The sequence below is a fragment of the Melozone crissalis genome, unplaced genomic scaffold (genome assembly GCF_028551555.1).
Source record: "Melozone crissalis strain CALT ecotype California unplaced genomic scaffold, PUWL_Pcris_2 ptg000042l_1, whole genome shotgun sequence".
Taxonomy (NCBI): Eukaryota; Metazoa; Chordata; class Aves; order Passeriformes; family Passerellidae; genus Melozone; species Melozone crissalis.
In genome coordinates this window covers 48,732,907-48,877,085 of record NW_026535820.1, presented here as the reverse complement: position 1 = coordinate 48,877,085, position 144,179 = coordinate 48,732,907, and the positions used below count along the sequence as shown (strand labels likewise).

The following is a 144,179-nucleotide window of genomic DNA, read 5'->3' as shown; positions in this document are numbered from 1 at the left end:
ATCAGGGATTATTGGCTTAGTTATATTCACATTAAAGTAAACAGAACAGTCTCCTGTGGGAGTTCAAACAAAAAGAATTAAGTTATCTTAAGAAAGAAAAATGGACCATTGTGTCTGTTTCCATCATTTTTGTAATCTAAATGCTTACTTAAAATTGTAACTGGGAGTATTAATAAATCCTAGACTATATTGTCCCCTTAGGGCCATACTCAAGATATTAGATAATAAACAAAAAAGAAGTAGGTAGGCAAGCTCCTCTGTCACAATCCACAAAAGATTGATTCCTACATACTTACGTGGGTTTTTTCTATTTTTTCTGAGAACCTTATTTTACTGAAATAGTCCATTGAAACTTTTTAACCATGAAAAGATGTGTCTAACAGGTGAAAAATGGAGGGCAGTTACGATGTAATTTCCTTTTTCCTCCTCTCCTTCTTCAATTACTTCTTATTTCTGGTGATTCATGTATCTGGGTTGTCCTTACTAAATATGTTATATTGAGCTATTTTTCTGTAAGTTGTATATCTTTGTGTGTGTGTGTGTGTGCGTGTGTGTGTGTAGCATTTAATAAGGCTTTCCCAGAGTGAGTGAGCTTGCTGTAATAACTTTTGGGGAGATTGCTGTGAGATGTAAGGCAACTAACCCCTAATCTCTTACGGTAGGTTAGGCATTATTTGATCATTCTTTTTGGGCATAATGTCACAACCATTTGTCTCAATTGCAGCGTCTGCGTGTGCGCCACAGCCGCACGCTCCCGTCACCTCGTTGGCTGTGTCAGTTCAGGTCTTGAAGTGAATTAATGATCTGCTGAGAGTTCACTGCACAGCTGTGGCTGTGCAAGCACAAAATCATCAGATGTGTAAGGTAGCAGTGTTTTTGGGGAGGGGTTCATGAGAATTAGACTCCGTTCTTGGCTAGTTCTGTTAACTGTTTTTCCTTAGTTAGTTTGCAGTTCCTCTGGGGTCTTATCTTTGCTATTTTTGGCTGTTTGGGGACGTCTAGTTGTAACTGTCTGCAAAGATTCCCAATGGTTTCATTTATTTTAAAGTAAATCACTTGGGGGAATACTTTGAGGAATTTGGAGCTATGTTTATCTACCATCTTCAAACAGACAACTCAGGAAAAACACGATGAAGCAGAGTTAGTATCAGACTTTAAAGGGGACTGAGGAAGAATGTGGATCTGGCGTCAATGAAAGTAAGAAATTAGTGAGGGATTTCTTCGTAGCTAATTTTTGGGGTTTATTTTTGAGTTATGAATTCTGTTAACTCTGTATGGAACGAAAAAATAATTGAGTGCAGAGAAATGTGAAGGGGTTTAGGTACAATCCAGGAATACATAACTTCAGTTTAAAGTAAATCATAGAGATAGTCTTGTAGGACAAAATTTCTAATCCTCCATTCATCTAGTCATCGTTTTCTACTTATTTATAAGCATTAATCCAAGTGAAGACATTCCATTTACTTGGGAAGTAAATGGAGAGCTAGGGTGGAGCAGGTAGACTCATAGGCGTAAGATAACTCCCTCCCTACAATAAAAAAATTGATCATAATTTCTTTTTTTCAAAACTGCTTAAGAATTATTTTAAAAATTTTGTCTCCTAATGTGGATGGGAAATGTCAGTATGATTTAGAGCTTTTAATTTTTATTATTTAAATAAAATAATAATGTTGCATAGTCTGAATTTTGGAAATTACAACTCCAAGAAGAAAAGGAAAAAAAACCTTGTTTGTTTTTGTTTGTTTGTTTTGTGCTGTTTATTTATATTGAGCTGAAGGGCTATGTTTCATCTTCTAAATCATCTGCCATTTGCCACTGTCAAAGGCTGAGGCTTATTATCAATAATTTGCAGCTAAGTCAGCATTCAGTTCAAAAGTAGAGGGAAAAAACAAATCTGTTTATATTTGCCTTTAAAGTTTTAAGCTCAAGTTCTAAACAAACTTAATTTGTCGCATTTTTCATTCATGCAACCAATGGATTTAACTGGCATTAAAAACCTCAGACTGGAGTTTGGCTAGGGTACTGAAACAAACATTTTGTAATTTCTCATAATTAGCATTTCCACTACAATCTCTTTATATGTTTGGGTGTTCAGTGTTATTTTCTTGCACATTTCATATCTTTAATAAGTTTCTCCAGGGTTTTCATCAAAGAAAGTGTTTTGATTAATTTTTTCTAGATGAATCTAGTGCATCTTCAGTGTATGCTTGCATGAGAGCTTTTGATACTTCACCCTCATAATTGATCTGGTGTTTGCAAACCATAGAAAGTGCCTCAAAGGAAAATATTATAGAGAAACAGTCTTGAAGACTGTCTTAATTTGTCTGTTTATGATGAGGTTTAGAACATCTGTTTTCCTTTCAGCTGGTCTTTACAAACATTTTGAAGTTTCACAACAGCCCTGTTGATCAGAGTGTGCTGGGGCCAACAAGTGGGAAATGAGCACAAAGCAGGAGAGAGAGAGAATATAAATGGGAAACACGGTGACATGAAAGGTGATTGTAGAAGAAAAATGAGAGGAAAATAAGAGTGTGGAGATCCATTTTTCCAATATCTCTGTTTTAATGGCCCTCAATAAACTTTTTACATAATAAGAATGTAAAATGATGGGAAAAATACCAAGTGTTTATTATATGTCTGGTACAGTTTGATCTGCCTCACAGACAGATCATCCAGATGTCATGAAAAATAAAAGAAGTCTGGCAGAAATGGAATGTTATATTACTCTGCTTTTTGATGTCTTGAAGTTTTCTGATACTTCTCTTCTTCCAATGATTTTTCATTCTAAAAATTTGTGTATGTTCAAGTAGAGAAGTTCCTATGTGTATTGTAACAGTTACCCCCCCAAATAATTTTGCCTTTTTACCGATTATAAGTAGAAAAGAAAGATAATAGTAAGCAAAGCTTCATAATGTCCTACCAGTATTAAAAAGAAAGAGTATTTAATATGTATTTTTTGAGGGAAAGAGTGATATTTTGAAGTACACACTCGATGCTACCAGATTAGTAATATTTAAGTAAAACTGTAAAGCAAAGGAAAATATGTTTGAGTGCACAATTAAATATAAAAGGTAAGTCTGTATATTTAGATTTTGCTTGTGTTGCATGCTGGTTTTCAGGCAATATTTTTATTTTTCAACTTTCTAGCTAAACAAGCCATAGGTGCCTGTGCTAAGTGATTCTAAAGGGGATCAGTAGCTAGGAAACAGGTACACCTGCAGATTTGTACAATAGTTTCCATGGAAAGGTATATATGGTTTATCTGGGGTTCAACTTAGAAGGCCAAGCAAGAGATAACAGAAGTGAGTTATTGATAAATCTGAGCAATTGATGGATAAAGTGTATGGGAAATCTGGGAAAGACATCAATATCTGATTTTGCCTGGACCACAGACTATTTTAGAGGCTGTTTTTTAAAGTTATAAATTTTAAAGGTGTCTTTGTAAGTAAGAAATATAATTTCTTCCTGATTCAGGAAAAAGATAAATCAGGCAGTCTTAGCAGGTCAAACATGATCTGAAATTCTTAGTAAAAAAATTATATGAGATGAATGTATTTCCTAAAATACAAAATAACCATTTCTTCCCTTTAACTAAGACTGTATATTTAAATATAACCTGTACTGTGATAGTATTTTTCCTGTTTTGTCATTGTTCATGTGCTAAATCTGCTAATAGACTTCTGTAACAAAAAGTCCATCAAAACTTGAATTTCTGCAAAGGAAAAAAGTGAAATTGATTCTTTCCCCTTTCAAATTTGCTAATGAAAAGTGCTCATGAAGGTGTAGTGAGATCTACACCATTGTCTGATGGAAATAGCAAACTGTGTTGATCCAATTTCATTTTCATTGCCACACACAACTGCTGCCTTCTCAGAATGTGTATTACTAATTTTTTTTTTTTTTTTTTTTTTTTGCATGCAATCCAAGCTGGAGAGAAAAAACAGGGGTATTTTTGTGTAAACTTGCACTGAAAATATTTACTGAAGGGGTAGAATTACCGTCCCTTTGGACAGATACTCTATTGTTTTGAACTATAACTATGAAGAAACATTTGATAAGTAATGCAAAGTGGTCGCATGTCTACAATTTTCTTCGCAGTCTTGGAAACGTAGTACCGTCTCCTAACGTAGGAAAAGATTAAATGGGAAGAGCAAAATCAGCTATACAATAAAGATTTTTAAATTTTCAGGCAATTGATTAAAAAAAAAAAGAAAATTTTGTATTTTTAGTAGGCACTAGAATGGACTTTATACTAGTACAATTTGTGTAGTTCACTGAGAGCACATACTAGTCAAGTAATGTTTTAGAAGTGACAGTATTTTCTCAATAGCTTATAATTGATCCTTTTTCACAAAAGGAAAACCTTAATTCCTCCTTGAAAAGAACTCTTGGGACAAGTCACAGTGCTAATGGATGTTTAAAGCACAAACACATTACTGTACTATCATGTTTGATGATATTTTATTATCACATTTTATTATGTAGTTTTATTCCCAAGAAAAGAGGCACTTGAGGGAAGGTGCTCTGGTGGCAAACAGTGTAGCATTATGATGCCCTCTTGGAAGATAATTTTGAAATATGGACTTAGAGGTAGGGGGAAAAGCAAATATTTTTCATAGTAGAAAATATATCTTAATAGTTACCTATTTCCGAAGAAAACAGACAATAATTTCCTCAGAAAGACAGTAGGTTTGGTAAAAAACAGACAATGTGTTTGGCTACACTCAGTCTGTACTCATGATCTGGTACAATGGTACCCTGCACTGTAGAAAGGTCTTCAAGGCGACCAGGCTTCTTGTGGAAGAGTCTGGCTGACCCTGCATGGAGGATTAGCAGAAGCAAGGAATCTGTCTCTCACCCTCTGTTAAACAAATCCTTTTGACAAGACAGACTATAAAACTATGAGAAAAGAAAGCACATAACCTTATCATTAATTCCAAGCAAAATCAACCAGATCAGTTTGAATAGTTTGCACAGATATTCGGAGCACTTGGATGAACTGCCTTGTCATCAGGATAGAAGGGATGATAGCTTCTGTGTCATGCTGGTAGTGTACAATGAAGAAAGACAACAAAAGAAAACCAAGATGCTATCTTCAGATATCACTAAACCTAAGGCCTAAACCGAAGGCCTAACATATACCAACCAAATCAAGCAGTATATGAAATCAAGTTTCTGCAACAGTCTGGCCCATGGGTAGGCCTTATCAATTGTCTGATTTTATTAAAAACCTCTTAGTTTACAGTAAGAAATTAGTTGCTAGCAACAACACATACATCACTCACAAAAACAAATCAGAAAAAATGAGTTCTATTGGTTAGGATGTTCTACTTTATTATTCTTTTAACAATAATTCATTTAATATATCCTTCCCAATTTCCCACTTAGAAAATAAGGATTGCATCAACATTCTCTGAACTTCTGAAGTGTCTGTGTGAAAAGGCCCTTAAATCATAGGTCACAGATTAATTTAGTTTGGAAAAGAACTTCAAGATTTCTGAGTCCAACTGTTACCCCCAGCTCTGCCATGTCCATAAGTGTCATTTCTACATATCCATTAAATACTTCAGGAATGGTGACTGCCCTACTTCTCTGGACAGCAAATTCCAATGCCTGGTGACTCTTCCAGTGAAGACATTTTCCTGAATATCTGACCTAAACCTCCCCTGGTGCAAAGTGAGGTCATTTCCTATTGCTCATTACTTGGGAGAATAGATCAACTCCCACATCACTACAACCTCTTTTCAAGCAGTTGTAGAGAGTGATAAGGTCTCACCTGACACTTCTTTTCTCCAGGCTAAACAACCTCTGCTCCCTCAGCCGCTCGTGATGAGATTTGTGCTCCAGACCCTTCACCAGCTCCATTGCCCTTTCCTGGACAGGCTCCAGCACCTCAAAGTCCCTCTTGCTATGAGGGGCCCAGAGCTGGACACAGGATTTGAGGCATAGCCTCACCAGTGCAGAGTACAGGGGGAAAATCACTGCTCTGGTCCTGCTGGCCACACGATTGCTGATGCAGGAGAAGATGTCATTGGCCTTTTTGGCCACCTGGGCACACACTGATTCATGTTCAGCCAGCTGTTAACAAGCACCTCCAGGTCCCTTTCCACCAGGCAGCTTTCCAGCCACTCTTTCTCAAGCCTTTAGCATTGCATGGGGTTGCTGTTACACAAGTGCAGAACTGTTATGCCTAGGCAAAGCAAGGTATGTGTTTCTCTTAGGATCAAAGGCAGAGTACAAGTCTGAAGCTAATTTTTTGAATCTTTGTTTTGTTTTCACAGTGTGTTATTGAACTTCTCTCAGTACCATGTACATGCACCCCAGGGGACATGTAAGAAAATATGAAGTGTTTGATAATGATCTGTATATCTCTGGAAAGACTGTGTGCCCATTACAATTCTGATGACTCCCTTGAAAATGTTATCTACATTGTTTCTCTTTGGAGAAGTGCATAAGCAACTGCCTATATTATCAGTCTGTGAGAAACCATATCTCTCTTCGCTGCCTTATCCAGGCTGACATTCTTATCCTTCAAAACGTAAAGGGTACACTGTGATAACAGGATGTGAGGTGATGAAATGTACTCTGCTTCTGGGAAGGGCTCTCTGCCAGCATGAGCTAAGACATGATGTGATTCATCAAGCAATAATTTGAACGTGGGTTTCACTTTATTCTTATGTCATAAATTGAGCTGAATAAATGGCTGTCTCCTATGAAAGTTCTTTCCATTGTTCTGAATTGAGTAGAACATTGTGAAATGTTTTGATTTAATAAAAAATGTTTTCCTAGGTAGCAGCTCCTAAGAATGCAAATTTTTCCAGAAAGATCAATGTTTGTTTTATCTACTTGTTCTGTACTTGTTCTGTACTTAAAATGTATTATTTAGATCATAGTTACAATCTTCTTTTTTGATGATGAAATATAGTGGATTGAGTCATTTGGACAAACTGCTGAGATAACAAAGGAGAGACTTAAAAAACATGCTAAGCATGGTAATTTTTTTTTTTTTTTTGAGGGGGGAGAGAGGGTTTGGGTTGTTTGTTTTGGGGTTTTTTGTGGGTTTTTTCTTTGTTTGTTTATTTTTGTTTGGTTTTAGGGTAGGAAACAAAATGCTACTCTCTTTTGCAGCTTGTAAAATATCCAGGAGATGCAGAAACCTGAAGTTGTTGTAGAGGTCACAAGTCAAGTTTAAAGTAGGAATTTTATTTGGCTAGTCCTGCTTAGGTAATTTCAACTCAGTACAAAGGAAACCTGGAATGCCAAAGTATTATTAAAATACATTAATTTCTACATTTGACCATCTAATACTGGAAAGTACCAATGATATTTGTCAATTTTATTTATTTTTTGTTGATTTAAATCCCTATTCAATTCTCTATTCTTTTATCTTCTGTCCTAACAAAACTGACATGCATATAAATATGACCATTAGCTCTTCTGATTAATTAGTCTGTACAAGTACCTAATTACCAACACATTAAAAGAAAGATACAAGGCCATGGAAACAACAAGCAAAACCACAAAACAACCTCTGTATTTATCAGCATACTGATAGTTTTATTGATGTTTCTTTAACCCTTGAAGTAGGAGTGGGCTTTGGATAAGGAAATATTTTTCTGTCACATTTTGCATTACATGCTTTCATAAAGTACTGAAGTGACTAGTTGGGTGGTCTCTTCTGACACAGATGGTAATGACATTCTTTCCTGTGCTTTAGGACTACAATGTGGCATACCTCTGTCCTGGGGTGACTGTGTGGCCGGGTATCCCCAGTTGTCTATTCTGCTTTACTGCAGTTATTGAGTTCTGTGTCGTTAAATTGGTTCTGACAGAAAAGGGGGGAAGAAGCAGAGCTCCCTTGGTCTGCAGAAGCTTCAATTGACCCTCCACCCTCCTGGAATTCCTTTCTCATGGACTGTCTGCAGCATGGACAGTGGTAGAGAGCTCCCATTTGCTTTTGGTTAGTTTTTTCTCTAATTAGCTGAGGCCGGAAGTCTCTTTTTTGGAACTGTTCTGCTGTTGTTCCGTCTGGAAACATCAGGACTATGGCCTGGAGCCCCCCACAAGCTTCACTGTGGCTGGGACACTGGACCTGAGCTCTGGAGACACTGAGAAAGAGCTGAGCCAAGACACACCCACGAAAAGGACTCTCTCTGAACTACAGGACTTTCAGAATTTGCCATCTCTTTCGAACAACATGAGATTTCAGTGTTTAGCATTCATTTTTTCATGTTTGTGAGTACTTTGCTTGTTAAATAAACATTTTTTTCCACTTTTCTCCCAGGACATTATCTCCTGAACTGGTTGGAGGAGGGGCTGCTGAATTCTGCCCTTTAAAAAAGCATCCCTTTGAGAAGTTCCCTGCCAAATTTGTTCCAAACCAGGGAATTTTGGCATCCAATGTGGGACATGTGAAAGTAGAAAAAACCTGTACCAATTGTGTTTCAGTTTTACTTACTCTGTATTGGGATTAAGCACTCAGTACCCACCATGTTGTTTGAGTTTATAACGTCTCTGTGGGTGGAAACCTTGATGTTTCTCTGGTCCCTAGGCCTGTTTGAGGTGTTAATACCTTTCTGGTTCCTAGGCTTGCTTTCCTATCCACAGATAGCTCTAGTATTGTCCCTAACACGTTGTTTTTACAGTAGAGGGGTAGGGATACGAGTTGCTGTGGTGCTGGGCTCAGTGATAATGGTTTATAGGGAGTTGACGAAGGTAAACTTTGGGGAAAGGACAGAGATTATCACCCAGGGGTGGGGTTTATTAGAAACAACATGGTATGTTGTTTCTCTGTACTAATCTCCCAAACTGGTTGGGGGAAGGTTTGCTGAATTCTGCCCTTTAGGGAAACGTCACTTTGGAAAATTCTCTTCTAAATTTGTCCCAAACCAGGACAGCATCAAGTCTGATTTAGAAAAATTTTGAAATGTGTTTTATTGCTTATAATGAAGAGTACATCCTTGTGAAAAAATGTTTTTATTTTATGTTTAGCATTATTTTCCCTCTTTCTTCTCATGTATTGCAGCACATATATTTTATTTACAGTACATATATTACATACTTGATTAGAAGAGACAAAAGCGAATGATATTACATAGCCTACAAATCAACAGGGATAATAAAAGCAAATGTTCCTCTCCTAAAAAACTAATATACACTGAGTATCTTAGGTTTCTTTGCAGAATTATTTTCAGTCTATACAGATTAACATGATAATGTTCTTTACACTTGTTCCCCTTAGACCAGAAGAATTGCTACCACAGGCCTAGTTTATTCCACCTCTATATTTTTGCTCACAGTATCTTTCTTTGTAAATTAACATAACAGAAATCTTCATATGACATAAAAAAAGTTTGGAAAGTAGCTAATTTTCTATTGTCAGCTTCAGAAATAAAAGGCAAGCATAGAAGAATGAATCATTTTATTTACTGAGGCCACTTACAACTGACTATGAGTTATTTGTGTGAATCCATAGTAGCATCTGTGCACTCTCATTCAGAGACACCTTTATTTTCTTTATACAGCACACTGATCTCATTCTACAGCTCACATATGGTAAGTAGGTAGGTAAGAAAATACATGACACTCAACAATAGCATGGAAAAATAGTTACAACAGAATGAATTTCTATGTAATTTAGCAAGGAAAAGGATTTTAGCTTCTTAACGTTAAGAAGCTTTAAAAGTAGGAATGTTTTCAATGGAAAAATATTTTGAATACTTTTACTGAAATTATCTCCAACTTTTGCAAAAATATAAACTACCAGTTTTCTGAATACCAATATTTTATATCAACCTAGCTGATATGTCAGAAGCATTTTTTTATGAGTCTGATTATATATTATATTTGGATTATGCTGTTCTCAAATTTACTTTTTTTCCCACAATCCTCTCAAATGTGAGTAATTTCAATTGGCACATATTCTTTTTAGGACCATCAAGGTCTGCCTTATTCCTATAGTATAAAGTATACTTTTGTTGGGTTACGTGGGACTTTACTGCTGCAAAGATACCATTTAATTTAGTGTTACTACTACCACTATGGTGTGACAAGAAGACATTTTTTTCCTGAGAGCTGTCTATCTAGGATCTATTAGGTGAAAAGACTTTGGTATGTCCTGAGAAATGGCAATTAATATCTAAATCTTTGAATCTCTTAAGATGTTATTTTTTGATCAGAGCTACGAGACTTGACTCTATGTTTTTCTCTATTTCAAGCATTGATACCCCAGAAAATACAACAGTGTCTTGTATTTTCTTTGTATCCTCTAAGTATTGTTCCAGGGCACAGTAATCAGTAGATCTGTGGTAGTTGTTTGGTCTTTGAGGCATCACACATGGGTAATGGGCCTGATTTTTCTATGAATTTCCTTGCACTGATGAGGACCACCGTGTCCAAAACTGAAAAGGTCTCCAGAGGTATCGCTCTTCTCTGTGGCAGTGACCAGTGACAGAACCCATGGGGATGCCCTGAAGTTGTGTCAGGGGAAGTTTAGGTTGGATATCAGAGGAAGGTTTTTCATCCAGAGGGTGTTTGGACATTGGAAGAGGCTCCCCAGGGAAGGGGTCACAGCACCAAGCCTGACAGAGCTCAAGGAGAATTTTGGCAATGCTCCCAGGAACATGGTATGATTCTTGGGGTGTCCTATGCAGGGCCAGGAGTTGGACTTCAGTGATGCCTGTGGGTGCCTTCCAACTCAGCACATTCTATGATTCTAAGAGGTTTTTTGCATTTGTTATCAATGTTTTAAAAATTCATTTTCACTAAAATATAACCAAGTTCCAAGTTTATTTTTTCTTTCTTTCTTTCTGGACATAATAGAACATTTACATGAAAGAAATGTAGGTTTTAAATCTAAAAGTGAAGCTTTTGTATATTTGTGATATTATGTTCTGATTTGAATTTCTTAAAGTCTATAACACCACTTTGCATTCAATAGCATGCAGACTTCTGCAGACTCAGTTACAAAAAATAACTGCAGTGTGAATTGGTAATGGGACATTCAATCAGCCTAAACCAAATTCTTTCTACACAGAATATATTATAAGGTAGAAAAGAATTCTGAAGTCTAATTTCAGCTACAGCTTTTTGCTTCGAAGCTGTTTTGAACTATTCTTATTGTAACAGTTTCTGTGCTGCGTTGTGTAGTTAATAAAGATAACTGGAACTGCCTAACACTTTTAGAGAATTTATTAATACAGAGGGGAAAAACAAACCAAATTTGGCTTCTTGATTTAAGAGGTCACTTGAAGCTAATCATATCAATGTTTGAGGTCTATTTTTTTAGTACTAATACTACTCTGTAGATTAGCAATTATTGTAAGACACATTTCTCAGGTTACTGAGCAAGACTGTTTTTTATATGAAAAGAACAACACATAGATTCATTATCCACTAGAAATTGTTCTATAAAATTCTGCAATATAGCAGTCTTTTATCTGAGGCAAGATACTATTTAATTACTCAGATGTCTCTTAGACATGCAGGAAAACTTTACCTATCCCAGATATTTAGTGTAACATTTATGCATTGATATTTCAGCCGAAAAATCAGGCGCATCTTTCTTAGTTACATTTTTTAATCTAAAATGCCTACCCTTATTCAGCTTTGAGACCTTGTAGAGAAAAGCATTCATCTATTGCACTGTAAAGTTATTTTCACAGTAAGCAATGAAATAATGATGGCATGTGAGTAACATAAGCAATTTTAAACACAGCAATTTTACTTTGAAAGTTTTGGGGTTGTTTTATTCACCGTATGTTGCAGTTTCCTCTATTTTCTCTTGCTTCTAAAATTTTATAAATTTAGGATATGCTAGTATTATCCTTCAAGCTGGAAATATATGGCAGGACAGTCTGGTGTTTGCATCAATAACAGCTAGCTAAGTGGTTATTCTCTTTCTCTGAATATGAAAGGTCCATTCCATTTTCTAACTGGGGAGAAGTGATCCTGTGATTATGTCTAAACTGAGCAGACTCTAAAACAGCAAGTTATCGCCATCCTACCACATTCGCCTTTCTTTTCATTGCAAATGTATGAACCTCTCACCTCCCTCTGTAGAGGATTGTATGGAATATACGTTGTGTGCCAGAACACATGACTTGCTTACCCTAACAAATATTTTTCATACCATTTTCATAAAGAAACTGAAAATAAAAATAGATAAACATTAATGGATAGATATTTAAAACTTTTTTTTTTTTTTTTGAGAGAGGAAAGTATTCTTCTGTGAATTCTGAAAGCAAAAATAAGAATGCTGAAAATATAAATGTGTGCTGAGGGATTAAATTAGTTTCTTTTGAAATTATACACAGTTGTAGATGGAATACATGATAAAAGAAACAAAGGGTCATCCAGAATTTTATTAATGAAAACTTACACTATTTACACTGGGAAATGAACTAGAAATAAAGGAATTACATGTGAAAAAAACCCAAAACAACAACAAAGAAAACCCTGAAGATTTCATCTGTGTGAATGACATGGTTTTTTATATTTTATTCAAATTTGTAGAGTTTTGCAAATCTAAAAATCTACCAGTACTGAGTGGAAGTTCTTAAGTCGCCAAAATTAATGTATTTATTCAGTAATAAGTTGTACTCTAAGTTGAAAAGCAAACTTTAGGCACCTTTAAGGAAGTTTTTGCACTGTTGTGCTATTTTTTCTTTTTGTTTGTATCAGCTTATATTCCATTGTTTAAACATAAGGATGAACTTCCTTCCTTCAGTCTCATGAAAATCATTCAAAATCATTCTTTTTTCGTGTATTTCTGTTATTGTGTGCTAATCTCTCTCAGTTACATAAGACCTACACAGTCACACATTGGCACAGTCACACGTTGGCAATTTCAGGGGCTGGATTTGTGCTCCCATTGCTTTTCTTTTCATTTTTCATCACCCATCTGGCAGGAGCACTTAGCATCTTCCTTCTCTTGGCATTAGGATCAAGCCACACTCCTCTCCTCTGTGCAGTGGGGAAAGAGGTGCAAGAGAGGAGCTGTCAGGCCACTGCAGAAATGCAGATGTACAGCCAGTCTCTAGGAGGACAATACCAGCCACTGATCTGTCCTCGAAGCAGTAATAACATTTTGTCTTTTCCAAGCTATGAGCAGCTAGTAAGTAAACAGGTATTCCTCTTCTTTCGGGGAAAAGACAGCAGACCAAATGGTAATGGATCTCCGGGGTGTTGTTTGAGCAGTGCAAGACTAATCTGGGTCCTATTAATCAGTTTGATTCCTCCTTGTTATCTGAATGCATTCATCTACTGCAGAACACTTTAGTACCTAGATAGCCTGATTTGTCTGGTTTGGGGAATGTTAATACAAGAGGCTGCTTAGGCTGCACTGTTAGGAACTCAGAATTCCTAGCAACTCCAATTGCACCCTTAATTCAGTTAAGCACACGTACCTTTATTTATCAAAGAAGCTGTAGGATGCGGGGGGACTGAAAGACGAAGATGACACATTAATGCTCTCTTTAAGAAATTACTCCTTTTTGTTTCTGCTGCAGAGGAAATAGTGCAGATACTCGGTTAAAAAAATACAATTACTGCTTATGAAAGGGCTGAATGACCAGTGTTGAGAAAGGGCATCATTTAAACTTTATTTCTTGTTTCTGTTCAGTATATTAGCTATCCTCTGAAACTAGATTTTATGTAGAAAATTTGATTGCGTCCCTTAAAAACTGTCCCACATTTTCCCAGTTTCTAATATGTTTAACTGAATGTAGATAAAGTTAACACAGCCATTTCTAGCTTGTGAAGGCTTTGTTTTGCAGGCTGTGATAGTCTCTTGGTATGGAAACCAAACTAAATATATCTCTATTACTATTAACTGATCTTACACTGAATTTTTGAGTGACTACCTTGAAACACAAAAAGATTTTATGAGAGTTTTATGAGGGTAGGGACCATATTCTTGTAAACATTATAAGACCACAGAGTATGGAGGAGAGAAAGTTGGAGCAAATTTTGTATTCATATTTCAAATTATGACTCCAAGTTTCTTCTCATCCATGCATCAGAGTGTCAAAATTGATTCTGTCATATGAAATACGTGTATTAATGTGAGTATTAGATAAAGATTTCTGTATATGTACAAGTATGTGTGTACTTGAAATTAAAATCAAGACTCTTGTAAGTAATTTCAAGGTTTTACTAGTGTATGTAATCAAGAAAAGGTATTAATTCCTACTCAAGATTTAATAATTTTGTAAGGCTTGACATAAAAGCTAATCTACTTGTTAGCATTGTATTTCTTTTTTCTTAGCAAGACCAATAGTAATAGTTAATTTCTATTCAGAAAGAAATCACTCTTATTTTATAAGAGTATTTGTGATATAAAAATTGATATTACTGGAAGGTATAGAATAGTCAAATAATTTACTCAGTTCTGTGTTGAGAAGCAAGTTAGATGAAGAAAATATTTAATGGGATCTTTCTCATGCTTCTGTATCTATACCCAAGTTATGAAGATCTTACATGTTTGATGGCCAACAGAAAGCTGACTCTTCAATAACTTTCTCTCAGGGCACAGTTGGAAATGTTTTATGTTCACAAGTTTACAAGGAAATTCTGTCTACTGTGGATGATTTAGGAGTACCCTGACAAGTCAAATTATAAAAATACTATGAAATGGCAAAATGAAATATAAACTAGAACAAACCTCAAATATTACTTCCATAATCTCTTAAGCCAGAATTTGAGTCTTTATGAAGTTAATGTGTATCTTGAGTGGATCAGTGCTCTCACAAAATATGTTATTATAATACATATCCTGTGTTGTTTCAGTAAGATCAGTTCTCACTAAAGTGCCTCTGTCACACACTAGGAAGGTAAAGATGAAGTCATTTCATATTATTGATTTGAAAACCAGGACTTCTGCATCCTGCTGTTAGCCATTGAAAACAAAGTAGCTATTCACTCAAATTCCTGCTTGTGTTAGTTTTATCCTGGTTAAATGTCTACACTAAGACTTAACAAGTTTTCGTTGTCCTCAAAATGTTCAAATGCTCACTTATTTCAGGAAGATCCCCACAGTCAAAAAAAAACCAAACAACCAAACCCAAAAACCAAATAAGCATTAAAAAAACAAACAAACAAACAAAAAAACAAACAGAACAAAAACACCAAAAAACCCAACCACCGCCCCAAAAGAATTTACCTGTAGAAAAATACTTTTTTTTTTCAATGTGTATGATAGTATTCAGCAGTGTAGCAGAAGAAACAAATTAGATTCTCTCTCCTTTTTCATCCTGTTCAATATGCAATAGAAGAGTATAGAAGATTACATTAATGCTTCTATACTATTTCACAAGCCTGACAGCTATTATTTGAGGCTTTCTGTGAACATGGCAAGATATTGACCATGGCATTAACTTACAACTGTGCTCAAAAGATGACTCAGATATAGGGGATGAAATTACTGGTGTGCTAAAAGTCTCAATACAAACCTTAAATTCTTGTACCTGAGAACTGATATACGTCTAGAGGAAAAAAAAAATCTCAAACATAAAATGCTAATGCATGGAAAAGGAATGACTCAGGTTTTTTTTTATCTATGAAAAAAGTAACATGCATATTTCTCCCAAACCCTTTGTCTTAGATCACTTCTGTTATATACTCCAGGATAATTTATCACTGTAGTCAAGGACTCTAAAAGATATAATGTAATTTTAGCCAAAATTTCCATTGCAATCACATGTTTTTTATTGGGCTTTTCTAATTGTAGAATGAATTTAAAAATTATGGAAAGGAAGTGTAAGAAAAAGAAACAGACCAACAAAAAACTATTTTTATTTTACAAGCCAAAGATGTCAGGTCTTCTAACAGTGTAAAGTACTTCACAGAATAAAAAATCTCACAGCAGCAGGACTGTTTTCAGTAAGAAAATACTAAATGGAGACTTGTTTTTACAAGTTTGTGTTCATAAAGTGTATGATTTTGAAACATTTTAATCACTCCACTTATTTAAAATTTTATTTACAAATAATTATATCAACAGTGCTTGAATCCTTCCTAAACTTCTTCCTTTGCATAATTTTTTTAGCAAAAATATCAGCAAAAGAAAGTCATGATGGGCTTAAGTTCATTGAAGTTAACTTAAAATCAAACCATATACTTTGAAAATGTCCAGGAGAGATTCTTTAATCTGCAAGAGCAAGAAATTGTAAAACACTTTTCAGAACACTTTTCATTTCTTGGCAGAAGACATTAGACATTTACTCATGGCAGTACTGACCTCTTGATCTTGCACAGAAGTTCTTGACTAGTTATTTGCAATATTCAAAGATTGTGTTCCTTTTCTCTAATTCCCTATGGAAACAGTGTCAGGTAACTAGCGTACTTGAGCATGTTTCATCCCCATCTGGTTAGACACAACTACTTGGATATGAACTTTCTGCAGTATGTATTACACAGAATAAACGTGCCCTATATGTGCTAAGTACTTAGAGATTATTTAGAGAAAATACCAAGGTTTTTATCCATTGCAATACTTAAGGGCTCCCTATTTAAAAATTGGAAGGACAATGTTCTTTACATGCAAAGAATTAGCCAATCATTTACATCTGAGTACATCTAGAAAGGAAATTTAAGAGGTACCTTTGTGGCATGCTTCCAACACAGACTCTGCACATGCATGTGAAGATGCTTTACCCAAGAAAATTCACAGCTGAGGACTAGCTACACATGAGGTACAGGGAGAGTAGAACTGCAAGTGAGCTCAGTGGCTGCTTGAATTGGAGAGGTCACAAGCAGACTAAAATATTTGCAAATTTTTGCAGAAAAGTGGGTGAGTGTAAGGTAAAGCTGGTGTTGTTAGAAGAACGTGCAATGTGGATCAGTGTGATGGAGTAACAACCAAGAAGAAAAAAATGTGATTTTAAAAAGCTTTTACAATTAAATGGAGAACTGTATAGTAATCTGTTATTCACAAGTTAAAGATTTAAACTGGAAAAAAAATCAAAAAGCCTACAGCAGCATCAGAAATAAATTAGAAAGTGCTGTGTTTCCTAAAAAATGCTTTCTGAATTGCCTCCTGTTACAATCCATCGCAGAAGATATTTTTTATATATTCTTTGTGACTAATTTAAAAGAATCCTTATCTTTCTTATAAATGCAGAACTGTGCATTTTACTTGAAAAACCTCTTTAAAAATTTAGCTTTGCTTATGTTGATTTTGTTTTCAAGGTCTTCTTCTTTACAAACACATCTCTTCCAAAGGGAAGTTTTTCTTGCTCAGCAGAATTTCACTCCCTACCTGGAAATGACAAAACATAATTCAATTAATTTTTTTGTTGTCGTTTTTTTTTGTTTTCTTTTTATTTTGTCTCTTTTTTTTAATGATATGGAACAGAGAAATGAAAATAGTAAGAAAAAAATCAGTTTAGCAATCTGGCTAAATTATGACTTAGTCTTGAATTCTCTTAGACACATGCAGAACAGAATTTTTACTTCATTGTCACACTGTTGTTAGTAAATTCACTTTCAGTGATAAATAGTAACTATTTCTATCAAAGGCAGTTCTACAAACTTTTTTATAATCAGAACACAGGCTTGCCCTGGAAAGGATTACCTCCATGATGTGAAATGAGTATAATTTGATTGAAATTCAGAAACCTTATTTAGAAGGAATTTTCCTCTTGCTTTTTTTTTCTCTGTTACTCTTGCAAGAAATAGTAGCCATTATGGTAGTGATTATGACAGGCAATTATAAAAATGAAAGCAGAATTAAGAGGCAAAGGCTTTAATGTTCTGTTTGAGGTAAAAATGTAAAAAAAAAAGAGATGAGTGCTGCAGAAATGGGGTAAATGAAGACTGCTTGACAGTGTGGCCAAAACAGAACACCATTGCTCAAGGGTGCTATGCCAGAATCTTGTTATCTTATTCACATTAAAACCATGGAGAAGAATGGAGAGGGACAGCAATCCCTGTTTCTGTTGTTCCTGGTAGGATGGGACATACAAAGTACTGATGTTAGAAATAATCACCTCTGCTCACGACTAACCATGAGTAGAGAGGCTTATCCTTAGTGCAAACAACACTGGAAGCCCTGTGGGTTTGCAGGGACACAGCCTGGGCAAAGTAAACACCTGGGTAAGGGTATTTTGTTCCCCCAAGTGACTGCCTACATTGCTGATGTTAAGGTCTATCTCAGGTCCTAAGCATTCTTCAAAAACACCCACATGAACTCATTAAGTGAATCTGTGGATATGTCTTCATGGGTCACAAGCAAATATTTTACCAGACAGCTAAAATATTTAGCTTATCTGGCTTTTCAGCTAGTAGGTTTAAAAATATATTTTATAATACTATAGCAATTTCTCACAATTCAGCAACAACCCACTTTGGCCATCACAGTAGAGCATCATAGTCATAGCATGCTTTCAAAGTGCCGTGCACCAATTCCAAATATTCTGTTTGTACTCAGTTGTCACGTACTTAGGATATATTTTGAAAAACATAAAGACTAAATAGTAAGATAGATTATGGAAATATTTTGTTTATTTATGGCATCTTATAAGATAGCTATTGCTTTCGTTTTTTAAAACTAAATTGCTTCTTCTTTTTAAATTTATGATGGAAAGGGAAAGAATTAGACCTAATATCTAATAAAAGTAAAGATGGCCAATGTAAAAAAAAAAACCAAAAACCAACAAATAGCTTTTGTTTGCCTTTCCTTAGACCTGTAACTTCTATTTTTTCTAAATTTCTGGTATGTACATTAGGTCTATAGCAGAAAAAAAATTGTTCAAAGATATGAGGAATTTCTTTCTTTTAATTTCTTCCTTTTAATTTCTTGTAAAATTACCTAAGTATCATTGCAAAACTTTCTCATATAATAGCAGGTAAACACACCTAATTCATTAAGATTCATTAAGAGTTCTAAAATATATTGCCAGTAGAAGTTGTTGAAGTAAAATTTTTAGAAACCATTACTAACTCAGTGGGTTGCTGCCATACTAGGTTTTGTTAAAATATTTCATATTAACTTAATTACAAAGCACTTGATTATTTAATGCAATTGTGAACCACCTCCTCCACAAGAGTTACAGAGATTCACACAGTAGTTGTCTCTTGCATTGAGCCATTAGTAAAAGAGCCCGCTGTTTTAAATTTCCTGCTGCCTAACAGTTTTCTCTTTGTCATTTTAAATTAATTTCAAAATTCAACTGAAAAGTTTTTACCCCTAACCAGGACCTCTGAATACAAGGAGACTAAAAAGTAATTTTATTTTTTAGTTAACTGTTGTGGCTGCATTTGATCTGTCTTAAAAAGGAAAAACATTTTTTAATATTTTAGCCAAGTAGTGTCTAAGCAGAAGACAAGTGGGCTTCTCTTTCTTGTTTTGTTTTAGAGAAAAATATTTCAGGTAGGTACATTGTATATTGACAGTCAACACTGGATAAACATGAAAAATTATAAGCAAAATAGGTAGAAGTGTGGGAATTGTCTGAACATATATTGCCTGCTACATAGAAAGCACCTAACCTTTTCAGAGATTTCATCATAAAAATGCAATTAATTTAATTAAAGGACCTTGAGATGAGGAAAAAAATCTGAATTTTTTTACTTGGAAAATCATTACCATAAAAATAGAAAAAAATAACTGAAGTTTGCAATTGTTTTTAACTTCAGCTCCTGAGGTATGGAGGAAGGAGTCAAACTACTGAGAACAGAACTTCCTGGGTTCCTGGGGGAAACATGGCCTGAAACCAAGAGCAACCTAATCAGATGGAACAGAAATGGAATAAGAGAGAGTCTAAAGTATCTATGAGATGAGCCAAGACATGTGGGTTTGTTTTGTTTTGTTTTTCTCCAGAACTGTCGAAATTTAGATACAAGGAAGAAAAAGCATGCAAAGTGAGTGAGAAGTTTTGCTGTTTTCAGATTGAGATGAGGAAGGGCTGTGATTTAAAAGAAATGGGAAGTAGAAAGCCAGAATAGGAATGAAGTCATGAGGCAAATATTGAGATGGACACAATGGAAGGTGATGCCTTTAAGCTGACATCAGAAAAACTGATTTGCCAATAAAGACATTTAATACTTTTTGAGGAGGTTGAGGACTTAAAACACTTAGGAAGACAGAAATCAGACTTAGCAATCCTCTAAAAGTAAATAACCAGTAGAATATTTAATTGTAAGAAACTGACATTCATAAGTTCCCTCAATGTTCAGGTAATTTCCTTTCTTAACTGGTTTGATCATTTAACTTTTCTCCTTTGCAACTAACATTCCATAAGGCAATTGGAAAATGAGATCAATATTACCAATGTCACTGTGACATTTGATTAAGTAAAATCTTGCCTGGCTTTTCATGAGAAAATTTGGGATTCTCATTGCCAGAACTTAATTAAGTCCCATTTTTTAAATTTTATTATATTTGCAACTTCAACTTGCATCTTAATTGTAAGCAGTGGTCAGAAGCTAAATACAGCCTACATTGTCAGAAACATTGAGATTTGTACAGTTTAGTCTTCTTATTTCCACAATGTGTTTATGGGCTAGGTATTTTTTTATTTTTCCTTTTCCTTTTACATGTGGAACACGTGTGATGTAAAATCTGAATTCTATTAAGGCTTGAAGGCTAGATTGTAACATAGAATTTTTAGTCTGTTATTTTTCTGCTACAATTTTGAGAAACTTGGCTTTATTTTAAGGCTTCCTTTCTGTGGCATAATCACAGTTGCCATGTTATCGTGCCTAGCTACCTTAGGTTACCATAAGATGGTTACCTTATCTAACCATCTAACCTCTTAAAATGTGTTTTTTGGAACTTCAATCTAATCTTTGTTGTGAAGTACTTGTGAGGTGTTGTGAGTTTGGGTTTTTATTTGTTTGCTTGTTTGGGTTTTTTAAAAATTATTTTTCTTTTGTAAGTTATAAATAAAATATATAGGACTTCTCCATTATAAAGGGTTTTCTTTTTTCCTTGAAAAGAGAAAGATATTGTATTTGGTCTCTCCATAGTTTTTCTGGAAATCAACACAGCAGCTCTTAGTTTAGAAAGAAATGCCTAAGTGAAACATTCATATGGAAAGATGTGTGTCAGCAGGGAGGCTATGTTTGAGGCTAAAGGCAAAATTAATGGGTATTACCCTCCAGCTGCTGGGAAATGTAAAGCTGTGCTGGAGTTGAGTCAAAAGTTCAGAAGGAATCTCAAATATATCGGGACTAGAAAGAAGCCAAAGCTATCTCCTACAAGGCTGGTAAGCTTTTGAGTTCCTTGAAAGGTCACTGATCTTCAAACCAGTAACCCATTTAGCATTATTTTATTATATTCCATTTTACACAAAAATAAGCTAATTGATGTATAATCCATCACATGTCTTTCCTACTGATACTTCAGCATGAGATTTGCATCTACAAACAAGAATTTTGGTCTTTTTAGAAACCTCAGTGGTACTTGCCTTTGTTACCAAACTCTGAGTTTGCGAAAGCTCAGAAGTGTGCTGACCATGAAGTGATTGATGTCATATAATAATTTCTAGCTTTAATAACTGCTCCAAGCAGGTATTTCAAAATTGGTCTGTATAACTTGTAAATAAATACATTGACCAAAAACTTGTTTGTTTGCAAGAAATCCAGGGGTCTATCGATCCCATCTGTGCTCCTACTACCTCATGTTGTGCAGCGCCTGAGGGACAGGGCTTGAAGGGATGAAGAATTCAGAGAAGGGTTTGCTCACAAGGCATTGCTGGTGGCCCCAGAACAGGGCAGGACTGAGCTCCTCAGCCACAGGTGGGCAGGTGAGAGCCCTGAGGGAAAGTCCAGGCAAGGGAGGGCAAAACACTGCCTGGCAGCCAGGGCTGAGTGAGGCAAAAGAGAAGGATGAGATCAGGAGGGTCCCCAGCCCCCCAGCAGGGACGCCTCTGTGGCCCCAGGAGAGACCCTGTCAGGGCAGGTGGACATGCTCCAAGGGACTCTGCAGCCCATGGAGAGCCCATGCTGTAGGAAGCTTGTCTTGAAGTACAAGCTGCTTGTCTCCAGCTCATGGAAATGCCCCAGGCTGGAGCCAGAACAGAGTGTGAGGAGGGCGAGCAGCAGAGAGGAGCTGTTATGGACAGCACCCCATTCCCCATCCCCCTGCTCTGCCTGGAGAGTGTACTGGTGCATTTGTGTTAAACATGGTTTTCATAATACCTTTGAGATGGTGCCTAAAGTAATCTAAGCCACTCATTCACAACAGAGGGGAAGAGGTAGGGGACTGACAGATGAATAAGTAAAAGTAAACCTGGGGAAAAAAGAGGGGGATAGGGGTGGGTTAAGGTGATGTGTAAATTCTGGTTTTGTTTCAGATTCCTCCAATCTTTTCTTATTTGGCAATTACTTACTTTGCTTTTCTCCCTTTGATGGCAATTGGTAAGAGATGTCCCTGTCTTTATCTCAATCCATGAGCCTTTTCATTCTTTTTTCTCCCGATCTGTTGATAAGGGAGATGAGACTGGATGAGTGGGCATCCGGCCATTACTTAAGGTAAACTCGCCATGTCGTCTTTCAAGGTAGATGTAGATAGCAATTAATTCACCCTTACCTTTCCTCTTCTTAAAGCCAAACTTTTCCTCACCCTTGTGGCCCTCTGCTGGAATCACTCCAGTGCATTATCTCCTTTGTACAGGGCAGTCCAAAACTGGATGGTTTCCAGAAGTGGTTTTGTAAGTGCCTGTTCCTGAATTTGGATATCCATTTCCAGTTAATGCTTTATCCCTAAGTTTAAAAGTTAACATCAACATTTATTTGAAAGACCTTTGCATCTGAAAGTCCTCTGTCACAAAAAACAAAGGAAAACAGTATAAGGATATGGAATACTAAGTTAATAATGAAGGTCACAAGTGACCACTTTAATCGCCTGATATAATAGCATAAGGGAAATTCACTTCTGTCTTTAAGCTTTAATAAAAACACTTACAATGCCTTTATAAAAGGACACAAAGTAAATATGAAAATTAAACAGCTGTAGGTATCTTACATATGTCTTTGGCAGATTTTACATTGCTAAATTAAACTGGCCAACAAAAAAAACCACCAAACAAACAAATAAGCAGATAAACAAAAGAATCACAGCTATTGGATCTTTCCATGCACTTATTCAGCTAAGCAAGATAGACCTCAGGAATTGCCTTAACCTGTTGAATTTTGTTTTTCTTTTTGTAGAGAAGTTAATCTTAAACCACTCAAAAAAAGGTGCTATAAGCAAGTTTGCAGCAAATTGTTAAGGCAATGTCAGCATAGGATTTTGGAGTTTTACAGTCTTTAACTTATGGATGCTTGTTAGTTGACAGTATAGTATTTTTGTTCATTTCAAGAAAATTTCCAAATGTGGCCAGTTAGATAAAAACATTGGTATGCTTTTGCTTTGCTAAAGCATTTCCATTTCTTAACAGTATTACATCTGCAGGGAAAATAACAGCAAAGTGCAAATGTGTATCTCTTAGCAGCAAAAATCCCAAACTCTCCAAAGATTTTAGAGAAAAGAGATTTTATTAATAACTACTAGTAGTACTTTCCATACTCACATTGGACTAGTTTCTCCCTCGACCCTTTTTTATTATATATTTATAAATATGTATATAGAATATAGATGTACTCTTATTATAGATCCTTATACACAGTAGAAGTCAGACAAGGAAGAACAGAAAAGAGAACTTTCCCTTTTGGACAGTGAATTATTAGTAGCATGTTCCAGTAGTATTACAATATACTCCATATAGGAGAGGAAAACTTCTTTCTTAAAGAGAGAAGTTGCCCGATTTTATTAGGAAACTAAATATGCTTGTAGATGTTTTTTACATTTTCTAAAACAAAATGGTTTCTGAAAAATGTATTGTCAATAACTGGAAATTTTTCAGAAAGATAATAAAAGTTATTGCTGTGGATGAAAACTTCGAAATATTTAAACTTTTTATTTTCCTCTCTGATATCCCCTCCCTGGTTATTTGCACTATATTTCTGATTTTCAACCTATTGCATAATAATAATGAACAAATGTCACATTAATTTCATTGCTTAAATGTTTTTAACCCAATCCCTTGCCTCAGACACTTAGCAATATTTGAAATGCTTTCATTTTTACGTACTTTAGATTTATTTTAAGCTAGATATACTGAACACTGTAATGCACTTGGTTAGCTAATAAAATATCCCGGTTTGAATTAGAAACCATATCTTAAAATTATCTTTATTTAACAGTTTGAGATAACTACATTAGGTATTTAATTTTGGAGCTTTGATATTGAAAAAAACATTACAGTATTTCTCCTACTTATTAATGTTCCTTCATCTGCTTTTTAGTAATTACTTTTCAGTTTCAGCAGTTTATAGTTCTCCAAGGTGCTGGAGGCTGAAATGTTAATGGTTATTGACTCACAAAATTGGCTGCTTGCAAAAGCAATGGGTGCTTTGGTGAGGCTGGGTTTGCAGCCCCCAAGCAAAGGCGAGGAGGAGAATTTTGTATTTGTGGTGGCAAAACCTCTGACCCAAGTAAGACAGAGGCTGTGAGCACCCACTGCTGGAGGATGACCCCAACAAGCTGACCTTTGTTTAGATAAACTAGTTGAGCTCTGTGTCTTATGGTGTCCCTGATCATCTCTGAGTGATGTTTTAAACAAGCTGTTTTCTGGCCAGATAAGGGGAAAGGACAACAAGAATCAGATCCTGCAGAGATGTGATGGCTTCTATTATAGCAACTCCTTCTGATAAGGCACAATATGAGAAGCAGGGCACAGTAGTGGCTGTGTCATTAGAAGGGCCCAGAAACCATCAAACAGGCCCAAAGCACTCTCAGAGTCATTCTGGGGTCTTCCACCAGAGGACCGTGCATGATCCACAGCGTTACATCAGGGACTGTAAAACTAACTCCACCCAAGAGAGATATCTGGGCATCCCCACCCAAACCTGAGCATTTACTACCCCAATGAACTTTGTGTTTCGTGGGCTTCCCCCATACCAGACAGATCATGACTGGTGACCGTGTGACCATTACTCAGACCAATGGACATCAAATTTTTAACAAGCAGGTGTCATTTTTGGATCCATGGCTGGTGATTTCTCTCTTGTCCACTATCTACTCTTATCCTTTCTTTCTCTCTTTCCTTTTCTTTTCTTATATATATTCTCTTTATACTTTTATATTGTTATATGTCTATTTATAATTTAAAAAACCAGCTACATACCTCCTTTCCATTGCAACCAAATTGTTCTAAAATAAACCTGCCACATATGGTGTCATTTCAATCTAATCAAGAACATCAGTTACCCCATCGTCAGGAGCGGGTCAGAACAAAAAACTGGGCTTTTTCCTCCTCTCTAGTGGTTTTCAACTTGTAAATTCCTCTGAAGGAGGACATTTATTTCTTAATAGATTGCTGTGGACATGCAGCTACATGGCATTGTGCTGAAATGAGAACTAGAGTCTCAAAGTCTGTTTTCCGAACCTTTTATTTGTTTTAACAACGTTGAAAATTTGCTTCAAAAGGTTCCATTATCCCAAGTTATATTTCAGCAAAATAGTGCAAAGGATCAAAGATTCTTGAATATCTCCTGAGTGTTTCCATTTTGCAAAGACATACAGGGAGGTCTGCCTCAGATGCGTGCATAACATGGGATGCCACTGAGGGTCTCAATCTGCGCTTGTACAACACCACGATTATTGTGCTGTATCTCTGTAACACTTGGGACTGTGCATTCCAAGAGAAATTTTAGTTTTCTGTTTGAATTTACAATGAACTATATTAATCATTAGAAAAATAAGTGCCTAGTAGAATGGACTTGAATACTTGCTCAATGTAGTACAAGCGGTTCATTTTTTTATTTCCTGTTTTCATAGTATATATCCTCCAAGTATGTGTCTTGCAAGTTTCATACAAGGCAGACTTATTTTCTCTTCTTGGCACAAGAAAATTGAATTATTTACTTAATTTCCTTCATGTGCTGTTACCCATTTTGGTAACTCTTCTGATTTTAATTTCTGATTAGCTGTTTTTTGACTTAACCTTTCATATGAAGTAAAAAACCTTGTCTATGGGACAATTTGCATTTGTACTTGTTGCTTCAGATTTTTTTTTTCTGTGATTAGAATGAATCTTAGTTACTGGAGATATAGTAACAAAGATTTTAAAAACAAACTCAACAAAAAATTTAAAACCTAAAACTCGGGGCTTTATTTTCAGAAATTCAGGAAAATACAATCAAACAACTTGGAAAAGTTGAAAAGTCATGTATTTGGCATCACATGTTCTCAGGCCTTTGGAGATGACTCAGTACTTTTGCAGTAATTTTACTATTACTGTGAACTTGCATTTTCCTTATTAACTGAATATGTTATATGTTAAGTTTATGCAACTATTTGATAAATTTGTGTATAAGAGGAATATCTTCAATTTCTAACGAATGTTCATATGTGATACATAATTATATTGTCTGGCATATTGAACAGGCAATTCAGCTGAGCTGTGTAAATAATTGCAGATATAGAACGTGAGCTATCATTCATGCAGGCCGTTGCTTTGGAAAAGAAGAGGCAAACACCAATATATCTGCAATGTTTCTTGAAATAATTTCCTCCAAAGTAATATGTACAATTTTTATGTAGTGCACTGTATAAAAGTGTACTTGTTAAACAGTGTTATTTAATGTGCCTTCCAAATACACGAGGTAGAAAACAATTAAACACTTTTACAACACCTATCCAAGATAAGTTAGGCAAGTTATTAACTTCTCTCTGTAGCCTCCTAACTTTTGGCAGAAGCAAGTTAATTAATTCATTTTTTATGATACCCAAAACTGAAATTCATTGTAATTTTAGGTTAATGAAGAAATCAAAAATTTCTAGGAAGAGTAATTTCACTAAGTGAAGAAAGACTGGGACCACAAGATGATGGAATAAGCATTTGTGCTGATTTTGGCCAGGGTAACAAATGTTCATAATAAAGAGAAGGTTTTATTACACAGAGCCAAGGCCTTTACTGCCTTTCCTTCTGCCACGGTGGCAGGTTCTTCAATATCTCCTGTGAGGGGGGCTCCACAGCCTCTCTGCACAATCTGTTCCAGAGCTCAGTAATGAGCCCTGCTCAGTAAAAGAAGTTCTTCCTCATGTTCAGGTAGAACTTCAAAAGGACAGAATGAAGAAACACATGCTGTCTAAGTGAAAAAGTTTCTACAGATAGGGACGTGATGAATTTTGATAAACTATGTCCCACTCTAAACTTCTGCATTTGACTAAGTTAAAATAAGTTTTTCCTGGGGGAGAGGTGAAATATACTTTTTGATCTTTTTAAAAAATGTAACCAAAGTTCAAGTATCATCTTTCTCTCTTCATACATGGCCATTAGTGCCACTTTAAAATCAACCTGTCTGGCTTGGAAGCCCAACACTATGCAGTACAAATCCAGGAAATGGTTAATGACAAGTAATGGTTGGTGATGCATGCCAGTGTCCTATCCTCTTTAGCTTTTACTCAATTATTATATTACTATTGCATATTTAACAAAAATTCAACTTGAAAAGTAAGTTGGCATGCTAGTATTATCAGTTTGAGGATGTCTCCTGGGCAGCAGAATTTTTTTGGTCGTTACTGAATGGATACACTAACACTGTCTCCTGCCAATTCTGGTTTGTAAATGTCTTTCCATTTTTCCCCCAGAAAAAATGTTGTATTTATTTCTGGAATAGGTTTTCCTTGAAATTATAGAACCAAAATGACAAACAATACACATGCCACCTCCTTATTTAACTTCAGTTGTGTTAACAGCATTAAAGCTTTTCATAACTAATGGCTCAATCTACTAAAGTAGACTGAGATAAATAATCAAGATCTTTTAACTTGCTAATGCTCTGTAAGTAAAGCATCTGGCAAGAGAAAGAAAATAGTTCTTTCTCTTTCTCATTAATTCTCTTTGGAAATTAACCTAACAACTCAAATAAAATGAGATGTTCATGGACTAAGAATGACATATAAGTGGGAGAACTTGGTTACAGAGAGCCAAGAAATGGAGATCTTCTAGAACAATAGAAATAAGAAAATATATTTATGAGGCTCAAATAAAAAAAAAATAATAATTCTCTGAGTTACTGGAAGACTTATGAGTTTGTAGGAGGCTAATTTCCAGTGCACTTTTTTTGTTGTTGTAGTTGACAGAATTTTTGAGCTAAACTGTGCTAAAGTTTGAATGTGCACTCATCCTTCATAAGATACCAGAAATTGTTCATTCAGGAGAAATGTTGCACATGTCATATGGCCTAGAAAAATCTTGGTCAGCGCATCTCGTGACACAATCCCAGGCACACATTGCCACTGTCAATGGCTGCTGGGTCCCCCACTCTCCCTTTATTTTCTTGATGCAATTAAGGCTAATATTTCATTGTGGTATAAAAATGTTTAGTATTAATCATATTTTTCCTAATCTGTGTATTGATAACTTCTGTAGGGATTTATTGTTAATTGTTAATTTTTATTTGACATGCAAATCATACAGCTTCCTAGTCCTCCATTCCAAAATCTCCTGACATTCATAGGGAGGCTTTATTATATGTGCAATAGTATTTTCCTGTGTGAAATACAATAGCTTGTATGTGTATGTATGTAATGTATGTAATCTTACTTCATACATTTATTATTTAAATATATCAAGTGGAATATGTGTTAAGAGCTTATGCATTATTGTGATTTATTCTGTAAACTGGCAACATTATATATAGTACAAAATATGATGAGTTCAAAAATACCTAAATGTCTCAAAAACTGTAGAGATATACCAAACAATGTCAAATTACCTCTGAACAACACAAGGAGATTGCATATGCAGCTAGCCATATTTTCTTTGATTAAAAACTAGAGTTTATTCAGAAACTATTTTACCCTCTGCCTACTATTTTACTATTTGACCACATTGTTATTTACCCATAAGTTTACTTTAATGAAAAGTAGATGTTTTGGTTTTGAAAAGTTGTGAGCCTTTACATTTCATGATAGTGCATTTCTATATTCAGTGTAGTGTGTCCTTATCTTCAGTTCCTTAATACATCCTGGCTTGGTTCAGTTTTTTATTCTAGAAATCAGTTATTGCTGCATATATAATCATGATGAACCAATTTTTTTGTTGTTGTTGTTGTTTTTTTTTAATTCCACACCTTTTCAGTTCACTGGTAAAGGAAATAAAAACAAAACTTAATAAGAGTTTAAAAAGTTTCATGATCACTCACATGCAATTTCTTCCTTTTCCAACGCTGACAGAAAAAAACCCACACTAGGTTACAGAAAAATGTCACAACTATAATAGTTTAGCCAGAATAATTTTATAACATCTTTTGACATTCAGAAGCTCTCTTGATTTTGGTTCCCATGCAACTAAAATTAGAAACTCCATGCTGTTGTCCTGAATGGTTTCTTTACTCACACATAAGAATTACATTTGTATTCCTTTGTTACTAACTAATTTTCTTATGATTGATTTGCTTTGCTCAAGAGAAACTAAATTATTTCTGAAAACCTGGTTAAACCAGAGCAGTATCACATATATTTCAAGAAAAAGGGCTATTTTTTTTAATTCATTATATGACTCACATGAAGGCCTACTGTAATTTATTTAAGCTGGTTTGACCCTCCCATCTTTTAACAAATACTGCTATTTTAATGTAGTTTCACTCTTTATCCCTCTTTTCTATTCTTTTCCACAGGAAAATAAAGATCCAATAGCAATTATGAAGTAGAAACTGGATGATGATTAATCAGAAATTAACTAATTCATGTAATAGAGTTGCTCACCGTCAAGGTAAGTATATAATGAAATAGCCTTTTTTAAGAATTAGCTTGGTTTTATGAACCTCTGTTCAAAGACAAAGAATGTTAAAGGCTGATTTATAACTTGAAAATAATGTTAAATGCAAGTTTCAGGGTTTAAAAAGAAGGCATTTTGAAATTAAATCATGGTACATAAATTACTGTTTTAATGAAGTACTGTTTGATTTTCCTTTCCATTACAATTTGTTCAAGGATCTTTTCTGAATGCTTCAATTCAAAGCAAAGAGGTTTATTTTAAAAAATATTCCACATTAGAGATGCACAGAAAATTAAACAATGAAGCAACGCAGATCTTGATGTGACTATTCACTGAAGTGTATGTCCACAGCATGTCTGAAGGAAAGTCAGCAGGTACATGACAGATAACTACAAGTATAACTCTGTAGCAGTTCCCATCATCTCTCAACAAAGCACCATGTTCTTGCTTCTCTCAGTTGCCATTTTCTCAGCAACAGAAGGGACATTTCTAATTTAAATCTTGAAAAAAAAAAAGTATTCTAATAAGACTGAAACTTCAGCATATGACTGTAATCTAGGGAGGTTGTTTCTTATATTCTGAGTATTTTGATAAGATTAATCTCTCTCTCTTATTTCTGCAACATTTTAAAGTGAGGAAAAAATATTTCAATCCAAAATGTCTTTGAAATACAGCATGCTGCTATGAAAGAACATAATTGTGTCTTTCCTGTATGGCAAGGCATATTGTGTTCACCAGAAAAACTGACTTTCTGTTAACTAAATCCAGAAAGATTGTCATTTTGAGAAAAGCAGCATGTCTTTAATGAACGCAACAGCTGTCTTGCTTTGGTTTTGGTTTTGCCTTTCTGGTGATCCATACAAGGTTTGGCTAATCCTAACTTTGCAGTGACCTCAACACTGTAGGCCAGAGTGTTTCAGCTTGATATTTCTTTTCTTTTGACCAGTATTTTCTACCCAAATGTTTCTTGTCATAGTGAAACATTAACTGCTCCTCTCCACATGCACTAGTTCCATCTCTCTTTGTTTAACTTCTCATTGTGAGTAAAAGAATATTCCAGAAACATTCCTGGGTTCTGGGGAAAATCTTTTGACATTTCAGTGGGAATGGTGACCTTCAAAATTTGTCAGATTTACTGCAAACCTGAGAATTGTTCATCTGGATCAAAATAAAACAAGTACCCTCAAATAGTCTTAAAAAAATTGCCTTTGTAGAAAACATGTAAATAATTATTATTTATTGCCATTATTGTTAATATCCAGTTACTTTCTAACATTTTATGAACATTAGTATGATACTTCTTATAGCTCTGGGGAAAGCCAATGATAAAAATTAATAAATACAATCATTTTTTGGTAGTTTCTACTGAAGTTATTTCATGTTCTTTAATGACAATTAAGACACTCTTTCCCAATATATGTCACCAATATTTTGTGGTTAGTAACAGAATTTTAATTGGTTAAAGTTTAGACTTACACAATTAGGAAAAAAACCAGTATCACATATATTTCAAGAAAAATTAGCCAGCATTCCATAAGTTTCAGTGAAAAAAAACCATTGTCATCTTAGAATTAAATGATTAATTATGCAGAAGAAATGCAAGGAAACTGTAAGCTTTGTATGAGCAATTTGCAAATTAAAGGTGAAATGTAGTAATTCTTTAATTAATATCTCCATTGTAGTGATGAACACAGATAAGGGATTGGCCAAAATTCACAAAAAGAATTTATGACAGAATTTATAATAGAGGTTATTATCTCTAGAACTTGACATGTGTTGTTACAGTTAGACGACACAGCATTTATAGTTAATAAGCTATTTTATAATACTTATGGAAGAGATTTTCTGCAGTTATCATCTTCTTCCTAGTACTCATTAATAGTGAGTTATGTTCCATGCATCATCTTACAGCTTTCACAGTTAAGTGTTAAATTTTATATTTTTTGATTCATGTAAGTTATGTCAGTTTTTCAAAAATTCAGGAATGTTCTTTTCTTCACGATGAAACCTAGGAGGCTGTCATGGTGTTCTCTCTGAATGTACTGTGCATTGTAGTTTCTATACAATTTAACTGTCTTGAGACTTAAGAGACCAGTTACCTTTTAAAGATTTTTTAAATTAACTGTTTTTACTTAAAATCAAAAACTAAACAAGGGCAATATTAAGTGAAAAATGTTAAACAATGTTAGTCTGGTTTTCAGGGTTCTTTACTTTTGGCTGCATTGCCTAATTACTAATGCTGCATATGGCATTTATGACAAAATAAATAATAAAAATTATTTGCTATGTCCCAAAAAAACTGTGCTAATAGTCTCCCGTAGGCCTTCATTATACCTTATAACTTCATGTTATACTGCACAGAAGCATAATTAAAAAATGCCAGAAGTTGGAACTCTTGAATACTTGCTTTTTTGGGACTAGAATTAAGAATGTAGCACAATAAATGGCCTAACAAGAGAGCAAACCCAGGCTTCTGATCTGATGTTCAGGTTGAAGATAAGCTATAAAATGGTGTTGGCTCATTTGTGTCCTCTTGATTGGGTTTCTTTTTTTGTTGGTTTGTTTGCTTCAAGTTTGTTTGATTTTTTTTCTTTTGTAAAGCTATTGTCCTGAGGCTAAAATATTATGGTCTTTTAGAAAGCTGTATGGGAAATTAGTTTTCTGCTGTGTTGTGACATTTTTGAAAAAGAGAAAGTATTAAATGACTGAATGGTGAATCATTGTTTTGAGATTTATTTTATTATTATGCTACTGTGTTATTAAAGGCCATATTTTGCTAAAATGTTGAAGAGTCAGAGTTTGAAGGTAAATTAATTTTTGTTAAATTTTTTAGGTCACTTCTTGACTCCTGCATAAAAATATCTTGTCACAGAGGAATATTTTTCTAGAATGGTATCTATTAAATTTTATCCAATATATTCCCATTATGTATCACTATTTTTCAGAAGACAAGAAAGAGTTGGTAATATTATTGTGGTAACAAAAACATGTATAAACCTTCAGAACAATTTTACATTTACATTTAGAGTAATATAAATGTAACAATTTCTAAATTTCAAGTAGTGAAGAAAATCACATCTGTTGATATTAAAATATCTAACGAAACACAGAAATGACACTTTAATTCTTGTTTATGCCAGGAAGTGTGTAATTTTACAGAAAGAAACAAAGTTGTACACAAGAGTAATATATAATGTCTTGTATGTATTGGATTGACTATGTTGTGTTATACTATTTGCAAGAATTTTCCCTTGCCTTATTTTGACTAAGCCATGAAAACCAACAACAAAGCAACCCACTCTATGTATTAGTTTCACTTGATTTTGATTCAATCAAATGTGATTTATCGATTGATTCATTCAGTCATTTTAAATTCATCTGAACTTCATAGGCAGTTTTCTTTGCCTGTTCTTTCTGTGTTTTTTCATCCAGTTTTATTTCTGGCATCAGATGTTATGCTGTCACCTAAGCAAAACTCCTTTCCATTTTTGTTGAGTCTGCCAACAAGATTGCTACTCTAATGAGTACTGATGGCAATTTTTATGTGTGCATATTTATGATCCTTATTCATTGGGTCCTTATTCATTGGGTCCTTATTCATTGGGCGGTTGTCCAAGCAATAAAGTGATTTAATTTAAACCACTAACTGGACATTAAATGATGACGACTTCTTATATTAACTACAGACTGAATTTTCATATAAGGTATGTGCATAGCCATGTCCTTGGTTATGTATATATTTGTTGACTATGGAAACATCCTCTTCTAAAAAGAGACTTGCCTGTAGCTATCAGATGATTTTGTATTGCAATTTAGTGTGTTGCTATAAGGCCAAAATTTTCCTTTTGACAATTAACATGTATCTTTTTCAGAAACCTTAATGATGACAGTTCTGCACACAATGTAAGTGCTGATACTTTTGCAGGAATCGGTAAAGGACAGACTGACTTTAAAATGAGACATCCTTTCAGTGACATTTCAGTAGGGTTCTTTTCTCAATACAGAAAGATCAGATTGAGGTTCAAGGAGGAACAACTGTGTCATGCAAACATGGATAGGAGCATTTGTTGACTTCATGTAACTTGCCCCTGGTGTTAGAGTTGAGCACTCCGCACTCTGAAGTCTTTCCTGTCACATGAGGACAGTCCCTTTTCTGTGTCTGTTTGTCACCCCACTGAAATATAAAGAGCATGAATTCCAATCAAGGGTGCTACTTAAGATCTAAATCCCTACAAGTCTGCTGACTGGTAACTCTCTGGTATTGTATTTGGAATAGGGAAGATGATGATTTCACTAAATTTTTCATGAAAAAAAATATCTGTAACACATGAATGCAGAGTTTAGAAAAGAAACAGTTTTTCTAACAGATGTTGATGATGGTTTTGCAAACTACAATGAGTTGTTTGACCTCATATTTTTACTCCTTGACAATTTTTTACTCTTTGTATTTCCAATCCCAGTATTTTTTACTCCTTCCTCAGAGAAAGATACTGCTATTCCTGTAGTAGTCAGGAAAGTTTAAGGCAAGAAAATTAGGCATACTGGGAGGGATTAAAAAAAGAAAAATATGCCATGTGCAACATTATGCAACAGCTACATTGTTTAAGCACAGATGAAGAGTTTCAGTCAATTATCAGCTTTTTGTTTGTTTGTTTCAAAGTGTAATCTTTCTATTTAATGGGAGCCTCTTTTGGGGCTTTTTCCTTAATTCAATGAAAAATATACAGATAAGAGATTCAACTTTGTGATTGGGAGTTCAGAGTAAATTCTGATGTTAAGAAAAGGTGCTAGCATTTGTTATTTCAATGTCTTGTTCCTTTGTTACAAGAATAATGTAACTGCTGCTTGGAACACTTCTTTTAGCATACATCTATACAAGTTATAATTTTTTTTTTTTGTTTTGTTTTACTAAGGCATCTTAATTTTCTCCTCACCATCTATTTTCCTTTACTTGTAGTCAAAAATATGTCAGTAACACTGAAGCTCTCTTCCTATATCTGGATATCAGACTAAGTCTTGGTCAGTTTATATACACAAAGTATTTTAGATGTATAGATCAGTTGCTGGTTTGTATTTGATGCCCCTAAAAAATCTTGTATAAAACAACTATAACCAGAATCTGGAAGTATTTTATTTGAATGTTTTTAATCTGATTTGCTTTTCAGTAAAAATCTTAGGTTCTGTTTTATCATTTCTGTAGTATTTAAATGCATGCATTTTAAGCATATGAAGTCCTGGTTTTCTATCTGAGTTTTGGTGCTGAGTCAGAAATTATAGAGAAGTCTCCTTCTACCTATTCTCAAGGGTAGGCTGGATTATTACTTGGACTATCTGGAGTAGAAATAAATATTGTCTGAACTATTTGGAAGACAGCAGATTGATATTTAATAGGGGACTTACCATTACTGTTAGTTTTGGTAGGATGTGAAACATTCAATGGCACATCACTTTTCTGCTGTTGGACAACTTCCCCCTCTCTAACCAATGAGTTTATCCTTGTCCAATTATAGACAGAAGAGACTGAGTATGCTTAGGCTTGAATCACAGAGTCATAGAATAGTTTAGGTTGGAAGGGGCTTTAAATACCATCTCGTTCCTACCCCCTCCCATGGGCAGGGACACCTTTCACTAGACCAGGTTGCAAAGAGCTCCATCCAACCTGGTATTGTACACTTCCAGGGATGGATCATCCACAGCATCTCTGGAAAACATGTTCCAGTGCATCACCATCCTCACAGTAAAGAATCGTTTCCTACTGTCGAATATAAACCTGCCCTCATTCAGTTTGAAGTAATTTCCCCTTGTCCTGTGCTTTTGTGAATAGAACCTGTAAAAGAACAGATATCTGAATCAATTCCAGTAAGTAAATAAAAAATATTTTACAACCTCTCCTGTTACATAGTTTTGTATTCTCAGTCAGAACACAAATTCTTATCCAATCCCTAGAAAAATCTCTCCTAAGGAGGTGTTTCAAAGTAAAGGTGGAGTACAAGCACATGATTAATTCCTGTAGGAGAATCTGTAGGTAAAATTTAGAAGAAATAGGAAAGACTGCTAATGGTACTTCCAGACCTGCTAATTGCAGCTTGACTTGCAAATCACCTAAAACCTGCTAAGAAAGAATTGGGGGAATTTTTTGTTGTTGTTTGTTAAAATGTTTTCTCTTTGTCTGACTTATGCCCTCTATATGTCATTCTCTATGAGGTAGGTTCTGTGGAAAAAAAACATTTCCTCAGGTGTACTGCTTTGTACATTGGCAACTTGACCCATAACAGGGACAGCATAAGAAATAACAGGCCCCTTCTTTATTTCCCTTCTTATATGCTAGACAAGAAGTTGTGCCTCTTGACAAGTAGATGATAGCACAAGAGTAACACTTTTCATAATCTGATAAAGCTGAGAAGAGTCAATGTGGATCCTACTAATTGCATATGAACCATTCAATGACTAAAGAGCTTAATATGGCCCTAAGTCTTTGAATTCAAATGTAATATGGCAAAAACAGTATACACATGTTGAAATGTAGCCTTTTTTTTTTTTATTTTTGTCTTTTCTACTGAGCAAGGTTATGATTTACTGTCTGCTTTTGTCTATAAATATAATTCCTGGTATTATTTAGACTGAAAATGTATGCTGAATTTGATTTTGTTCTCTAAGGGAATATAGTTTCTTTCAATTGTGAGCAATTGATCCAAAGGTGGTTAGCAGTTTAGCTGTTCTTAATGTATCACCATCACACTTGCCAAATGAAAAATTGATACATTCAATCTGCATTCTTCCAGATATGTTATGTTATCAAGGGAGGTAAGATTTCTTGGCTGTTTGTTAATTTATTTTCAATTGCATTTGCATGCACATTCTTATTTAAATGGAATGGAATGGAATGACACTAAACCGCCTTATAAACCTGCAGAGACAGATTTATGTGTAACAGCATTGTTATATAATATTAAATCAAAACCATGCATCTAAAGCAAACATGTCAATAAGCCTGAAATATAAAAAATACCATTTACTTAGGAATGCAGAGAGACATATTAATGGGAATAAAAGAACAAGTTTTTGTAATTGTTTGTAACATTTCTGGTGCTGTTATCACTAAATGAAAAATAAGAAATGGAAAGATCAAGGAAAAGAGAGACCTGGCAACCTTCACATAACTACTACTAAGAACACTTTGGTGTGCAGTGGGTCTTTTACACCGTGTGATGTCTTATACCTGCAAATTAACTTTAAAAAGGCTTGAACTAGTACTAACAAAAAAAATAATGAACAATTGGCTGACTTGAAAAAGGGAAATCTACAGAGTAATTTTGGTGAAGTCAAGTAATGATGTCTTTTTTCATATATATTTGCATAGTATTATACAGAAATAATTTTGGTCCAAATTAGAGGATAGCTGTTCTATCAAAAGACTTCTGCTTCCTTGTATTAATAAAGCATTATTTTATAAAAGCTTTGTCTATTCTAACTGCTAAAGAAATGAAAGGCTATTTGAAGACTGCTACCAATAATCCATAAAGATTTGTCCTGCTGGTTGCTATAAATTTTTTTCCATAATTATTAAGTAAACCAAAGACAAGTTTTTATACAATATATATTTTTTTGACACCTTTCTTAGTTTCTTAGTAATTTAATCTTTTCTGTGTGTAGACTTCTGTATGAATTATGTTTCATTTATAAATGACACATAATTCCATGTTTGTAGATGTTTTCCATGTAAGTATAAACTTTTTTATTGCACTAAAATTCACTAGTAACATCAGAACATCTGCACTCTAAGATAGAGGAGTAGGAAGGCAGATTTATAAAAGCAAAAGAGTTTTAGCAGATATCAGGATGTGCACATTCTGAAATAACTGCAATTAATGAAAGACTGGATGTTGGACTGATTGTTTGGAGCCAGCTACTTCAGCTTTCAAAAATTGCAAAAAAACCCTGTTGTTTTGGTTAAAATGAGATGCCAGAAATCCAAAGAAGTCAAAAAATCTTTCTTGTTGTTTTGGTTTTTTACTATAATAATAGATCAAGGGGAATTCATAACAGGAATCAGGGCACTGTAAGACATTGCTGAGACTGCACTGAGAGTTAAAGGAAATGTTGGTATTGTCAGAGCAGCAGCTGGTATGAACACTACTGGATGGAATGGAGAGGTGATGCTACTTTTAGGAAAGTAATAGGGTACTGCTGTTGGATTTTTTCCTTAATGCATGCACTGTGAGATATTTTGCTCCTCCTTCTTTTTGTTCCTAGTACTACCAATGTGTTCCTCCAGAGTACTTAGACTGTTTGACATTGGATCCTCTGCTCCTATATTACTGTCACCTCTCTCTACTATTTATTGTTATACTTTTATGGTTCTCAGAGACCTCTGGAGGTTATCTTGTCCAACCCTTCCCACAAAAGGCCATCTAGAGCTGGTTGCCCAGGACCATGCCTAGACAGCTTTTGAGTATCTCCAAGGATGGAGACTCCACAACCATCTGGAAAACCTATGCCAGTGCTCAGTCACCCCCACAGGACAGAAGTGTTTCCTGATGTTCGGAGGAACCTCTTGCTTTTTGTTTTGTGCCCATTGCCTCTGGTCCTATCACAGGGCAACTCAGGAAAGAGCCTGGCTCTGTTCTCTTTGCAACCTTCCCTTAGGTGCTCATGTACACTGATAAGATCTCCCCGAGCCTTCTCTCTTCTGGTGCAAAGAGTTGCAGCTCTCAGCCTTTCCTCACATGTGAGATGCTCTTTGCTGGATTCTCTCCAGTGTGTCCGTGTCTCTCTTGTGCTGGGATGCCTGGAACTGGACAAAGGACACCAAGGCATGGCCTTGCCAGTGCTGAGCAGGGAGAAGGATCCCCTCCTTTGACCTGCTGGCAGTATTTTGTCCAATGCAGCCATCAGCCTGCTCTGCAGAAAGGACACGTTGCTGGCTCTTATTCAGCCTGGTGTCCAGAGAACCAGGTCCTTTCTGCCAAGCTGCTTTCCAATAGGTCAGTTTCTGGAATATGTGGGGTTGTTCCTCCCCGGACGCAGGACTTTGTGCTTCACCTTGTTGAACTTCATGAGGCTCCCATCAGCTGTTTCTCCAGCCTGTTGAGGTGCCTCTGGATGGCAGCATGGCCCATCAGTCACTCTTCCCAGTTTGGTGTCAGCAGCAGCAAACTGACTGAGGGCATACTCTGCCCTATCATCCAGATAATTAATGAAAACGTTCAACAGTATTTTCCCTGATACCCATCCTTGGGAAATGCTGCCTCCAACTAGACTCCATATCTAAGTACTTAGTACATTCATGTGCATTTCATGAATAACTAATCCACATTATAGATGTGCATGTAGTCATTGTAGAAGAAAACAGATAAGACTTTAGACTCAATCTTACAGAAATTCGGGAAATATTAAGATTATTTGCTTATCCTGCAGCTATGATGTGCTGCATAATGATCATATATTTTCCTAGATTATTGTCTTAAAGGCACATATTCTCTTTTTAAAAAATTCTGCTTCATTGTGATTATTCAATGTAGTGTATGACTTTGTTTGGGGCACACTTTTCAAATCCTGCTTTTTTACATAATTCTTAAGGACTTCTGTAGTTCCTAGCATTAATGTTTTCCAAACATTCGCTTGTCCTCTTACTAAGTGTCTGACTTGGGGCCATGATATTTAACCTTTTCCAAAAAAATAGAATTTAGGACACAGAGAGAAACCACGATCAGAGGTACTGGCAGACTCAGGGAAAACACACAGACTTCACTTTCACAATTTTTGCTGTTACTTCAGCACATGAAACTGAGTGTTCAGCACTTCTTTATATCACACCTAGCACTTCCGTCAGAAACTTGGAAAGAATCAGACAGGAACAGGAAAGCAACCATTGAAGATATCTGGTTCAAGTAATGTGTTCAGCATCAAGCAGGTGTAACTGGCAGAGGACTAGATATGGTCTCATTCAAAAAAGAATGTTTTGATTGTGAAAACTTTTATTTCCCCCTCCATTCAGTTCCATTCCCTAAAAATTTTCTGGCTACTATAAAAGACATTTTTTTTCTAGATAACTGTTGCCAGACTATGACTTACCCATAAACCAGTCCATCTTGTGCAGCAAGGAAGTGTACTTTCTGGATTGTGTGAAGAGAGATGGAAAATAATTAGGATATATGTGTAATAAATTGATTTCTTTTCATATATGCACTACAATATTTTAGTTTAGTTTTCTTTATTTATAACAAACAATTCTGGCTTTTGTTAACTTTGAGGCACTTGACTTTTATTGTTGGGTTTCTGTGTAACATATTACAGAGATAAAAAATGTATCAAATGTGGGATAAAACTATGAAGAAATAGGATCATTAAGATCCATACAGGTCACTGCTAGGTTTGGAGTCTTTACAAGCACCACAGTGATCAATACTTCAAGGGCTCATGAGGCCACTAATGTACTGTCATGCTCCATGTGGGCCAGCACTGAGTGGAGAGAATTCCAGTGGGTAGGACAGACACTTGCCAGTAGCAATGCTTAGGAGAATGGGCTCTAATTCCAGATATTTTTTTCTCATCTTTCTTATACCTTTTCATCTTCCTAAAAATGCAAGAAATGTTGGCCTATGGTATCTCTGATGCTATTGTGACCAGAAATGAAAATAAAGGAAAGCATCTCCAGGATAGTATAGTAGTAGATACATAATTTTGGATGATAAAACTGCGTGCCTTGAAGATGGCAAAAAGCAACCCCACAGTCTCTGGCAAGATCTTTATCTGTCTGGCTTTTCATTTGTGTGCTTCCTCTTTTTTTTCCCACCTCAGGTTTCCTTGTTCAGTTTCCATGAATTTATTTCTTTGCCCCTATTCTGCCACTACTTCTTCCTTCTTGCTTCTTTATCAGATATACGTTGTTGTTTTTCTTTCCCTTTGCTGTCCAAGAAGAATGAGTCCTCCAGCCTCCACTCCTGCTTCTACCACCCTTTATTTTCATGCTCCTTGACCTAATCTGTCCCCATTGTTAAGTTTCTGTGACTCAAAGGCCAGCTGTACCCTGTGGAGTTTCACATTCTGCCTTCAAAACATGACGGTTGTTTCACTTCTGTGAGAAAATTTCAGCTGTATAATTTTTTCTGATTCTCTGAAATTTCAGTGTCATTTTGGCCAAAATGTTTTTAAATTATTTCTGCCCAAGGCATACCATCGGTGTAGAAAATTTAATCCTAAATAATTTATTTGGTAAATTGATAAATAACTAAAAATGGACTTTTCTAATGGGAAGTATTAGGCAGCGTTAAAAAAAGGTTATGATGCCACCTTGTTTTAAAGTTACTGTCATGTGTATGAATAAGTATATGGTTGAATAAATGTTTTTCCTTAGATGACCATATGCTATCAGTACTCACAGACACTGAATTTTAAGCAGCTGACCATACCAACAGAAACAGTAGTTTCTGAAATAGTATGGCTTTTCCAGAGTTAAACTTTAACTCTCAAAGTCAGTCCAGTTTAAGGGTACAAGTGTGACTTGCAGTAACTATGCCTGAATAAATTAATATCTCTCTAGGATAAGATAAGTTCACTTCAGCTGAATACATCCCTAGAAGAAATGTACCAAAATACTTCACAGAAAAAGGAGTAAGCACACAGTCAGGGTCTTTGACCTTCTTTTTCCTGAATTATTTCCATTTATTTTCTTTCAAAATTTCGCATAGATCTCTGTGTGTATGTGTGTGTGCATGTGTAGAATAGATTTTTCTGTATTTACACAAATTGTCATTTATTACCAACTTCGTGGTTGCAAATGAGAAAAATGCTAAAAAGAGATGAGGTTTTTACCTTAATATTCAACACTTAATATTCCGTTCATCATCCAAAAAGAAGTCCAGCTTTATAAAGATATTTTGCATCCATGTATACACATTTGCACATATTTGTGTCTCCCTTCCTTAAAATTTAATTTGTTAGTATTACTAAATTGAAAGTGTAACTTTTATTCTGCTCTGGGATCAAAACCTAAATCTAATATGTTAGGAGACAGAAGCACAGTTGGTACAGTCCGAAAAGAAAGTTCCATGAACTTTACCTTCAGATTAATTTGCTTAAAATAAAATAATCTTGTGCTTTCAGTTCAGCACAAATAAATGTGTAAACTTGGAAAACAGAACAGGTGCCTCAATAATATTGCCAGTTCCACATGGATTAATGGGAACTGTGAATGTATCTTTACATAGTGTGGTAGAGACTAGGAAACTTGAGTTAGTCCTTTGAAGGAAAGCAGAAGATGAGGATCTGAGAATGAAAGTCATTGGAAACCAAGAGCAGAGGGGCACATGGCAGTTCTGATTTTTATAGTGATAAAAGAATGGGAAAGGGAGAAGGAAAGAATACTCTTTTTTCTACAGAGATTTTATACATGGCACTGTATTTATGAGCCCAAGTACAACGAAAGTCAATAAATTTAATTGCTTTCCTTGAAAGATTAAAAATCTGTCAGGGTAGATGAATTTCTCAAAACAAAATCATTTCATGTATGGCAGTAAAAAGAGATTCCCTCTGCCCCCACAACTTGGCATTTTGCTACTTTACTTGTTTCTATCCACAGACGATATCTTCACATGCTAGTATAGTATGTTCCTGAAATGCTGACTTGCTCATCTGCCAAAAGGTTGTGCTGAGGTGATGGGTCATTCCTGTTCCTACTGATGATTACAAATAAGGGAAAGCAACAGCAGGTGGTTATATCAGGAAATGATGGTAAGTCGTGGTAATGATTCTTGCCTTTTTTTTTTTTTATTGTCTTTTATCCTGAAAGCAACTAAAAACAAGCAGAACGGTTAAAACTGAGTAGCCCAACAACACCCAGTGAGCTACATATTTCTGTATTAGATTTCCTAATAGTGAAATAGTTGTCATTGTTACTTTCTTCCTCACTCCCAAATACATTTTTCAACTCCTGTTTTAAGAGAATTTGGCTTTCCTTTTTTTTTTTTTTTGAAGATTTTTTTTTTGCAACCAGAGAAAGCCTCTTATGACACTTCTTAAATAGAGCAATACTGACATCCATTGGTTTAATCTTATGTGACTATTTGTTAAATCTTTTCTAACTAATGTACACATAACTCTCTACAGTATCACAATGAAAGGATTGAATTTGATACGATCCAAGAAGGATTGTGCTAAGTCCAATTTGCTGTATTAGAAACATGAAACCAACACAGATTACTCGATGCAAAGAAACACATTGCAAAATGTGAAGTCCAGATACGATGACTAAAATAAAATCAGGCATCACAAGTACCAAATGGGGAAAAAATATTAACGGGGAATCAGTAGTGATGCTGATTTTTTTTTTTTTTTAGAACCTCTAGAAATGTGAAAAAAACCCTAATTTTATATGAACCTGTCTTGTTTCATATTAATCATAAGGCAAAATAGTGAGGTGTGAGGAAAAATTACTAATCTAATAGAAAAAAGCAGTTCAATGAAGAAAATAATTAGTCTCTGGTTTCATCTCAGCCCTCAAAGGTTTTCCTTTAACTTGGCGGCATGCTGGTTTTTAAAATAGATATATCTTTTATAAACACTGCTGTAAGACCACTGGTGATATAATGAAGCGGTTACATTTAATGAAGAAAAACACGCCACAAAAAGTGGAGGTGCTTTCAGTATTCATTATTACGACGAGCTAAGCAGATGAGGCTTAGGCTTCAAGACCAGAGAACCATTCTGGCAGCGAAGGGAGGGCGACAGGCTTTCACAAAAAAAGCTTTCCGCTCGCTGTACCCTCCCACCGCATTCACTTGCAAATCGCTGTGTGCTCGGGAAGCCTGCACTTCCCCGGGCTCCAACCTTCCCAGGGTAAGTGCTGCGGCTCCAGCACAGCCTCTCTCCGCTCCCCTCCGAGCGAGGGGGGACACTGAGAGAGAGGTGTCCGTGTGTCCGTGTGTCCGTGTGTCCGTGCACGCTGCGCGTCCGTGTGTCTGCGGTGGTGCGTCTTCGCTTTTGGTGGTGGGTTTTTCTTTCTTTTTTCTTTTGTCTTTTTTTTTTTTTTTTTTTTTTTTTTTTGGTCGTAAATCAGAGGCTCTGAATGAAAGCCAGTCGGAGGGAGAGCTCCCCCCTTAGCTTTGGTTCCGGACTGTCCAGAGTTAAGTGATGCTGGGAGGAAAAGCCTGAGTTAGATCCAAGTAGGATCAGTCTTAAAAAAATAACAGGAGAAAACTGACCAAGAAAAGGACTCTAATAGCTCGTTTTTCAGTTTGGTTGGGGTGGACACCACTTTCTCAGCAGAATAAAAGGTAGGAACCTTTCTCATTTTCTTTCTGTTGATATTATTACTATTATATTGGAGCAGTATGTTGTTTAATGTGATTCCTATATTTCTTCTACTGTATGCAACTTTCTGCATTTTATGAATATGCGTCAGGAGTATGAGACAAGGGATAGGAAATAACTGCTGTGCATTCTCTCCTCAAAGTAAACTGATATCATCATAGGCATTCAGGATTGAAACGCTAAGCATTTTATATTTTTTCTTCTCCTAGTATGCAGGCTGTCTTTTGAGCAGCAGTTTCCGTCTATAGTCAGTTCTTGAAAATTCAGAATGGGGGGAGAAAGTCTAATTGAATTGAAAAAAGCACAATGTTTCATAGTGTAACAGTTATGAACATAGCATGAAACACACACATATGTGCCCTCACTTTCTGTATACCTGTGCAAGTCTGTTGCAGCTTTCACTGTTAATCATTCTGCCCTGGATTGAATTTCAGAATAATTACCTACACTCACAGAAAAATGCTTCTTATGAAGGAAATCCCTGTGGAGAGGGATAGCAAAGTGGATACAAGCAACATTTCAAATATCTGTACAGAGCTATATGCACACAGATGGGGATAAAATTGCCTCGTTTGACATTTCAGTAAAGGGGAAGTGGAGGGAGAAGGAAAAAACAGGGGTTAGAAGGGAAAAGGTGGAGGGAGGAAAAATTCAGTCTGCACCTGTGTGAGCATTTATTGTCAATGCTGCAATAAAATCCATATTTGATGTGGTGTTAAATTAATTCAGCACAATACAAACCTAAATCCATGCTCCCAACTACTAACTATTGATGGCATTGTCAGCTGCATAAGAAATTTTCAATAGGCTCATACTGTACATGATACTAGTTGCAGCTGTAGAAATCTAACAGCCCTTCAGCTTAGGAGAATGCATCTACACGTGCAATCAGTGACAAATAGCAGCCAGCATTTTGAAACGGACCTATCATCTCTGTTGCTTCCACACAAATGGAGCTGTTGCCTATAATCTTCGTCTTTCATTTCAGTAAAAGCCTCTGTATTACCCCAACAGCACTCCTGCTGCTTTGAAGGTATTTTTTAATTATGCAACTTGTTGTGCATGTATGTGTGGATGCATATGTGAGTGAGTGAGTGAGTATGTGCACAGTGTGAGGAAGCAGGTCTGTAAAAAATAGTGTGGGTCTTTTTTTCTTTTCTTTTTTTTTCTTCTTTTAAAGGTAGTAGGCTTTAAATTTACATGGTGATGTTACTGGAGGGGAAAGGCAGAGAGTGGGAGACTGGAACACACTTCTGAATCTCTAATTCCTTTTCACATATGGCATTTACTAGGAATATTACGAGTCTGGTACTAAGATTTATTGAGATTTTTACAGCTACACAAACTTTTATATTAATTGCTTACCTTCTGAATGAAATAGCAGTCTATGCTCTTTTAGACAAGGAAAAGAAAGAAGGAACTTAGGGAACTAAGGAAAGCAAGAAGGAAACAGGTTATCTTCCTCAAGAGTTGAAAACCAGCTATTTAGAGTCAATATGGGTTTATGGCAAGAGAAGAATACTACTTGGATTATCAACTCTTAATCTAGTTTGGGCCTGAGGGCTCATATTTTTATATACTTTGTTATATAAAAGTTTGAATAAATAGGTAATAATTTTTGCAGCAGTTTCTGTTAATTTCAATTTAGATTTATGTCTGTGGTTTTTTAAGTGTGATGTCAAGACAATGATGTGCACTTAAAGAGGAACACTGAAATGTCTGAAGAGTGATGATTATAATGCATATATTTAAACTGAAAATTGATCCTGATTATTTGATTTTCTTGTTACTTTGAGTAGCATTGGAAAATATGTCTTGGCTACTTGCCTTGCCAACCATTTATATATATAATACTTTAAGCAGTTTGTGGGAAAGAAAATAGCAAAATACAACTTAAAAACACTGTATATAGAATCTTATATATTACTAGATTATCTATTTGGCTTTGCATTAGAATAAATTATTATAGATACACTAAAACTTCAAACTTGCATGTTCTCAATAGACAAAGGGTCTGTGAAGAATGATGAGATACTGAAATGTGCTCACAGTAGACACTGTGTCTACTGTTCTTTTTTGTGCTTAGCAGTAGTTAAAAATGCAGAAAAATAATGTTATAGATGAGGGAAAATGAGCATAGAATTAATTAAACGTAGAAAGAGATTTAAAAAATACACATCTAGACATACAAAGCAGTATACAAATTTCAGCTAAGTGATGTAAGTTTTTTTCCTTGCTGAATAATTAAATATAAAAGTCAGAAAAGGTTAATTTGAAGATAATATCTGCCTCTGATTCTGAGAGAGTAATTTCCTGATCTGAATGTGATTTCCGAAGGAAAGAAATGAATGCAATAGAGCCTGTCTCATCTGGATAATTCTGTGCAAGTGATTTTTTTTTTTTAGGTCTGCTAACCATACTTACAGTCTGATTGAAAACGAGTATAATTTTGTACCACTAGGTTGCAGCACTGGTACAGGGGGTCAAAGTAAGATTGAACTATTGTTGAATAGTAGTAATGGGGTGAATATGGGGTTATGCTAATATTATTCTACATTTATTCATTATTATCACCTGAAATCATGTTTGTGAACACCAAGGTGTTTTAACAAGACTTCATAAAATGTCCTTCATAGATTTGAAAAAAACCTGCTCTACTGCTAATTCTTTGACATTACTATTAATTTTGTGACTGACAGAAACAGAAGAAAACCACTGATTATTTGGGCAGAATATAAGGGTCTAAGGAACATTTTGTGAGTGACTTCAATGAACCACATGAATGTTACCACTGAATTTGCTATGGGGCTTTTTACCAGCATACTATTTGATACATTGGTTTTTGTAAAGGAGGAAAAACTGAAATTAGAAAAGTAAAAACCATCTTCTCATGAGCAGTTTAAATATGCCTGAGTAAATTATTACGAAGGGTGACTTCACTGCACATGAGGATGCCACATCACAGCACACTTTCATTTGCTCTATATGAGCAATAGTATGTAATAATAGTATGTAACTATCAACGAAAGCTTATAGAAACTAAAGGTGCAGTTCACTGAAACATTAGGTGATTAAAAAGCACACATGCTGCACATGCTGGCCTTTCAAATCTGCTGATGTGAACACCTGCCTTTTGAGAAAAAACCCATAATTCCTCTATTGTCTAACTTCTGGAAAACCTTAAAAGCAAAAAGAAATAAAAGAAGCAGCAATGGTATTCCGCGCTCTAAATGTTCTCCAAATCACTCTTGAGGCCAAGAGGAACTCCTGTAGCAAAAGTTGCTCATGTTTTGCTCCCTGGATTTACATGTCTTCAGCTTTGAGTCATCGGCATGGTGACTTCCCTAACATGCCTGTTTCTGTGGGTTTATGACTCTACAAAAGAGCAATAGAAAAAAAAAAATTGTCATCTCTGGGAGCTGTGTATATTGTAGTGACCAGACTGCATTACTGCACACAGAAAAAAAAAACAAAAAAACCCCAAAAAGGTATCAGCTGAACCTGAACACTTCTTTTCATCTAGAGGGAAGACAGAGTACACCCAACCAAAGGCTATTGAGCTTATATATTCTCTCTACTGGCCTATCAGTCCATTTTTTCATATGTGGGTGATCTGGCAAAAAAATTGCCAGTTGAAATCTTATACACATTTCTTTTTACATGCAGTCTTCCTGACTATTTAATGTCAGAGACAATTACCTCAGATGTGTATGTGTGATTACAGCAGAGGTAAAACAGGGACAACCTTTATCTTAAACAGGGCTTGCAATCTAGGAAGCAGAATACTGTAAAATTTCTTTCTTAATTTAATTCAGCCTTTTATTACCTGACTTTTTCTGCAAGTCCCACTGCTGTTTCTTGTCTTTATTAACTTCGATAAAATAGAGCGTGTTTATCATTTTTTTTTTTTGTTAAAGGAGTGTGTCCAGCAGGAGGCATAAAGCTCTAGTAGCATCTCAGAGGTACTTCCTAGCTTGTCAGAGGGCATCTGCTCTGGGATACAAGCTCAAGTCTGCTATCTGGAACTGTGTTCCTTGTAGCAACAGGCTGCATTGGGGAAATACAAAGATTTAGGAAGTTAATTGGATATAATGAAAAGCAACATGGGAGGTGTCCTTTTTAATATTATTCCCACATGTATGTCATTCTTCACATGATGTTTTTATTTGTAACTTATTATGGCATCTCTTAATTTTAACTAAAGTGAATGTTGAACTATATTTAAAACAGTAGAGAATCATGTAATGAAGAGTTCATGTGTGTGTGTTTATGTAAAGATAATGATTCAAAAAATTACTTGAAATAGATGTTTCCAGAATTCTGTTGCTTCAAAGCTACAACTGTATTCTTCTGTTTTCTTAGAAAGCAAAAAAACCCTCTTCAAACATTTTCTCATGAAGAACTGTATATGGTATGATATATATGAATGTATGTACATGTATATTTTACTGTTAATATTCCATCACCTACCATGTTACAGATTGCATTTATTGCATCACCCTAGTGCAATATTTTGCATTAGAACACAAAGAACATGATATACCACCACTTGTCCAGACCAGAACATGTTCCTTAAAGATGGCTGCAATCCTCATGAACTCTCCAGTGCTACAATACCCAGATTTTATGAACATGAAGAATATATACCAATGTAATTTGCAGTATTATTGGCAAGACTCAAAATGCAGCATCCTAGAGGACTGTTAATTTTTTCCCCCCAAACTAACATAAAATAGATATATAGAACGGAACTTTTTAGTGCATGCATCTACCACACTTTCCATCTGTTTAATACATGCAAAAATTATCTTACTAATTGTCATACTCTCCTAATAGTAAGCACAAATAAAACAGAGCTATACCTGTGTATAGAAAACTTAGAAGTTGTGCATTCTGTCATTAGTTCCTCTAAGTATCACAGCCTTAATTAAGAGAGTTTCAAACATTTCATATCTTACACAAAAGACAAAATACATGGAGTAAATCTATGATTTTAAATGAGAGAGAGAAAATATACAAGACCCCAAAGTATGTGTAATTATTTGGAGTTAATATTGACCATAGAGGCAGGGTGATTAGGTTTATTCTGGTTCTAAGTATTCCAAGAAAAATTATCCCATAAATGTATCAATTCCTTTCTCTTTGAAGTAGTGAGTTGTCATTTCCCTGATGCCTTTTCCATGGTGTATGGAACTGGGAACCATAATAAACACCCATTTTATCTCTGTGTCACCAGAAAATTAGTTAAAAGTAGACATTTAGATTAGATATTAGGAATAAATTCTTTACTTGTAGAGTAGTGGGGCACTGGAACAGGATGTCCAGGGAAGCTGTACATTTCCTATCCACACTAGTGGGTGTCATCATAACTCATGGTAGGAGGGCCTTGGAACTACATCATGTTGAAGATCTTTCAGGTCCCTTCTAACCCCACCCTTCCTATGACTCTATGATAAAATGTCATTGATTCTATAAATCATTAAAATTATAGGTAATGTATCTACTAAAAGTTTACATTGGCAAATTAGATTGATAAGATTTAATTCTTAAACTTATGTTGGGTGTATTTTTGCTTGTTTGTTTTTTAAATGTTGAGATTATTCAGAAGATGATCTGGACTTTCAGTTTTTTAGAAATAATTGCAAAACGAAACCCAAGAAAAACAGAAAGCACAGAAAGAAAAAAGACCCAGCTGAATAGGTTTAACTAAAAAAATCACCAAATATGATGAATTGAAGCAAGAGAATGACAATATTTCAGTTCTTACTTCCTTTCCACCTGTAAAAAATGAATTTTAGTAACAAATTATGCAAATAATCTTTTACAAAAAGTTTACCTCATGCTATAGATCATATTTTCATTAAGAGTATGGATACCCTCTAATTTTTTGGGGTTTTTTATTTAATATGGGGCATGGTTTTTACATGTCGATACCGCTTCATGCTATATTATTTTTTCATGCATTATAAGTTTGATTCTGTGGCATAAGCTATGCAGAGCTGCTACCCTGCTCTCCTGACTTTCTGCTAAAAAATAAAAGCACTGTTAATCAGAATAGTCTTGTATTAAGCAGTGTAGACCTCAATTTATGAGTGTGTTAATGGGGTACACCTAATTACTTTGCAGTGAAATCAAAAAATTTCCTTGCTTCTGAGACTACAGAAATTAGACATTTCATTATGGCATGAAATATATTTTAATATCTACTTAAGCATATTACATCTAAGTTCCCTATATATACTTCTTTCCACTTCTCATGGCCAAGTTTTAAATATTATAGTCTTAAAAAAAAATAGTCTTCTAAATCTTCTCTTAGGGATAGTTTCCACAGTCTTTTGGCAGAAATTTCTGGTGTCAATTAAAGAGTGGGATCTCACTATCGTGAGAACCATTTTAGGAAGTGAGATTTTTTCCCCCTCTGTTGGACAAAGATTACTTTCTGAAATTAGCATGTTGAGATATGCTCTTTCCCTTGAATGTGAGTGTGGTCCTCATGGTGAAGATTGCACTAAAGCTGGAATATTGATTAAAATGGGTGAACAGAGTCCCAGGCATGTTATGCGCATTTGGTTTTCTTCATGACTTAGGGGCATTTTATTAAGTTTCTGATTAAGAAGTTAAAAGCAATTGTGCTATGTGTTACTGGAACTACTTTGTTTTCTAGTAGTCACAGCCGAATGGAATGTGAACAGATAGATGGATTTTCCTCTCTAATAGCACTGTTTTATAAAATTGCTGATACTATTCCTTCAAATTTCCCTTCTTAAGTGGTTTCAAACCAAATAGTATCCTGATTAGTCTAATTAATTTCTTAAGGAAGAAATGTATTGGGTTTTTTTGTTTGTTTATTAGTTTATACTATTTAGAGAGTCTTTAATCATTCTGATCACCAGAATAAACTGATCTCTTCTATAAAATCTAAGCACATATGTGGAATACTTCTACAGGATGGTAAGTTAAGACAAAATCATACATTTATTCCTTCCATCCTTGATTAACAAAGCATCTGAATCACTCTGAAACACGTGCTATTAGTGAATATATCCTAACTGTGGTTGGTTTTCTCCAGTTTTTTATTTGCAGCCAAAATAATGAGAAGTAGGAAAGGAAAGAAAAGAACTAAGACATACTGCATTATATTATCAATCCCATTAAAGTTTTGATGAACATAAATCTTCTAGAGAATTGGAGAATGTATAATGTGACTAAAGAAAGGTCACTAGGCTTGAGATATTCTAAACTGGATGCCTAAAATATTATGACAATGAAGGAGAAACCAATTATTTGAGCTATGAAATCAGAATTTGCTTTTTTTTTTTAAATACCAGTATAAATACATTTCACTGCTTTGAGGGGTTTAAATGGTATTTGCTATATATTGTGCTTTAGAACAGAACTTACAAATGAGCTTTTAAGTTTTACTTCTAGCAACAGCCACTTAGCTGGAGTTACAAACCAGTGGTAAAGCTCAAAGTAGTTCAGCCTTCTAAATTACAGGACCAGACCCCCTGTGTTAACAGAGCAGTGAGTTCTTGTTAAATTTCAGGTTATGTACATTCAGGAGAGAAAATACCTGCCATTTCCCTGCTCCATGGCTGCAGCTGTCAAGATCCAACCAGAAAGTGCTTGTGCATGTGGGGTCTGAGGTTGTTTTGCCACTTGGGCAGGCTGTGAAAGTCAAGGCTAATGGGGTAGAAGCAGCCTAGGTGGATCAGTCCCACAGCTGCCAGCTACATGGTTCCTGCTGAATCTCTGGAAAAGCACCCAGGGGGTTTTGCCTCAGAGGTATCCATCACTATTGGGTCACTTTAGTGATGTGACTGGTTCCTTGTTACTCTAAGTATGCTGGTTGGAGTCCATTTCTACTTCTAGTATATTAAAATCCTTCTTTTCCCAGAAAAAAAAAAAATAAATAAAAGAGCGCCACAAAAAAAATCTTGATGTCCTGGTACTAAAAGATTAATTCCTGGACAAGTTTAGAAGCTATTTAGTTATCATTGCAGTGGATTCAAACTGGGATATTAGTTATGAGAAAGATAAAATGAAAAAAAAGATGTCATAATGGCATGATGACAGCAAAAAAAAGTATACTTTAAAGTATTCTTTCTAATTCTATCTAAGTAAACAGAAATCATCCCAATGATTCTAATGTTTAATCAAGTGCTGATTTCTCAAGGGTAATCCATTAGTTCTTTATATATATCTTTTATATTTATATGAGCTAAAATGAAGTGATGTGCAGAAAAAAATGTTTGAAGGTAGCCTAATATGTTTCTGTAAAATCAGAAATACTGGTGATGAGGATCAGGACAATACTGACACAAACATATTTCTTTTACAATATTAAAATTTTTCTTTAAAGGAAAAAAGCTATAGTGACTTGAAATTAGCTGTGGAATTTGTAGTTCTTTTTTCAGAGGTGTTTGCTTTCTTTCTCATTGGAGGTTATGAACTGCTTTTTAATAGTAGTTTTGCTGAAATTATAATAGACACGTGTTACATGAAATAATTGCCAGTGAAGTGATTATGGCTTGAATTTTTTGTCCTGCATGGGACTATGGGGTCTGGTTTTGGTTTGCTTTTATGCAGTTAGCCCTCTCCAAGCTGTTCATGTCACATAGTAATGTCCTTCATACAGGATGAGGTTTTGCTGTGGGAATAGAAAAGCATTCATTTGACAATATGGTGTCCTACAAGTTAGAAACTTTCTTCACAAAGTTTCTTCACTTTTCATGTTACATATCACACAACTTTTTAAAGAGCTCAAAAAATTTGAGATAAACTTTTTTTTTTAATTGCATTTGGGGGGTTTAATTGAGCAGAGTAAAGGAACAATTCATAATGCATAAACGAAGTTTCATAAATTTTCTTTAATGGAAATTATACATTGCTGATGGTTTTGGAGTGAATTTTTTTGTGTCTGTTCAGTTTTTATTAATATATTAGATATGGTTTTACTTCCCTGTCCTATAGGGGAAATATATAATTCTAAATGTCCACAGCTAGTTCTTTGCAATTTGTAGGAAACTTAAGCTTTAGTATAACAATTTTTTTTCTCCTTTAACTCTGTGGTAAGTCTCTACATTTTGGTAGTTTTTCAAAGTAAGCAGAATGTTACTCATAACTTGCTAACCAAATTGAAAGTCAAATATTGAAGACATTTCTTGTGCAATTCCCTGAAAAGTGTTCCTTTTTTCAGATGGGAGCCTTAGGAATGCAGATATTTTTAATCTTTTGGTGCCATCTCGTGGCAAGAACATAATTATATGAAACAAAGAGGTAGTCTTTTCAGCACGTATTTTCTAAGCTTAGCAAAAATGTACGTTGCTTTGGTGATATATATTTATGTATAAATTTTAATAGTGACTGTAAAATAACAAACTAATTCATGCATAGGACAAATCTATCTTGGGTTTTCGGTTTCCTTCCTTTTTAAGAGCCTATAAGTATCGATTTGAGAAATCTCACAAAAATTGACTGTCATTAGCACATAGAAATAGATTTTTAGTCTGCTGCGTTAGATCTCTGTAGCATACTTAACTGGTTCAAGGCAATTGTCAATATATTTTTATTCTAGCAGTGCATTACATCTCTGTAGAATACTTTAATACTTAGCTAGCTCACGGCAATATTCTCTTCAGCATCCTGTAATGTTTAACAGAAAGCCAGGGCCTGTGATAGCATTCTTGTGTTTCATTTTATTTTCTGGTTTTGGCTTGGGAAAATTCATACCAGCCTGCATCCAGAAAAAAGAGCAAGAACAGCACAGGAATGCTGTATAATTTTCTGGTATTTTCATTGGGATTCAGAATAATCAGTAGTTTTGGTTCTGTGCTAAATAAATACTAGCTTAATACAGAGAGGCTTTAAAGATAATGCTTGTAGGTATCTGCAATCAGTAAAGATTGCTCAGTTTCTGAAGAAATTTTCTATACATTGGTCCATATTTCCTTACTTAGCTCTAACTTCCAGTCTGATGAAACTTGCTTGATGCAAATATACTATTCTCTGTAAAGAGCTGGAAAGAGAATCGAGATGTCTGTCCTGCTTTTACTTATGGTGGGGGGTTCTCATTCTTTCAAAAGTAACGATGTTTTTATTCTTTAAAAAAAAAGAAACTATATCTTGCTCAAGTAACATCCAAATATGCTGTAGTTATTGAAAATAGATGTCAGATTATTACTTTGTGAGTTATTATGGTATCCTCCAAGCTGAAGAAGAAAATACTGTCAATCAAAATTAGTACCAAATGAGAACACTGTTTAAGATCCCACCTGTTCTTTTCATGTCAGATGATTCCATTACTTTCTGTAAACATTACCATTACTGTCTATGTACTGTATACTTCCTGTATTTTTACAGAAAATAATATTAGAAGGATAAAAATTCAAGATATATTTTTCTAGCAATTATATGGTAAATATTAAAATGTTAGTCACTAGAATGTGATTTTTAATCATCACTCCCTAGCTGAGGTACCACTGTGATAAATTCAGTGTACTATGATAAGTCAGTCAACAGGTGGTTGTTGGTTAGAAATTGTGTGATTTCTTTGATTAGGCTTAGCTAGATATAAAACTCCCTTGCCTATCAGCTAGAAAGAGAAGAATCATAATAAGATACAGAATTTCAACAGTTTTATACAGGTTGGTGATAATGTGATTATTTCCTCCTCATCCCAATGCTTAACATTTAAGTGTTGAATACTTCTCTCTCTTTCTATGTCTGCCTCCTGTAATAGACTACAAAATTAAAGTGGTGACTTAAGAGAGAATTGCAATTGCCCATTCCAGTGAACTGATTAGATGTATATTCCCTTGCAAGAACAACAAATCTAAATATGTGTCATAGTTTTGATAGAAACACAGATAGAAAAGTGTGAAGCTTAAGGCCTCACAAACTAAATCTTAAAAAGGTACAAACTAAATCTTAAAAAGGTTTATAGAAAGATATTTACCAATATATTGTCTTCCTAACTTCTTCTTCTGGATTAATACACATTTGTTTATGGATGTCAGTGTAAATGTCTTTCTGTTACTTTTAATACAAACAGTACAGAATATTTTACAGATTATTAAAGAGGAGGAAAGTAGAATTCTGTTCTATGTTTTGGACAGTTTTTTTTTTTTTTTTACTTGTTGTTTAAGGCATTTTTAAAATGTACTTTCTTCTAAAAGCTTCAGCAAAGGTAGGCAGCATGCTTCACCTGAAACATGGAATGAGATGGGCAAAAGAGCAAGCACAGGTACAGAAAAATGATGCAGCATGCCATAAGTAACCAAAGAGAAAGTCTCTAAAGAGATGAGATTAAGAAAATTTGCAGAGAGTTTTATGTAGATAAGAGGGAGGTAAAATCAGTTTAAGGGATAAAAAGTGTATGTAGATAGGAAAATGTATTAGAAAGATGAAATAATTCAATCTATCAATGTCTACTTTGAAGTTAGAGAGGGAAGAGGAAACATGGTCAATTTAAGTGATTCTTCCTATTTGTAGAGCTTCTGGAGGTGAAAAGTTAATGATTTTGTGATTATCTTCAGAAAAGCTTGGAAATATATATAGCACAATTTCAGAATACCTTTTTGAAAAAATGCTAAGATCTCCTCATTTTCTTTCTGCAAAATTCCTTGTATTCCCTTTCTTCAAATGGCACCTGTTGAACAGTAGTTTTTTCTCTTTCAATCCCAGTGTGCATAATTTAGTTAGAATTTTAGGTAAGAAAATACATTATTTATGCTGGAAACTGTTGGATCCTGTATAGAAATGGGAGACTGAAAAATGTCTGTCACTGAACTTGTCTAGATGATCAAAGGGAAAAAATGCTTTTTAAAACTGTTTCTGGGGTTAGTCTGTCAGATAAGGTTGATCGCTGAGTTGTGGAACTTGTGTATTTAGTGTGTTCTCCTGACTGTCAAAATTATTTATATCTGGTGTGATGACCAGTTAGTCTAAGCAACACATACCTAAGCTGTGGCAGTGAAAGAAGAGAAATCATCCTGCTGTACAACTGCAGTAGTAAATAACTGACATGTTTCAGAGCCCACGAGCCTTCAGAAATTTTAAACAAGGCATAAAGGTCACAAAAGCACAGGTTCCTGACAATCATGGGTGCTGTTATTACATGCACAATGTAGCTGTGCCATCTTTTCAGACTCCTGCAGAAACAGTCTGAATGAGTTTGTAGCTATGACTTTGTCCTTTGGAGATTGCCCTTCTTAGGACAAAATGGGAAGGGCTTTTTCAATAGGAAAGAGAATTGCAAAATTAGAAGTAGCAACACTGATTTGTAATTTTTGGCATTTGGTTAAACTTACCTTTGTCAAAGTAAACTTGGTTGTTTTCTTGTGAAGATAAACAGAGAAGCCTAGGTATGTATTATCTGCAAATGATGCACTTTTCCCTTCCCTACCTTTTACAGTATAGACATATTTAATAACAATAATAATGTTAACAATAATAATAATAATAATAATAGTAGTATGAGGTATTAATATAGAAATAAGAAAAGAATTAAATTTATCTCTTATTGGACTGATGGGATGAAATCAACATGCTTCAGAAATAAAAATGTGTTTTCCTGCAATGGATTTATAGCCATACACACTGATGTAAAAGCACTATGACAGACTGTCATGGGGATAGCTGTCACTTTTTAGTATTGTTAAGAGAATTCAGGAAGAAAAAGGCAAAAGGAATTCTAGTTCCTTAAAAATGTGACAGAAATTGCTAGCCTTAAGAAATTTTAAAACTTATTTTTCCCTGATATTATCATAATTTTTAATAGCCTCACGGTGTCTTGTGCAGGATAGAAATACTTTCAGAGAAACTAAACCCTTTTTTCTCTAGAAGTGTCTCTCTAACAGCATTCAATTACGTTCTCCTCAAGCTAAGGAAAAAACACCTTTATGTCCAGATATTCCAAAAATATTTGTGATAGTTTTAGACCTGCCTACCGCTCTTTTCTAGCTCCTTAGGTGTTTGTGACAACTGATTTACATGGGAAAGGAATGGTGGCAATGGTCAGCTCTCCTGCTTTTTTTTTTTTTTTTTGTTAGTCCACGTTGCTATCCACAAGGACTTTGCAGATTTTGCCCTTTGAAAATACCATACTAGTCTGTCTTGCCACTCATTAAAAAAAACCAAAATCCTGCAGGAGATTAAGCAAGAATAAATCTTCCTCTTTCTGTGTGTTTTGGTACTTCTCTGAAAGGCATTTTGGTTAACAGCAACAGTCAGGTGCTCTTATCAGTTAGGCCATGCTTGAAGTGCTGGGGCTTGTTCAGGCGGAAGAGTCATGCGTGTGAGGAACCAGGAGACTCAGGGCTGGACAGCACTGCAGGAGCTCCTCGATGTCAGTGGATTTCTGGTGCCCTCTTTGCAATAACAGGGAAGGAGTTTGCCTCCAGGAAGGACTGAAAGCCACCTCCTACTATATATTTCAAGCCTGGAGTTGGTATGCAGAAAACCACCGAAGTTTGAGGCCAGGTTAGGTTGATAAACTCAAGTGCTTCTGTGCAGAGGAGTCCCCAGGAGTTCAAAAATTCTTTAAGCTTGTGTTTAATTTCCAATACTGTTGACAGGATTTGATCAGATATACAAAGTTCAGCACATTTATTTTTTTTAATTCTGTCCAGATATGTCCACATTTGTGCTTTGGACAATTTCGTCCTTAAACACAGCTGTGCCTTGTTCTGAGACTAATTTTCTAACAGAAAATAAGAATAAAACAACTCTGTATTTCTGAGTTTAACTTTTTCTAACTTCCAGTTAACCATCAATCTCATATATTTGTCTCAGCTAGTGCTTAGTAGTACTATGTTCAGAACTTATAATTTTTCCAACACTTCATTGGTTTCCACCTTCATTTTAATAAACAGGTAATTTTAATTGCTCACATAATTCTTAGGAGGCAGTGACTTTTTTCATAGCCTTTCAATGATGTCCAATAAGTACTTCTCAGGAAGTTGATTTAATTGACTTAAGGACCACAATGAGCAGCCTGCTTTAGTATTGAAATGAAGAGGACAGTTGGAATGATTAAATTTTATGGAGAACTCACATGATTAGAGCTTGTCCTGGAAGAGAAGTGCAAAATGAGAACTTTCACTGAGCTGAACATTCTTATTGCCTAGGAAGTGCTCAATTGCACTTTTGCTTCAGGGTACATTGAGCAGAAATTTTCACATCCAAAGCAATATAGGGAATTATATATTTAATAGAATACTAATAAGTTACCTCACTGAAATACCACAGTGTGGCAAGTCAAACACTGCCAAGTATTTTAGAATTATTAAATCTTCCACATAAGACTTTAATATATAATTATTAGGGAAATCGAATTTCAAGTCTTTTTAATACAAATATTTTACTTCTAGAATTTTAATGATTGCTACATTATCCTTCATGTGTTTCTGTTCGTACAATTTCCAAAATTATAAGCAATGTTTTTGTGATGTTACTTTTATTCCAGTATGGCCCAGCTCTTATTCAGTTCTTGATCACTGGCTTTCTTTCTGTCCTGTGGGGGTATTGGTATTTTAAAGTTTCTTTTATGTTCTTTGCCTAGGACATACTTCTTATGTTCATTGCTTCTCACTTCACATTTCCTGTCAATCACAGATGTTTATCTTCATCTATGTGATGTAATATAGCAAATTAACAACTGAATGCTTTGAAATGCAATCAAGAATTGAGTGCTTCAAAACAATTGGTGCTTGTGAACAAAAGGTTTACTGTGGCAGGCTAAAAGGAGTCTGAAGTCCTGTGTGAGACTTTATTATGTAGCTAAAACATAGAACAGTTTTTAGCATAAAAATATATTAATTCAGGCATCCAAACTTCTGTTGTAGTAGGCTGCTAAGTAATGTCATACTTCTTCCAGGTATCCCTTCCTGGGCTGTATCACCGGGATCCAAAAAAATTGGTTAAACTTGAGGAGACCTAATTGGTGCAGCAATGCCCTGAAACCATGTAAGAGACCATATGGCACAGTAGCAAGGAGAAAAATTAAGAAATTGTTCAGACATCAACAATCATGTGATAAGTCCCTTTACATCTATCCATAAGAAAAGACTATCTCTAGGTATCAACACACACATACAGATTATTCTTGGAGATGCTGTGATACTTTGCATATGCTTACAAATATATTTTTTCTAATGTTTCTTCAGCCTTCTACTAGTTTTTAAACATTGATTTTATGGTGTATTCAGTGCTTTTAAAAATATTCAATGCTCTCAAGGGTATTCATGATGTACAGCTAGAATTCCTAGATAATTTTTGGTGAATAAAGGCTATTATGTATAAAGATTTAGTTAACGATAAAGAAAAGTCTGGTTTTATCATGTCTTAGTTATTAGCTCCTAATAGGTGTGTGAAGTAATGGGGGTTATTAGGCTGCAACAGTGTTTGTGCTTAGGCATAGACCTCTTATCTATTTGTGCACTGCCTGGTTGTTTGCAAAACAGCAAAGGCTTCAGAACTGCTGAAGAGCTTTAGGCTGTTTTCTGTCCATTCAATATATTATAATTAAAGAATACAGCCACCGCCACCCCCAGACCATATCTACTCTGCTTAGTCTGTAGTCCTGTTACCTCCTAGAAATGTTACATGGATGCTTGGGCAGCATATTATTTAGTGAAATTTGAATTAAATTATAGCTCCATGACTGGTGGGGCTTTTTTTCTTTAGAACTCAAACAAAACTAACCATCAGTATTTAGCCTAGAGAGGGGGCATTGCAATTACACTGTATAGCAAATAAAATAATTCTTCTTGATCATTTGAGATTATCAAAAATTATGGGATACAGTTATGAGTATATAGGTGTTGAAAACAGCATTCTAATATCAGTTTCATCTTGGGAATTTTTACTAATGATTGGGCTGCTTTGCATATAATCTCTGGGGCTTCTTCTCTGTAAACAGATTCTGGTGGGATTTGCTCATTCTCTTCAAAAGCCTTCAATTTCCTTGAGGTCCTGTGCCATAATGCTTATGTAAGCATTGAGAAAAAAAATGTTCATGGGGGAGTGAAAAATTAGGATGTCTGAGCTGTGTATTGGGAGGGGAAACATAACCCAGGGTACATATGATGTACAGTTGTTTGAAGATATGCAGCTTTACCCATTTTTCACTACGCAGGAGTGAAAAGCAAAGAAAATCTTTCTACATTGTGTTAGTATTGGGTTTCCAGCATGAAGACAGACCTATGTAAACTGCCGTGTTTAGGTGTGTCTTAGTTTGGAGAGACAGGTGTCTGCTAAGAAAGGCAGGAGCCTCCCCTGAAATGGAAAATATTAACCCCCTCCCTCCGATTTGCTATAAATTTTAAATTAGAGGCTCTCAGGCGAAAATATGGGAGCAGGAATAACAGTTCTTTATTAGAGAAGAAAATAAAAAGATAAAATAAACAGTGCAGTAAACTAAAATAACACTGACAGAGTTAGAACACAACCTGACACCCTGTGGTCCAGGGTGTTGGTAGCAGTCCAATTGGAATTGTGGCTGCAGTCCTCCAGGTGGGGTTCTGTTGGAGCAGGGACCCTGTAGAAAGGTGTAGTCTTCTTCTGAAGATCCAGTGGAAGAGGCAGCTGTTCCTCTGGGAAATCTAGTGAAGAAAGCCATGCCGGTGTTCCAGAATCTCAAGATTATATCCAGGTAGGAATGCATGGCTCCTCCCTCTGGGTGGAGCATCTCACAATGGGATGCTATAGTTCTTATCAGTCATGCAGTAACATTCAGTGGAGATAAGGAAAACTGCCCACTTAACCGAAGACAACTGCCATACAGATAGCAAATAGAAAACAATTTGCTTGGCAATCCAGGACAAGGTGCTTGTATTTTCTTGTACTTTTGGAAGTCTTTCTATGGAATCCTGCATATGGAAGTATTTTGGCCTGTCAGAGACTGTCACAAAGATAAGACATTTGTAAAACTAAGACTGGAGAATAGCTCACAGAGTTTGGGAATAGCTTGGGCCATGTCAGGTTCATCCCTGTCCACTGGATATGGATTGTATTTGTATACTTCAGTAAAATGACATGGTAATATATAATAAAATAAATCTGGGCACTTTCAAGTCTGATGAAGTCGTTCGTCAATTTAATGAAAAGCTGATTTTATTTTTTTTAAGAAGTTTTATGTAAACAATCTTGATTTATTTCCTCTGCTTCTTTCCACGGTCTCTTTGGAAACATAAGATTTTATGTTTAATGCTGAAAGACGTGTCACATTAGAGCTTAGTGTGATTTGAAACAACTGAAATAGCTAAAAGAATCAAATGTTATATTGGAGGCAGTTCGTTCTTAATATCAATGTGATTACAGTTTTCATAAGATTTTTCCTCTTTCAGACAGCATTTCTTCTGCCTGCTTAGAATCATTCCATCTTTCTTTCCTTGAAGACACAGAGGGTACATAAACATTAACCATTTTGTGTTCAGGCCCTTGGGCTGTTTCCTGTTTCCAGTGAGGTTATGAAGTACTGCTGAAAATCCAGTAGCATAAAGAACCAACTTTAAAAAAAACCCAAAACATAAGGTGAGGTACTAGTCAACAAAATACAAGTAAGCATTTAGTTTTTCAAATTATGTTTAATCCCTAAGCAGCTCTGAAGGCCAGCCTGCAAATATTACCCATTTTATGTGGAACCTACATTAATGGTTCTCCTTTGTTCAGTTATTGTGTGGATGTGAAATATATCTCAAAGTATACATTATATAATAACATTTTATTACTTTTTTCAGTCTAGATAAAATGAAGTTCAGGGTTGGTCTTTTGGGTATAGCACTTACAAGGTTAAGGATGGATAGAGGAGGAGAAGGAAGTTAATCTCCAAGACAGTCTTAAGAGATTAATTGTACTATGTTAATGTGTGCTAGTTCTGTCTGTAGATGTGATTATCATAAAAAAAAATTAAAAAAAATTAACTGAGCTGGAGTTTGTGGGGTTTTTTTCAGTTGTTCTTTTCAGCTACAAATAATTTTAAACATTATTTCTTGTAAATATGGATAACAGATTAACCTCCAAGTCATTCATATTTCTAAATTGTAACTTGTTCTTCCCTCGCACATGCTTTTTTTTCTATAGTGTAGCAGCACCAGTTCGTTCCATGTGCCATGACAGTCATGAGATTTCCTTTCCTCCACACCTCTTAAAATGTGGTGTTCAAAATGAATTTATTATTTTAGCTGAGCCCTTTCCATTGTTGCTTGAGTAGAGAAGATATACTTTTTTTTTCTTATAGGTAATAGTCCTCCTTATATATCAGTTTTGGGTTTTTTTTTTTAATCCTGATGATGTCTGCCATTAAATCATATTCAGTGATCTTTGCCTCACAAGCATTAAGATGGTTGACATTTAGTAATTTTTCTCTGTCCACCAGGCATGATAATTATTCAATCATAGGAAGAATTAAGAGAGGAACTGGAGTGGAAAATGTATACTTTTAATCAGAGAATGACTAATTATTCTGAAGCTGCTTCAGCCAATTCATGTTCTCTACTAGTAGTAAATTCATTAAGCCCATGCTTTGAAAACCTGCAAATTGCAGTGAACAGCATGTGGTCCTTGAGAATCCCTGATTCTCCTGCTGAGCTGGTTTTATTTTATCAACATGTGAATGTGCTGCTGCTGAGTTGCTGGGTTTTCTAAATGTCTTACAACTGAGTCATCCCATAGCTTAGCAGTTTCCTTGCTTACAGCTGCACACCTTGTCCAGTGTTGTTCCATCCCCTTCAGAGGGAGTTTACATCACTTCTCACCTAGAAAGTGTTTGTGGATTTCTTCAGTATATTATGTCTCCTGGTTGTAAAACATATTGTAACTCACCTAATAGGATTGCAAAAGGTGGCCATTCACATCTAAGTTCTTTAATTACTCTTTCCTGTTTAATGCAGAGATCATACCATCTTGCTGCCAATATAAATTGTATTAGCTACCTGTCCTAAATTTGTTTGTAAAAGAATGCTGCTGTGCTAAGACAGCATTCTCCAACTTCCTTCAATTTATCTGTCAAACACTGCTCCTCCAGTGAGTATTGAATCAAAATTTGCAATCTTGCTTCTGCTCCTAATTCTCTTAGAGAATTACTTCATCCTAGACATCTCTGACTTTTTTTTTGTGCCTTGACTTTGTCTATTTTACCTTCTTCTTTCCCTGTTATTGCTTTATATTCATATTTAAAAACACAATGTATTTTTTATTTTTGAGGTCTGTTTCACTATGTTTTGAATGAAATTATAGTGTCTTAGCCAAAGTCTATTCTTTACTGCATTTTCTATTCCAGTTTTGCAGTACAAAAGCTTTTGTTTGTGCCATATAGTTTCTTTCAAAAGTTACTCCTCCTTTGGTCTTCTTGTCTTTCCTGCACATAATATTATCATAATCTTCCAGTCCTTTGGGATACTGCACCAGCTCTCTAAGATGCTTATGATATGGTTTTGAACTTTCAAAACAAAAAATGGTGTGATTTTCTAGGCTTGCTTATTTTTGTATTAATGTACAGATGTCAAAGACATCTGATTAGATGCCTAATGCAGTATCTCAACCCTGACTTGTATTTTTAACCTTCTTGTCTCTCCACTCTTATTTATTCTGTCCCATATTCTTTTTCCTATCCATACCTAACTAACATGTTTGTGTTAGCATACCCATGTTTCATCTCTAGAATCCTTTTACTAAGCTAGTACATAATTTTTCATTCCTTATTCCCCTTCAAGTCCCCTAAGGAAAAAAAAATCATCTTTATGTAATAACTCAGTGAAAAATATCTCCTAAGTGAGGAAGGCAAAGAAGTCCAGATGACACAGTCAGTCACAGATTTATTTACAGAATTTGTTCTATAGAAGTGGAGGTTTTTTCTTATGAGAAGGTTTTCTATAAGGTAATGAATAAAAAGAGTTTGTTAATGAAAAGAGTAAGGTGTTTTTACGAATGTTGATACTGCGGACAAAGCTTGCAAACCTTGGCATGGATGAGCATTTGTAGCAGACTTCAGCAATTTGCATAAATAAAGCTTTTGGAGGGGAAATTAAATTGGAAAAGGTTATGGAACAGGATTTGGAAAAACCAAGGCACAGAGACATTGAAGAAGCTTCTGTCCGGTTGCAGAGCAGAAGGGACTCACATGCAGCACCTGTCAGGACCGAGGATAGAAATGACAGCAGCAGCGCTGCTGCTGCCCTGGCTGCTCTGTGACATTACTTCTTGCTGACCTCATTGCCTGTCAATGGTGTTTAACATCTTACCTCACCAGTTTCCAGAAAGGCCCAAAATTTACAACAGTGTGAGAGTGACTTTCTATCATATTCAGTGTATGGACATTTTTTAAACACCTTTCTCTCGCAAAACTGGTGTACTTTTGGTAGGTTCAGTATTTATTTTCTTCACTGTCATAGAGCTGTCTGTCTTAAACAGTTCCACTAAGTAACGTGAAGGAGGGGTTGCAAATTAGAATGTTTGTTTATAGGCATTGGAAGACATTACACTTGAGTTCTTCAATCCTCACTCATATAACAGTTATTAGAGATATCTGTTTTACTCTAAAATAATGTTTTGAGAAGAGGGAGTCATTGCTTGACATTTTCACTAAGCTTTGCTAATGTGTATGTATAGATATTTCATAATATTATAGTTCTGTGCTTCTCAACACTGAGGAAAAAAATTCTTGTAGTTTCTTTAAAAATCATAATATACACTTTAATTACATATCACATTTTCCTTTGAGTAGCATCAGTGAATATCTTTAGCAAGTACACTTCAGTCACTGAAGTAGATGGCTTTTTGTTGCTAAAACTGAGAACAAATCCTTGACATTCTTGTAGTAACATAAGGATAACACTGTCACCAACATTAGATTCTTATGCTAGTCTGCCTTTCTCAAATAGGTGTTTGGAAGAGGAATAAAAGAAACACCAGAGATAAAAAAGAAGCTGTGGAGAAAAGAAAGGATAGTTGTCAACATGCCAATGAAAATCTATTTTCAAAATATAGGATAGAGCAAGCAACTTGTGAGTGACACTGGATGGAAATTGGAAAAGTGAACACAATGAGTCATAAGAAAAAAAACATTCAATGGGATGTATTACCGTTTAATTTATGTGACCTATACAGCCTCCTAAGAATCACCTATTTGGAGCCATTAATCCATTGGATCCTAAGAAATTAATTTGGACCTCAAGTAACCTTCCTCCTGTTTGTCTAAAATCCTAACCTTCTTGTAATTGCTTGCTCTACTGTAAAGTAAGATATAAATGAAAATAGGACATTTAAAATGTTCAGCATTGCTTCTTCCATGCTGACAGTAGCATTGGGTCAATAAGTTTTTTTCTTGCCAGGTGCAACAAATGATGTTTGTAGCAATATGACAGAGATCCAGTCTGACATAAACTTCTCAGAAGTGAGAAGCTGGACGATACCCTGTAAAAATATCGAGGCAGATTGGATAAAATAGTAATTCTTTATCTACTAGTTAAGTCATGGTATGCATTGGATGGAAATGGATTTGCTTCCCCTGGAGTGATTTTGATAAGAAATGATTGCTATTTCCTATATTGACAAATATAGGAAAGGGTCTATATATTGGAAAGTGCAGAAAGTGTCTGAATATATTGTTTTATGTGTACTCTTGTACACATTAAAAAAAGCTGTATCTTTATGGATTTATTTCTTAGCCAGCTTTTAGACGTTGGTATTAACAGAAGACAGGAGATTCAGATTTTTCTCATGACTTTGTAACCCAAGAATTGTAAGGAGAGTCTATCACATATAGATGTGTCTATCACATTTTTTGATCTTTTATGGTGTTCTTCTCCCTCTAAGTGATTTGAAATCTGGTGATAAGAATGCACAGATCATCTGGTTCTTGATATCCAAAAAGAGTAACTTTATTGAAAATAACTTTCTGTGAGGGAAGGGGAAAAAAAGCATGGATTTTCTGGCTTAAACCTGGCAGGGAGTAAGCACCACACAGCTGCTCCGTCACTCCCCCTCCTGTGGGATAAGGGTGAGAAAGGGAAGGGTAAAAGTGAGAAAACTCATAAAGACACTTTAATAGAAAAAGCAAAAGCTGCTCACACAAGCAAAGGAAAGGAAGGCAGTTAATTCACCATTTCCCATGGGCAGGCAGGTGTTCAGCCATTGCCAGGAAAGCAGGGATCCATCACGTGTGGCAAAGGTGATGTGGGAAGACAGACTACATTGCTCCTGATGTCATCCACTTCCTTTTTCCCCCCAGATTTGTTGCTGAGCATGGAGTCAGATGACATGGTACATCCCTCTGATTAGTCAGGGTGGCCTATCCTGGTTGTGTGTCCTCCCATCTTCTTGTGCACCCCCAGTTACTCACTGGAGGGATGGGGTAAGGGCCAGTAAAAGGCCTCAACACCAGGCAAGTGCTGCTTAACAAGAAGGAAAACATCCTTGTGGTATCCACACTGTTCCCAACAAGAATCCCAAACACAGCACAATAAAAGATACTGTAAAGAAAATTAATTCTACCATAGACAAAATCGGTACAATGAGAAAATGAATTGAGGGATTCTAGTATGTTATGCACCTAGTGGGATTAAGTGGTGAGATTTCTTTTTGCCTTAGTTGAATAACATTTTTAAGTGTTAATTATTTTACAGAAATACTTTGTGTTTGTCCAAACTATTACTTTATAATGACAAGAAACTATATGTAAAATATATATATATGCAGGTATATGCTGCATATATCCCTATATTTTTCACATTTTGAAAGGGTTTGCCTTCAAATATGTAGACTTATCAAATTTCTGTTGTCCTAAGAAGAACAGCTTTTTTTTTCCAGATAGTTTTCTTAGGTATCTGAGTGGTATATACGTCATTATTTCAGTTATATCAATATCATATCAGAGGCTGAGATGGAAATATATTTATAACTGAACAGACACTTTGAGAACATTTCTAATTCTAAGAATTGGAATTAGAGATTTTTTTTTGCAGTCCTTTTGTGGTTACTCATTTGTGATCTCTACAAGAGAGAATTCACTTGCTGTTCTTGAGATTTGGTAAATTTAAAGAAGAATATTTTTTTAGAAAAAAATGTGTAGATACTGCCTAGTACAGCATCACTTATTCAGATATGATATTAAAATATTGCATATAATATAGGACAAGGTAGGAATAAGTCTCTGTAACACTTTACAAAGTCTTAACTGCAAAGATCAATATATCATTAATCACTTGTAAATTCTTTCCATTTATACAGAGGACTGTTGTTTAAAAAAACATAAAGTTAAATTATTAGCTGTCCATATTTTAGTGAAACAGTCCCTTGTTCTAAAAAAACAGTCTCAAAAACCCAAAACTCAGAGACCAGATGGTAATTGACAGGCATAAGTTATTCCTATATACTAATTGTATTTCTCTTGTACAATTTTTATTCAGTCACATTAAATACAAATAAACAAGATTTTTTTCGCATAGAAATATGTTTTTAATTCTAATTGACTTCCAATTGTAATTAAACTATAAACATTTGTTTTACAATAATAAGAGTATTTTATTCATCTTAGATCCAAAAAAGAAAAAAAAAAAGAGAGGTAATTATAAACTGTTGTAAATACTGCATGCATCAATTACTTATTTAAAATCACAGAATTCACAGTACATCAGGTATATTGCTATAAATCATTGAGTTTTACTGGGATAATTTTAATCCTGAAGGAATATGTCAGGAAATATATTGATTTTCTAGCTATTTGTGGGAATGTATCATTTTAATTAGGACTGTTTGTTGTTAAACAAAGGAAGTAATTTGATAAACCTATGAAGTATGAATCCGTCTTCCCTTTGACCATGACAGCTACTTTGCTATTCTAAAACAGTATTCCTAAACTCTCAGACAGCTCCTTGAGATCTTGCTAGCTAAATGTGACATCATATGCATTGTTTGGATTTTGTTTTCTGGATTTTTGGTTTTGTTGTGGGTGCAGTTGGAGAATGATTGGATCAAAACATCAAGACTCATTGTCACTTTGGATATGGTGTGGACAGGCCAAGACTCTGCCCAGCAGGGCCTCTTGCAGGTTTGTATTTTCAGTTTGGACTAAAAAGAGCTATTAGGTAAAAAATATTTTGGCTTGATGTTACATGGGATGTGCAGGGCTGGCCAGTACTGGTTGAACAGCTAATATTGGTTGCTGTTTTATGGGTGTCCAGCAGCCATGTAAAAGGACACTGTTGTGATAGGGGAAAAAAAATAAAGGAAGAAAGGAAAAAACACAGAAATAATTAGCAGAGGTTATTGGAGGGGACTTATCAGAGAAACAGAAGTGAATTTCCTTGAAACACAATATTGAAAAGAATGAGCAATAAAATAGAAATTAATAGCAAAACAAAGTCTTGTTAGTTTTCGCTTGTTTTCTCTTCAGAATATATTTTCTATCTTCATATATTATTCCTGCTAATATATACTTTGCTGAATAAGCATCCTTACAGCTGCAAAATTTTTACATACACAGAAACAAAACAAATAAGACTCTGTATCCAGAGTAACCTTTATCAGCTATCCAACCACCTCTCAGATGGCACTTAAAATAAAGCCTTTACTGTCTAAAAAGCTCCAGTATTGTAATCCCAATTCCAGAGCCATTCATGGAATTTCCTGACAGAATTCAGATGAAAAAGAAACCAACTAACACTAAAAATCTATACAAAAGTCTAATTTTCTCCATATTCCTCATTTTTTTTTTATTTTGATATTCTGTTACTCCTAGTTTCTGATTATTTTAACAAATAATTACTGACCATTTAATTGCTTGTATGACTCTTTACTTCATTCATCTAGATTTCAGTTTTATCCAAAAGGAGAATTTCTCATTTCTCTTGGCTGAAAAGGATGAAAACTCTCCATCTAATGCTCATTTTAAATAATATGCCAATAAACACTGTAGGTGCTGTATATTACCGGCCAATTGCCAATTCACTCTATTCCAGTGTTCCAGTTCCAGTTCTGAAGACTGTTTGGCCAAAAACTGTTACGTTTCAAAAAAGTAACATGTTGTCAAGGTAAACCTTACATAAGTTCTCACCTCCAAATCATTGCTTTATGAATAGTAAAACCAAAATCAACCAACCAACCAACCAAAACCAACAGCAAACCAAACTAAACCAAAACAAAAAAAAAAACCCAAACATCCAAAACCAAAAAAAAAGCAAACCAAAAATAGCAGAAAGTTACTTTGAAAACATCTTGGATTAATTCCAAGGTCTGGGTAGTTTCGCAGGCATTTTTCAGTTTTCTTCCCCTTACAGCTCTTTTAAGTACAAGGTAATCTGTAATTACATGGGATTATTCCTGGCTTTCTTAAGTCAAATCGCTGTGTCCATTCATTTTCAGTTGTTCTGGAAGATCTCTACTTTCTGAGTTCAAGCAAATATAGCTGTACACACACCACTATGGGCTAATCATTCCTTCTAATTTACACGGAGTCAGACTTTTTTGGTTGCTACTCAGTCCCTCTCCTTGCAAAAAGTCATTACTTTGGAGTGTCTTTATGCCTTACACCATGGATGTTGCTACTTTATTACTTGCTGCTAAGGAAGATTTAGGTGTAGGAAAGGAGATGCAGGGTGCTGATTCCCTTCAGTCCTAATTTTTCTTCCCACTCTCCACTTCATCCTCTGTGTCAGTATGAGCGCTATTAAACTACTGATTCTCCAGACGCTGAAATTGTGAAACAAACCTTCAAGTTGCAACCCCTCATGCAGAAGTTGCAATTGTCCTCCGGAGTTTGCCTTATTTCTTGGATGTTTTGAAGAAAAAGGCTGCTTATGCTTACCCACATAACTTCACTTAATACTCCATTGACACACAGGTTTGTTTCTTCATTGGGTGCAGCAAAGCAGATATTTTCCCTATGGACTGAGGAGATTTTGCTTGTTATTCTATTTTGTAGTCGCTCATTAGTTCACGCTCAATTATGTCAATGTTCTGTTGTGGCATTGGAGTCCCTGGGTGAGCAAGGATAGGTTGGATTCCATCTACACAGGGACTCCCAGCCAATGTCTTCCAGTTCTCAATGCAGATGTAGCACTGGCCAGAGAGCTGGATGGGCTAAGGCCTCAACCAATCACATGTGCAACTGGGGCTCCTATAAAAGGAGCTGCAGGAATAAACTGGAGGCTATTTGTCACATGGAACTTTGGGATATGTGTGTTGTCCCTGTCTCCAACCACTGACCCCACAAAATGTGGATTTTAAACCTAATATTCTATTACTTGAGTTATGCAGCTAAAATAACTTCAGTGTATTTATCACTCGCCAGAGCATCACTTTATCCTACAGGTAGGAGCTTACTATTGTTTTCTTGTCTACCACACATCCTCCTTACTGAGAAGGCAAATGATTTCACTTGACTAATAGTAAATGTATTGCTAGTCATATATTAATGACCTCACCAAGCAGGCTTGGAACAGGGCACACAAGTACAGGATACAGAATAAAAGCCTCTCAGAAGAAGTTAAACAAAAGACCACTCAGTGTTGTATGCTGAGACTTCAAAAGGTGCAATTTGCCTTCTTGCCTATGATATAATTTCTCTGCAATCTCAGGTGATCCAGAACGACAGAATAATATTTTATTTTTGTGTTCTGTAGAGTCAATAGAAGAGAGCATATTCCTTTTCTGTATCATAGATGAAGCGGTAGTGAACAACATAAAGATTGCTAGTGTTGCTGTAACTAATGATCCAAGATGTTACAGATGAGGTATAACTCTTTTAATAATGTCAAAATATTTTGCTAGCCTATCTGGATGTATTTGACAAAAATGAAAACCGTAATCCAAAATATTCTTACAGGCAGAGAAACACTTTCTATCTGAAATTGAAAAAAAAGGGAGTTTATACAGAAGTTGAAGAAATTTCTCTAATTTAAATTGGATAGCTATCAATTGCAATAATTCTGCAAAGAAAAAATGTATATACATATATATTTGCCACCAATGAAATAGACTGGTATGAACATAGTGTTGTGGAGAATAACAAGAGATATTTAGCTCTCAAGGGAAAGAGACATTTAGTTTGTTTATAACCTGCAGACATACAGAGGTTAAAAGGGAAGGGAGAGAGAATGTGATGCACAGTAAAAAGATAAACTCACTTGAGTTCATTGTTTTTTTCTCCTAGATGAGTTTTGAAGTTCTGTTCCAGGTTTATCTTTGAAAGGTGTTTTGTTGGTTACCCTTGAAGATCAGGAGAGAAAGATCAGAGAGGAAATAACTGTTTTGAATAAAATCCTTTTAGTGGCAGCTAGATATAGCCCTTACCAATTACCCATGCATGGTCATTTCCAGTCCAAGTGATTGCTGATTTCCACTCATGTATTTCTCAGAAAAGCACACAGCAAAGAGTGTGAAATGTGTAACATTATGTGGGGGGGGGAGGGGGGGGGGGGGGGAAAGTAGAATTCAGTGATTTAGTTCTCCAGAGAAGTGTTCTTCTTGGGAAAAGTTTCTCCTGACATTATTGATGTGGGCCTTACAAGTGTTCTTCAGCACATTGATTTTTTCCTGAAATAATTTTCAAGCATTTATTTTTTTCAAGAAGTATTCTATGTCGATGACACTTGGACAGGAAAAAGTAGGCATGTCCTTATTTGGCTTTTATCACAAATTTAGTGGCTCTCTTCAGGCTTTCTCTGCAATAGTCCAATATTATTACTGTCTCCTCAGATGCTATGGTCAACACCAAAAATGACAACATATAGAAGGCCAGCAAACTAACATATATATCTCTGTATAACCATCAGACGTGACAGATTTATCAAAAAAAGTTGTACAATACAAATACGTTCTTAAATGTCGAAAGATTTGTCCAGTGAATATTTCTGAAATCCACAGGTTTAACTGACTTTTCCAGCTCAGCTTGGGAGTCCAACAGAATCTATTGCATTGGCCTGACCTCTTGTACCTTGAAAGCTGAGACACAAACAGAGATTGTATAAAGCATAGAACTATACAGATACTACAGAAGGCATTCAGAACACACTGATCCAAGTGTGGAACCCAGGGTCGGACTATACGTAATTTAATTTATCTTATCAATGTCTACCTCTCTTTTTATATACAGCAGTGTTAGTATATGTATAAATGATGTTTTCTGAGCATGAAAAGCACTCTTGAGTGCCAGTGTAACTATAGTACAATTTTTCAGTGCACAGAAATATTCTTAAGTAAAAATTTCCTTGCCTCCAAAGTTTCTAATTGACCTGTGTCCATCATCAGTTTATCATGTCCATGCTTATGTACTACTTAAGAGCAGATATTCTTTCACAATACCAGTCAAGACACATCCTTTTCATTACTGAGATATGCAAAAAAAGGTATTTTTTTTTATATGATTTGCAGGTTTTTGCATTTAATCCCTCTGAAAAAGTAATTTTGAAAAATGTCAGATGCAGCCTGCTGTGTAGTGGTTTAAAGCAAGAACCATTTGGGAAGAAGGAGCTCTTCTTGCATACCTCATACAACAGATAGTTTCACATTGCACAGGCAACAGCAAATATTATATTTCCTGAATTGAAAACACTTCATGATGCTGCAATGTACTGCAGATTGTCTAATGTAAAGCACAAAAGGCTACAGACTGTTATAAACTATGCATGTATCTGTTATATTCTTAAGAGATTTCTTGTCATGGTTTGACATTTGTAACAGGTTATGAACAAGCTTATAAAAGAAGATCCATAATTCTGACTCACTGAAAGTGAAGAAATTTTGATCATTTCCATCCAGCCACAGTAAACTAGTGTAATGAATATTTACACTTCTTACAATTTCTTTTTTTTTCCATAATAACAGATCATCATGGTCCAACAAACACCAGTTACCCCATGAGGAGACTTTTGCTTTCCTAGATTAACTGAGAACAATGCAAAAAGCCATAGCAGAATTTTAGCATGCTACAATAAAGTGATTGAGCACAAGGTGAAACTTCAGGCACTTTAAGAAACATTTATAGGAAAAAAATCCAAATGCATTGCAAATGTATCTTCCTGTCTTTCAAGATTTTATTTTTCTTCCAAATATGAGTTTTATGAAATTTGTCAATAACTGAATGAATTTTGCAATACTTACACTTTTATTCAAATAAGCTTGGGAAATAAAATAATGTATTTCACAAATTTTCTTAAAATTTGATCCTCTTGTTAATTTCAGCTGTGATTTTTCATGAGAAATGGTTGCTTCCATTTCTTCCTGACTGCTAAGAAAGAATGTAATCCTTCTGCTATCATCTAATTAGCAGGAATGTGACTATCCATGCTGCAGGCACAGGCACTAACACAAGTTTGAGGAGCCACTGTGTAGACATCAATGAACACTTTATTAAATTACACAGTTTTCTAAGCAGGCACAGTCTCTCAATGCCCCAATTCTTTACGCTTTAGTGAACTGCCTCTGCTCTCTAAAGCTGTAAGGTTTCAGCCTGAGCTGAAGATATAAACTCCTGATGAGATTAGAGTGAGTTTTTAGATATTTGGCACGCTTCTGTGCTTATTCTATTTCCCTAATAAGGCTTAGAGTTTGCTGGCAGGTGAAAGCATTGGATAGCAAAGGCTAGGAGATTTAAAATTCCACCTGCCCTGAAGGAAAATGTCTTTCTCTTAACTGTTCAGCATTATTCATTATAATTCACCCTGCTCAGGAAAATTGCATTACAGGGAGAAGGAATAGTCACCAGGTCTAGATATTCAATGATCTCTCAGGTTTCATTCTTGGCAAAATTAATATGGAAATTTCCGATATTTTATTTCCTGAAAAGCCATGGTCTGTCAAAGATGAAATGTAAGGAAAAATAAAAAGAAAATAGGGATAGGGGAAGGAAGGAAGGAAGGAAGGAAGGAAGGAAGGAAAGGAAGGAAGGAAGGAAGGAAGGAAGGAAGGAAGGAAGGAAGGAAGGAAGGAAGGAAGGATCGATCAAATACTAAAAAGCTGTAACTGCTTTGGGATTTCAGTTAGGTTTTATAATACATGAAGCAGAGGACTACCCTCTGTAAAAGAAAAATCTCTACTCATAGTAAATATGGATGTTTTAGAAGACAGCATGGCTACAGGTTAAACACAAAGATTATTATTTAGGAAGATATACATGGGATGAATTGGAGGAAAAAAGAGCTAATTTCACTATCGGGGAGAGTATATGGAATAAATACAACTACAAAGTCTTATGGAGGGAAATTCAGAGGTCTAGCAAGACCTTCTCTAAACCATGTGTCTAGGACTGTATCATTTGATGTGGAAAAGCATGTTATGCTGGCTGGCAAGCAAGAGAATTTCAGTTGCTCTCAACCCACAAAAGCAAATCTAAAGCCACTTTAGAGATTAAATCAGATAAATGGAAAAGGATGTAGTTGATCTGGAATGAACAATCCATATTCATATAGGAGAATAGGGTGACCAGTGGTTGCAGTGGTCACTGGTAGCAGTGGCACCAGACATAGAAAGATATAATGAAAAGGAATAATGGCATGGCAAAAGAAAGAAAGGATAGAATTCAATGGGATGAAACTTGAAAATATCTTGAGAAATACTCTGGTCATACTAGCTGGAGGCAGCCCATTCCAGAAAGCAGTTTGCTCAGACTATCCTTCAAATCCTTCAGTCACATCTCATTCCAGCTGCCAGCTATCCCTGCAAATATATAGGAAGCTTTAGTTAATGCCTAACCTCAATCACCGTGGCTGTGAATGAAGTAAATTGCTTAGACTATCAGTGGTAGGCATTGAAAATAATTTCTTAATTTCAAGAAGTGGTTCTAAAAACTACAACCATAGCCCTTTCTTCCTTTCGTTTTCTTTCTGTAGACTGGGTAGCTAGGTGTTGTTGTTCTTTCCTTAAAAATAATTTTTTTTTTCCTTGATATTTTGTTACTAGCCTGATGTCTAATAATTTGTATGTTATAAATAATTACATGTGTGCTCCAAACTAAATGCTGAATTTACAATGGGGCTGAGTGGAGAGGAAGGACTGTTTCATACTTCTTAAAAATAATATTCCTGTCCACATATCTTCTTTCCCATTTTCTTCTTTTTGAAGACAAGTGATAAAAAATCCACTATATGGAGATTGTTCAAAACCATTATACTTCTTCTGCATAATATTCTCCAGAACTGTGCCTAGGTACTTGTTGGGAAGACAGGGTTAAAAGCAGAAGAATGTCAAGGGGGGATGGTAGAATCTCTCAGGTGACCTTGCTTAGGGGAATGCCAAGGTCTGGAGAATAACAATGCAGGAAACCTCACATACTACACCTACTGCTGATGATGTCTGTCGGTGGTTTGAGATTTGGAGGCAGTCTCACAGACATGCTTGAGCTCCCTGATTTGGGAGAGATCAAAGCAAAGATAATAAAAGCCACAGATGAGATCAGAGCATGGTGGTAAACTACATGTGCACAGGGCCCTGAGAAATGTGTGTAAACAGCAGGGCCGCTGTCCATCAGGGTGGACTGAGCCTGATGGTGCCTGCATTCCCTCCTGGCTGTCTCTGCCCAGTCTTGCTTCAGGATCCTCTGGTTAGCAAGTAACGAAATTATTTTGCTCTTTTAATTTCAGACATGGGTTTGTGGTTGTTCTGGCTGCCTGCCTGTGTCAACTCAACACAGTAGTTTGTCGTTATGCTGTGCAACCTCTTATGATCTTTCCACTTTTTTGCTACATCCTGCAAATTTCAGATAGTGGCTTTATTTTTTTTTAATACTTTGATTTTCTATCTTTAATTCAGCATGGAGGGCTTATATACTCTATAAATTTACTAAATTAACTGTATACTTCTTCATCCTTATCATGTAGCAGAGTACTGAGTAGCTGCCCCGTGAAACTTTAACTCAGTATATGCAATCAGATAGGAAACAGTCATCTAGAAGGGAGAGCAGAGTGCCGCATGTAATAAAATGCAGTGGGTACCTCACAATTTACAGCAGTTATAAAGATTCAAATAATGCTTGCGTGTTCACAAGTCACCCACCATTTAGTCACTGCTGCCTGTATAACTTCTCCCCCAAAACTTTATTGACAGTGGTAGATTTAACTATCTATGTAGAAAACTGCTATAATAGTGTGGCACTCTCAATGTCTTACTGTCAGAAAAGGTATATTCACTGTATGTGGAGAGCTAAGATTTATTATTAGCTATTGTTATCCAGATAACCTAATTAACACAAAAAATCCTCACTCATAAACAGTCAAAATTGTTATGCAAAATAACTTACTAATACCTTCTGCCTTTTCTCTGGTCTTCTGCTCACTCTTTGAATGTCCCACTCTGTCTTACGCCTAAGGGTTCCACTCTTCTGTAAGAAGACAAGGGAGAAGTTTTGATGAGGTACCCAGAGGTTTTTAGAGGGTGGAGGACTATATTCTTCACAGGAGGGGAACTGGGAGGAGTGGGTTTCAACACCTTTTCCCTCTTCAGTTTAACATCAGCTTGGAGTTATCTTTTCCATGTTTTGGATTTCTCTTCACTTAACTATACTTGTGGACATCCAATTACTGAACTACCAGTGGAACATAGATTGCATCCTTAACCTTCCACTTTGAATTTAGTATAGTGCATGTTTGCTTGTTTTGGTTTTTTTTTAACTGTTAGAATTTTTAGTACATAAATATACTTTATAAAAGACATAAGGCATGCTTATATATAATCTCCCGTAGCCCAAAAAATCGACTTCTCTAGCAAAAGTTGTAAAGGTCAGTTTTTTCTTTGTTTTCTCTGCTCATTTTTCAGTACCTTTCTCCCCAAAACACTCCTTTGAATGAAGTAGTTTTGAGGATTAGGAAATATTATTAGTATTAAAAATTATAATAACTTATCTCTGAAATGGTAGTTGTTGGGGTTTTTTTTGTGTAGCATTGGACTATGTATATTCAACTCAAATTCCTAAGCAGATTAATGGTTACAGGACTTCATAAAAAAGACTGAATTATAAGGTTCAAAGGTATAACTGACTACTTTGCAAATTCCTGTTATAATTCAATAACTTGAAGTGTGGTCACTGTGGTGTGCAAGAGTTCTGCTACAAGCTATGAAATAAGCAGCTTATTGACAATTTACCAATTATCTTCTTAGTTCAGGATCAAGCAATTAAATTATGAATTAGTTCAGTTGACTTCATTGGGATATAATACATAAAGTAATAAACATAAATCTATAATACAAGGAATGATGAGATTAGAATCCATTATGAATTGATCGTTTGACAGACCTAATTTGGCTGTTTCAAATACTCTTAAAATTCTTTATAAAAATGTTTAGTCTTCTTTTCCCTTAAGGCAAATCTAACACCAATGGGTTACACATACAGAAAGATTTGCTGTGTTTTGAGTTACAGGCTGTTGCAAAGCTTTCTTTTTAAACTGCTTGCTTCATGACACTGTGCTCTAAAGCATTAGAATTTCTGATTTTGATAGAGATGGCAAATAAATGAACACAACTAAATTACCTGAGCTGAAGGCTCTTTGTGAGGCTCAGTGAAAATACAGCTTTTTTTGCACTTAGCTGTCCTGTTACTTCTATTTTTACTAGCTTGTTAAATAGTCCCTATTACTTCAAATCTTAGCCAGAGGTTTGAATTTCATTTCTGACACCACGAGCCAGGAACCAGAGTTCTAATGAAATAGAGGCACCTTAGCAAGTTGCCTAATTCAAGGAAGAACCAAAATGTAGCAGTGGCACCAGACATTATGGAATTGTGGCTCATGGCTGATGGCCATAGGAACTTTGGCACTAGGCTGAAGGCTGGAGGAACTATGATACAAGGTCTGGAAACTGTGTTGGTAACTCTCTACCAGTGGCTGGAGAGGGCCCAAAAATTTGGTGAAGACAGAAAGTAAGAAAAGTTTCTCACTGTGGCTGTGTATAAGAATAGCACTGTTGGCATCAGCTCTGCAGAGCAAGAGCAAAACAAGAATATGCTCTGCTTGCTTCCAGTATAATAAAATTTAATATTATTCTCCTCATGAGATTCCAACACAATTTAATCTAATTTTTCAGAAAGCATCTTCAGTTCCAAAAATTTCTTTCTTTTGTACAAACATAGCAAAAAGTATTGAAAGACAAGATGAGAGCTGTGAGTGGCTCCCAGCTGAAAGAGAAATGGGGAAACAGGATATTGCATAAATATCTTTCCTTAAACAAGCTTTTTGAAATGTCACATAATTAAAATTCAGTTCAAGTTTTACCAAGGTCAAATACAGAACAAAATTCTTAAATGGTAGGTATCCCAAGTAAAATTTTTATTGTTCAAATTTGCTCCTCAGAAGAGAAATTTACTAAAATTTCTTTATTAAAAAAATAAACACAGTCTTTTGATCTGTATTGAATTTTCTATTTTAAATTTGGTTCTGCTGAATTCCAGAAGGAACTATATATGAATACCAAAAAACAGACAAAACTAAGACAGAACTTAATCTAGAAATAAAATCCCTAGTGTAAAAGTTCTGTCTCCTGAACCCGTAAGTGGAACTTGGACACATGCATCAGTTAAAAGCATTCAAGGCCCATCTTATACAGATGTTAAGTCTTATGAGTTTCAAATGGCATGAAGTATGTTTTAGCATTGGAGGGAGGGGTTGAATGAATGAGAAGCAATATATAGTGTTTTTTAAATTTTGTAGAAGTTGAAAATCACATGAATACATTTTGAGCAGCATTAAAACATTTTTTCTAAGTTCTGAGAGATATAGAAGTGATCAACCTATGGAAAGTACTGCCTAATGGTTTTTAAACCGTTACCTGAAAGCTAATGGTGATAGAAATTGTTCCAAGAAAACTCATTAGAAGTAATACAAATCCACAAACCTGTATAAACAAGAGCACAGTTGGGCACAATGTTCTTCTGTAGTAATTTTACTGTAATTTAGAAGGATATAACACAAAAATATGGGAATTACACAGGAGGATATTACACAGAAATTGGACATATCTGATAGATTTTAAAAAGCTGTAATTTTTTTTCCTTTGTTTCTTTTCTGTTGTGACAAAAATTCTAGAAGCGATCATCTGGAAAAAGAGGTAGAGAGAGATTTGATGAGAAGGATTGGTGAAACAGTTTAATATAAAACTATTTAAAGCTATTTTAAACTCTTTAAATTCTTTTTAAAATAAATACTTTAAGCCAGCAAAGCTATTTAAACTCTTCTGAGTTCTCAAACCCTCCCCTAAGTTAAGTTTTTTTTCAAAAGTTTGACAGTTTTCCATCTTGTTTTCCAGGGAATTAAAAAGAAACAAAAAAACAACCACACAAACAACAAACAATGAACAAAACCACCAAAAACCCTAAACACCAAAAAAGCAAACAGATGTAAAATGTTTCTTCCTCCATTCACTCTTCCAGCACAGAATCCAGATATGCAATCTAATACAGAACTCAGATTTCTGCTTACTTTCTGTAGCTATGGATTAAAAGGTTTCCTTCATCTAATTGTCTTCAAATTTTACCTTTATACAATGCTTTTTATTAGTTTAGTCTGTTTTTTTCTTTTTCGCTAGCTCATTTTTAAAGGTAAATGTTATTGCTTTAGCGTAGACTACTATCAAGCTCATCACATTTAAAGCAGGAAACTGAACTCCAACAGGGCTCTCAAAGGAGAGAAAAGTCCTTGCTGGTATGTACATCCATTAAGCAGCTGTGCTTGCCAAGTACATTAGCTACTTTTGTGAGTTTAACAAATTTCATCTGAGCTTTCATTCTGCTGACCTAATTTAACAAGAAGGAAATTCAATAACAACCCCTAATATTGAAGCATTATTTCCCAAGAGGCATTTAACAACACTTCTACATCAAATAATAATGTGTGGATAATGGAATATATATACTGAGGGCAACAAGAAAGTGAAAAAAGGGAAAAAAAGAAAGGAAACACTCCCCTCCCACACACACACACACACAAAAAGAGAGAGTGAGAGAAGAAAATTCTATATACCCTTTTCAAAAGCCCACTAGTTTTCAAAATTTTAGGGAAATTGAGAGAGAGAATTTCAACTTTGAATTTTTTTAAGTCTTTGAAAAAAAATATTTCTAATTATCGTGGAATAAATCATTGCCCTCTTCTCTCACTTAGTATACCTTTGTCTTAAATGAACACAAGTATGAGTTGTGATAAATTATTTCCAAGGCGGAGGACCTCCAGTTTGTACATGCTGATATAATTCAGTATATGTAGCATATTCATCATTAGTAACTTATATTAGAAACGATTGTTCTGTGTATTAATCAAAGTTCACAAATGAGGTAAATGTCAAAATTTTAGGAGAAAGGGAAAAGAGGTAAATGAAATTATACATAACTTGATGTTTGTTTCAGCCTATGGAAATGTGTATCTGTGAGTTACTGAGAACAAGGCTGGGGCCTAAATCCTTAATAGCAGTGGCTTTGAGAAGTTGTTTGGACTTCCAAATGCTGGGAGAGGGGGGAGAATGTTCTCCTGAGTGAATATAACTTGAATACAACAACTGGTTCCTGAAAAGTATCTGTTCAGTATCTAACAGTCCTTCCCACAGACACGCAGATTTTAAACAATGTCACTGTATTCACAGTGTACCCACTTTAAAAATCCTGACATTTTACTATAAACTCTTTTAATCAACAGAGGCTTACTGGAAATAGCTTGAGTAACACATCAATGTCAAACTGAAATACAGGAAGAATTTCTGAAATGTTTACATAGCTCTTCTTTGAAAAATAAAAATATTTAAGATGATAGTGAAATATAATGTAAATTATATTTACAGTATAAAGTTATTGAAAGAAGAGCACATCGCTTACCTCTTAAAATCAGCAAAGAGGAGAAAAAAGAACCCAAGCTTGTTACTATTTGAGTTTTTATCCACTTTTGGAAGAATATTCAACCATCATTTTTTTTTTATGGGTATGCTAGGAAGAATAGCAAAACCACCCTGATTAACATTTGCAGAAACTACACCCTATTATGATGACAAGTCAAAGGTTATTATTGTTTACTGTAGGAAACAATTACCAAATGGTCTCACTGACAAAAACTGCTATTCTTTAAATGCTGATATAGAAGTAAAGTGAAAAGAACTTGACTGAGTTTCTCTTTCTGAAGTAACATCTCATGATTCTGTTAGATGAAGGAAGAAATAAAATAAAGCAAAGTGAAAAAACAAAAGTGGAGACAAAAAAAGGGTCTGTTGGGAGAGGCTTGCCTTCTCCCTGCAATATCATTTCCTACAATGAGATTAAATTCAGTATTTCAGGATACTTGGAAAACAGGCAGTCATATTTTTAAAAATGTTTCCTACATTTTAACGCTAAGCTTGTATCACTCTATATTGCAAGACCATCTCAAGAACTTTTTCTGTTAAAAAGTTTCCTTTGTACCATGTTGTAGTTCTTCTGATGCATATGATATTTCCTTTTACCATTTAAAATGCCCTGGAGAACTGGTGTTTTACCATTTGTAATTTCCAAAATTACTTTGTGTTAGAGTTTCATGTCTCTTGATACTAAGATTAATAAAACACTGAAAATCTTATAAATTAAATTGGGTGGAAAACATTTGAAGCAAAGGCAGCAGTATTTAATATGTAAGTTTCAGCAATATTTATCCACCAGTCTAAATAAAGAACACTCTTAGAAGTTTTGAATTTTTTTTAAATGGCACTCTTACTTTTTTAAGGAAATATTCTTACAGCATCTACCTGATAGATTCAGCGTTCCCCCTACATGGATAACCTTTATATTTCTGACCAGATTGCTTTCTATGTCATCATGTTTTGTACGTGAAGGGTACAGCAGCAGTGGTGTTGGACGCTAGGGAGTGAATGCATTTCAACTTACATTGTCTCTTCTCTGTTTACTTTCAGGATTTGGTTACTGTGTACAGTTCAGAGATGAGCTGCTGGAAACTGCTTGGCTGCATCAGAAACTAGATACATAAAAAAACAAGCCAGGAAAAGCAGGACTTCACGCTCCACTGCCGACCGGCTTGAAGAGCATCAGCAGTGGAGAACTATGACAATACAGCAAGTCCTATTACTTCTGCTGCTCTGGATGTGGCTGCCACATCCCTGCCATACAGAAATGCTCTTCAGAAGGACTCCTGACCTCAGACCCAGAAGCTTTGGTGGACGTGCTCTAGGGAATGATGGGAAAACAATTCACCGCCAGAAGCGAGGCTGGATGTGGAATCAGTTTTTTCTTTTAGAGGAATACACAGGATCTGACTATCAGTATGTAGGCAAGGTAGGTTTTTCATAAGGTTTTCTGTATAATTTTCAAGCACTTTTATCTTTCCACAGTCTTACTTTCTATGTTTTATTCTAATGTGTAAGAAGCATATTTCCAAGAAACAGATATACTGTTTCTCCTATTAGAATGACTAACCAAATGTTGCTAGTTAGAGCTACTGAGAAATACTTGAAATAAACAAATGAAAATATTTTTGACAGATTTGTTTCTTTAAGGACATCATACCTACCAGCAGCCCACTCAGTATGTCTTCATTATCAAAGCATAATATTATATAAATCATTATAAAATAATTTTCCAACTCTGTCTCCGAATATTTCATGTTTCATATGAGATATTGCATTCTTTTTCTATTGCATTTCTTTTTCTGCTCATGTTTGAGGAATACAGCCTACTTTGAAGAAAAAAATATTCTTCCTCTTTACCTCTCCCTGAAAATCAATTAACTGGATGGAGTAAAGTTTATTTGCACACCATGTGGTAGAAATCACGTGGTTAGGAAGTGAACTGCAATAGAAGACAGCAGACTGGTACATGTGACTGTGTAGATTACTAGAGGTATACATAAATGACACTGGAAGTGTCCTTTAAATAATTTTCTGTTGATGTTTAGGTTTTCCCAAGTAATTTATTGAAAAATATGTAATGCATAGTGCCACAATAACATTCAGTCAGGTGCAAGATGTTAATTCAAAGTGGTAATTTTCTTGAAAATGAAATTTAGTGTCAGCAGTAGTGGGTAGAATTTAACACCAATGATTGGTTCTAAACAATTTTAAGAAATTCAGTTTTCTATAAAGCAGATTTTGAGTATTTACATGGTTTTGAACTTGAAAAATACCACAGTGATATACTGACTTTTTGAAAATCATTGAATCACAGAGCAGCTAAGATTTTAAGGCACGTTTGGAAATCAATTAGTTGAAACCCCATGCTCAAAGCAGAGTAAGCTTGATTTTCCTCATGACTATGTCCTGTCAGATTCTAAATATCTGCAAAGTTAGAGACTGCACAATCTCACCAGGCAAACTATTCAAGTGTTTGACCATCCACTCAGTAAAAGTTCCTATATTTAAAGGGAATTTCTTTTATACCACATTGTGCCTATTGTCTCTAGTCATGTCACTGAGCACCACTGAAAAGAAACTGGGCCTGTATCCCTCATCTCTTCCCCACAAGTATTTATATGCATTAATAAAGTCTGTGCTGAGCCTTCTCTTCTCCAGGCTGAACAATCTCAGCTCTCCTCCTATTAAAAATGCCCTAATTCCCTACTCAACTTTCTGGCTGTTTTCTGGACTCCACTCCAGTAGTTCTGTACCTCTCTCACATGGGGAGTCCAGACCTTGACACAGAAGTACAGATTTATCTCACCGAGGCAGAAGAGAGAGCAACAATCATCTCTCTTCGTCTCCAGGGGATCTCTTCCAAATGGAGCCCAGGGTGCTGATGACCTTTGCTGCAAGGGCACATTTCTGGCTCCTGGTCATCTTGCTGTTCAAAAGGACCCCAAGGTCACTCTGCAAAACTCCTGTCCAGCCAGTTGGGCCCCAGCATGTCCTGCTGCATGGGAGCATTATATTATAAAATATTTCTTAGAAGAATTAAGGACACTGGAGGATTTGTGAAAAGAAATGCTTATTAAAACGTATGAAATTTAAACACTAAGTAAAAATTTAAGAGTGCAGACTTATCAATGTAAGCCATTTTTTATTTGTTGCCTTGAGTCTGTAATATTAGCACTAGCATTTAAATACTGCAGCCACTTCCAAAGCATGTTGAGTCTTGTAAATAGTCCCTATGTTTATTTCATCCAGTTCTCAAGTGTAAAGTCATGACTCCCAGGTGTTCTTAAGCAAGTGGGCCAGTTGCTCAGTCTGTGTCAGGTGTATAGTTTCTGAAAATTGACCTTACCCACAAATTAAGAAGGGTCACTGTATCAAAACTCTTTACTATTGCACTGAAAGTATATTGCTTACAACTGTCCTAGGAAATAAACAGCTTTCCAGGGCACCCAGAACTTCATATGTAAGGACCTCCAGAAGCATACTGATTACTTTTTTCCTATTGTATTATTTTTTAATATTTATGTTTTCAAATCATGAAGAGGGAGTGCTGTTACTTAAAATTTTTCTTCCAATCATAAATAATTGAAGGAAAACACTTTAGAAAAGAAAGGGTTAACATTTTTAGACTTAACTCACCTCCATTAGAAAAGCTGCTGATAAACATTGAACTACTTTGGCTGAGAGAAAATAAGTGTTTGCAAAACTGAAGTGGTAAGCAAAGATAAGTAAAATGATGGATTAAGAGTACAGCACTGAGAAGAAACTTGATGAGCTGTTAAGACAGTCCTTTCATCTAGTTTGTTCTGCTTAGAATAAAAGAGTTGTTAATTTTCAAAAGCAAATTTAAAATTTAACAGTATATAAAATTGCCCAGTAGTAATTTTGTGACAAATTTTGGAAAAGGGTTGAAAACACATATAAAATTAAGAGTATCATAGCATAGTACTTGTTCAGAGAGAATTTTATACAAAGAAAGCTAATAGAAAGAGATATAATTTTATGTGGAATAAAAATGTGATTGTTACATTAATAATGCTTCATTCTGATAGTACAAAATCTCAAATGATTAGGTAAATAAAGAATTACTGATGAAAATTTTTCTGTATAAATTTTATAGTATCTATCTCCTTTCTCTTGTTTTTGCACTTACCTTTCCAATGGCCATCTCAGTTCTATACTCAAAATATTTCTGGATGTTTCCTTTTACCTGATTTTATCCAGAGCCAAAATTATTTTGATAGGTGACATGAACTGCCAATTTCCTGTTAATTTCTCTGCAGCGTGTTTAGAGATGGTGTTTGGAAATTTTGGGAGATAATAAGAGAACTTGATTCATGGCCAGGGACTATGAGAGAATTTTTGTGCAATGCCAGTGGACGAATCTTAACTTCCAAAGCTGATTGATCTGGGTTTATGGTTTACATCTTTTGCTTCCTGATCTCACGACTGATATATTTTTTCTTTTTTCATAACCTGCATCTAAATATCTGTCAGGGAAACTTCATAACTGGTGAATATGAAACAAGTGTCCACAATTCACAATGCAATTTTTGCATTCATTTATTCACTGTTTGGGTCATCTTGAAAATGTTCAACTACAATAATGCGATGGAAATGGTGTTCATTGAATTAATGGGATACAAAATCCCATAACGACTGAAACATACCTTCATTAATCTGTGTGAAATGGTGGCAGAGTACATATTGGCTGGTTATGGACATTCCCAGGTTTCTTTAGATCAATATTTTTTATTATCACAAGAAAGAGGATGGTCATCCTTTCCTTCATGTAATACAGAGCATCCTTAGAACAGAAATCAAAATTATGTAAGTGATTTTTGTATATGCAAAACCTCAAATAATGATTACAGCTGTATTTCTACTAAAGGTTGAAGTCATAAAGAAGAGCCATGTGGAAAAACAAACCTTTCCCTCTCTCTCTCTCTCTATATATATGTTATACAATTCGTCTTTGAGGTATCTTTACAAAAGAAATAAGAAAATCTGAAGAAATTTGGAAGAAATTTCTTACTAGAAGAAAGCAAAAAATGGTCCTCCCAGTTTCAGCTAAACAATGCAGGAATGTTCTAAAAGAAGTGTAAACCTCATGTCAGAAAACCACTTCATTAATATGGAAAGTTGATTCATAATTTTTATTTCTTTTCTTAGCATACAGTTTCAAGGCGCATTTATTGTTTTTCAAATTAAGTGCAGAAATTATAATGCAATTTCAAATCTGTTTGAAAAAACTTCAATTTACTTTGAGTATATCCAGGAAAAAAAACATGCTTTTAAAACAAAACTTTATTTTCTAGTAGTTGTCACCTAAAGGAAGCACTACTATATACCAACAATATCTTAGTGCAGGGTCATTAAAAAATAAATTTACAAATAAGTTCTGTATCCATATTAAATTTCACTTCCCCTTTTATTATCTCAACAGATCTTGTCGTTTATTTTTGCAGATATTCTCCCAACTAAGTTTTCTGAGATAGATATTGACTTTTTCCAGTAATTTCCATTACAGTAGTTTTATTGCATAAATGATCCACTGACACAAATATTTCAGCACTTTGAGAGACTGAAGTTCTTAGTAACACTGCAGTGCCTTTTTAGTATCTCAAGGGATAATTTATCATATATTTGCACATAAATGTATACAACATTTGTGTGTGTCATGTTAGAACTGTTAGCAGCAAGGATTATCCTGGCAGTATTCACTTTCACATGCTTGTAATGTAGTCATTATCTTTGATGGTGTAAGGAGCAGAACATGTCAAACTCACTTAGTTCCTTTCACTTCGAGAATCCCAACCCAGACATGATTCTGAGGGAAAGACTTAGCAAGCAGTGTGTGCATGATGCATTTCCAGGAGCAGCAGTTACAGTTTCAGTAACTGTCTATTGATGCTGTGGATGATGTGCCACATAACAGTCAGAAGACATAAGGCAGTGAAGCCTCAGGTATTGCTTGTATTTTTCTTTCTGATGAAGCAGCTACCAAAAGTACTGGTTTGAAGAGGGTAGCACAAAATATCATGTTTTGATTTCAAAGGTTTCATCATCAGGTGTGACACATACAATAAATGGTCCCAATGAAGTGATGTTATTGTAGTGGTAAGGTGACAACTTACAAAACCCTTTTAAAAATCTCTGCATTTTGATTTCTGAAGAGGATTTCTACCATACTTCTTTCTTTTTTGAAGACTTTTGCTGCCAAGAGAGAGTAGCGTTTTGAATTGCAAGTGCTAATGGGCAGGCTTAATATTTGGTGTGAAGATCTGACTGAGAGATGCAAAATGCCTTTTCTTTCAGGTGACGGTAATCAGCTCTGTGGCGCTGAAGTTCTGTAGAGCTTGAATTTTCATCTAGAGCAGATTCTCATGACAGAGATCAATAAAAAAGAATGGAAAGGGATGGAAGATATTCTACAAACTGAATAAATGAATAGTGATCTGTCAAGGTGAAAGAGGGCAGCTAGTCCTTTAACAGTTTCCATGTGAGGTGGTTTTGGTAGAATTCCACTGGAAGCAAAGCCCAAGTTATTCACAGCTGTGTATCTTCAAAAACTTTATCTTATTGAAGATACTGCAGTGTGATGGAATTGATATTTGAGACACAAGAACATTTAGAAATTTATTTCTTTCTCAGCAAGACTTAAAATACAGAATGTGAAGAGGGTTATTTAAGGCACCAATTCATCTCAAGTGTATGAAAAATTGCTTTTGGGGGTACATGTGTGGCCTCCTAGAAATTTAAGAACAGGTCAACAGTGTCAGAGTGTGATATTGTTTTCCCATAATATCAGAGACATCAAAAGCTTCCTGTAGGATTGTCCTGAAGGCTGATTGATTCTCAGTGAGTCTGGGAAAGGTTCATTCTGAAAGTCTGTTGATTCTCAGCTTAGTGGAAGTTTATAATTAAAACTGCTTAGATTCATCACTTACTCTAAATCGTTAGTGTGCAGAGGGTTGGTATTTTCTGTTTGCAAAAGGATTATTCCATTGGAAACCTCAGTGTATGCTGCAGGCTCTGATTTCTTGCTTCAGGAAACAGCAGCAGAAGGTGCTGGTGGCAAAGAGCTATCCAGGCTGAATACTAAGATTTTATTCTCATAAATAATGAATTGTTTGTTAGCTACTGTTCTGGATGTACCCCTACAAGACACTGGGTTTTGCTGGATGACACAGAATGGAATAGGCAACTGTTGAAGAATGCAAAGGCTTTGTAATGTCCACAAGTCTTTTAGTGATGACCAAAAGAGCCACAGTTTTTGTGTGCCTGAATTTGAAGCCAAATATATTTGTTCAAAGACTGTGGCTTCACAGCCTTGGACACATGTCTGTGTGTGTAAATTTCTTTAAAGTGGCGTCTACTTAGTAGAAAAGAGAGGTTAAAGTCATTTGAGTAGGGTGTACTGAGGGCATACTTCCTTACCCAGCTGCTTAAGGGAACGATTCCCATTGTCCAAATTATCTGATTATATTTTTGCTCAGATGTGCCCCACACTTTAAATTAAATACCTAAGCGAGCACTCCCAGTTGCCTTTTAAGTCTTTCCTTTCTTTTGAGCCAGTGAGTTTTTTTAAGTTGATGGGTCATGATGTCCCCCCTGGCCAGAAAGACCTTTTACCCAATCAGAGCTGATTCAGCACAGTTACTGCTTTGGCTTTCCTTGTAGTCCATAAATTCTGTATTCTTTGGGTCCAATATCAGTGATGTGTTCTCCTCCTTCAGTTTTTTTTAACCTCCCCCTGCATCTGGGGAAACACCCAGAAAATAGTATGACCTTTATCTTATCCCAAGTTCCTGCTATGGGGCCTTCTCTTATAGTTCAAGTTCTGGGTATCCATGGAAGGATGTTTGGGTGGGCCTAGGTATTCATTAGTGGTCACAGATGCCATCTGGCCCATAACTTGCGGTTGGTCTTTGTTTGACCAGTGACATATGTACAAGCAGTTTCTTCCTTAGACAGTTTGCCGTAGGACGAATTTTTGCCTGGATGCATTAACCAGGATGAGCTAACCAGACCTCACCTCTGTCAGGCCTGGGATTCATGCCATCCTGCTGCTCCATTCTGTTCTTATCTCATGGCAAAGTCCTTCTGTGGGATGAGCAGGGCTCAAGACAGGCAACTGTGCTCTTCAACTCCTTGCAATTCCAAAAGAGAAGCAAAGCAAAATACATAGAAAAAGAACAGTAAGACATTAAATTGCTTAGGTAGGCATGTCTATATCTCAGGTAGACACATGTAAATGTGCTTTTACTCAATAGCTTGAAATTAAACACTTAGCATAGTAGAGAACCTCTTTCACTTCCATGGGTAGTTTGAGGCATACTTTGCATAGTTTTAAAGGTCATGATAAATAAAGGAGTTACAGTCAAAGAAGTGGGATATCATCTGTAAAATTATATGTTCAACTTTCAAGCTAATATCAATTTTGTAATCTGTTCTTATATTTCTTTGGCCTCTATAGGACCTCAAGTATTTTACGTACCAAGTTTAACAATTTTAATGGTCTTGGAATCTGAATAGATCTTTACAGAAAACAAGGTGGTTTTATTTTTTTCCCCTCTTAAGGAAAACGAACTAAAACTGAATGTAAGAGGTGCAAAGTAGAGGGAGATACTAATGAAAATTTCAATTTCTACTGTACAAAGTTATGAATCAATTGAAAATAAAATGAACCTAATTGTTCTTCCTGACCAAAATGACCCTTTGCAGGCAATTAAAAGCTTTCTGTTTCAAGCACAGCTTTTGCATGCTAAAACTGGTATGTTGAACTTTTGAGGTAAAGCACTAAAAAGTATTTCTTGTTTGCTGTCATGTGTCAGGAGTGGGGCAGCCCCAGCACAGCCCCAGCTCTGCACAGGGAGCTCAGGGCAGAGCCCCCAGAGCCCCCAGTGCTGCCCCTGCCACTGAGCAGGCACCTGCCCCATATATGGTAACACGCTTAGCTCATGTACATTAAAACAGCTTTTTCTTATTTCCTTGTCCATGTGTCAGTAGTTCTCAGTATTGCAGAATTACATGCTATGTTCATACTTAATCTGCTATGAGTGCTTCACAAATACCACTTTCCAAACAGTGTGTGTGTTTCACTTCATGTATTTCCAAGTCCATCCATCTAATTGCTTTCAAGTGCTCTACCCTTATGTAAATACTTTGCAAGTTCACTCATAAACTAACGCAAATATGAGTAGGGACAAGTAGCTGAATATTTTTTCCTCCTCTTCTGTTGAGTTAATGGAAGCTACTTGTCTAATGTTATTGAGTGCTTTGAGGTGGCATGATAAATGCAAAACACTGGGAATGTATGAATCATGGAACCACAGAATCTCCTGAGCAGGAAAGGACCCACAAGGATTGAGTTCCATTCCTGGCCCTGCACAGAACCCCAAGAACCACAACCTGTGCCTGAGAGCATTGTCCAGTGTTACTTGAATTCTGGCAGGCTAGCTTTACCTAAATAATTTAATGAAAACTATCTATTTTGATACAAGAGTGAATAATATTATTTGACTTTTAATTTTTCTTTTGCACATTGGAACTTGAGTCCAAGCCACTTATCGATCTGATGAGAACTGGTAAATGAGCCTGAGGAGTCAATACAGTTCTGCTAGTCATGGAGGTAGGTTTCCTGAAACTGCTTTTCTCAGTATCTGAGAAAACTATTTTTAAATGGTAGATTTTAAATTTATTCTGGTAATCCCAGTAGCAGTAATCTGCCATTTTGAAAATAATTTATAAAATAAATAATTCTCATCTGTGTAAGCACAAAGTGAAATAACATCTAGTAGTGGTCAGGAATATTTAGAAGGAAGATAGTCTAAATTACGGGCATACTTCCAGCAGGTGTAAAATCACCAATAGGATACATTTTGCTGCCTTTATGGAAAGCACCTAAAGCTCTCTTGGGTGGTTTTCATTTAGAGTTTGTATTTGATCATGCATTGTGCTTAAAGCAACATCATGCTTCAAAATAGTATAAGAAACTGAGAAATAGTTTAATCTGAACTCTCCAGTTCCTTTCAGTTCAATTTATCTTTTGGTTTTAGAATTTTATGTGCTTGTCACAAAAAAAGATAGTCCAAAAGGGAAAGAACTGATAAAACTGAAATAATTTATATTCAAAGCCACAACTCAGGAAAAGTAGAGTCTGCTTCATCACAGTACATTCATTCACTCAAGGAATTAAAAACCATAATATAAAAGAGAGCATTACAAATTTTTGACCTATACCTTATTTGAAATTATAAATGTGTAAATAGCCAATAGTTACAGCAGCAATTCAAAGGCTGATTCTCCTTAGGGGCTGGTTTTTTTTTTTTTTTTTGTTAAATCAGATGCAGATGACCTTTTAAATATCCTGTATACACAGATAGCAAGGAAGATCTGGGAGTAATACTGTGGAAAAATTGGTGACTTGCAACAAAATACCCATGAGGGAGAGAGTTCTAAGAAGTTAAAAGTTGATGTTTACCCTTTTAAAATGTCTTCCTGATAGAAGGTTTTCCTTATATTTATGAGTAGTTTTGCCTTTGAAGATAATTAAAATAAGCTGAAGCAAAAAGAATGCAATGGTAAGTTCTTCCAAAGTTTCTGATACCTTTTGTTTTGAGGCAGTAAGTATCTGAAGTCCCAGAAGACAGAGTAGGATTTTCTTGCAGGAGTAAACAAACATCATTGTCTAATGCATCAGTGTTACTTTCTCAAAGAGTTATTTCTGATTCCTGAGTTTTTTCAATAGCTATTTACTTCAGAACATTAAAGGAGGACAGGACCACTGAGGGAAAAAATTACTCTTTAATTTTACAATATTTTGATCTGTAGTATTTTAAATATATAACCCTAGATGAGTTCCTAATCTCTTCAAGCCTGAGAACAGAAGCTGTCTTGTTTTTGTTTCAAAGATTGAATTCACAGACCACCCAAATTCTTGACAGGCAGGTACAAAGGTACCTTACACATCTGAACACATGTCAGAGCTTAGAAAATTATTAGTGAATAGTTAGGAGTCTTGGTATCCTAAAAAGGCATGCATAAACAGATTTATGCATAGAGCTAGGTGGAAAATATGTGCTGAACAAAGAAAGAGAATGTTCTGGGATATAAATGGTGTTTTAGTTTTTAAAACTAAGAAGTTACAAAGATTGCCACTCAGAGGACTGGGAATGTAAAATTTGAGTGGGAAAAGACTGCATACTTGAAAGAACATGTAACAGCTGAAGAAAAGCTTGGTGCTCAACAACAATTCTGATCATCTCTCCTGTTCCCCTTATCAACCATGTAGAAAATCCTTGCTTCTTCATATTGGCTGTGCCTTTCATCTGTTCCCTAGATCTCTGGTCCAAAGTCCAGTTATGCTACCTGGATTTAAAATTATTGTCTTACACACAATGCATACCTATAGCAAATTAACTTTTCTGGTGATATTTTTATTTAGGCAGTAGTGTAGATGCTCTCCCTGCCTCTGAAATTGTATTTCTTCAGTCCTGCCTTTCCTTTCAACTTGCCTAAATATGTGGATCAAAGCAGTTGTGGGGGAAGACATAAGAAAATTAAGTTTACTCTTGGTGTAAAGTTAGGAGTAATCATACTGTCCTCCACTGCCAGTGTTTTGGTAATCTGAGGTTTTTTTCAGGTTCCTCTTGGGTTGTTGGTTTGGTTTTTTTTGTGGTTTTTTTTTGGTTTTTGCTTTGTTTGTTTTTTTTTTTTTTTTTTTCTGGTTGAGAATGTTTGTACTTTCTTAATAATTCTCAAGCAAATGACATTTATTAGCACAACAGGAAACGGAGATTAGAATGATGATTTTTAGGATATTTCTGGGTGAAACCCACAGAAAAACCTACTTTCTGGAAATTTTGGAAGACTGCATGATGCATTAGAGATGATAATATGGGATTCTTTGTCTCTTCCACACTCAAGAACAGCTGAGAAAAGATGCAACTAGTCTTTCTGACCATTTGGTTTAGAAGCTGGTTTATGTTACAAAAGTGCTTTTCTTGGTTTTATTCCTAAAATGTTTTAATAGTTTTCTTAGTAATTATATGTAATTTAGAAGTATATATTTTACAATATCGGAATTAATAGAATAAATTGCACTTGATATGCAGAAACATGAAGTAGTAATACAGATTTCTTCTTTCTATATTAAGAACTCCATCTTCTAATGACAGCATTTGCATATCCATTTTGATGTATGACATTTGCTGTGAAGTATGCATAAATTGAAATTTCTGAGTCTCCATGCTGATGATTGTAAATTCCATTAGAAATGGTATCTTTTGGAGTTAGAAATATTTAAGAAATATTATCTTAGAGTGAGTATAATAATTAACAACTATTAGTACCTAGGCAATCTTGGACAGAAATTATCTATCTTAATACCAAATTATTAAAATTACATTGATATTTTACGTTTTGGCAGTGAGAAGATTGATTAATGCAACTCTGTGAGAGGTGAAGTAAATGGGGGGTGGGGAGAAAAAGAGGTTTCCATTTTTTTAAATTTGTTTTAACGAGTAGGAATTTAACGAAATGTCATGAAAATCCATTTTGAGAAAGGAAACTGGAAAGATGGAATAAGGCAGTGTTCCAAGCCATGTTACTAAAATTTAAGAAAAGTTTTAATGATGTGAAAATACTTGTAAAAACTAAAATTAATGAGGCAAGTAGAATATATGAGCTTCAGGAGAGGCCACTTGGTTACAGCCATACAGAAAATAAATACATCTATGAGGAGACAGAAAAAAACATAACTTCTGTTAATTTATATAAGTTTTTAAAATTTAAATCTTTTACAGAACACTCTTGTACTTTTAAAATACCTGTCCCTTATGAGAACTACTGTGCAGAAATACAGCCACATTTTTACACATTTTTGCTACTGAAGATGCCATAGAGGACTCAGAAATACCTCTAGCAATCAGCAGGATGTCTTAGGTCATTCAAAAAGGATAATGAGACTGCTATATAAATAATACAGTTAGAATATGAGGAAACTGCTTAATTACCTATTTAGTTAGGTCAGGTTATGTGACAGGCCATTCTCTATGTGTCAGGAGTGGCATGTTGTCTACGAAAAGCCAAGTGAAATAAATGGAATAGCTGGAGGACTGCTGATGGCTGTGACACTGGAAAGAGCTGCACAGGATTAATCAAGGCTTGTCATTTAGGAATAATGGAAGAGATTTCAGTAATATTGATGTATTTCCTAGGAAAGGATAATGACATGCTATAGAAAACAAAGTCATTAAAGGAATAAGGAATACTATTTCAAGTGCCATGTAAAAGTCTTTGTATCATAAAAGAGAATTAAGTTTTCTAGGGATAGTTTAGAATTCTTTTTACTATCGAAAGAAGAAAGTAGGAGCAAATAATACACAAGGCAAGAGCTAAAGCTTCATGGAAATGAACTAATTCTGGGGAAAAAAAGAGAATGTAAAGGATTTCTTTTATTCTGTAGACAAAACATAAAACCCCACACAAAGAAAATGAAATACCAGCAGCATAACTCATATAGTGTGCTTTATTTGTAATTAGGAAAAGGGAGATTAGGTAAAGGGTGCTTTTGATGTCTTACAAATGTCAGCAAATGTCATTGAAGCTTTATGGAAATACTGGCTAGGCCTATCAGCTGATTACCGGAGTTCACAGAAGTTAAAAAAAAAAATTCATCAGTGATGTAGTCCACAGAACACATTTTTTGAAACCAGCAATTAACATTGCAAGGGAGAATAATTACTATGGAATACAGTTCTTAATTTGTATCACTCAAGATCACGATGGGCTTTTTGTCCCCAGTAAAAGTATTTGAGGAATAGAGTTCACTGGGGCTGATGATGCTGTCCTTTTGTATACACCATAACATGCAATTCTCCGTATGATTTGTGCCAAGATTTACACCCAAATCTGGTTATTTTGGTACTTTGCACTCTGATAGTGGAATAAAATATGCTACTTTGGTAGAAAATTTGTAATTAATTGTAATTATAGCTATGTACACAGCTAGTACAGCTAATATTAATAGAAACATGATTAAATTCAATTAAATTTAATTATGTGATTGTAATTCCCTACATAATTGGGGTGCCTACAAGGTGTCTACAAGGAACCATTGTGGATAAATGCCCAAACTGTCTCCAGGAACTTAGCATGCTAGGATTGCACTCTTGAATGCCTGTATGATAAAGCATGAGGCGTGTGTAATAAACACAATGAGTTAGAGGCCTGCATACAGCTGCAGTACTCTGGTTTTGTTGGGAATATGGATATTTAGTGGAATGACTTGCTTGACTGAAGCATTGAAATGGACAGATACAGACTCTTTCGGAAGGATGGGAAGGGAAGACAAAGAGAGGGAGTTGCCCTGTGTGTGACAGAGCAGCTAGAGCTCATGAACCTCTGCCTGGGGATGGGAGAGGAGCCAATGGGGAGTTTATGGATTAGGACTAAAGGCAGGACAGGCAAAGGTGACATTATAATGGGTGCTTGCTGTTGGCCACTCGACCAAGAAGAACAAGTAGATGAGGCTCTCTAGAAAGAGATAGAAGTGGCCTCACCTTCACAGCAGGCCAAGAGAGGAGATCCTTCCTCTCTGCTCAACTCTGGGAAGGCCATGCCCGGAGTGCCGTGTCCAGTTCTAGGCATCCCAGAACAAGAGATGGACACACTGGAGAGAGTACAGCAAAGGATGCTTAAGGCACTGGAGCATCTCACATATGAGGAAAGGCTGAGAGAGAGCAGCTCTTTGTACCAGAGGGGAGAAGGCCCAGGGAGATCTTATCAATGTACACAAACACCTGAGGGGAGGAGACAAAGAGAACAGAGCCAGGCTCTTTCCTGAGATGCGCTGTGACAGGACCAGAGGCAATGGGCACAAACCAAAAAGCAAGAGGTTCCTCTGAACATCAGGAAACACTTTTGTCCTATGAAGGTGATAGCACTGGAAAAATCATTTTGGAATGTAATTTTATGTAATGATTTAAATCACAACTTCTTTATTTAGTAGCTGGTATGTACACAGAATTTTTCTTGAGAATAGTGTTCCCTAGAATAACAGATTTCATAATTTACTAAAAGAAGAGACAAACTTGATGGAAAAATACAAATATGAGTTGCATTTAAGAGTTTATACATATTCCATCTCTTTTCTATCACTGATCATCATTTAATGCCTTACCCACCTGTTTAGGGTTATAAGATTTCTCTCCTGGGTATATAGACACACTGATTTCACTATGGTATATATGAGGTCAGGATTGATACAGGACATCTTCATCTCTCATTGTTTTAGTTGCTGTGATTAAAAATAGTATCAATTCAGACTCATCAGAAGTCTCCTGAAATGTATAAAAACATATGTCTGCTCTCTCCTTCTCTTTATTCCCTTCCTTGGGATTGAATTTAACAATAATACTCAATTATTGTGGACATCACTGTTTTGGAGATTATTAAAATAGCTTTTATTCCTTAATTTTTATATACAGTCTCCTCTTAAGTTGACATTTTCCACTTCTGGGTTAACAGACATTGTTATTCATTTCTGTGTGATAAATACAGAGTATAAATGAAAAGAAAAAACGTATACCATAATGGTAGAAAACCTTCAAAGCTCTTACCAATTGACATGTTACAATGATTTCAGATGGAAACAAAGACAATATTTCCAAAGACAATATTGTGTAACGTGTTTTTAAATGGCCTCCAGCAGTAGACAAAATAAACAAGCATCAACATTTTAAATTTTATTTTATTTTTAAAAATACAATACTTTATATGTATAGTGCAAATTATATATTAGGATATAAAAAACTAACTGTTTCAATGGTTATTTTGTTAATAACTAGGCTACTTTAGAAAAATATAAATGAACATATATATAGTAAAATAATTCTTGTTTATAAATAACCCCAAACCTACAATTGGTTCTTACAACCACTCTTTTGTGATTAATGCAGAGAGCATAGGAATAAGTGGTGACTTTTCCTTTAAAAAGCCCTCAACAGACACAGACAAACCCCTGTGTTTTAAAATACATGAAGCTACTGTGAGTTCAGTCAAAGAAGAATGTGTGCTGTCTTAGCATATTTGCCTTCCTAGGCTGTTCCTTGGTGGAATAGAGAGATTGTTCTGGAAGCTACTTATTCCTTTATACAATATTTAGTACCTTTTTTTTTTTTTTAAGCAAAAAACAGGCAAAAAACATAGCACATAAAACCCATGGATGTTAAAAAAAAACCCTCCAGCCAAGTCTGAAGAAAATCTTACCAGATATTTTTTTATTCTGTGACTACAGGACAGTGCACAGAGACTACTCATAGAAGTAGGAATGTAGGCTGGTGCCATATCAATTTCAGCAGGAGGAGAGCCAAACATTTTTTCTTTGTTCAGTCCAGTGTTTTAATGAATGGGGACCTGGACAACTGTGATGGGACAGGACTTTTTTCTCTTTAACACAAGAATTCCCTTCTGCTTACTCATACCCATGTATTGGAGGTGCCAGGATATAAGGGCACTTCAGGTCTACTGGCACTTCTTTCTGTCTTTACCTAATGTACAGATTTTATTTATTACATGAAAATTGGAAGACAATATGCATATTGGCTTATGCAAGAACTTCTTGGTGTATGAAATTCAATTAGTCTCTCATCTTAGCTCAATGATTGTGTGTCTTCTGGAGTGGAAGCTACGACAACCTAATGAAGCCGAAACTTTCTTGTTCTAACTCTCTGAACATCAGATAAAGACCTTGGCTTGAGGAGGGAGATTGGGTATTGGCAAATTGACTTAGAGCATCTATGAAAGACCTTTTGCTGCTGCTCATATGATGTATCTTAAAAAAAAAAAAATCCAGCCTTTCTCACCTGAAATCCTAGAATATTTTGTCAGTGACAAGACTATTTACCTTCTCCAGGCTTGACTCTTCCCTTTAAAATTATCTACAATAAGAGGAAAAATATACAAATCTAGTGATGAAAAAATGTGTTTGTTGTATGGTTATTTTCTGGAAATTGAGAATCTTCAAGATTCTATCAGTAATGAAAACTGTAGGGATCTGTGAAAATTATAATTCTATCTACGTGATGGTATTTCAGTCAGGGATCTGGAAAGAAATGCTAAAAAAGTATATTAATTTAAATTTATGTCTTACCATTTTAAAACATTGTTAAGAGCAAACAAATATTTTGAACATCCAGGAAGTACTGTGAAATTTATCAATAAAAATAGTGGAAAATATTTTTCTCTTTCCTTTTGATAATGAATCAAGTTAAGTAAAAAGAGTCTGAAAATAGTCTGCATTGCAGGCTGGAGTTTTTAATTTCCGTTTCTTGCAAAAGAATTTCAGAGTACTCCTCATCTTACGTTACTTGTTACACTTCCAGTTTAGTGTGCTCATCCCTTATCTTTCCCCGTCTCACAAAGCATTTTTTTAAAATCTTTTTCCTTTCTGCCTGTCTCCTCTTAAATAATATACAATAGCACAGTACTGGCAAACTGACAGTATAACTGAGTGAGAAAATTTAATGTGTGACATGTCTGAATAAAACTTAGTGCAAATTACAGAATCACTGAAAAGAGTTGCTTAAAATGTTACCTTTTGGATACATTGAAATAAGTGAACTTCTTTGGTGAGTAAATGTTTCTGAAAGCCATGACTGTTGCATCTGTCAACTGTGAGAATACCACACAGGATATGAGCTGGTCTGAAAATCTTTAACAGTAAATGCAGCTACTGTTAAACAACTGCATCATTTAATAGTTCAGTTCATGATGATTAAAATAAATATCTCCATTGTGGTAATTCTGTATCAATTATTTTCTGCTGACTTCATGTCAAATATTCCCACTGTTGTGATTATGTTTAGAGACACAATCATTCTTATTCTACTTAGTATCCAGTCAAGTTGCTAATATTAAGTGTGCACTAGAACAATGAATGAAATGGCAAATGCTTCTATGGTGTATTCTGGCTTCACATTGCTAATATAATTACTAACAAAAAAGCTAATAGGTTACAATTTGCCCTGAAACTTATCCTCAGAATTAGGAGATGCTCTGGACTTATTTGCATAAAATCTAAAAGATAGACTAATTCAAGAGTGTACTGAGGTCTCATTGTTCCTGTGATACTAGAATTAAATTGAAATATTGACACACTGCCGAAGAAAGTAGAAAAAAAAAATGTTGCAGTATATAATTAAAAATGACTGCTATGAAGTAAGAGATTAAGAGTCCATTTAGTGAGTTAATAATAAAATAGCCTGTCAGTTTGCAAAGACTGCAAAAACTTTAAACTGTTTTGGAAGGTGTCCTATACATTATAATACTAAATGAGGATTAAAAATAACTTGAACTGCATTAATGCCTACAGTAACTTTTCCAAATAGAGGGAGGTTTCTTAATGCACTCATATCTGGTGTCTAGTTATTTGAATACCAATAAGTGAAAAATCATAGAGAGAGTTCTGAATCAGAAATTCAAATAGAAATATGTGTTACAAATCTTAAAGTCTTTATCTCTCATTGTCATAAATCATTTTGAATGCCAGAAGTAGCCTGTATGATAAAATAGATCTACTAGCCCAATCTTCTTTTTGGTTTTCACTGTAGCATCTTGTTGCTTTTTGGTTAAAATAGAATTAACACTTTGTATGCTATTAGAAAAAAAAGTCCACCTACTTTATACTCATTTTGGGACATTTCAGAATTGTGTGGATTTCATGAGGAAAGATGGGGAGAAATCCCAAAAATCCTGTGTGGACAGGTTTGATTTGAATCATTGGATGTTAATTAACACGGATTTCCTCTGTTGTAATTTTTGAAGCAAAATTATTATGTTGTTCAACTAAAGTCTTCTGAAAGTATTTTTAAAAAGATCTTATACAGATCTAAAAAGTTATTGAGCTGAATTTGATTGGGGCATCTTTTCATGAGCTCATTTTATTTATGGTTGCATTTACCCTAGAGAAAGATGTAATATGTTCATTAACTGTGTTTTTCCCACAAATGAATAAAAAGTAAACCTCTCTTAAAACCGGTTTTTGTGTCTGCCTTGGATTGCTAATTCAGTTTCATTTTTAAGTGTTCACATAACAATCCATTTTCTGACCCTCTGTAAATATTATCTTCCATTTAACAAGATCTTCCTTTTTTATTTATATGAAATCCTTCTGGATTAAAAATGTTACTCAACCAATTTAGATAGAAGAGAGGCAAAAATATCATAGTAATTGCAATTACTGTATAATGAAACCGGGCTATATAAAATAACACCAACTGACATTCTGATTTCCTATGAAGTGAGAAAAAATACACATAAAATACATACATCAGCGCAGCTGAAAAGGGAAGTATTTCTGTGGAAGAACAGCAAGAAATTCAGGAGTTTGCAAAATATCAGTGACAGATATGAAAACAAAACCACATCTTCACAGCCGATCATTTTGTGCGATGAAATTGCTAAATGAAACAGATGTCTTTCCATTTCTCAGCTTGCCTGACATGAATCACAGATGCCCATTAGCTAAAATAGCTATAGGAAACACTTTATGCTAAAAGTAGCAGAAAAATATTTCACAGAATATTTTTTTAGTATTTGAGTAAAATGAAAAAACTCTGCAGCACTGATAGACAAAGTATTCAGGCATTTCAGAGTTGGGTAATGATTCACCACACAGGGCTGTGAAGCACCTTGGGCAGACTTTCGTCACCTTGAGTCCTCTAGTAACATCTGGTTTGAATTAAGAACTGAAAAAGCAAAATGGGAGGTATTATCTTTTGTTGTTTAACTATATTACACATTTTCACCCCTTGAATTATGTCTGGAAGACTTGTTCATTTTATCTATAGCTTTGTGTTTCCTGATCATTCAAAAAGACCTGAAAGGTTTTTCTGAATTTGAAGTTTTTTTACCATAACTCTGGACTCCTCTGTATATACATATAATTTAAATTGGATTATCAAACCAAAGGCATTATTAATATCTTTTTAGTGAGCATAGTGTTATAGCTTAAAGTGTTCTTCTAACTATGTATGTTTGTATTCCTTTTATGTTACTGTGAGGTGCAGTTCTTGGCTCCCTAGAAGTCTTTATGTGATTGTCTCAAAGTCCTATATTCAGCTCCGTTTCCAGACTTTTTGCTAATATATGTGTAGGGAAAAACAGACAACAAAAAGTCCCAAAACCACACAAACAAAAAAAAAAAAAAAAAAAACACAAGTAGAAAGTTTGAATTTGGCAGAGGTAATAGGTTAATGATTTTGTGGGCATAAAAAACATTTTTAAATCACCTCACTAAGGCTTAAACATAGCTACAGGAGAGGCAATGGGAAATCAATAATGATGGTACCTTACATATTAGACAAATAACTGTGTTAAAAGATCTTTGCACACTAAATTGGATTTAAATATAAATGTTCAAAAGCTTTATATTTTGTAGTGCAGGGATTTTCTTAGTTTTCTGATTTAGTTTTCTTCACCATACTGTTCAGGCTTCAAGTGCCAGGCAATATTTTAAGGCACCAGAATATGATTATTGGGATTGCTAAATTGTTTTACAAGTTCCTGGCATGGTTTTGCTAAATATCACTCTCCAAAACAATTTACATGCATCATCCGTATGTTAAGTTTGGCCAGACGCTCTTGCTGGGAACTGTTTGCATGGAGTTATTTTGTTCTCGAGATAATGTATTAGAATGGATTTTGCCAGGCTGCTTAATGGTTTCTGAGTGCAAGGACAGGCACTGCAGCACCAATACACTATTTTAACCTTTTGTGAGAATTAATAATACCAGACCTAGATTTGGAAAGCATCTGGGAAAACTGCAATGTGCCCATTTAAAGATCCCACTCAAACAGAACCTTATTTTATATTTCTGTCACAGGTCTAAGGAAGAGCATGCTCTTATCATGCTCTTCATCATTCTGGTATGAAAATATTTCATAGAGTGGCCACATATTTCAGCAATGAGTTCCTAGGACCAAAATATTTTTAAAGTGAAATTATATTCTAGGAAGACATGAAGAAGAAAACACTCAAGAACTGCTTACACTAGATGACATTTTAAAACGGAACACAGCTTGGAAGATGCTGTCAAGTCCATTAAAGAAGGGTGAAAGGGTTAATTGGAGGCATGAAAGGTCACAATTTTTGCGAGCCATCAGGGGAGAGATTAAAGCTCACTTTAAAAATTCATTCCTCAAAAGAGGTGTGAGAATGGCTTGCAACCTTCAGTTTGAACTCATTAAGAGAAACAGAAGGAAAAGAAAGAAAAATGTCTATTTGCAAAGGATTTTTCTTAACATCTACCTTCTTACTCTTTCTGTTTGGTGGAGTTTCATAATTTTTTATTTGTTGTAGAATGAAAAGAAACAGTAAGAAAATACTTTGTAAAGTAAACATGCACGTGTGTAGTGTAAGCCAAGTTTAATGGGTCTAAATACTTTCATGTAGAAAATCAAAGTTCAGAACATGATAGTATTCAAATTTCTACCATGAAGGCTTTGATCCAAGATGCCTGGTGAGTTCTGTCTGTTCCACATATATCAAGTCTGTGGGAAGTATTCAGTGTTTGAAAATTTTTCACAACATCAAGTCTGTGGGATATATTCAGTGTTTGAAAATTTTTCTCAACATCAAATCTGTGGGAAATATTCAGTGTTTGAAAATTTTTCATAATATAAAAGTCTACTGTTTGACTTTGGCTTATCCCACCAGTCCACTCTGTATGCTTGGTTTCAGCACAAAAGACGAGGATAGACAAATTCGAAACCACAATAATTAAATTTTTTTATTCTAATACTTGAAACAGTTGCTATGGAAAACAACATGAGGGCATCACAGATGAAAAAGAGAAATATTTTCATGGCTGCAAAGCAAGGGGGGTATTTACACTATGCTACATGTATAACATTTTTCATTATCTGAAATGGAGGCTTAAATTAACAAAAACTCTTCACATGACTAAATATAATCTTCCTGTGGATTTAATCAGTGCTGTAATTATGTGTGCAAATAACTGTTTTTAGAAGGGAAAAAATGCACCAGTTCTTAAACTGGAATATTTTGCTATTTTTTGAGTGTGATTTCAAAAAAAAAGTATTTGCACTTCAGTTTTGTAATAAGAGCTTCTATTTTATTTGATCCTTCTGCTGAACTCAAAACTAAGTTTACTAAAAAGAATATATTTCATGGTGAAAATAAATCCGAGTGCCAGATTCTTTCAGTTAATTATGGAATTAATGAGATTGGAAGGACCTTTCCAACAAGATGTTTAGAGAAATTATGCTAAATATATCCAAAAGATCAAATGAGCCATCATCCACGCTTGTTTGCTGAACAACAAAGCATAGTTAAATAATTTTCCATATAAAGGCAGTCAGGACTGCAAGTTATGTATGTGAAGTTAAGTTTTATACAACTTAAATAATGAGTGTTAAATCAACAATGAATGCTTAATAAATTTGGGTGTTTTTCCTTTAGTCTATTTAGAGTAGTTGACAAAGTGCAAGTGAAAATGACTTAAAATTAAATGTTCCCCAATTTGGGAGGAGTATAAATAATAAAAATGAAATTTATATTATTTATGAAATTTCATATAAATAATATGAAATGAAATTTTTAAAAATATATTATTTCATTAAACCAGTGGTTCTGTTTTCCTTAATTGTCTTGTATTTAGCCATGTTCTTTATCTGCTTAGTGAATTTACAACTAGCACAGCAGTTGTGAATTTTTAATAGGATCTCTTCAAGGAAAGAAAAGGTCAGTATTAACATAAAAATCTTCTTTAAGAATGTGGTGCAGAGGTTTCTTAGCAGAGAACAGGTGTTGCTGCAAAAGTAAAATCTTCCAGAACAGCCAAGTTGAAAGATTCTTAGAACTAAGTTAAGAAACTGGCTGTCAGTCAGTGGTGAATAAAAAATACTTTCTTAATGATATCAACCACATATGTGGCATACAGAATTACTTAAAATATAATATTGATATTTAAAAACAACCATTCTTTTCATTGCTTCTAAACAAAGTACTGTCTTCTTCCATTTCAGCTGCATTCTGACCAGGATAAAGGAGATGGATCCCTCAAATACATTTTGTCAGGAGATGGGGCTGGCACTCTTTTTATAATTGATGAGAAAACGGGAGATATTCATGCAACTCGGAGAATTGACAGGGAAGAGAAAGCCTTTTATACCCTGCGTGCCCAAGCTATCAATAGAAGAACTTTGAGACCAGTGGAACCTGAGTCTGAGTTTGTCATCAAGATCCATGACATCAATGACAATGAACCAACATTTCCAGAAGAAGTTTACACTGCTAGTGTTCCTGAGATGTCAGTAGTAGGTGAGTTCTCTGTACTGAGGTACAAATGCCTTTTCTCTTACTTGACAAATTATTTCCCCATCTTTTCAAAAGTCAGTCATGTGCAGAATTCTACCTGATAAGTTTTTTTTTTTTCATTTTGACATATTTGTTCAAATACTGAAATGGCATTCAGAACCAGATTTTTATGATCTAAGATCTGTTTCTACTTGGAATATCCAAATTATTGGCTTTACAGTTTTTTGGAATATAAATATTGTAGATGGTAGGTGAATGGTGAATCATCCTCCTCCTGAAGAACTGTTAGAATAAGATGACTAAATTAGCCTGTTGAAGGCTCAATTTTTTTTCTTTCATTTTCACTGGAAGTTCCCAGTGGTGATAAGCACTGAATGGAGAGCTGTCTCCACTCCCTCTGTGGGTGAGGAGAATTATATATTGACTCATGCACTGTCTGAAGGTAGACACCCTCTTTATTTTCTTTTCTTTCACTTTTTTACTGTATAGACAAATCCTCTTGTGCTTTCACTTCCTTAACTCCATCCACGAATGACACCTTCATGAATGTTAAACAGCTGTTTGACTTGATCTTTCTTCTCTTTGCCATGTATTTTCAGTTCCTATCTTAACTACAAAGTTGTGGCCTGGATCATGCCAGCTGGTGAATTTTATAACCAATAACATTTTGGAATATGACCTATTATTGATATTAGTGCATACAGTTCATTAAGAATAATTTTTAAAAACTTAAAAATATATTATGTTTCTTTTAAAATATAATATAAATTAATTAATTGTATAAATTTAGCTAGTATAATATTAAGTTCTAAAAATTCAGAAAACAAACAATGCATTCAATGTAATTTCAGGCTATTATCACCATTTGAATCACCTCCACTGCCTGAATAGGTCAAACAGGTATTTTACATGACTAAATTAGCCTGTTGAGATGATAAGTTTTTAAGATGCTTTAAATATATAGGTATTGATAATTTAGTATTTAACTTCCAGGACCTTGGAAAATGCTAAAAGAGGAAAAAAAAATACATAGTTATTGAGAGAGAATACCCTCAGCAAATCTGTGCAGCAATGTATGGAAGCATAATACTAATATCTTTTTGTTCTTAATATTTCAATCTGCTTTCAGTTTGTGATTCAATCAGTTTTTACAATTCCAGCATTCAGCAAGTGGTTTTTATTGTAAAAGAAAATTAAATTTATAAAGAAAGTTAAAGAAATCTGACAGATGATTGTGTAGGCCTGTACTGAAATCTCATTAAATCAGCCCAAATAAAGAGAAGAACTGAAAAAGATTCCACCTTTACTGTTCCAAAATCTAACAAAGTGTGATACCAATTTACTAATGTACTGGTCAGTTTTCTAAATTTCCATAAACATATACAGCTTTCGGCAGAGCATCTTGAAAGTGCATCCTGAAAGAACATTTCTGGAGCATATTCTAGAGAAGCATTTGGCTAGATTACAGGACGGCTGAAAAAGTATGTCTCAGAGTTTCAACTTTATTTCTCATGTTCTTTCTGTAAATTCCAAATGAATTGTTTAAAACATGATTGGAAAGATATAATAAAATTAATCATTGTTTTCATTAAATATGATGTTATTATATAATACTAACTTATAAGCTATTGTTTCTTCATTTCATCAGTCTCAATTCCATAAATAACATTTTTTCTTTAAGTGTTCTCAAACATTCACAGCATTATTTCAATGCTTCTGCAGTATTCAGATTGCAAGGTTCCAGTGTATCTGTACAGATGTACATAGATCATAAAATTTGGAAACTGCAAAATATCAGCATTAAAACAACAAAAAATGAGATAACATGATAAGAAAAATATTTAGAAAACAATAATTTATAGAAAAATAAAGAGCAACAAACACACCAACTTGGGTGTACAGTGTGTTAACCTTGAATCTTAAATAAATAGCTGTGCTGAAAAAAATGGACTTCATTTTGTCAATAAAATTATAATAATTAGGAGAATTATAACTCAGTTCAAATCTATCATGTTCCTGGATTTTATAAATGCAGTCATTCAGCTGCTAGAGTGACTGACTGTCTACCTGATAGGCAACATTTCTTTGAGCTTTATTACTTTTAGCTTTATGTCTGCTCCCTGGAGGTTTATATTCATCTGTAGTCCATAAGAGAATGGTGTGATTTTATAAAGTATTCATCAAAGTTGATTTATAAAGTATTCATTTCTTCATAACACTAATTTAATTCTCCAACTTAAAAAAAAATCTACTCAGTAATCGTAAAACTGAAGGCTAAGGGAAGAATCTTCTAAAAGAATAAGGGAAATCTTCTAAAAGAATAAGCTGCATAACACTTCCGGGGAAAATAGAACTAATCAGAAATTGTGAAGTCATTATGTTAAAATTCTTCACATTTTGGTACAACAATAATATATTATCACATCATTATTACAAAATATTTTTTAATGAGTATTTTTTCTGGCATCATACAATTCAAGAATTTTTAGTACTGCAACATACATGAGAAATTTATGAAAAAAGGAGCAATTACATTTTTTATTACAATTTCACTTCCTCATTCAAAGGAAAACAGGAAGAAATTCTGACATTTCTCTATTTTTTCTCTCTGGACTTTTTTGTTTTAGTTATGGTATTGTGAACAGCCCATTACTTGGCCAGTACTGTTGACCATGGGCTAAGAAACTGTCAGGCTTGATGTAAGGCATGCAGATAGAAATTGCAGTCTTGGATGTAATTGCACATTCTGTTGAATGTCCCCTGTAGTACTCACTTCTGTGAGAAAGTAGAAACAGTTATTTTTTTCTATAAATGTCTGCAAACGTTAAGAGGAGTTTATGATAATAATATTTTCACAGTGATAGGTCCCAGAAAGAGAAATTACAAAGCTAAATTACTATGGCCCTTACCTGAATAGAGGTGAGTTATATGGTTCTACAGAAAGTGTGGTACTCTCAGGACTGTAATATTTTCATTATCTAGCCCAACATAGTCAACATGGTGTGGCACTATGCTACATATTGGGAGTCTGAGAAAGAGCGATATTGCTGGAACCACACCCTGCCTTTCCTGTGTCCGACCTGCCAAGCAGACAGAATCCCATGTGAAGGATTCCCTATCTTCCCTCTGTTCCACTTGGGTGAATGCCATGACTTCAGGGATAGGGGAGAATGGTGACAAGCTCCTGCCCAGTCCTGCAGGTGCACCTGTTCCACAGCTACCTCACTGTCACAGGTGCCCTTGCAGGGGAGGTGCTGATCTCCCCTCTCTGCTGATTTGCAATAGGACACAAGAAAATGGAATGGAACTGTGGCAAGGGAAGCTCCAATTAGACATTAGGAAAAGGATCTTCATCGAGAGATTGGTCAGTCACTGGAGCAGGCTCTCCAGAAAAGTGTCAGTGTGTCTTGAATGCTTCTCTTAGTCATATGGTTGAGTTTTAGGTAGTCCTATGAGAAGCATTAGAAGTTGGACTTGTGATCCTTATGGGTCCTTTCCATATATAGTCCAGTATAATTTATGATTCCATGACAGCATTATCCACCAAAAATACATATATATTCTTATAGGATGACTTGCACTCCTGCTACTATTGGTACATCTAAGTTCAATAGCTTACTATCAATCAGGTGTAAAGGCTGGACCACTAGACAGACACATAAACCTACCCAAACAATGTTTTTTAAGATACTAGTTTATTCAAAACAACTACACCGAGAAGGTTCCTTATGTATAAAAGTAGGATTGTACAGTATAGTAAAATGGGGTGAAAAGAAAAATAAAATACATTACACTTTCACTATCAAAGATGAAAGTGGACCTTGCGCACATGGATGGTGCAGATAGAGATCAGATGTCATGCCTCCTATTGGAGGACAGAACACTGGAACAATTGTCTTTGTTCATTGTTTCCAATTCCTGTGGAAGTAAACATAGTCTTTTATATGTATAGTCATCACACAAGCAATGTTTATAGATAATAAATATTTACTCTTTTTTTTTCTTTTTTGTACATAAAATCCGTATCAGTCTTTAATATGACTACTAACTTAAACTTGTACCTGTGCCTTGTATTTATGTTGTGCTGTGACTGTGTTGTCAGATCCTTGGCCATCACCTGGTGACTGCATTCTCTGTCCTGGTACTGAATATCAATGTTTAAAATTGCCTTAATCTTATCTCTACTTTAAGAAGCGTCAAAAAAAACCCCAAAAAGTCAGCTATTCTGCAGTTTTGCCACTGTGTTTTCTATTTCTGTAAAGCAGCTACAATGGTGAGGTGTTCATATGAACCTTGTATGCACTTATCTGGATACCAGAAAGAAGAGAAACATGGTATCACATCATGCAAAGAAAAGAATGAAATGCTTATATAACAAAACCTTGGAGTGATTGAAATGTGTGCACCCTTGGAGAGCAGGGTTTGCTCCATCCTGAAGTTTCCTGTACTAGACGGAAAGATAAGGTGATCAGAAAGTCAGAAAAGCACTATTGAGTCTTTATCTACTCCATATGCCTCCATCCATAAACCTTATCAAGTCCTGATGTAGCCATACACCAGCCTCTTTCAGACCACAAGAGCAGTTTTGATTTCTTCCTCCGGCTGTGGTACTAACCAGACAGACGCCGGAGGATATGGCTATTTCTATTATCAAATAGAGTGTTTTACAAAGGCCCATAAATTCTTTGTTGTCTTGTTCATCTTTCTTTTGTTGCTTATTAAACATTGAAAAGGCAGACATAAATGGGCCAGCTTCAGGATCTCACAGCTGGGTCGATATCCGAGAAGACAACTTATTCTCCTGAAGTCTTTGTACTGATTACTGGATTTTTATCTTCTTTCACTTTTTCCTTTCCTTACTTTCAGAGTTTGTGACCCAGAATATTCTTACGGTTTTGATGACAGTCTTCTGCTCTGTCCATCATATTTTTTACCTATCTCTTTCTGCTCATTTGGAGATTTCTTTTCAGAACTGCAGATAGTCTATTTTCCTCTAGATGGATTTTCCTGTGGAATTTGCCTATTAGTGTATTTTAGAAAAGTTTTCAGAACTTTCTCTTTAGACCGCTTTTTATAGATTTATATATCTTCCCAGCTTATATAATCATTCCCTATCCTTATTGCATCTTTGTAACTTTTCTGCTTCTAAATTAGGGATATCAATATATGATATTCAGAAGATGTAACCTCCTTCTGGGTTTACATGTGATGTACAGGTTGCCCTGTTGGTCTGTCATCTCTACCTCTTGTTATATGTTTTTCTTTCTCTTTAGACAGCAGTTAGAGCTGCTTAACATTTTACCCTAGCTTCTTCTATACTCCCTCATTAGTGCTATTCACCAGTTCCCAATGCTTAGTCCTTTCTGCCATGGAATTCATCTTACAACACCTCTTTCTGGTTTCCTACCAAGAAAGATATTTCAAAATCTTTTTTTTTTTTTTTCATACAAAGTTCTGTCAACAAACACTTTTGCATCTTCTGACTTAGGACATTTCAAAAACTCAAATCAGGATTTTTTTTTATTTTTTTGCAGAGTTTTATTTCACTCTGCACACAAATCCTGCCATTAGGAGATAAAACAAAAAATTAAAAAAACAAAAACAAAACAAAAACTCACCAAGCTAAAACATTTTTCCTTAAAAAGAGCATCCTAAAAGAATTGAAATTATCCACTCCTGTGCTTGTTGGCAACTTATTGTTTTCTAATTTACAGGACTATCTTGTAGTCAAAGATCTTTCTGACATTGAGTTCTCTGAACGTGTAGCCCTTTTCAGTTCTTTTCGGTATTCTGCAGCTTAAAATAGATTATTTCAGAGGAAAACATGTGTCATTATTTCTGGGGAAAATAGGTGTCATTATTTCCTGTCTTTTCCACTAAAAACAGCAGAAAATTTCTATTAATTTGGCTTGCTATTTGTATGGATAATTTACTATAGAGGGTACTTACTCTAGTTAAGTATCACATAACTCAGCTGGGAGTAAAGAAAACAAAACCTAAGCTTACAATCCAGCTCTACAGTGGATATTTTGTGAATTCCTTTTCCTAGATATTTCCTGTGATTTTTATCTAATATGTATGCATCATAAATGAATTGTGAGGTCAAAGTCATTAATACTTGCATTGTGTTTGAAGATGCTTGCAGAAAACAGCAGGAGGGCCAAATATATTAATTACTGTTATAGTCCTAGACTCTAGGGAAAGTCAAATACTACAATTAAAGTTATGTTAAAATATGCCTTCTGAGAGCTACAATAATCTGCCAAAAGACTGTTTGTTTCTGGGCCAAGTTTACCACTGTTGAATTCTAATTCATGGTATGTAAAATAGGCAGTTATGCCAGAAGAAAATAACAGAATTCACTGGTGTGTTATTAATAACATAGATGGTGCCTTATTCATAGATTCATAGAATGGTTTGAGTTGGAAGGGACCTTAAAGATCTTCTAGTTCCAACCCTCCTGCCATGGCAGGGATGTCACCTGCTGACCTCATTGCTCAGAACCCCATCCAACCGGGCACTGAGCACTGCCAAGGATGGGACAGCTAAAGCTTCTCTGGGAAACCTGTTCCAGTGCCTCACCACCCTCACAGTAAAGCATTTGTTCTTTATATCTTATTTAAACCTGGTCTCTTTCAGTTTGAAGCCATCCCCCCTTGTCCTATCACTACATGCCCTTGTAAAATGTCCATCTCCATCTCTCCTGTATGTAATTACTGTCTCCTTTATGCACTGCTATAGAGTTCAGATTAGGCTTTAAATTTTGAAAGTCAAAGACCAGCTTCATCAGAAGCAACCTGTGACTATGTAAAAGACAGAGCAAGATCTAGACCAAGTGATGATTATTAACTGATACCTACACTGTAGTTTTTAAGCCCTGTCATAAGTGATCATCTTCAATGCTTTTGGATTTCTGGTCCAGGTTTCCAACCAGAACAAACAATAAATTTGTTTTATTGAGCATCAGTGGTCTTCAGTGTACTGAAGCGAAGCAAAACCAGCTGGTGCTTTGACAGATGATGTGCAGAATGTAATTGATACACTGATGGCATTACTCCTGTTTACTTCTTGATGTGGTTTCTGTCAGGTTTTTACAGGAATTGCTGATCCCCTATGGAAGCCTGGGGAGTACATGTATTTTCCTCTCGTAGCCAGGGGAGTTCTGCATCCTAAATGGCACTTGGAAGTGTAGTAGTGCCCTTGCACTTCTCCTCCCAGGTACCAGACCCATAAAATCCAAAGAGATGAGGTAACATTAAATAGTAAAGTTCATCCTTACTGCATTTGGGTAATAGAGTGTACATTGTCCTGAACATAACCCACCAATTGCATGGTGTGATAGCGATGAAATCAAGGAGCACAAGTCTCTTTCCACAGATTTAAAGGGAATAGGTACAAATCTACAGTTTTCAGAAGTTTCTGACAGGTTTTTTTGGGGGGTGTATATATGCAGCCATGTTCATTCCAGCTGGAGAGAAGCATAGATGATGTAATTTGCTGTTTCATGTGCATGTGCACTGAGAGTATTAATTAATATATTCATTATGACACCTAATAGCAGTAACTGTTAGACACATAGTATTGCATTTAAAAAATGAATTGTTTAAAATATATTTTAAATTTATTAAACATTTTCTTGTTTCCTTCCAAATTATTCTTCAAAATTGGTTTTCCTTATATTTTTAAACTAAAATAAAACAAAAGTCTCATACAATTGACCTATTAATAGATACGTTTAGTTTCACAAATTAGGGAAATGTGAAAATTAGAAAAAATTAATTATTCACTTACATGTAATAGAGACAAAGTGTTTATTTTTATGTATTTACAATGTAGAAGCTTCTGATTAACACATCAGGCTGTTGTGGCAGATGTCTTGATTATGACTGTTCTCTGTTGGTATGGATATGAAATGGAGGAGTTGTAAACTTTACTTGCACAATTCCGTGTTGGTCGGTGTACTCAGTGGCTTGGGGTTTTTTTGCCCTTTTTTTAACTTGCAGCACTTCAGTTACTGAACATGGTTTGTGTTATCCTACTTTTACACAACTGCTTTTTCAGGGGAGGTATTCTTTAGGAGCAAGTATACATTCTAGCGCTGCAGTTTCTCTATAGTAGTAGGATGGTCCGAAAGTGCATTTCAGAATCAAGACAACACTCATCAGAACTTAAATTTATTAAACAGAAAGACCTATTCACCTTTTAGCAGAACACTTATATAGACATATATCTACACATGGAGTTCAGCGTGGCTGAAGACATAAAACATTTGTGAATCATAGAGACAAAGTTTTTAGAACACACCTACAATCCCCACATTCTTACTTTTTAAAAAATGTTCCAATTTTTGGAATCAGCATATTCTGAATGATTACCATAGCAATCTTTAATACAATAGAAAGTTATTTTCTCTTAATTTCTTTATACTTGTGTAGCATTTTTTATATTTTAAATTTTATTTTGTGTTTGGGTCTTTTCTCTGTAAATTCATTATTCACTCCATTTTAATAGGAATAATATAACCAGCAATATGCCCATTTTGCCTTCTTTATGAGAATCCAGTACTTTTAGGGACTCACTGAAACAAGTATTTTTATTCTCTAGCAGTTGAAAACAGAATATTTCGGAAAACTCATCTCTGTTTCGACAGTTAGGCGCATGGCTTATTCCCTTGATATTGGTGCTATGATTGAACAATTTACTTATAAAAAGCAGGTTTGTTGTCATGTCATAAAATCCCAAATAAATGGAGAAATAGCATTTACTTTTACTTGTTTTTCTATGTATGTTAGAATAACTATGTAGTATAGACAGACCATGCAGATAATGTGATGGAATAAATAATTGTGCCAAGGGTCCTGGACTTACAGGTGTCTTTTTTCATATTTTCTGAGGAAAAGAATTTTGAAGGAATTGGTATAAAAGAAGAAAAAAGTTTTGAAGTCTTCTGATCCTCAGATTAGCCCATGGCTAGCCAGTCATGTGCTTGTGATGATTGTTTTTCCTTTTTTTTTCTCAGTTCTTTCCTTTATACTTAAAATTGTGTCTGCACTTTATGGATGCACAGTAGAGGGGATCCTTGTTCATACTTTATTTCTGTGATGGAAGAGTTGAACAGGATGTAGAAAATATTTTGATTGTGGAAAAACTGTCCAACAGTGGTAACGGCAAACATTTCATGTTTTAAAGGATTGGTATATTCTACTAAAATTTAGGAAAGGTCTATAAGGTTAAGAAATTTTCTGTAATCTAAATAATCAGCAGATTTCAAAGTTCATATGACAGTGTTTCTTCTGGTAATATCTATCTATAGTAACACTTAAAAAACAGGGAGAACTGATGCCTTGTTTTTCACAAGTTCCAATGACCTGTTTAATCATCTTTTTCTGTCATGTTCCTGCATGTGTCGTTTCATATCATCCTCATATCATTGAACAAAAGAAAAGAAAAAGAAAACAAACCACAAAACACCCCAAGCCCCAATAAAGGTATTTTTTCCGAGTAAAAAAGTGTCTTCTGCAAAGAGGATGTGCATACATGAAATTATTGTAGCTAGGTAAGGATAAGACTTCAGCTCAGACACAGCTATTGTTTATGTTTTCTAATTAAATCTTAATCTCACTTGGGATGATGGAAGTTTATTTTCAATTTATGTAGAAGGAGACCCGGAATAAGGAAGAATGTACCTAATGTTGACTAGAAGATCACAAATATATTTGGAAAATCCAATTAGTATTAGCTGACATTTTCTTTGGTGTCTGTTGGAATGGAAATTGATGTTCTGACACCTCTGTGTAGTGTCATATGCAACTAAGTTGACTTTGGATGTTTCAGGTACTTCTGTGGTCCAAGTTACAGCTACTGATGCTGATGACCCTTCATATGGAAACAGTGCCAGAATAATTTACAGCATACTTCAAGGGCAGCCATATTTCTCTGTGGAACCAGAAACAGGTAATGAATATTTTCATTATTTTCATTTACGATAAACTTTAAACTTTTCCTTTCATTTAAAAGACCTTAGATCGCATAAAAAATGTAATTAAAAACTAATTGAGATGAAAGAGCATTTCTTGCTTTTTCTCATTATTTATAACTTTTATAATACATATAAAAACTCAAGACACCTGAAATTATGAAGTATAAGTAATTTCACAATGGGACTATTTACTGCTTAAGATTTAAACAATATTTCTGATAAAGGCAGGCATAAGGTTTTTTTTTCCTTAGAAAATATTGTTCTTTTTTTTCTTAATGATTCTACTTAGATTAATAAAAGATGGTATTTCTCCTAAACCTTTGGCACAAATATCTTGAAGCATTTTTAGCATGAAACTGGAAAAGTACCTGTGATGTAGAACAAGTACTCAACCAAGACACAGCCTGTACTAAAGACTACTCTAATTATAAGACTACTATAAAACTTATGGACAGAAATTTTTTCTTTGAAACATTAAATGAATATTTTAGAGAATTATTTCAAGACTAATATAAAAAAGATAAGCAACAAATACATTATTAGCAATTCTGTTTTCCAATTTATTTCTTTTAGGGATCATCAGGACGGCGTTGCCGAACATGAACAGAGAAAACAGGGAGCAGTACCAAGTGGTTATCCAGGCAAAGGACATGGGAGGCCAGATGGGTGGATTATCAGGGACCACCACGGTGAACATCACCCTGACTGATGTCAACGACAATCCACCTCGCTTCCCCCAGAGTAAGCTGCATTTAATAGTTGACTTTTGCTGGAAGAGTTAAGCAGTCACCATCTGGTTTAATTTAGAGTAAATCTAGATTATGAGGCACACATAAACAAAAGGCTTATGTGCTGATTATTATTATTAAAGCAGTATATTAAATGTTAAAGCTTTTTTTTTTTTTTGTTAAGAAACAGTTACATGATGAAATATAACTGCAGTAAACCTGGAATTCCTCCCAGGAATATGGGCAGCAATAGTAGGTGGACTTGTAAGAGCATTAGAGCAATGTTTTTGCTCTTTCCTTACCTATTGCTTAAATCCTACATGCTCTTCCACTGGAGAACAAAACATGTTGTAATTCTAGACATGCAGAAATATTTGAATTGAGGTATCTGCTTAAATATTTAATCATGAAGAATGTGAAAAAGAAATTACTCAAAGGGAATCAGACAGATATGTACTTTTCAGCTATAGAGCTACAAAACAATATACAAAATTTCCCAAATTGAAGCAAATTAAATTTAACTTTTTTTTGTTTTTTACAGCTTTAGTGAAGGTTTTGTAATGCTTTTTGCTTTTTGATACTACCACTGTCAAGACTTTGTCTCCTCAAACCAAAACGTAAAAATATTTTCAGTCTCTGTCTGATATGAAAATATTAAACTATGCAGCATTGAACTTGTAACAGTTAAGCATTTTAAATACATTTGAAGCCTTTTGCATTAATTGAAGTTGCAGTATTTGCGCGATGCTTTAGATTTACTTAGTATGTAAAGGATTTAGAGTATCCTCACCACACATTTTATACACTCTGTATAATTCTACTCAATCCAGTAGTTACTGATGCACTCTTCTTGATCAAAATAACAGAATCAGCTTCAAATTATGCTCCTTATGGCAGAACTGGAGTACATAATTATGTTCAATTTAATATTGAAGTTAATATATATGCGTTCAGCTAAGATGTTTATCAGCATGTAATTTCATATTCACACTTAAAAAAAAAATAGTCATACACCATTGAGTAAGAAGAACTTGTGCATTTCTAAAAAGGTCATATTCTGAACAGGATTTATTGTTACATTATACTTTATTTATAATTAATTATTTTTAAAATTTTTTTTCATTTTCCCATAATTTCTAAAAATTATTTTTATTGTTTCAATATGTATATAGAAGATTATGGTATTTCCATTGTTGTGTAGGACAGGAGTGCTGTAGTACTCTTCTCTGGACACACTGGAGAAGAATATTCAAAGATGTGTCATGTTCAAAGCCTTACAGGAAAAAAAATAAGTTAAGACAGCACAGAAGCTCCAAAAGTGCATATTTATACTTTTTGTCTTTTTTCTTGTTTCTTGAACAGTGTGGTAAATTAGAAGTTAGAATGATGGAATCAACTTTCCAGACCATTTTAACATGACTTATCTGGGATTCCAACTTAATATTTGAGATAGAGAAGGATTTGATGTAGCATCTCTGCATTTTTCTTTAATGTCAGTTTAAATCAGATGTGTCATTTGCTTTAAAGAAACTTAACTTTGCTTTCATGGGCTTTTGTTGTTTTTGTTTGATTTTTCTCTCTACTTTGTCTCTGCCACTTTCTTTGTTAGATATAAATGCATGTTTCATTGGAGATGAAAACTAAAACATTTATAAGGATGACATATTTTACTAAATATATGAAAGTAAAAATAGCTATTAACTTTAAAAATATATATATTTAGCCTCAAAATGGAAGTGGACATTATAATGATTCATGATTCTAACAGAGTTCAGTGAGACTGCTGGAATTGAAACTGATTAAGTTAAATTATTCTTATTCTATTCCAATAATAAAAAAACTCAGATGTATTAGGTTAATGAAACAATAATATTCATATCAGATTTATAAATTATCAGGCTAAGTATTAGAATTCCCATTATGTTTCCACAGGACTCTGCATATTACAACTATATGTTTCAATAAAATGTTTAATATCAGCTTATATGTCTCCCACAAGAAACTCATATTAAAATTGGGGAAAATTTGACATAATTTATTGAATTATACATTCTAAAAACATAAATATAGAAGAACCCCTAATTCCTCTGTTGTTTGCATTATGAAACAAGGATTCTTCAGAATACTTTTCTCTTCTTAAAAATATACTAAAACCCACATAGATAACAGTGGTGATGAGATTGAGAACTTTTTCAAGGTGCTACAGAAAGGTCTTCAAAGAGCTCAGACATTGGATCTTTGTTTCAACTATAATACTTCCAGGTGTTCTCAGAAGTAAGGAGATGGTGTTGACCAGTGATAAACGGAAAATGTGATTTATGGACTTAGAAGCCTGAGACTCAGTGAAACTCAGTGCACCTGAATTATGGCACCCATGTATCCTGTGAGACTATAGCCTGTGGTAATTTATAATATTTGCCCTTACATTATATGCCTATTCAAGAGTGAATGGGAAGAAGGGTAAATGGAAAAATGAGATTGGTTTTTCATTCTTTATGACTGACTGAAGTATTTGCAATCCCACGTGCGTAGACTGTAATCCTCAAGCTGATTTCTGCTCTCCTTAGTCTATGGAAAAGTATTCCTTTCCTCGATCCTCCCATTTCTTTTCCTGACAGACAAATGAAAGGACATCATTCACTGGAGTAAATGCAAAGAGTAAACTGCTTTCCTTGAGAAGGAAGAAATCAGATTGACAGCAGAGTTTTGCCAGGATGAATCTACTGTGGTGTACTTTGTATTCTGATACAGGGTCCAAAGCTGCACTGCATCCCATACTTAGTCCATTAAATGTATTCAGTGACAAAAGGAATAAAATGAAGCGTCTCATACTATGGTGGAGATTTCTAGAAATAGATAGGCTAGATTAAAAATTATCTTTTAGATGATAAGTTTCTGGTTATTTTCCCTCTCTGTTTCCACTACCTTATTAGCAACTCATGATATGAGCTCTTACTACTTTGTAGACTAAAGAATGACTTGAGTATTGCACTGGGAGTCAAAGTAGTGTCCAGAAGGCATAGGGATATAGTTTTAAGAGCTGAAAAAAAATGTGGAGAGTAGTTGACACCTCTTAAAAATAATTATAACATATAAATATTAATTGGGGATAAAAAAAGTCTTTCGCCACAGTCTCCTATGGTACTGCTGAAGTACTAAACCGGGGATAATTTTTCTTTTGCCTTTTTTTTACCATTAGATGATTAGAGAGAGATTCTCTACTAGTGAAGTATTACAGGTTTAGATATTAGAGAAAGATAATGAAAATATTAGAGAAAATGCAGGATAAAATACTCAATTGAACATCAAAATGTGACTGAGCAAAAATAAACACATACAAATAGAATGGGGTGTACATGGCCATAAAGAATTCATACTGCTGCTATATGTCCCTTTCATGTTAAAATATGCTTAAGTAAAATTATATGAAGAAAATAAATTAAAATATTTCAATATTTTTCATTCAGTGTTTAATTGAAAATTAAATGTAAGTGCATCTATTTTTCAATTTTTGCATTTTTGCTTTTTTAAGTCTGTCAAATGGGAACATAATAACATAATAGAACAGAAAAAACATAACTCTAACTCTGTGGAGGAAGAAAAAAATCTCTAATGACCCAATAAATAATAGGGTTTTTTTTGTACTAAGTGTCACTCTGTAGATGGCTTGTAATACACCAGTAATCCTCAAATGACTCATGCTTTCCTGAGTTTTGATAAAATTACATTGCCAGTGACCTTCCCATACAGCCATGCCAATCTCTCCCCATGACTCTTCTTAATTGCACAAAACTAATATGCCCTTGATGGACTTTTCTGTACTAGTTATTTGGGCAATGTATTTATGTGTTGCTTTTTGTGTAGCCTGTCCAGCTGTTTGCTGTTGTGGTTGCTGCCCTTTGCCATTTCCATTTTTGTGTTATTTCAAGCATACCTCTAACTCCTTTAGCTTAGGTAGTGTCTAAGTAGAACAGAAAATCTTGGTAAACTTAACAAAAGCCATAGAAGAAAATGTTTTCTAAGAGAGATTTGATGCATTCACTTTCATCTTTGGAATGACAACTGGAGATGCATTAATTTTAAAATATTTTTTCTGAGAATTCTTCATAGCGTATTATGTCCCCCACGTGTTTTTGTAGCGTATGTTCCAACAGATGGGATCAAATACCTCAATGCTTATTTACAGTTTTCACACTAAGGCTAGGACATGGAATGCTAAAATACATGGTAAGATACTTATTTCAATTTTCTGCAGCATGTCTGAATGATGACAGTTTTATTCCTATGTATTTTATCAGCTGTATGACACTACCATAAAGGGATATAACTGAGATAAGAAAAGTAGCACGAACCAAGAATTGTAATATTCATAAGCCTATTTCAGTATGAATTAACTGCTTCAACAAGTATAGGCACAGTTTCTGCTCGTAGATTTTTAAAATACCTCCCCCTGCATTAATGTGTTATTCAAATTTATTTAATATGATATCTTACTATCTAATTTTGAAAGCTGAAATGTCAGTCTGTTGCATAGAATTGGCCAGTGAAATCAAGGAATTCTATTCTTGTTATTGTTTCCGTGATAAAATACATGTAATATGTATCTCAAAGATTGCCCTTAGATATTAAGGGGTAAAAAAGAAGAGTGAAACTTAGCAAGAACACACAGCAGTCTTTCCAGATGATATTTCAGGAATGAAAGGAAAATGAGAACAAGAAACTTACAAGGAAAAGAAAGGCAAGAAGAGTGCAGATATAGTTGATTCTTCTCTGAGATAGGATAAAGATCTTTCTCAACCCTATTTTCTATGAATGTTTTTTCAACAATTTTGTTTTCAGTCTTCTATACAAAACTTTTCTCTGGATAGTTCTCTGCCTCGTATTTTCTCCATTGCCTCAGTATTAAATGGCAAGTTCTCTAGAACAAAAAAATACACAAAATTGTGTTACCAGCTATTGTGTCACACAGTGTTACTTCATGCATGTGTTCCAGCTTGTGGGGGTCCTGAATGGCTCTTTGTCTCTTTGACAGGTACCGTCCATCTCCGCATCCCCGAGTCCTCCCCAGTTGGGACAGCCATTGGCAGCGTTAAAGCCACAGATGCAGACACTGGAAAAAATGCAGAAGTGGAGTACAGAATTATAGATGGTGATGGGACTGATATGTTTGATATTGTGACACAGAAGGACACACAGGAAGGCGTCATCACTGTGCGAAAGGTGTCTGTTAACAGCATTCACTAAATGATTCTGATGTCAATGTTATGTCACAAGCGTTCATTGCTTACATTATGTGATAACACATGCTAATTGCTTAACATTTGCAAGCATCCCCCATCAGTGACTGAAAGATACTGTTTCCTTTTAAGGTGAACTGGAAATAAAAGGTGGTAACCATATCTCAGATACACATAGGTCCAAAGCATTGTTGTAAGCAAAGTATGAAAAAGTGGACCAGCCCCAATGTTTTAGCACTAATTATTTCTGTGATTTCAAATGCAGACTTCTTAAGTATTTCTATGATCTGTTTTCTTCAGCAAGCAATCAGCAGCTCATTCACTAATGAGAGACACACATTCCTTCTCTGTGAGATTCTCATCTACTTGGGTGAGATGGGATCTGTGTGCCAGAACACCGACATGAGTTGAAAGGATATGGTTTTGTTCCTGTTTCCAATGTGTGAGAGGGCTGCCACATGAGCAATGTGTATGTAATGAAGGTGTTTTTCCTGATCCAGACCTAGCTTTAGTTCTGCCCTCTCTCTTGCACTGTCAGAGCACTTTCAGATGCTTGTTTTCTAAGTCTATCTCACAAGTAGAAACGCCGCCCTCCTACTCCTCAAAAATTTCCCTTCCATAAGTCCCTTGGTCCTTGTCCTTGGGAGCTTGAGATGAACTTCAAAGAGTTCAGGCACCATTTTTAAGATAAAACATTGTTTATATTAGATTTCCAAACAAATGTCCTTAAGCATAGAATAACGAAATAAACTGATATAGAAGATACCTTCACATCTCTTGATAATGGCAACCAAGGAAGAGAGAAGTTCTGCAAAGAATGTTCCTTTTTAATTTCTGTGTTTTATTTTGTTCATAGTCAGTGTAGTTGTTTATCTGGGAAAATAAACTAAAAAAACAAAGTTTGAGGTCTAATAGTTTTTCTTTTCCTAGTTTGTGAAGGCTTTCTTGAGATGCTCTTCTCTTGCTTGCTTCAGATTTTCACACAATTACATTAAATCAATAGCATCTCAAAAAAAAGTCTAGTAGCTGAATCAAGCACAAGAATTTTCCTAAATTATAATACAGCAGTTCCAAAAATGTCAATAAATGCTAATGAACAAGATCTGATTTTGTTATTAGCAGTCTGACAGAATTTGCATTTTTCAGGATGCTCTCTCAGTCATGAATAAGTAGTTTATTCAATACCACGGACAACAGCACTAACAAGCAAGGAAGGAGATGAGAATGCTGAGTTCATTGATTCATTAAAATAGTCTCTTTTCTTTTTGTTGTTATTTATCCACTTTGATTGTAATTTCTGTTTTCAGTGGTGAATAACTACAAATAGCTTGTGTTCCTTTACAAAGCTTCCAAGTTATTAAGTCTGAATTTATTATGTGCTATATAAGAACTTTTTCTATACAATTTTTTCTATACAATTTCTCACAGACAAAATAATTGATTTTCCACAATTTCATATATTTGGGCAAGAATTTTCTTCATTACTGTGGATGTGCTGCAATGCCTGTATAATCCACAGGTTTCATAGCCATGTTTTGCACTGTAGGTAGATATGTCCAAATTGGATGTGAATGTTGTAGTAGCAAGTTTACAAATTCATGGTGCACATTCTGCCAGATTAAACTAATTAGAATAAATCAGGACTAGCATGTCTTCTTTGCTTTTAGGATTGAAGCCAGTGTCCCTTAACAGCTGAATGATGCACTTTACAGACACAGCAATAGCCTCAGATCTAGGTTAAATGGTTGTTTTCCTCATTTGTATTCATAGATACTCTCCCCTCTGCTCTGACTACTTTTTTAAAACAAGTCTGAGGCAGTGGGGAAACTCATTCTTTCTCATGCACTGGACTGCATCTTTCTGCTTTTGAATAGTGTATTTAAATATCTAACCTGTCACTTTGGCATCTTTAGTGAGCATTAATTAATATTTAAAAGCAGCTAGGCAGAAAAAAATAAGCCATCAACCACCCATTTTGATGAATGAAAACCACCAGTTCTATATCTCCCTGAGAATCTGTGGGAGTTAATAAAGTCTTCTTTGTGTCAGAAAGGTAGATTTTCAGCTTGCTCATTTCCTTAGAATCATTAATTAGCTAACACTTTTCATCTATGACAGCTAGAAAAATTTGAAGGAATAAAATTATTTTCAATCCAAAATGATTTCTAATTATAACCGTGAACTGCTCCTCCTCCCATTTTAAAAAGGAACTGCTGACAAAAATGTCAAATATATTTTCAAAAAAAAAAAACCCTTCTGATGTCGGATTCATTAAATTAAATGAAAAGGAACAAGATAAAACCCCACTGTTTCTCTAAATATAGAGAGCTTTGACACACATACCTTCCTCAAAAGACACCTAAAACATTCCTGATATTTAAGGCCTACTATATGGGCTTGACAATAGCAATACTCAATACTCTGGTCATTTTGATTATTCAGGGGTTTACAGAATTTCCTATGAAACATTAGTGTTAAATACCTTGTTCTGGAATGTTTGTATTTCCAGTCAGTATCTCAAGCTTTTTAAATGGTTATATGATTGTTTCAAATCCATATTCTTATGAAACAGCTGCAGAATTCCCTGAATAATTGGTTAATTTGCGCTGAAAATCTTTTTATCATTCATGCTGAGATAATTTAACTAATATACAGGAAAAGATACTTCTTCTAAAAACAATGTAATTTGTTATTTGACAAAGTGACTCCTGTGGTGGGGAAAATATTAACTGTGTTGGTGCTCCCAGAATGCAGGGGTAGGATCTGATAAGGCTTGAGCCCTCTTCAGTTTCCATTATGTACGTAGGTCAACATTTGCCAATATGGAAATCTAATCTAATAAAATTTATCGCTATTTTCATTTTTAGCCACTGGACTATGAGACAAGACGACTTTATACTTTGAAAGTAGAAGCTGAAAATACCCATGTGGATCCCCGTTTCTATTACCTTGGGCCTTTCAAAGACACAATTATTGTGAAAATCTCTGTAGAAGATGTAGATGAACCTCCTGTTTTCAGCAGGTCTTCTTACCTTTTTGAGGTGCATGAAGATATTGAGCTGGGGACAATAATAGGAACAGTAATGGCACGGGATCCTGATTCTGCCTCAAGTCCAATAAGGTAATACTTCAATGTCTAAACACATTATTTGCTAAAGAAATTAAGATAAATAGTAATACAACATTAATTTCACATAGAGGTGTTTTTTCTATTATTTATTAGTGTCCCAGAGATAGACAGAATTGAGAATGGTGCTATCTGTAAACCTACAAATATGTCAGGCAAAAGCAATTTACTTGCACTCAAGAGACACACAAAATATTTTCCAGTGCCACAATTCATAAAAACTTGATTTCAAGTAGGTCCATCAGGATTGCTTTTTACTTCGCACTGTGAAAAGCTTTTAGAGTGCTGATTAAACAAGTTCTAGACTTCAATAAACCTAACATGTATGAAGTAAAATGAAATGCTTACCATATAAGCCAAATAGTCTTAAATATAATTTCTCTAGAAAATAGTACGTTTTTGTTTTATTCTAGTTAAGAGTTATTAAAGTAAGCTAGTAGTAAAAAAACCAAAAACATTTGAGTAAGTCTTTATTGCACTATAAGAAGTTTTCATTGGTTGTTCTTTTTTTGTTGTTTTCGTATTCATTTTGGCATTGACTTGTTCATTGAGGTTTTATTTGTTTGTCTTTCATATTTACTGCAATTGTGTGTAGTGGAGTGAGCAAACAACAGCCACCAAAACCATATAGATGTTGTTTTCATATAACGGCATTTTTTTTATTTGGCTCAATTTAGTTAAGTACTGTAAATGAAACCAGATGTACTTGATTAACAGTTTAGATCACTCATGAATTTTCATAGAAACATAAACATTTGTTTCTATTGTACTATACAAGTGTACTATTAAACTTTTTTAAAAATTTGGCCAAATTCTGACCCATATTCTAAAAATCGTTCTGTATATGACAAAATCCTGCATTTAATTCCATTCCATTCCAATTCTAATTTGAAGGCAATGTTAAATATTAAAAAAAAAAAAAGAAAAAATAGAGGAAAGAGAAATTTTCTGATACTAGTTTGACACTACCATAGCATGTTGGTTGACATCATTCCTGCCAGAAGTATAGCAACTATAGAAATATAGAAGCTCCTTTTGCATCTATGTATTAAAGTTCTGCATGTGCCAGAACTTACTTTTATGCAAGTTTTTTTTATCTTGATCTTTAGTGAATTAATACATCCTAAATAGCAGAAGCTAAGCTTATAGCAATAATTTTGAACAGCTTGTAAATTAGCTGTCAGTCTCAGTCTGAAGAAACAGTATATCAAAGACCATTTTCCTTTCAGGATTAAATTAATTCTTTAATTATACATTGAAATTCTTATTTTTTAAAATAATTCTTCTATAATCTTGTAAAAGCTCCAGTTGTCAAATATTACACTATTGCATCACATTCTTAAAATCCAAGTTTTAGTTCCTTGTTCTATGGAGCTAACATTCAGAATTTTGAGAAGTATTTATAGAAAATAAATATATGTCTTTTCAAAACTAACCTTTGTAATATAGAAAATAAAACCTGTAGTGACTTGTGAAATTTATGTTTTCTTTCACTTTTGATAATTTTGATGATACTTTCTATTTTGTTGTCATATTTAGGTTTTCTCTGGATCGTCACACTGACCTTGACAGGATATTTAACATTCATTCTGGAAACGGGTCCATCTATACTTCTAAGCCACTTGACCGTGAGATATCCCAATGGCACAATCTTAGTGTTATAGCAGCTGAGATTAGTAAGCTAATTTGGTTTTTCTTTATCCTTTCAGTTTTCCTTAGCCTGTAAAGTTACAGATGCAACTTTGTGATGAAAACATCCCTCCTTTATTTTCTCCCTCTCCCTTTATACTAGATGTTCTGGAAAAGTGAACTGTGGGGTAGCTCACAGCAGCTGTCTCCTCATCGCTCTTTTCCTCAGCTACCTCCATCACTGCCCTTTAATGTCCAACTTACTTCTGAAATGTTAGCCAATTAAATTATAAGATTGGATTAATTATTTTTATTCCTTCCTTGGAGGACAATAACATGATTTTGCTGTTAAAATAGATGAGTTTAGCATAGTAATCTATGTTTTTGTCTCTATTATTTTCTTCATTTCCTTAGAAATACTTTCATTATCTCTTCCTATGGTATCTGCACCTACAGCTCTTAGAATCTTAATATATCTTAAAAGTTCCATTTAGTTTCATCCCAAAGCTGTAGCATTTCTTGGACCATTTAAAACACCTGTCTGTAGATAATTTCATGTTAAGAGTATAAAGAGAAGAGCAGATTTCCTCCTAAACCTATTACATTATTGAGAAATAGCTTTAATCAATAGACAGAAAATTTTCTAAGGGACAAAGGTCTGATCTTTGAAATCAGCATCTAAGAATAGCTTCCTCTCAAAGTCACTAATTTTTTTAGGGCTAATTCTGTATCAGTTAAAAAAAAAAAAAGGAAAAAATACTGGTCAGCAGTGAAGCGTGTCTGGCAAGAGTTACACTGCAGAGGACTAAATGGAACTTTGTGTCCTGCCAATTGAACATTCTGTGTTTAAAAAAAAAAAAAAAACAACTACAAAAAAAAAAAAAAAAAAAACAACACAGTAGTTTGGTTTTAAAAAAAAAAAAACAACAATTTTTTCTTTCTTTTGATGCTTTGTCCTGAGCTTGGAAGCATTCAGAGTGCTGTCTAATGTTGTACAAATTATTTTCAGATTTATATAATGATGAAACTTAACATCTTTGCATGACTAGATCTTAGTGCTAAACTTATCTCCTTGTCAGGAAACTTGGAGCAAATTTACATTATGGACATATCCAGAGTAGCTAGCATTCTCCACAGAGATATGTTAATTTTGGAGAAAGAAGTGAAGAGGGAGATTTAGATCTTTAAATATTTTAAAATCCTACCTGTGAAGCATGACAGAATGAAAGCAGTGTTAGAACTGATTTGGAAAGTTAGCATGAACATACAGAAGGCTATGAAAAACTGCATCCTAAACCTAGAAATTTAAATAATTCAGGATGTCAAAAAAGATCCACTTCACACTCTTTAGCAAAGGTGTTACTGATAACAAGCCAATGTAATTCCAGCTGCTCCTAAATGTATTTTGCTTTATTTAAAGCAGAAGAAGAGGGAGGGAAATCAGTAATTTGAAACAATCTGTTACTTTTGTTATTTTTCCAGTTCCATTAATGTTAAAAAATCATATGCTGCTTAGCTACCACACAGCAGAATTCCAAGAAACATCTGCACTTTTTACACCAAGGAATTATTTATTATTTTTGGTATGGCAACAAGATCAGCAAGGGAGAACAGGGACACTTATATTCCTGAATTAACCTATACTAACAAAAGAGCACTCTAAATAATAATAATAGTATCTTGGCATTTGGCAAGGGAACGTTATTCTTGTTTGAGGTCTGAAAAATTTACATTCATATTTTTAAGTCAATTTAAACATTAAAAAATCTTATTCTAATAAATTCTTTACCAAATTTTTGGAGGAGTACTTTCATTTTTTTTGTTGGAATTTCTTTGAGGGGCAAGAGAGGAAAGTCAGACTTAAAAATTTTTCAAAATATGTGTGCATGTCATAGACTAAATTAACTCTAACCCAGCCAAAACCAACACAATGCACAAATGATGTCCTTGGTATCTTTTCTCTGTAAAACAAACCAGATAAACAAAGAATTTTACAATTAAAGATCAAAACCATACAAAACCTTAAGTCCACCAAGTGATCAAATTTGTTACTGTAGTAGTGGGCATACTTTTCATATACAATATTTGAATATATTATTAACATTTGCCGCCCCTTATCTCCATGTAAAACTTAATTGCTCACTAGATCCCAATGCTTCTTTTTTTTTTACTCTACACAAATAATTTCTTTGTTTTTCAGAAGGCCTGATTCTGCTTGTTACTGGTTTGTACACTAAAAATTGACCAGATTCAAACTTCATCTCGCGTGTGTATTGCTCATGAAATTCGGAAGAAAACAGAAAACTCGTAATAAAAAAATGATCTCATGTTTCTTCTCTCTTCTACTGTCAGACAACCCCAAAGATACTACTCGTGTTCCTGTCTATGTAAGAATTTTGGATGTTAATGACAATGCGCCACAGTTTGCTGTATTCTACGACACTTTTGTCTGTGAAAACGCAAGAGCTGGACAGGTATGCCTTTGATAAACACTTCCCAGCATCCAGTTTTGCTACCAAACTCAATTGTAGATCATTCCTGCCTATTGCTTAAGAAAAATCATATCTAAATGAGCTTTTGATATGTTCAAAATGAAAGCAAAGAAGCTCTGTAAATGAGGCTTAGAGTGAAATGTCAGTGTGTTACAAGCACACTAGTGTTTCAATCACCACTTTTACTTACCTAACCTTGTACTGCTTTTAAATCCCAATGAGATATGTCCATGACATGGTCATGATTCATTTTGCCCTTAATTTCACAAAGTAGAACATTATATGTAACTAAAAACTGTGATCTGTATTTTTTTAATAATTCTCCAAAAGCAAAATTTAGATATATTTCAATCCATGCTGACAGTGAGTATAAACCAAAAATCTGTCACACTTTTTTTTTTCAATTGTTAGATTCATCTTTCATTATCACACCAAAAATTTCTGTAAAGAAAACATACAGTTTTAAAATTATAACATAATATTTTCTTTTGCTTCTTCGAGGCTACACAATGTGTACTTCAATTTAAGTGAATTGACTGTACTGCTTAATACCTAATGTCCAATAGGCAGTTGCTTATTAGAACTTTTTAAAATTTTTTTCCTATTACACACCCCAGAGCATACTCAGCCAAGAATAAAGCCTTTAAAATGTGCAACCCTTTCAGTACATTTGAATAGAATGTGGTACAAGTGCCAGCTTTTCTTAACTGTTGGGAGTCCCACAGGTATAACACTCAGGTTGTGTTGCAAATTTTGCATTCAGGTTGCCATTCTTCCTTCCAAAGTGACATCAGTTTGAACTTATAACAAAGAATTTGAGGCCGAAATTTATAATGCATAAAATATATAAAGGTACTGAGCAAGTGCATTTGTCTGCTGTGGCAGTCACAAGAGAATTCAAGGTGTTAGATAAAGAGAAATCACTGGCTAAAAATGTAGAAAGTTGGACAGCTGAAGTGTCTACTAAAAATGCCAAAAAATTTTTAATAATTTTAAATATGACATAAGGATTAAGACTTGTAAAAGAAGACCATTGAATTTTCCTCTTCCAGTTTCACAAAAAACACATCCTGTGTTTAAAAAAAAATAATAAAAGCATACATCCACAAATTTTACTCATCTGAGTTTTCAGAAATTTTTCTGTGCAAGTTACTAGTTCTAGAGCTCACAGGAAATGTTAAGAGAGCAGTTAAATTTCCATATACATGTATTTTAAATAACAGGGTTTTTTCTGTGCTATCTAGACTATAAAATTCAGTATAATTTAAAAGTAAATATAAAAGTATTTCAACATTGCATTGTTGTATTGTTTACAATCAGAATAGGCTGTCAGTTAAAATGTTGAATAAAATAGCACTAATCACTTATAACTAATAAATGAGATTCTAAATAAGTTGACACAATGCATCCACAAATGCTTATTTAAATTGTTACAGGGCTCAATAGTGTCTTTATCAGAAAAAACCTTCCAAGGCTATTGAGAGGGCCATAAATATAAACATTCTTTAAGAAATTTGAGTTGCAAATGATTGCTTAAAAAAACAATTCTCAGGAAGAGAAAAAATGTAATGCAGGATAACACAAATAATCTATTTGAATTTAATTATATTCTTCTTGTTTACTGGCAGCCCATAAACAAGACTTTTTAGTTTTCGAATTCAATCTGTCCTGAGAGAATGTAATCAATTCAAACTGAACATGGTTCCCTGAGCTTGATTCCTCCCACATTTCTGCTATTTTTCTTTCCTTTCAGCTTTTCATAATTACATTTGATCCATGAAATTTATATCTATTAGGTAACTGAAACTAATGATGCTTCATCAGTCACAGATTCTGTTGTATTCATTTCAGTATTTCCCATCTACTAAAGAGAGATATTATAAGGAATATTATACTTTTCCATTTACTTAATTTGTACAGAAACCTAAATTTTATACATACATATATAAACACACACATACTATATATGATACCTAGGGAGGTGCACATAAATCCATGTATACAAACATACATATGTATGCAAATATATAGCAAGAGAGAAATGTGGCTTTTGTTGTCTGAATGAGTCAAAGAGCCTGTGATTGTTTTCCTGCTTGCTATTACTGCTGATGTCAGATCCTACCATGAACTTACAAACGATGCAAATATCCTATCTCAAAAAGCTCAAGCTATACACAAGCAGCACCTCTGGCAGAATGCTATTTTGGTGGTTGCTGTTCTTTTGACCCCCCGCCCCCACAAAAATGAGGACAGTCTTGGTGTGATGGCATAAAGAGGACACAGGCATTCATGTGACCTACACAAGGCTGACTCAAAAGGAGTTCAGGGAAATAAAGCAGCAAAATGCTCAGAGTGCTGCAGCCCTGCAACCAAAGAAGTTCAGCTGTCCTCTGCCCCCAGGTGAGAAGAGGCAGGAGCTGGGCATCTGGACAGATGGAATCCCACTGGTTTTGTCAGCTCCCAGCTGTCACATGTCTGGCAGCTCAGCTGCCAGCCTCCGAAGATCCTCTAATGTAAAAGATAAGAATCAGTTTAGAAAGCAGCAGTCAGTCCTGCTTTAGCGAGATCTTGCATGGAAGCTAAGTAAAATTTTTCTAAATATTCATTTTCCCTATAGTAGATGTCAGAAGAGAGGCCCTTCTTCTTTATGTGTAAATGATCTGCCAAAAAAAAAGGTAGAAGTTGACCTTGGTCAGCAGCCAAGTGCCCAACAAACCACTTCCTTCCCCCTCAATAATATAAGGGGAGAAAAGATGAAAAATAAATGGCTTGAGACAAACTTACAAATTACCATCACTGGCAAAACAGACTCAGTTTGGGGCTGTTGCAGCCGCTGGCACCACCTGGGGCCAGCCCGGGCAGCCCCAGCACAGCCTTGGTACAGCCAGCACTGGGACAGCCTCACCTTTTTCAAGTCCAGTGTGATGTTTAAATGGCTTGTTATTACCTTGCCTTCATTTTTACCTAATCCATACATACCATTTCACATGGTCAAATATTATGTAAATAGGTCTAGCTCATAATGGATTATCTTTCAAAGACATTTTAAAATATGAATCTTGGGGTCTATTTTCCTTTTTCCAATAACTTAATGCAGAATAGATTATAAAAACAGACTAGGTTTCTTGAACCAATTAGTTTTATGCTGCTCTTCATGTTATCAGCTCATTTGACCCATATAACAGTCCTTATCAGGAAAAGGATATCCTTTCCTCCCCCTAAGCTTGCTTAAATGTGGCTTTTGGGATCTTCGTAGTTCCAGAAATTGTTATATTCACCAAGTGTCCTTCTAAAAATAGCTAAAATTCATATCTATTGAAAAACTAAAATCCCTGAAATTTTTTTCTAGCTTTCAATTTTCCCTTCCTATTTTTCAGATATTTCTAAAAAAAATTCTTAAATCCTTAATCCTGAAGTGTTATTTTATCTTTGTTTATTGCATCTTTCATTTCTTTTGACAAATGACAATTTGTGATCAATTTACTTGAAAATTTGTTCTCTTTCTTTCCCAACTCCCCTGATTCATTCTTACTTTAGTTTCTTCACTATATAGCCATAGATCTTATACTTTCCAGTGGTTTTACGAGTATCAGAATTTTGTCTTTGCCTTACCTTTTTCAAAAACTCTCAAAAGTTTACTTTTTTTTTCATTTGGAAAAGTTTCTGAACTGAAAATTGATGAAGAGTTTCTAAAGCGTTCTGCTTTCTTTTTCTCAAAAGCACATTATATTTTCTTTGTCCTAAATTTATAAGCAAAAATATAGTATATTTTAGAAGAAAACATCTACCTAAACAGTTGATGGAACTGATGCTTGCTGAAGTCCTATCAAGCAGAAAGATGAATTTTGTTGGAATTTACCCCAATATACCCCTATTTACAAGGTAATTGGGGTTTCCCATGGCTGGCAGGTCTAAGAGAAAAGAACTTTTGGAAGCCACATGTAAAACAGGATTTCTCATGTTAAAACAGTAATCAATATCATCAGGAAGTCATTTTCAAGCTGCAATATAATGCTTTCAATTCTACATGCTCTTTTAAAAAAAAAACTATGATAATGAACACTCAGCAAATCAGTTGATTTTCAATAGCCTAACACCTGCAACTGACCATATTCATGGTCTCTAGTTGTTAAGTAAAATAAACTAGTGGGTTTTTTTATTTCATTTTGCAAATGTCTATGAAAATTCATATGCTAATTGCTCACTAAATAATTAAAATATTCATTCTTCAAAAACAAATAATATTCTATGCTTGCATTATCAGTTGTATTCATATCAAAAATTATTGGAGGATTATGTAAGAAAACAGATTTAGAGAAAGACAAAACTCTTGTTGAAAAACAAGGAAGCTGCCATATTAAAAGAAATTCCATCCTTGCCTCCTCAAGATATTTACTGCTATTTTCTGGATGGACAAGAAAGAAATTGGAGTTAGTCATGCGTTTTTTAAGGCAAACAGGAGTGCACTGCGGTTGTTGATGTGAAAGATGATCAGACCTGACAAAAGCTGTGATATGAAGAGAAATGGCTGTATTTGGAAGAACTGGAAGAGGAAAAACAAGCAGAGTTTAACAAGTACACCACAGGGAAAGAATAGTGTTAAAAATTAGATGCAATTCCATGGTTGAAAGAGCAGTGCATTTTAAAATGATGAATAAGAAATGAAGAATAAAAATGATCTAGACTAAAGGTAATCTATATTTGGAAGTTAAACTTAAGAACATAAATGAACCTTCAAGCATGCATGCACAAAAATCCAGACTTAAATTCACTTTATATGCCATAGTATTAAAAAAAGCCCCAGACTGAAAATAGGCAATAAAGTAAAAAATAATAGTAAAAAAAATCATTTTGCTTGGGAAACAATATTTAGCCACTCTTAGGTATAGAAATTTCACTGAAAAAGCCACATATTCACTTGGCTTACAAGGGAAGAAGTACTGATAAAGGGGTTGCCATTACTGTCCCCAAAAATTGCCCAAATTTGTTGTAGGCATTGCGGAAAGCTCTGAGTATGGAACTGACCTGGTGCAGCTTACTCTCAGAATTATGACACCTGATTCTCATCCCACTCCAAACTTGTGCAACTCTAGGGTGTGCTACAATGTTTTACAAGAGTAGAAATATGTCTAAAATATAACTGGAATTTTTAATCTCAGGAATCATGTTGTTGTGTTCTCCTATACTAATAAATAGAAAAATCATGTTAAAGAAAAAATGTTTTAATGTAGAAATGTAATTTGAAGCATTAACTTCCCTTTCAAAAAATCTGTTTGATAAAATGCCAGTTTTATCACAAAAAATAGAAAACTTCATGTGAATTACAGTCTTAGGTGTTGATTTGAATTTAAAATGATGAATCAAAGATGAAGCGTAACAACTACCAGCTACAGCTAAAACTATTTTTGGCAAGTTTTGTCCACTATGTAGCTACAATAATATAGGTCCACATATTCTGTCACATTAAAAATACAGATGTTCTTTTTCAAAAAAACTTATATAAGACACTTGTTGAACATCTGTTTGTTTTTTTATTTTACAGAATAAATATTAAGTCAATATGTGTGAATGCTAAGTTACTCCAATGCTTTTCATCTTCTTTGATCAGACAGCTCTATCAAAAACCTAGGTGTATTTGGTCTTTTTGTTGTTGTTGTTTGTTTGCTTGTTTTTTTCCTGCAGCTTATTCAAACCATAAGCGCAGTAGACAAAGATGACCCTCTTGGTGGACAAAAATTTTTCTTCAGTTTAGCTGCTGTTAACCCTAACTTCACTGTTCAGGACAATGAAGGTAAAATTCATGCCTGTTCCAAGGAAGGAGTTTTATCTTTTCTGTCTGGCTACATTCCTGAAATATATTTGCTTTTGATGTCTATCAATATGTAGAGAGGTTGTGAAGGTTGCTGCTACCAAGAATACTTTACCTGAATGAGGTATAGGACATCTACACTTGTATCTGGGTAAAGCAAAAATGTGATTTAAAAAAATTTATCAATAAAATCAGAAAAGTGTTGGTTTGGGGTAAGAGACAGATGAAATACTTGACTACAAAAGAAAAAAGGCTTCCCAAAATGTCTTCAGCTGAAAGTTTAGATTTTTCACTTTAGCCTTTTGTGACATTGTTCTGATTCCCCTGGCCTTCTGTTTTGCTTCTTTCTGACCATTAATAAAAATAGTGGTTCTGAGAGCCACTTTGGCTTTTCTTTTGATCCTTGCTCAATCTGTCTTTATCAGAGAAAATTTTCAGAAGCTTCTGTTGGGGAAGTGAGACTATGCATTTTGGCTTTCATTATTAGTATGACTAATTGAGAGGACTCTAGATTACAGAAGACATAAATGAGAGAGGACATGGTATCAGTCTTCAAATGTGTCAAAGGCATAAAGGCAAAGGGAATAATCCTCTGTTCCTGACGAATATTTCAGGATGTAGTAGACTACAAACAACAGCAGAAAAAAAACTTCTAATGGCAGGGAAATTGAAGTAATTAATTAAAATATTTTGCACACCTTATAAAATCCTTTGCAGAAGAGGTGTTTAAACATCTGTAAGAGACTTTTTGATGTTGAGTGAAAACAAATAATGTTAAAATACTTAAAACCAATGAAGGGTAGCAAGAAAGAAAAACTTTATGTTTCTCATCTTGAAGTCTGTGAAAAAATACATGATTTAATATTTTAAACAAAGGTTATATCTTGGTGACTAGGCCCTGAGTACAGAGAGGTATAGATCTTGATATTTCCTTATTATCTGTAATTATTTTATTTCTTTTTGCATATGGGTTATTTTAGTTGTGCCTGAAGTTATCTATCAAAATAGCTAACCACATAGCTCAGGCAACCCACAAATATGATGAAAATTAAACTTTCCTTTTAGTGCACATTAAACCTGTATTTTCTCTCTTTTGGATGAAACAGTTATCAGCTCTGGTGTTGGCTGCTACTCTAGTATTGTGGCTCTAAAAGTAGAAGAAATAGTCTCTCCCTGTTATTCGTTCTTTCTCTTCCTTCCCTTCCCTCTGGCCACTCTGTGGACACCTTTTGGTGCTGAAGTATCCTGCATACAACTAAGATTTGTCTCCTACAGATACAGTTCAATAAGTTCACTTCTCAAAAATGTGCAGGAATACCTACCGTCTTTCATATTTTCTGAATTCCTAAGACAATTTCTATCCAAAAAAAGCCCGACTTCATGTGCTAAGGTACACAATTCATTGTTCTACAGCGTGTTGAAAGTGGTTTGATTTAACAAATCTCATTCTGAGTTGACAGCATTCCTGTGGGTGTTGTCACAGATGAGCCATAGAAAGAATCTTCTAGAACAGAGTACTTGTTGAACTGCACAAAGTGGAAGATTCTTTTTCCTCAGTTGCATTTCAGGGTTTCAGCCCTGAACTGTAACTGTGTCATGCACTGCATGCATTAATCTATAAAACATTTTAAGCTTTGAGAAATCCTCTTTTCAAATCACATGCCAAAGTGGTGCAGAGGCACAGAGAAGCAGGCCAGATGTACCTAAAAACTTACAAATATCTTTCTGATCAAATGAGAATGTCATTAGAAAAACAGAGATATCACTGTGATATCAGGATCTATTTTGAAGTCATATAAAATACGATTATTTGCATCTACTATGAGTGATATGGTTTCTGTTTGTACAGGCTACAACAGTATCTTTTAATCACTCTAGATAACACTGCCAGGATTTTGACGAGGAGGAATGGCTTTAGTCGGCATGAAATAAGCACTTACCTTCTCCCAGTGGTGATCTCGGACAACGACTACCCGATCCAGAGCAGCACGGGCACGCTGACCATCCGCGTGTGCGCCTGTGACAGCCGGGGCAACATGCAGTCCTGCAGCGCCGAGGCCTTGCTGCTCCCTGCCGGCCTCAGCACGGGGGCTCTGGTGGCCATTCTCCTCTGCATCATCATCCTGCTAGGTAAGGGGAGAAACGCGCCTTCCCCTACCCAGGAACAAATGTTTAAGGCCTGACTCGTTTCACGAAATTATGCAGGTTGATAGAGCTAATGGTCCTGGATTTTGCAAGAAGGATGTAACTGCAGCTTAAAATAAAATGGAAAAAACAAGGCCAAACCCTCATTATCTTTGTTATCTGCTAATTTAACACCATAAATAAGAATTTGAGTCCCAGACTGTTAAACTGTCACTGTGCAACCAGAAGCTCATTTATGTTCTTTCGTTAAGTTTTCCAAAAAAAGAAAGTTCACAGAGGATGAATAGTGTAATCAAAAATTGCTTTCATGTCTTTCGTTTTAAATTTTTTTGAGGAAAAGTCTCTTTTTCATTTAAATAACTACTAAAAATCAATATGCAGTATATATTTCACATATAATATAACAGTAAGCAGTAATTTTACTACATCAAAGCCCTGTCTATACAGTGGTTTCAGTGCTGTAATAAAAAAAAAAAGAAAAATTTTTTAAAACCTCCATTTTGTGGTTTGTAGAATAACACTTAATGACCTATAATTCAACTCAAACCCACTTTTTAACAATATCCTTTGAGCTTGAAAAAGGAAAAAGATCTTTAGAATAGACCTGGCTATTTTAAAGCTCATTACAGCTACAGAAGGAGCATGCAGACAAGCTCATGGTCCTGTAAAGCAGAGCACAGAATGTGTGCAAAATAGGTTTTTGATATAGACTTATTGTGCTACCATTATACAGATAGAGGTATTTATCCAGTGATCAGAAAAAACGAGTTGGTGAAATGCAGCTGAAATGTCGCTCTTGCACCCGGTGGATTTGCTGCTAAGAAATTGTTAAATAGAGATCTTTACCCATTCTTTGTTTCCCTCTTTAAGTTATAGTGGTGCTATTTGCTGCTCTAAAGAGGCAACGAAAGAAGGAGCCTTTGATCCTCTCTAAAGAGGACATCAGAGACAACATTGTGAGTTACAATGACGAAGGCGGCGGAGAGGAAGACACCCAGGCCTTTGATATCGGCACGCTGAGGAATCCTGCAGCTATCGAAGATAAGAAGCTTCGGCGAGACATTCTCCCTGAAACGTTATTTGTGCCCCGGAGGACTCCTTCGGCACCAGACAACACGGATGTCCGAGATTTCATTAACCAAAGGCTAAAAGAGCACGACACTGATCCCTCCGCGCCGCCGTACGACTCGCTTGCAACCTATGCCTATGAAGGAAACGATTCCATAGCCGAATCCTTGAGCTCCTTGGAGTCAGGTACTACCGAAGGAGACCAAAACTATGATTACCTCCGAGAGTGGGGCCCTCGGTTTAATAAGCTAGCTGAGATGTACGGTGGAGGAGAAAGTGACAAAGACACTTCTTAACCTACAGTAGGCTACTTTTTTCTTTTCCTTTGAGCGGAAGTAATTTTACAGACACCTTCTGCACTCAACAGTATTTAACATTCAGGAAAATTTTCCTGCCACTCAGCACAATGGTTTCCTTTTAAAATTTGTTTTAAACTTGTCCATTAATGTCATTCATTCTTTCTAGTAGGATGCCACTTGGAATATATACGACATTTTATTTAATCAAACTTCCAAGAGCCAAAGCTATGGAAATTCAGTGTTGTACATTTTAGTAATTAAAATAAAAAATATCTTACCTTCAGAAATTTGGACAGGGTGATAATCCCCTAAGCAACCTCATGTACAAGCCGCTTCTGTTAGGTACATGTCCTATTCCTGCAAGTGCAGCTTTTAAGATGGCGAAGAAGAAAAAATCCAATATGTCCTGTTCTGTACATTAAAATAAAACAAAATGTACACGTGGTGTTAATAAGTGTAATATGCAGCTGGTTTAAAAAAAAAGTTTGTGCAACTTCATTTCATCAAATTCTATCTGCCAATGTTTTATATTTATATTTTTGTATTTATTTTTAAAAAATAAACCAGTTTTTACAACTATGCTAATGTTTGCCTGCCTGTTCTCACCATGAGTTTCAAGCTTGAAGAGAACATGGAATTTCTCCAGTGAGATCACAACCAACTGCTAATATTTCTGTGCTGAAGTATTCTCCATACATATAACACAGTCTGAAGTGCTTAGGCTCACTGAGACAGGAGCAAGTTACACAATTACTTGCTTGCTCAGAAGTGCTGCTTTCTACAGTTCAATGCTTGTGAGAATTTTCTTGGTTTTATTTTTTAACTAAACTAATCATATTGTAGTCTAGAAAGATGAATTACTGTCTTGTGTCACCTCGAATAGCCTTATTCTAAAAACACGCTGGCACAATTTATCTATCCAAACACATAACATTAGTTTCAAAATCTCAGTTTATTTGTTCTATAGTTCTCCATTTTGAATCATACTTACATCATCATCAGAAGTGATCTGTAAGTGCAACAGATAAAGCGTAAAAAGATGCTCAATCCTTTTTAAGCTCTATTTTTCCAAAGACATTTGCTGACAAGCGCTATGTGTTGTTTTTCAACCACTTTTAAAGCTGTCAATCTGAAGACTGAGAAAGTGTCACAAAAACCAGCATCCCCTCCCCTCAATTTACTGAGTTTTCTCAAGTCTGGTAAAAAGAAACCTGAGCAACTAGTCACCTGTAACCAAAAATATACTTTAGCTATCACAAAACAGAGTAGGTATCCGAAAACATTTTGAAATGCTTTTTCTTTTCCCATAATTTTTAGGTTATGCAAGTTTTGTACTAGACAAGCACTGAAGACAATTTTGAAAGGCTGCTGAGATTAAATCATTTCAGAGCCAAAGCAGTATGTTAAAAGGTCTGTATTAGCTACTGTGGGAGAAAAACACCTGAAGGTTTGTTCCTCCTCACTTTCTCTTAGCTAATTATTGACATAACACCAAGAGATATTGGAAATTTATTAGTCCTTTGAAAAGTGAAATGTTGCATTCTCTTTTAGTTGGATATTTCTTCTCCTTAATGGGCTGATAAAACCTAGTGAAGCTGAAAGCTGAATAGACTACCATTTAGCAATCTCTTTTGGTGCCATGGAGACCAAATTTTATTGACCTGATATCAAGCTAACTATTTGATCTATTATCAAACTGTGAATGTTATGGATTTTTCTTCATTCAATCAATAGTACTTTTATTAACTAATGATTTTTTATATTCTTTACTAGAATATGAATCTAAGAATATTAAGACATGTCTTACATAATCAGCATTACAAAGCTTTTTAAAAGTCTTACAGGTGATGCAAACAGTTGATCTTCTTTATGATCACTTAGTGAACAGGACCTAATTTTTTTCTTCCAAATCCCCATTAGTCCTTCAACAGCATGCAATAAGAAGAAACAAACAAATAATATCCAGCCATTAAATATATAAATGGACAAAAGACACTCTTCCAAAACTAATTTTGTCTACAGCCACACTGAGATCAGTGGCATGCTATGTATTTAATTGAGTACATACAATGACAGAAGGTTAAATAGGCTGTGAAACATCCGGGGTTTTTACCTCTTTGCTAAAATCAAAACCAAAAAAAACCAAAAAACAAACAAACAAAAAAACCAACAACAACAACAAAAAAGTTAAACAGGTCCAGACGACACTTTTACATGTAAAACTTCTGGTTTGTTTCCAGAAGGAAAAAACAAATACACGTCCCCCACACTATTCATCTATATCAGCAAACATCAAATAAGACTCCATGACTTTGATTTGCATTACAAGTATACTAATTTCCAAGTAATAACCATAAGGAAATATTTTTCTGTCACTGTGTTAGAGGAAGTTATTTTATAACTATTCAGCAGAATCTGGATCTGATGTTTAAAATTTAATCCTGTGTGTTCTATTAAATAAAATATTAGTATATATTGTGAAAGTATATAACCATATATAAAAATCCTACTAACATTATCATATAAATAGTATAATTTTTTTTTATTTGCTTCCATATCCTTGGGCATTTATTTCTCAGTACCTTTTAGGAAAGTTTAGGAATCAAAGGCACTATTACAAATGTCTTCTTGTACCGTTAATATAGTGAGGAATTGGAAAGTGAAACTCCTGGACAACTCAAAGTGGAAAAATTGTAAAATAGGATACCTGCTTCCCAAGTAGTATCTGCTAAGCTTAGCCACATGAAATCAGATGAAAATTAACAAAACATACGAACATGTACTAAACAAAATCATGGTATTGTTTAGTCTGAATTAATTTTCTATATTTTCTTAAGACAAAATTGCCACAAGACCACAGAAACAAAGAAAATACCTTAATATTGCACTTCAATTAAACTTACAAGTTATTTACAATGTTTAAAAAGTCAGAAGTATATAAAAACAATTGTAGCCACTGGACATGCAACTGATAGTGAGTTCTTAGAGTCTGTTGCAAAAAAAAAATATATATTTAAAGGGATTTTACAGAAGCAGACGTGCACAAGATGTTATGTTAGTGACAACAATGTAAAGAGTAATATTTCATAGAGCCTTCAGGAAAGTGGTGGATGGAAAGAACAGTCCAAGGAGAGTAAAAAAACACCTGACTACAAAACAAGCACTTAAACCATCAAAATCCTCATGTTGCAAAGATCAGGTAATACACTTCCATCTCTGTATATGCAGATGTTTTTAACTCATTCACTCTTACAGCATATCATATTTCCATCATTTCTCCTTCAGTTATGTGTAACAATATTCCCAGGCCAAACTATTTATCAATTGCATTACTGTCTGTCAAGAGTTTACCCTTCATTCCTCTCACTTATTGTCCAGTGTGACTCAGTTGCCTTTGAATCACATGTTCCTATTACTTCTTAAATTCTTCCTGTGGTACCTGTCACACAAAGCTGGAAGAAGGAGAACCAATTTTGCTACATTATTTCCCTTCAAACCTTGTTATTATAATTTGCTCCTCCTGGGTAAACTGCATAAATACTTATTAATGGCTACAGAGCTGCTCATTATGCTAACAACAGAATATTCTGAGTTGGAACGGAACCCTTAAGAATCATCATGAATGATGGAGAAAATTAAATGCAATCATTGCTCCAGGTTGCTTCAAAATAATCACTTTGCCCTTATTCTATCAGAATTAAAATTTTTGACAGTGTTCCTCTAAGTTTATCAAATACTGAATAAAAAAGCAAACACTCTTTTGGCCCCTCATTAACTACTCAAAATAAATTGAAAAAAAGCCATAATGAACCTTTCAGGAATCTAGTTAGTAACATACATCTTATATAAGAATATAAAGAGTTGAGGTTTCCTTACTTTGAGTCAAATAAGTTGAACTAGAGACCAGGAAATCAGAAGCCTTCAAACACTGTGTTTTCATTATCAGGCTTGAACAGCACAGAAATCACTCAGCTGTAATCTGTTCATAGCAAGATGCACAAATAGATGTTCAGTCTAAAACAATTTCACTTATTCGTAACAGTGTTATCTATTATGTTCAAAGCCATCCTATAAATAGTAAACATAAGGAGATAATTGGAAACACAAGGAGACATGTGAATGCAACTTTTATTTTTCCAACAAAGTATTCTAGGCTTCTCTATTGTCTCTCCAGTTTTGTAGAGTCTTATTTAAACTCTATTCTAATATGGTTAAGCTGTATGAAAAATCACTTTCTACATGACAGAAGATAGAGCTAATAATATGGGAATTCACAAATACAATAAGCCAGAGAGAATTTTTAAAATTCTTTTGTTTTCCCTTCTTCATAGCTATTTTTCTTTCCATTTTAAAAGAATATAATCAACTATTAAATCAAAATGACAGTTTTTAAACCAATATTTTTTCAGAATGTCAGTTTCTCTTGAATTTCAGCCCCCCCCCAAAAAAAAATCAAAACAATAATTTATTTTTGAGAAAATTCATTGTCTTTAAATTGATGTAAACCCTAGTCAACAAGGGCAAACTAAAAATATATTTGAAAATAAATATGAAATATTCCTTTATTTTTTGACTGCTAACCAGAAATCATATAAATTTTGAACTTATATTTGGAAAAAAAATTTTGTACATTTCCATTAATGTTTGCGAAATGGTATTTTGTTTAATTATTAAGTTTTGGAAGGCAAGCATTTTATAAATGATTTTGCACCCATGTCTAACTACTCTTTGTAGAAACTTCCATCAAAACTTTTTGAGGGAAGCAGAACAAATTCTAATTTATTATAGTCACTAAAAGGTCAGAGAAAAGTCAGTAGCTGAATCTAGAAAGCATTTTTTATGTTCCAAACAGGTAGCACGACTTGTAATTTTGCAGTCACAGAAAGTACAGAAAATACAAATTAAATAATCAGTAACACCTGAAAATGTTTGAAAGTCATCACACTGTTGAAAAAACTTTAATTTCTGAGGAACGTCAGTGTATTTAACATAGGTGCATAGGAAATATCTCCATCATATTGCATGTTGCAATTGTTTGTATCATCCTACTCATTTCAGAATTGTAAAACATTACAGAATCAATGAACTTTCTTAATTTTGGCTGGTTTCTGGATAGTGTGGCATCCTCTTTGTTCACAAGGACAGAAATTAAGATTTGTCCACTCGCAGGAATTTCATTTGTATGCTATGAATCAAGGGAGTTACACTTCTTACATATAGAAGAGGGAGCTTCAGATTTCATAATCTGCTGAGCTTTCCAGAAGGTATTTGACAAGGTCTATCATCAACATTTCAAAAGAAATTAAGCTAGAAAATGTTCTCCTCAACAAAATACAGAAAAATTAATTAAAGTAAATATTCAATAATCCTAATAGAGGATGGAAAAAAGGGGAATTCTTTTAGATCTCATCTTTTGATCTGGCAAAGGAAATTAATAATTGGTATGAGAGCTTATTTGGGATTGTTATTAAGACCAGTAAATAAAAAGGTCATTCAAAAGAATGTGAAGTGATGAAGTGGTACAACATGGTTATTCACAAATGAGATCTTGTAGTTATAATAGCTCATTGTGGGAAAGTCTTACCTCAGTGTTAAGTAAATAAAGGAAATAATATATTAAGAATTATTAGGAAAAGAAGAATAAATGTTATGGTCCCAGCTGGCATGTCCTTATAGTGAAGGTTTTGTTGTTGTCATTAGCACATCCTCCCTCAGACAGGGTATTCTCCATCTAGCAAAAAATAAAAAAGAGGGCAAGCAATGATCAAAGTCAGAAAATGTTTTTTCTATAAAGAACAAGGAAGGCTGGGATTTTCCCCCTGATAGGAAATAGATGTCTATGAAAACATTAATTATATGCAGAATCTAATATTCACTGTGTTTTTCAATAACAGAATCAGGAATCTTATAATAAAAACAAAACAAAAAAAATTACCAGGTTAAAAAAGAAAAGGAGGTTATTTTCAGATACAAAACACACTTTAGACTGTGGATTTCCTTGCTGCAAGATTTTGTAGATGCCAGCTACTTAAATGGATTGCAAAATTGTTGAAGGAAATGTTTCAAAAGCCTTTCCATATAAGTTATAATCAATCAAAACCCCCACAATTTTACACTGCCAGTGATCATAGAAGAAACTTCTATATTTAATTATCACTACATGCTTACTTTATGCTTTCACTCTTCCTAACCACCCACAGCTGGCCACCATCAAAAACAGGCTTTGATGACCTAGACATTTGGATTTCTGTTACAATGATTCATATATTCTCATTTTTATGACATTCCCTCTGTCCCCAGAAACAAATCCCACCATATAATTCTCAATGGATCGAGTGGATCAAGAATCCTTGACATTCTTTTAATATATCTCTAACTGCTGCTAAATTGTCACGCCAGAAAGTGTTTTAACAGTACGCAGAAGAGAAGTAGACCAGGAAAATGTTAGATGGCATTGACAGAAAATGTCTATTTGATCTTTACTCAGCTAAACTCACCTTCCCTTCATTACAGTTGTGCTTTAATATAAGTGGGGCCAAAATATAAATTTAGTCAAATTTATATTTTGTGGATACAAGTGGATACTTTTCTAAGACATGGCTGACATAATAGCTAGCAAACACTAGGTTTAATGAGATGATGTATAAATTGCAATTTAAAATATTTCCCTCTACATGAAATTCCATCAGACATAGTCAAGGATTTTATATTTAATTTAGCTGTCATAAGCATCACTTTATTTAGTAAACCTTGTTCATAACTGAGAGACTGCTGTAAAACTATCGTTGGAAGGAAACTGTGGCCCAACTTCTTTCTGTCCTCCAAATAATTCATGTTTGAGAAGTTGTTTTGCTTACTACTCTTTATGTTAAATTCAAAGCAAAATATAACCCAAAGAAAATACTATTTCTAACATCAATATTCCATATACATATATTTATATATCTATATATGTATACCAGTATGTATTAATGTTCTAGATAAACATATCACAACATAGATAAATGTGTATACAATATTGATGCGTGAAAAGGGAAACAAACATGTTTCATTCCTATTAATAAGACACAGTTTTGCAAATGTCACAGTAACCTTTCTGAATGACACTCCCAGCAGAGAAACTTTAGGAAGCTGCTATGCGCAATTATACAAAGATATAAAAACCTTCCTGCATCACCAGCTCAAAACAGTGACCTGAGCAGCCTTGGCACAAATGAGGCTGAATGACAGAAAAAAAGAAAATCATGAAGGTTGTCTTCTGACCTTTAATTATATAATCTAAAAAACAGTTCTTGTAAAAAAGTGTTCCTTTGTAGCTAAGGCCTCAGTCTGGCCTTCTTCCATACTAGTGCACTAGAGAGAGAGAAAAATCTTCTTCCTTATTGCAATTTCCATGTACTCCAAGTACTATGGTAACTCTTATGTTCCCCTATTTTATTT

General features: G+C 34.8%; 1 protein-coding gene across 3 annotated transcripts; it reads left to right on the top strand.

Annotated features, from left to right (window-relative positions):
• The first annotated feature begins 43,508 nt into the window (after positions 1-43,508).
• Positions 43,509-137,318, top strand: CDH10 (cadherin 10). Of its 3 annotated transcripts, none has more exons than XM_054284562.1 (12): positions 43,509-43,607; positions 81,930-82,308; positions 103,935-104,229; positions 114,061-114,180; positions 114,779-114,946; positions 119,966-120,153; positions 123,038-123,291; positions 124,837-124,973; positions 127,279-127,400; positions 133,101-133,209; positions 135,106-135,357; positions 136,243-137,318. In XM_054284562.1, exons 2-12 carry the CDS (start codon positions 82,078-82,080, stop codon positions 136,734-136,736), a joined length of 2,370 nt encoding a protein of 789 aa, XP_054140537.1. In that variant the 5' UTR covers positions 43,509-43,607; positions 81,930-82,077; the 3' UTR covers positions 136,737-137,318. The 3 variants fall into 3 exon arrangements, with proteins under 3 accessions (XP_054140537.1, XP_054140536.1, XP_054140538.1); XM_054284561.1 differs by lacking the exon at positions 43,509-43,607 and adding an exon at positions 43,817-44,044; XM_054284563.1 differs by lacking the exon at positions 43,509-43,607 and adding an exon at positions 45,062-45,114.
• The last annotated feature ends 6,861 nt before the right edge of the window (positions 137,319-144,179 follow it).

Coding starts and splice junctions, on each gene's coding strand:
- CDH10 (XM_054284562.1), top strand. CDS start 82,078: ATGACAATACAGCAAGTCCTATTACTTCTGCTGCTCTGGATGTGGCTG. Junction 123,292..124,836: donor TCTGCCTCAAGTCCAATAAG/GTAATACTTCAA, acceptor TGTCATATTTAG/GTTTTCTCTGGATCGTCACA. Junction 124,974..127,278: donor TGTTATAGCAGCTGAGATTA/GTAAGCTAATTT, acceptor TTCTACTGTCAG/ACAACCCCAAAGATACTACT.